The following is a 136,424-nucleotide window of genomic DNA, read 5'->3' on the forward strand; positions in this document are numbered from 1 at the left end:
TGTTAGAATACAAATAGAGAAGGGTGTAGAACTCGTTCGCAAGTGCAACAAGCAAGCTAGATGCAAAAAGTACAAATATACCAACAAACTTTTTGAATTGAATCAATATTTTCAAGGACTTTTAGATATCCTGATGATGCGGCAAGCACGGAAGGTGAGGAAGTGCCATGAAACAGAGACGGTGATCAAGCGAATTGAAGAGAGTGGTGTGGTACAAAACCAAACTCAAATTGAATGTACCAAATTGGATCAAGATTTTCAAAGAGTGTTAAATATACTGAGGGCGTGGCTAGCAAGGAATGTGAGGAAGCAGTTTGGGGATGTGAGGGAAGGCTTGGTTTCATTGATCAAGCGAATTGAAGAGAGAGTGGTGTGCTAAAAAACCAAAATCAGAAGACAGAAGAAGAGAGAGAGAGAGAGCAAGTGAAAATAATTACTGTAAACAAATATTTTATTTGATCTTTTGCTTTAGTTTTCAGGCTTTTAAATCACATATACATGTAATTCTGCATTAGCAAACTATTAAGTCTCAAATTCAATTTAGTTTGGGCGGTTTAGGCCGAAGCCGAATCCAATTTTTTTTATACATTTTTTCAACTTTATTAGTCTAATTACAACGAAAAAATTCCATAACCTCCTACATACTGTTTATTTTCCAACACATCAAACCATTTCAGAGTTGTAACATGCCATCAAATTTCAAAATCCATTAACTAACATAGTTACAGCCAAAGAGAGTGAAAGTGGCAATTTTTATCGAGTTATTAATTACAAATCTCTCTAGGTAGCCAATAAGAGGAGTACACATGTACAATAAAACAAAATAAATAAGTATATGCATAGTGGAAGTTTAACACCGTTAGATGTCTGTTAAGTGGTGTGAGGATATGACCAATCCAGACAGCGGAGACCAGCTGACTAACTCTGATGATTTCTGTGATCGGAGCTTCTTCGAGGGAAAGAAAGTCCAACAAGAAACCGGGGAGGCTGGATGGGGTCTCTTGACCCACAAGATTCATGTTAGCTTCAAGAGCTAATCAAGGCCTCTGGATTTGAGCGAAACTGGTCTGAAGAAGCCAACTGATCCCCAATAAGGTAGAGCAGGATTTTACATTGAAACATGTGCAAAGTTCTTTGAGTAAGTTTAGATTGAAACATATAAAAAAACCGCTGAGTTATTGTTTTTGTTGTGGCCATGGCACTGGCTTTGGTTGGAGGGGCTGCCATAGGAGCACTCTTTGGAGCGCTGTATGATGTCGTTAAGGAATCGATGGGCAGGACTGTTTTGCAGTATAAACCCCTCCTTGGAGATCTTAAATTCACTCTAGAATCTCTACGGCCGCGCATCGTCCAACAGATAGGAGATCATAATGTGGAGTTAGGCCTCCCGAACGACGATATCGAGAGCCTACAAAGACAAATGGAGGAGGGCATAGTGCTTGTTAGGAAGCTGTCAAATATTGGTATGTGGAATTGTTATGCATGGGGCAGCTGCTGCAACTGCACAAAGCCTAGTTACAGCGACCAACTTGTTGACTTGGATAGGTCTCTTAGAATACTGTTAGAGATATTGAAGCTGCAGGAAGCAAGGGATGTGAAGGAGGTCTTGCTTTTGGCTAGGAAGATCCATGACAAACAAGATGAATTGGAAAGAAGAATGTCAGATTTGCTGAAAGTCCAGCAGGAAGCAGGGGATGTGGGAGGGTCTTCAGGAAGCAACACAGGCACGACGATACAGCAAGGAAACGAAGGGAATGGAGGGCATCAAGTGGCGCCATTAGGCGGAGTAGGAGGGGCTGCTACTCTAGGAGCAGTGTTTGGAGTGTTGTTTGATACCGTTGCGCGAGTGAAGGACAAGACTATGATGCTTAAACGCCCTCTCGAAGATGTCAAATCCACGCTAGACTCGTTAAAACCACTAATAGAAGAAATAGCAGCGTATAACAAGGTATTGAATCTCCCAAAGGAGGAATTAGAAAAGGTTAGCTTTCAAATGGAAGAGGGTGTGGAGCTACTTCACAAGTGCTCCAAGGTTCGTCAGTGGACTAGCTGCAAAAGGTATGAATATGCAAACAAACTTCTTGGATTGGACGAATCACTTCAACGATTGTTAAATATATTGAGAGTGCAATTAGCAAGGGATGTGAGGGAGAGCTTGGTTTCCGTAAGTAAAATAGAGAAGGTGATTGATCAAATTGAAGAGAGTGGTACGGTACAATTACAGAATCATCCAACTGAAATTGAAGATTCATGTGATGTACTTGAACACCCACAGCCTGAAGTTGGATTGAGTGTGCAGGGAACAAGGGATGTGAATGAGACATTGGATTCGGCAGCAAAAATAGAGGTCGGTGTGAAGCGAATCGAAGGTAGTGGAGATGTACAAGGTCAAACTGACATGGGAATAGGTGAACCTAAGTTGCCTACACTTGAAGCTCCGGATGCTGAAAATGAGGTGACTGAATATGTACCTTCAATGGTTACAATTGGCTTGGATGTGCTCTTGAGGGAGTTGAAGAGGGAGCTTCTTAAGGATGAGGTGTCAGCGCTTGTGCTAACCGGGCCTCGGGGATGCGGCAAAACCAAATTGGCAAACAAAATTTGTCAAGATAAGGAAGTTACAGATATATTCAAGAACAATATCTTCTTTGTTCGTGTTTCGAAAAGGCCCAACTTGAGAGTTATTGTACGAAAGCTATATCAACAGATTAAACACAAGGGTTCTCAGATACCTGAGTTGCAAGAGGACACAATTGCACTAAAGTGGCTGCAAGTATTTCTTAAGGAAACAGGACAGCACCCTTCACTGTTGGTCCTGGATGATGTTTGGCCTGGATCAGAACCCATTCTTGACAAGTTTGATAATTTCAAAACATCAAATTACAAGATTCTAGTGACATCAAGATCTGAATTTCCGACATTTGGTTCTCCATATTATTTGCAATCAATTTATGATGAAGGCACCATGACTCTTTCTCATCATTCCCGCGCATACTCCTTTGAATCGTTGGACGATGAAGACTTGGTATCTGTTTCTCCCGCACCTTCCTTCACAGCAATGGATGACGATCCAACTGCTTACTTTCGTGATTTCTCCACATCCTACCTGGAAGACAAAATCTCTCATGTTTCAGAAGATGCTTACCCTATGGCTCATTTTCATGATTCCTCTGCATCCACCGCAAGAGATAGAAGCTCTTATGTTTCAAGGGATGTTGGGACAAAGGTGATTTCCTAGTTTGCAATGCACAACATCTAGCTAAGATTTATTATACCTCATGTGTTCTTACTTCTAAAATTTCTACTTTTCGTATGTGTAGTTGTGTTCTTACTCTTAAGTCTTAACAATATGGCTCAGGTGCTTTTCCAACTTTAACATGCTCTCTTTCTTTCAATTTAGTTTCCTCTTGGCAATCCTGTCAAGTCTACACAGACATATATGCAGCAGAAGTTGGAACTGAAGGTGAGTGCTGATGACAAAACAATGAAGAAAGTCATGAAAGCTGTCTGTGCCATAAAGGGTATAATTCTAACTTTTCTGGCTCAGTTTTGTTTGAGGAGCTTCAATATTCAAAGCATTCCAAATAAGTTTCTTTTTGTATTTTCCATTCATTTTTCTGTTTATTTGGATGAACAGGGGTTAGTTCGACCAGTTGGGATGCGAAGAACCAAAAGCTAACAGTGGTAGGACAGTTGGATCCAGCGCTAATAGCGACTAAGTTGAGGAAGATAGTTTCTAAAACAGAGGTGATATCAGTTGGCCCAGCCGAGGAAGAAATAAAAGAAGATAAGAAAGAGAGAAATCTTACTATGAAAGAGAAAATGGAAGACAACAAAGAAGAAAATAAAGAGAAAATTTTTACTAGGAAAGAGAGAAGGTGATAAAGGATACTATAATCTTGTTTGTACCATTGGGTACAGCCTGCAGCATTTTGCGTGAATTAATTTCGGATCAAGGACTCGGCATCTTCGTACTGATGAAAGGAACTAAACGAGCAAGCATCCAATGGTGCTTCTGCTTCATATGCCAAGAATGTTAGAGTTTTATGATCAGATACGTACGGTTTTGATCGATGCTGTAAAGGTTCAGAAAGGTAGGTAGGGTTCCAGTCCTGATTGTATGGTTCATGAAGTAGCTCAGCAATGAACTCTGCTATCTCGTATAAATAGAAAACTTTTAGTTTGCCAAGCATTTGTTCCTTGTCTGAGTTGTCTCTTGTGGACAAATTCCAAAGAAAGGGTACACAGCAAAACAGAAAATAGTTAACTGGTGTACTTCCTGCTAGGGTGTTTTTAATTTCCTTTTGTTCTATAATATTCATTTGATTCTTGTCATTTTTTAACTTTTGTAAATCCATTTGCTTTTAGGTTTATATCTGCTGTGATTATATGTTGGTTTGTTAGCGGTAGTCAGTTCACGACAAATTTCACTTCTTTTTCCCTCCTCTTAAAGCAGAATCTCTTTTTAACCTCGAGTTCTTGATAGTGGAACTTTGACACTTTGCAAGTGAAGACGAAGGATCTGCTTTATAGATTTTTTGTTTATGTAGTGTTCGTGGTGATTTCCTTTCACCCGGGAACACCTAACTAGCAACAGATTTCTCCTATCCAGCACAAATTTGTAATTCTTCATCAGCAAATTCTTGTTCTTATTTCCCTTCATTCTACATTCAATCATCAACTTCTGTTGAAGTGTAAAACCCATTGGCATCCATCGAAACACGAAGGTTCTATATGCAATGAGTGGAACAGAAAATTGTATGCAAAATTTCAAATTTTATTCCATAAGCTAAACTGAGAGTTATTCACAATTTATTAACAAAATCAATCATCCCCAATACAATATTCACACGAGGAACACGAAATGAATGCACAACAAGGAACAATAATTGATATTTTCAATTGATGAGATTTCTTGAACAAGATGAATAGAAGCATGAACACCCCATACACTTACATTTGACATGCAGACAGATGAACTAAAAGCCTCCACACATACTACCAGTTTTCCTTGACGATTTTTGATTTCTCAAGTATGAATTTCCCTTCCTTGTACTTCTGCGTTTCCTCATAGGCTCGTTCGTACTTCCAACCAAGCACCTCACGACAGTCACAGCAGGAGACATCAGCAACAGTGTGCAGACCAGTCATGAGTTGTCTGTTTTCTTTCGGCCCAACTGTAATGTTCATTGCGTGTGAAAACAGAAAGGCTCGACCATTTCTACCCTATGATTTAGGAAAAGAAATAGTCGAATCAAGTAATGTTCTTGCAATCCTCTCATCATAGTCACATCCAGAACAAGACTATCTAATATACACATTAACCAAATCAATACAATGCAGAACATAAAAACCCTCAACCAAACAGAAAACAACTACTTGCCTCCTTCCCTTGGCTAATCAAGTTTGAATGAGTCTTCATTTCAACTTACACGAAGGCTAAACTTTTATTCCTCATTTCATCCAAAATCTAGTGACAAGTAAACGTCTATTCATTTCATTTTAAAGAACAGATTCTCATTAGCATATCAAAGCAGGTCTCTTTCTTAATGACAGAAAATCAAAAGAAGCACAACAGCTTAATCAAAGAAAAGCAAAGTTCTTCACCTGAAAGGCTTTAGAAATGACATCATCATGAAGGGCAACATGGTTTCTGCAATTACAGCAACTATACAACCTCGGCCCAACAAATTCCGCCATCAGAAATCGAGATTACGATGCGCAAAGCACAGACCCCTGAGCCACTATACAAAATTCAAGATCCTCTGCTACAGGGCATCCAAACATTTGCAGATACAGCAGCAATCAGCATCACTTTTTAGTACAATCAAAATTGAAAATCTAAAAGAAGCATATGTAAATACAAAAATTCAAGAGCAACAAGAAGCTCACCTTTTCCTCACCAGATATTGGTCCACTATAAAATTGGCTATCAACTAGTCTTGGACGCAATTCCTGTTGACAAAACAGGGCAGTGATTACGTAAAGGATCAAACAGCTGAAACCAATGATAAAAAGCAGTAACGGTGATCAATCAAAGCCATCAATGAGGCCCAAAAAGAAGTAAATGGCAATTGGTAAAGAAAGAATTGCTGTAAGAAAAGTAAAAGGCTAACAAAGAAACCCACTTCAAAAATCACACAAGATCAGGGACAACATATAGCTAAAACCCAGTAATTAACAATGAATCTGGCTAAAGGAGAAAAACCCAATATTTGAAAATTTTAAAAAAAAATCGAAACTTTTTCTTTAATTATGAAATGGGTAGTGGAATGATCATCTGCAAAGGCCCGTAAATGCCAGAAATGTTGAAGATATGAGAATTACATGCATAGATTAAAATTAAGGGTTTAATATTTGTACCTGGCCAGTGTGCCATGGTGGGTTTATATAGATGCCTGTGGAAGAGAGAGAGGGAGAGGGGGAGTTTTAGGGTTCTCTGAGACAAACTGTGAGCTTATAGTAATTGAGAGAGGTGTCGGAGTTCGGTGAGTTCTAAACTTACTGATTAGGAAGATGACAAGTTGCCTTGAAGCTGTCCTGAGAAAATGACATCACTTTGGCGCTAAATTACAAAGTTACCATTTATATGTTTATTTGATAACTGAGTGAAGCGGTTGTGCCAAAAATATGGAACACTCTAGTACTCTGGGCAGTCTAGTGTGGCAGTCGGCAAATCTATTATGGATTGCCTTGGCGATTCCTAACTATTAAAAAAATGTGAGTTTTATATTAACAAAACGGTTAAAAATACGTGGATGATTAACGTTAACAAAATTCATGAAATTGTTAGCTTGGTGTGAAAGTCATTAATCTATTGTGAATTCTATTAGGGGCAGTTGTATGTATGAGCGTAAGTGTAAGGTTTAAAATTTTCATGTATAAACAGTCAAAAATTACTCACACACAATTGATTTTATAACAACTTAATTCATAATTTGCTTTATGATCCTTAAATCTTAGCGCAAATCTTTCAGTTACATAAAAACTTGTGTAATCTTGATTTTTTTTTTTTTTTGAGTATAAGTGATAGTCTAAACTTACATACACAATTAAGATATCATGAGGGTTCGAACCTAAGATCTATAGTATGCATGTCAATGCCATTTTCTACTGCTCTATCGTCTAGACTCCGTTGGAAGATTGATAGTTTTTTTAGGATTTTTGCTCACCACTTTAACCTAAACATAACTATGATAATATAAATGAAAATAAAAAGTTAATCATAATTATGCTTATAGACACGTGTCAAATATTAAAAACTATGATAAATATACATCTTGAATTAAAATTGTGGGTAAAAATATTTCGATAGTTTTAATAAGAAAGAAAAATGTCAAACATTATTTGGTGGGTGAGTGGGGTAGGTTGTTAGGTCCGTAGTGCTATAGTATTGGTTTCAATCTGCTAATGGAAACAAGAGAAATGATTTAGATGGGGTTATATAAAGACGACCACAATATCATTTGATCATTTCATGTGTATAAAAAGCCTCAAGGATCATGTGATAATATCATATTCCACGAGGCTTTTTATTTTTTATTTTCCATTATTTATAGATGTTAGATAAAATTAAAAAAAAGAATAATGGAATAACAGCTGTTCGATTAGATATGTACTATTAAAGTGCATTTTAATTATCTAATTTTATTTTCTATCCATATTTGATCACGCAAGTCCTTTAACTTAAACCCTAATCTTTCTTAACAAAATGTGCAAGAAATGAGAAGAATTATTCACATGATTGTGTCTGCCTGGGACCCCTTATAAAATTAAAGGGAGTGTCTCATGAACATTATTTGCTTCTCAATTTAGGAAGCCGGGTTGGTATGTTGATGATGACATCTATAGCTCTTGGGACCCCTTAAGTTAAAGGCTGGGTCTCTTGCATATTATCATTTGCTTATCACTTTAGGAAGCAGCTTGGCATGATATTCGACGGCATTATATGGGAGATTATAAAATCCGTGCAAGTTACAACCTTCCACCAATAATGCCAAAACATCATCTTCGGCAATCTTGGCAATTGATTTAAGGACGGAATCAGGAAATTTTCGACGGATAGGTTAGCTAAATTTTTGGCTAAAACAAAAGTATGCATTAAATCATATAAATCATGCAATTCATAGCTACAGTGACTAATTTCTAGTAAGAATTAACATAAAACATATACATATTAGATGCAATAAAAAAAATAAATTATGAACATGAATATATGTTTAACAACATAATTAAAAGTGTACTTATAGAAGTTGTGCCCTAGGATCCTTGAGAGAATTGAAATATTTTGTTATTGTCATCTGAATCCATGTTGTTGCTAATCAACCTATCTATCAAATGATATCTTTGGGACTTTTTTGTTTCATCTTATTCGTAAAAGGGTGAATTTCATTTAGACAAATTTTTCTCTTATGGAGTCAAATCAATGAAAATATTAAAATTGGAGAGTCAGAGATAAAAAATTTATCCACGAGACTTTCATAACAAAGAATACAAAAAACATCATGTATTTTTTTGGGACTGCTGCTAAGGCTAAGTTTCACACGTATAATTTTTATTTTGATAGAGTTTATTATAATCAAGGATACTACATTATGTGAGACCAATTAGGATATTATGATATTTATTTCTTCATGTGGGACTTCAAACTTGCATACTTCTTTACGTAAGAAACAGCCAAGAAGCCACAAGATGATAATCTCAGCTAATGAAAAATATATGTTTAATATTTTCTTTTTCAAAAAACTACCTAGACTATAGTCTAGTGTAGCCCACTAGGTAGTTCCACCCGTGAATTGGTTGTATCAAATTTCATTCAAAATAGCTCCAAAATTGCAGAGCTGTCTGTCACAAACTTGTGGTATATGATGGGAGAAGTAACCTAACTATAGTGACATCCCGATGCATTTAAGTTATGTCAATTGACAACAATTAATATATGCTTGACTTGAGATATCCTCGTTATGACCATGTAAAAAAGTTTTTACCATAAGTATTCAAAATATTTTCCTCCGGCTAGTAGTGAGTTTACGTGGGTGCATGTGTATCTTCCACACATATGCACTGCTCTATGAGATTCAAGAATAATTTGAATCTAGACCAGAAAAGTGCACTTTAGAACATAGATTTTCCCAAACCTTCCACTTTTTTTTTTTTTTTCAATTCGTTTTCCAATTGGGCATGTAGTTATACTCGCAATTGTAAAATCAGTTGGCCTTGGAAGGGTAGGTATGTTTTTTTTTTTTGATCGAAGGAAGGGTAGGTATTATTCTGCACTGCACCCTATTATTTTGGTCACCAACTACCAAACAAACTATCCATGGTCAATGGACCCCTCAAAATTCTTCCTATTTTCCGCCATATTTTTTGTCGTTCAGTACATGAGTGCAATAGATTCAAAAAAGAGAGGATATTTTAGGCAGTGGAAGAAACATATATCAAGCTTAATTGTAGTAATGTTGAGCAGATCGGTGATTAGTATTGGATTGAATTGAATAGGATCAACTAATATTCTCAACTTTGTATATGTATTAGCAGTCCTGATCTCTTGAACCACAGGAGTCCAAGAGATTATGGTCACTCACCGTTGGATATTAATTTAATGGTTCAAAAAAGTTTCTTAAAAGGAGTTCAAGATTGAGTGATCCGTTGAATTTACATCCAACGGTGAGTGACCACAAATTTCTTGGACTCCTGTGGTCCAAGAGATCGGGACTGTATGTATTAGATGTATATAGAAGAAAAAAAGACAGAGACAAAATAGCACCACGTGGGTGAGCAGCTGCAACAACTCAGAATAACCTGCTAGCTAATTAGCTAACTAATTATTTTTTTCTTGTAATTATCTAAATTAGCTATGATATAAATTTATTATACCCTAAAATTTGTTATGACCCAAGAAAATACTTATCTACCTCCTTAGATTCTCCTTCCTCAACATTCAATTTTAATCCGCCACCACCACCACCTCAAAAACAAAACGTATATACATGTTAGAAACTATTGACACACAGAATGACAGAAAGCACAGAATCCATGGAAGAATCCACTCATGAAATCACAAGCCCTCTCAGTAAGCAAGCCCTCCCCATCAATCAATAAATCCCCTTTTTCTCTTTCTAATTTTGTTTTCTGGCTCTGCAGTTTCTAAGGACAAGAAAGATGAAGACTTCTATGGCCAGCCCTCATCTTCTCAACCAAAACTTAAAAACCCAGAAGAAGAAGAAGAAAACTCACCAGTGGAACAGGTTGCTCTGACTGTACCAACCACAGACGATCCCTCCCTCCCAGTCCTAACATTTCGAATGTGGGTTCTGGGTACCCTCTCCTGCATCCTCCTCTCCTTCCTCAACCAGTTCTTCTGGTACAGAAAAGAGCCTCTTTCGATCACCGCCATCTCTGCCCAGATTGCTGTGGTGCCTCTGGGGCAGCTCATGGCTTCCAAAATCACAACCCATGCCTTCTTCAAAGGCTCCCGCTGGGAGTTCACCCTCAACCCTGGACCCTTCAATGTCAAAGAACATGTCCTCATCACCATCTTTGCCAACTCCGGAGCTGGAACTGTCTACGCCATTCATATTGTTACTGTGGTTAAAGTTTTTTACAAGAAGCACATCACCTTCTTTGTGTCCCTGCTTGTTATCTTAACAACTCAGGTTAATATTTTTATTTAAGTAATTTGTTAACTTCTTCCAGATATATTATATTGGTTTTGTAGACTTTAATTGAAGATGAATATTTTGAAATTTTGTTGATTAGGGTTCATGATGGGGTTTGAAATTGAATTGAATGGTAGGTGTTGGGGTTTGGTTGGGCTGGGATTTTCAGGAGGTACTTGGTTGAGCCAGCTGCTATGTGGTGGCCAGCGAACCTTGTCCAAGTTTCATTGTTCAGGTAATACCTTCATCTTTTTCTTTTAATTTTTACTTACTATATATATAAATAATATGTATGTTAATAGATTATAGTGTGTTTAATTTTGTCATATCTTTTTTTTTTTAATTTACTATGAATATTCCATTGATTCCGGTGTGTTTGGATGGCCATGGAATGGAGTTGATTGGCCTTTGACTGGTTGGTATCTTGATTGGGGGATGAGAATTTAGAAAGGATAGGTAGGTGTTTGCATTCAAGTAGTGTCCTTCAGTCTTTCATTTCATGCATGCCACGAAATAATGAAGCGACAGAGCTAGTAATTTTCTCTGTGTAATTTTATCTACATTTATTCACGTTTTTCGTGTCAAATATAACATATTTTGTATATATATATGAATGATTTTGTGGAAAGATGCTACAGTCAGTCGTCCATCTATTACAAATCATCATTTGCAATTATAGCGCATCTTTACTCTCAGTCTACATTTTTTCATGTAGAATACTTACATGTGATTTTTATTTATCCAAAAAGATAATACATTTTTACGTATTTTGTAAATTAAAAAATCATTTTCAATCATTATATAATGGGTTTGGTTGTAAAACTAAAACACAAGTTCTAACTAACTAGTTCTTGGACTTGAGCTAAGGTAATATGAAAGACCCTAACAACTCCTAAAATTTGAGATCCCAACCACAAATATACATTTGTTTATATCCGACGGTATTGCTCGAATCTCATTTATTTATTGAGTAAAACACTAACATGTCACACGCCACGTTATTTAGTGACTAAAATGTGAGAAAATTTCATTACCACAGGGCCCTCCATGAGAAAGAAGCAAGGCCAAAGGGAGGAGTGACGAGAACACAGTTCTTCCTCATCGCCTTCATTTGCAGCTTTGCTTACTATGTCTTCCCTGGCTACCTCTTTGAAATGCTAACTTCCCTCTCTTGGATATGTTGGATTTTCCCCAAAAGTGTCCTGGCCCAACAGCTTGGCTCAGGTCTTTATGGGCTTGGAATTGGAACCGTTGGGATTGACTGGTCAACCATCTCCTCCTACCTTGGAAGCCCACTTGCAAGCCCATGGTTTGCCACAGCCAATGTTGCTGCTGGTTTTTTCCTTGTCATGTACATATTGACTCCGTTTTGCTATTGGTTTAATGTCTACAAAGCCAAAACCTTCCCAATTTTTTCAAGCACAATGTTCAAATCAGATGGTGAAGAATACAACATAACAGCTATCATTGACTCCAATTTCCACCTTGATTCCGCCGCGTACAATCGAGAAGGTCCGCTTTACCTCAGTATAATTTTTGCAATAACTTACGGCGTTGGCTTTGCTGCACTCACTGCTACAATTGTACATGTTGCTTTGTTTCATGGAAGGTAACAATTTAACAATACACTATGTTCAAGTTTAGAGAAAATCTTCGTTAGAACTAGTTGTATACAACTCTATATTGATTTTTATGAATCACATTATGATAAAAATTGACACATAATTGTATACAATCAATGATAAAGAAGATTTTCTCTTAAATTTTTCACATTTGAGTCAATTGGTTTAGGCAGTGTTTAGAATCTCATTCTTTGGCCATATGGGTGTATTTGTAGGGAAATATGGGAGCAAAGCAAAGCAAGTTTCAAAGAGAAGCAAATGGACATACACACAAGACTTATGCAGAGGTATAAGCAAGTGCCTGAGTGGTGGTTTGTGGTCATACTTTTGGTCAACATTGCAGTCACTATTTTTACCTGCCAATACTACAATGACCAGCTTCAGTTGCCTTGGTGGGGTGTTTTACTAGCTTGTGCTATTGCCATTTTCTTCACCCTCCCAATTGGGATCATCACAGCCATCACAAATCAGGTACCCATTTTCTGGTACTTTCCCTTAGCAGCCAATGTTGTTGGACATTTTAGTCTTTTAACTAATCTGTTGCTTCATTAATCAGTTCATCTTTCTAATGACAGACACCAGGCTTAAACATCATCACTGAGTATATAATTGGGTATATATACCCAGGTTACCCAGTTGCCAATATGTGCTTCAAGGTGTATGGCTACATAAGTATGACACAAGCCATCACATTTTTGCAAGACTTCAAGCTTGGTCACTACATGAAAATCCCTCCTAGAACCATGTTCATGGCTCAGGTCACTTCCTATTTTTTTAGTGCCGCTATTTGTACTGCATTCACAAATCACATAATGTGGTCAATAAATATCGTAAAAATAGTATAATTGTATTTCTCTTCTTAATAATTTCCTTCCAATCCCAATATCCTTAACAATAAAATTCACCTGTCAGGTTGTGGGTACCCTTATAGCTGCAATTGTCTACTTGGGCACTGCTTGGTGGCTGATGGAAACCATCCCAGACATATGTGAGGACACATCATCAGTGTGGACTTGCCCAGGAGACACAGTGTTCTATGATGCCTCAGTCATATGGGGCTTGATTGGCCCTAGAAGAATATTTGGTAACAAGGGCACATATGAGGCAATCAATTGGTTCTTCTTGGGTGGGGCAGTTGCCCCCCTTGTTGTATGGGCAGCTGCTAAGGCCTTCCCAAAACAAGAGTGGATCAGGCTCATCAACATGCCAGTCCTAATTGGTGCCACAGGGAATATGCCACCTGCAACTGCAGTCAACTACACTTCTTGGATCATTTTGGGTTTTCTGTCTGGTTTTGTTGTGTATAGGTATAGGCCAGATTGGTGGAGGAGGCACAATTATGTGCTCTCTGGGGCACTTGATGCTGGCCTTGCCTTCATGGGGGTGCTTCTGTATTTTAGCTTGGGGTTGGAGGACATTAGCCTTAACTGGTGGGGAAATGACCTTGATGGGTGCCCCTTGGCTACTTGCCCTACGGCTAAAGGTGTGATTGTTGAAGGCTGCCCTGTTTACACTTGAAGAAATTGTATGTAGTTTTTTCTTTTTTTTCGTTCTTAAAGAATTGCAATAGTTGGATAGAAAATAGGATGATTTCTTTCCAGTCAACTGTTGGTTTCTTGGTTTGTAATGGGGAAAGCAACGGATTTCATTTGTAATTTGTGCATGGGCAGTACTCACGCTTGAATTTGGTCCAACAAAATGTTGGAGAAGTTTCACAAAAACAAAACAAAAAAAGTTGGAGAATCCTACGAGATTGAAAGATGCTACAGAAATCATACTGGTGTGATATAGTAAGTTATCTTTTGGTATTTATAATTATCTTTGTGCGTATATGTATCGTTAGAGACTCCTTTAATGATCGTTTATCTCTAATTTTAATGTTCGTACCATCAAATAAATTGTGCATGTTAAACAAAATTTACTATATAAATCATCTTATTTGATGGTTAGAAAAAAAATGAATGAGTCTCCTAATTAGAGGTTTGCAAGTAACACGATCAACCAAAGAGATGCTAATTGATTTTCTAAAAAAATTATGTACCTTCATACATCAAGTAGGGATGAAATGACTTCAGAAGAAGTAAATCAAAAACTAGTTGGTGAAATGACTTATAACCAACGTCGCAAAAGAAATCTATTCTCTAAATATTTTTTTGATACATATCTAATTTTTTATATATAAATATTATGGTATTAAACTATAACAACTATAACATTTAAACAAAATCCAAACTTAATCAACCATACCATTTTATCAACCAAAAAAAAAAAAAAATCAACCATAACATATTGGCATGAGGAAATTCCCAAATATATATCTAAAATATTTTGAAAAATCATCTAAAAACAAAAAATAAAATAAAGAGGGGAATTGTTTGCCTATTCCCTCCTGTTCCTATCCTATGCATATATGTTGGTTTGACTGCGAACATTACAAAATCCCTCGCTATTCGTAGAAAGAGGGAGAGAGAGAGAGGGAAATTGTTTTGCTTGAACGGCTTCAGCTTCAACTTCAGTCGATTTTGTCCACAAAAAAAAAACTTCAGTCGATTTCAGTCACTTACACAGAGAAGAAGCACAAGAAACCCATAGCAATGGAAACCCAATCAGACGGCGAAGCCTCATCCATAGCCACCATCAGAAACAGGAGCCAACAGCTCGAAGCTCGAATGGAGTCTCAGCGCACCACCCAGCTAGAACTCCTCTCTTATCTCCAAACCCAAGTCGTCCCCGCCATTGTTCCCACCATTGATCTCTCTCTCAAGGTCCTCTCGGCCTTCAATGGCCGACCTTTCACTCCCACACCTTCTCTCCCGGACCCTAAACCCAACCCCAACAAACTAATTGAACCAATCGAACCCACTCGCCCTTTAACCCCAGAACCCCAACGCAGTCGCCTCCCTTCTCCTGAACCCAAACCCACAAACCCAATTACCGAAATTCCGAAGCTTTCTCCGAATCGGGCGAATCCGGAGCCGACTGACCTACCCGAACCCGAGAACTTCAGCCCCATGGATGAGATGGGAAACCCATTGTCTGTGGTTCGGGCTATGGTTGCGGTTTGCTTGCTTGAAAGGGTGCCCTTTTCGCGGGTTGACTCGTCGGCGATTTTGAGAAAACTTGAGGGCGACCAGAATGCGACTTCGGAGGAGAAGGCGGCGCTGCGAGAGCTCGGAGGAGAGTCCGGGGCGATATTGGCGGTGGAGATGGCGTTGAGGTCAATGGCGGAAGAGAACGGTGGCGTTGAGTTGGAGGAGTTTGTGGTGAGTGGCAAGTCGAGAGTTATGGTTTTGGGGATTGACCGGACTCGGCTGATGAAGGAATTGCCTGAAAGCAAGCAGTTTCAGAGTCAAGATTCGAATTTGGTAGATGGGAATGGGAATTTGAATCAGAATCAGAGTCAGCAGCAAGTGGTGACTAATGGGGTTGATGGTAATGGTGGAGTGTTTGGAATGGGAGGGCCTGGTTCAAGGCCAATGCAGGACATGTGGATGGGACCTAATGATACCCATATGGCCGGTTTGCCGCCTATGTTTCCTGGGAGTGGACCGCCAGGTTCATTGATGGGTCCAAGGGGTGCTCCTAGTCCTAGAGTAATGGGCATGATGGGAATGTCTAGAGGGATGAGTGGTGTTCCTCCAATGCATAGAGCTGGTAGTTTGGGGCCAAATGCAACAATGGATAGCCCCAATTCGATGTCTCATAAGCCTAGGAGTGAAGAGGAGGAAATGAAGGATCTTGAGGCATTGTTGAATAAGAAGACTTTTAAGGAGTTACAAAAATCAAAAACTGGTGAGGAGCTTTTGGACCTGATTCACCGGCCAACTGCCAAGGAGACTGCTGTGGCTGCCAAGGTTTGTCAGATGTCAATACTTTTAATTGTATTGTTCTTAATAGACTCATTTAACTGGTTCTTTGCATAACCTGTAAAGCTTTTTTTTTTTTGGCGTCAATAACCTGGAAAGCTGGTATATGTAAAAAATATTTCCTGTCTGCTATTTAAGCTATAAATAGGCTTAAGATCACAAATGGTCATGTGTTTTACTCTATATGTCGAAGGTTTATAGATAATTTCTTCGGCTTTAGTTTTGTTAATAATACCCTTGTGGTCTACTCCGTTACCAATTTTTAGTAAATCTCTACTTTCCATGAATGTGTGTTATTAACAAAATTGGAGATTTGAGTAAACTTGGTAACCAGCGTAGACCACATGACTTACCTTCCACTCAACTTGTCTCCAAAGAGACTCGCAACATGTACTGTAAACCACATGGATCCTTTGTGAGGAGTGAAATGGGTGGAAAATGACCATAATGCTCCTGCACCTGATGTGCATGTGGATGACCAGTTACAAAAATTGACGGAATTAAGAGATGTAACTAAAACTGGTAACAGATGTAGACCACAAGAGTTAGTATTAACAATACTAAACAACATGACTTGTCATATAGAGTATGTGTGACAGTAATGCCACAACCACATGGTCTTACTAATCAAGCCCTGAAATTGTAACACGTGGTGGCGACAGGTTTATTACTAAATACACACATGCTAAAACACGGGTGGATTGGTAACACTGCGTAACACTGAAAAATTACTTGGAACCGCAAGGACCATTTATGCTTTTAGACTTTATAAGTATTGATGTGATATTTTCAAATTTTGTGTTATCTTCTCTGCTTATTGATTAAGAGCACCAAAGCAATGATTTTGGGTTCTGTAATCAATGAGTAGGAGGCTTGTGGTGAACATTTTATTTTGCTTACAGTTTGTTCTTTATGTTATAACTGGGACTCAATTATTCGATGGACTCATTGCTTGGGCATAAGAAATGCTAAAACTGGGGTTGGCTGCATCAGCAGGAAAGTCTTAAGTCAATTGATGTCTTTTTTTGTTTCAGTTCAAGACTAAAGGTGGTTCACAATTGAAGGAATACTGCACATCCCTAACAAAAGAGGACTGCCGGCGCCAGTCTAATTCCTTACTTGCATGTGAGAAGGTCGGTAAGAAATATAGTCTATTGACTGTTCTTACGAGTGCAAAACATGCCTTTGATCATGACTTCTTAAGTCTTGAAATTAATAGTGATCAGAATGCTGCCTCTTGCTTATTATTTTGTTCGATGTTGTACAATTTCAATTCATAGCATGCGTCTAGTTTAAGTTCTATGTTTTGCACTGGGGTCTTTTAACTACCTAATAATGTGCTGAAACGATCTTGCTACAAAGTGTAACCAAAATGATTGAGCTCTGATTTAATGTTGCCTTGTAGCATCCAACTTTAGAGGATTGCATCATTGGATTTAGTTTTGCCTGTTTCCGAAATTGAAATTTATGTGCACACTGGCTATTTCAGTTCTATTAACTATAATTTGTGAACTTATTCAAAGTTGTTTTGAGATGTTCTACATTTCCTTTTGCTGATTGTATTTCTAGTTTTTATTCTAAAATCACTGCAAATAACTTTAATCTTAGTACTTAGACCTATTGTGCTTTTTACACATTGTATTTTATTTTCTCCTTTCAGGTTCATTTTAGGCGAATAATTGCTCCACATACCGATGTCAATTTAGGAGACTGCTCTTTTCTGGATACTTGTCGTCACATGAAGGTAAAGTTTACCTTCTTTACTTGAGTGATGAATTAATTATATGTTAGTGACTATTTTTCATAAAGTAACACATTGTTGTCTCCATTGTTAGACATGCAAGTATGTACACTATGAGCTTGATCCAACACCAGATGTGTCTCACATGATGATGGGGGCTCCAGCTCTCAATCCCCATAAACCATTGAAGCCTCAGCGTGCTGAATATTGTTCTGAGGTTGAACTTGGTCAACCACAATGGATTAACTGTGATATCCGCAACTTTAGAATGGACATTCTAGGGCAATTTGGAGTAATAATGGCAGATCCACCGTGGGACATTCATATGGAATTGCCCTATGGGACAATGGCTGATGATGAAATGCGCAATCTTAATGTTCCCGCATTGCAGACAGATGGTCTGATTTTCCTTTGGGTCACTGGGCGTGCAATGGAGCTTGGGCGTGAATGGTATGTGTATACTTTGACCATCTGTCAACTGCTGCATCAAATGTATAAGTTGACCATAGATGCTTAAATTGGATCTGCTTATTATTTGGCTTTCACTCACAGAAATATCACTATTCTTCTTGCAGTTTGGAACTTTGGGGATACAAGCGTATCGAGGAGCTAATTTGGGTAAAGACTAATCAACTTCAACGAATAATTAGAACAGGGCGGACTGGCCACTGGCTTAATCATAGCAAGGAGCATTGCCTTGTTGGAATAAAAGGGGAACCATTAGTAAATAGAAATATTGATACTGATGTCATTGTTGCCGAGGTTAGAGAGACAAGCCGTAAGCCAGATGAGGTTAGTGGAATATGCTTCTTATAATTGTGCAGTGAAATATCTATGCAAAATATAGTTCTTTATAATGAGCTTACAGGATGAACTATATTATAATTGTACTCTTTCCCTTACAATTTAAGAGGTGGTGATCTAGAAGTTATTGCCTTCTACCACATAATGTTATAATAATTATTGTCTCTGTTGTATTTGTATTTGTTTAGTTTTGTTAAAATTTGGCTAAATATACATGCATTCCTGCAGATGTACCCTTTGCTGGAGAGGATAAGTCCAAGGACTAGAAAGCTGGAACTGTTTGCTCGCATGCACAATACTCATGCAGGGTATGCTTTCTTGACTAACGGCTGTAATTGTTAAATGAAATTCCTTCTTTATTGTTGATCAACAATATCAACAATGTTGTATGTTGTGATTTTTGGCATAAATTGATAACGAAACCGGTGACAATCTGAATCTAGCATGGTCTTGGGTTTTCCGTAGGTTAAAATTTCTTGGATAGTGCAAGTAAGCAAAGTTCAGTATCATGCAAATGTGGGTAATAACCCTTTCCCATATTTATAAGGCCCATTGTTTTTTCCTTTTTTTCCTTTTTCATTCGGCTTTTATTGTTTTTGGGGGTTTTCTTAGAACCAAAGGTAATTGTGAAGGGTTAAATTGGAAGTGCAACTCTTAAGTAAGAAAAGTTGAGTATCATGCTAATAAGGTAGATAGCCATTTTAACCCTTTCCCGTCCTAAAAAGCCTTTACCATCGTTTATTCTCCACACACAAAAAAAGCCTTTACCATAGTCTATTCTCTCCTGTTGTCTGTGGGTGTGGGGCCTTTACTTGAAAATCAAGCTTTTATGTTTTATTCGGAACTGTTTTGTATCAGGTGGATGTCACTCGGTAATCAACTGAGTGGTGTAAGATTGGTTGATGAAGGCCTGCGAGCACGATTTAAGGCTGCTTATCCGGATGTGGAGGTGCAGCCTGCTTCCCCACCCAGGCCCTCTGCTATGGAGGTAGACTCTAATGCTGCCCAAATGCGAAATCCATTTTCAGTAACAGAACCAAAGTCTACGGCCACACAATTTGCAGAGCCTGCAGTTCCAGATGCACCCTTTGCTGCTTCCGAAGTGAAGCCAACACCAGTTGACATTGACATGGTCGGTTGAGTAAGTATTAGATCCATCACACGTACTCGTCCAAAACAGCGTCCCCTGTCTCGTCCATCCGTACCGAGATGTTGAGATGAAATCCTGCCCAGCCCTCATCAATTTTGTCAAATGTGTTATAACTCTGTCAAATGTGTTCCAACTCTGTCAAATGTGTCTACCTCCATGTACTTTTAAGATGAGAAAAAAGCTCAAGTGCTGTTATGAGGCCTTGATAGGCTGTGTACCATATATAGTAGAGCGTGCAATATTTTACGGTTACTGTGGTTATGAACTTGCTGCTCTTAATCCTTGTGGTGGCAGAGTTACATTCTCTTATTATACAAGCATTTTCTTTCATACTTTTGGTTCATCTCTTCTTTCTTTTTCTTTTTTCATATCTTATTATGATGCTACATTTAATTGGTGACCCACATGGATGAGACATTGTCGTGGGCAACATGTACATCCAGCTGTATGCTTAATAATTGTATAATCTATACAACTACAACTTCTCACCGCCACAATCACCGGGCACTGTTCTGTCAGGATGTCCTTGTACTTTGACATGGAAACCCATGTTATCTTATCTTCTCTTCTTTTGATAGCAAAAAAAGGAATTTTAAAATAAAAAGTAACTTTGTAACTTTCTCTTTTAGGTTAAAATGATCCTTTCACTGCCCCCCGAAACTCAAGGGATTCACCAAAAGAAAGTAAGAAAAGCAATGCTAAATCACATATGAACATGATATGCTTCATTATTCTATTGGATTTCCAAAAAGAATTACAATACCAAAAATTCCATATATTAACCAATATGCCAATGTTTAAAGAACCATGCATGAGAAGAAGAAGAAAAAAGAATCCAATAACAGCCATGTTGAAGCTGTTCACAGATTGCCACTGAGCAGTGAACATACCACAAATCCAATCACAGCCACCATGAGAACTGGGAAACTTTGTGATGGTGCAGAAGAAGGGGGTGCTGGGATTGTGCCAAAAACTGTGGGGTAAGAAGGTGCAGAATCAGGCAATGCACTAGGGCCATAGGAGGGAGAGTAGGCAGAGCCATTGCCAAAAGAAATATGGAGCTTCTGGTTATTCTGGCAACGACCCGGTTCACCGCTGGTGAAGTAAAAGTCCCCCAATGAAGTAAAATTGAACAGAGAGTTGCCATTGTTCATGTACAAGATTGGATCTTTGAGGTTGCAGCTGGTGTAGGCTTGTGCTGTGACTTGAACCACTGAATCTTGGCTTGGTGGGTACAAAAACACTGCATTACACAGGAAAAAAGAAACCAATTTTTTTCTTCAGTGGTTTTGAAATGAGAAAACAGAAAGAATAATATTGAAAGAAAGAAACAGAAAACTCTTACAGAGAGAATCTCCCATCTTGAATTCATGGGTTTTTGACCATTTGGTGTAGACTTGTGGATTTGTTGAAGTGGGTATGCCCCAAGCATCTAGATCTCCAACTTTGTACTGGTAGCAAAGCACTTTGGATTGTATTAGCATAAGGACTTGCAAAACCAGTAAGAGCTGAAACCTTGGACTTCTAAGATTGACCATCTCTAACTCCTCTCTCTCACTTCAAACTTTCTCTTTCTCAAATGTAGGAGTGAGTTGAGAGAATCAGTGGATGGGCAAATCTTATTGGCTCGAGGGTGTCTGCACTACATACGGACAACCTGAAGACAAAATTACCAAATGCCCCCTCGTTTTGAGCGTGATTGGTACATCTTTTTAGATGGTCAAAGACTCAATATCAAACCAGCTGTGTCAAAACCGGTTAAACATCAAAAGAATAATATAAGGATGGTGGAGTTCTCTGTGGGGAATATAAGGATGGTGGAGTTCTCTGTGGGGAATATAAGGATGGTGGAGTTCTCTGTGGGGAATATAAGGATGGTGGAGTTCTCTGTGGGGAGACTTGGTTTGTTCCTGCTAAGTGGTAAACAATACATGGATAGGTACAAGTTACAAGTAACTACAGAGATGGGCTTTGCTGAAAGGGTTGATTTGGAAAACCAATCACATGGCCAATAATTGCACATGCGCAAGTTGCATGTTCATGATTCGTGCATGAATTTAACTTAAACTGGGTAAGTTGAACAACTATGTTAGCATAAGTCGTTTAGTATAGTTCTTAAAAATCCATTAAAGGATGAGCCACTAATGTTGAAGTGCTCATAAGTTGAAAGGTTGAAAAAGAAGAGTGGGGTCGGAGAAATTTTTTTTGGAATATGATTAGGAAGATGAATTGAGTTAGTTATTGGCTAATCATGTGGAGAAACATGAAAGAACATGAAAGCCTGTCTCCTTTTCACATGGTTTGTCGTCCGGAATTCAGTCAGAGGACACTCATGGGTAACAGCTACTCGGGGGTTGTCTAAGGTTATGTTTTATAAAAAGAAAATAAAACATCCATACAATAATTGAACAAAGAATTACACTCTCATTAATTAACTTTTAATTCTATCTTCCGTCTCCGATGACACCGGTGAGCACCCGTGAGCGTGAGTTTTCCCCCCTCCCCTACCCCTACCCACTTTTGGCAAAAACTTGTATCTTCTGCCTCCAATTAGGAAAACGTTAAACATTCTTTTTATGCCTTTGTGCACTTCAGATTTACAAAAAATTCAAGACTACAAATTTCAAATTAGAAATGTATACCAAATTGATATTACACTTCCAAGGTGCTGCCTCTAAGTACGTCCCATAGAAACAAAACAAAAATGAGAAGTTGAAGGGAAAAAAGAACGAGAACAAAATGGCCAAGAGGAAGAAAAAAAAAACACACCATTTATAAGTGACTGAAGCATCCTTACTTTTTCTAACATCAACCATATGACAACCATATGACAAAATATAGCTGATGCAAGAATGGGTCTACAGTGATTGGAAAATACATGAACTACATATAGCAACTAGACTCGTTAGTTAAGTCATTTCTTTGTGTTATAGCCACCAGTTGATTGCCCCTGAAACTCCTTCATGCATGTTTGAAGTTGGCGTCAATCAGAGACAGCAAACAGAAAACCAAGATGCAGCTCGAACGTTCACATTAGAATAGGTGGCTTGTTTCAAACATCAAAAAATTTCCAGGTGTCTTTTCTTTTATTGTTATATTCATCATCAATTAGTCATTTAATGGCTCTGCTTCTGTGTCCCTCTCATGTGTTGTCCATTCTTCTGGTTCTACGATGAAACATAACATATTCATTATTAATCATCACCACAGGAAACCAACAAGAAAAAAGGGTGGAATGTAACTGTGATAGTATAACATACAGTCAAAATATATCAATTAATTAGAAAGACGCAAGGACTACAGCAGAACTTACTTGATTTCGGGCCATCAGCAATCACCATAAGCCGCCTCTGCAATACAGCAGCCACAGAGAGGAAAATCGAGCACATACCAAACATGATGGTGATGGGAAATGCATCAACCTTCGAAAAGGAAACAAACCAAATCATTATTTACAGAAAAATGTACAATCATATTTGTATTTCTATGAGAAAGAAACTATTTGAGGATACCCTCACAGTTTTGTTTTTTGTCAAAAGCATGTACTGGTAGGCAGAGCCTCAAACGATCATGAGTAAATGAAACCTAATCACTCACATTGTACAGCACAACGCACACAAAGATGTTGAGAGGAATGCGGAAAAAGTTCATGATGGTGCTTCTTGCCTCCTCTGGGATGTATTGGGACCTCATTTTCATGATGGATGGCCAGAATATGCCCACACAGGCCTCAAATATGCAGAAGCCAATGAGCTGAGTATACCCTGATAATGACATGCTCCCACCTTTCACATTGGAAGGTGCAATGAATAACTGTACAAATTCATAGACATGTTGATAACCATGGTTTAAAAGCAATTCAAATTCATAAATTTGAAGAAGATTGATATATTAAAATTCTTGACATACAGTTGTCACAATGGGAAGCAGAAGCGAAGCCGCAGAGACTACAAATACAATCTGCATATAGCTCTCGACTTTGGGGGATGAAGCTGCCATCAGCCGAGATGCTAAAGAGCTTCCCAACATTGAGGCTAGCATGAATGTTGCAAAAATGAAACCATGTGGAATCTCCTCATCATTTGGGCTCAAAGCAGGAGTCCAGAGGAACACAAAGGTATACATTGAGCCTTCAAATAGGGACTGTATGGCACCAAGCAAAGCAATCTTCTCATCTGCTCCCCCATGGAAAATAATAGAAGAAGAATTTGTGAGAAATGCAAGAGAATAAGGTTAGAGTCATATGAATGTCAGCCCACCTTTATTTAAATTCTTATATTATCTAATTGGAGAAGTTTTTTTTATGGACTTAACCATTAATGAAAAAAAGATGATGGAAAGAGAATAAGGTCAGGGATTCACCGGAAGCAATGGCTACAGCAGCACCCCTGAACTGGGTGATCAAGTTCTTGTTTTCTGAAGAGTCTCCATAATTTTCACCCCATGATGCCAATATAATTGCCATGCCAATTGCCAAAAAGCATGCAGCAGCATCAAATGGAGCAACTGGGCCAAATCCCAAAGTATCTACCAGAAGATTCCCAAGTAGCCCAGCTACTATGGCAACTAGACCATTGCCAAGAAAAATAGCCTTAGAGAATGTTAATGAAAGCCACTGCTGCTCAAAGCCCCTCTGCAAAAATTAGGGGACACAAACAGTTAAAGAGCAATTGCATATGTGAAATAATATTGAATTCTAAAATCCCTTGCGTGATAAAACATGGAGAAAGCAATTCAACTGAATGGAATTTAATTTATGACACAATAACTAAATTAACAAAAATATGACCTGAGCCCTTTGGACGCAATAATTGACTGGTTCCAATTTCTACCTTCTACGACGTGCAGAAATATAAACAGTAATATGAGTAGGCCTTCCATACCATCAAAAGAAGGATAAATTGATCCACAGCTTTTGTAAGACTAACTATAAATTAGAACCTGTCAAGAAAATGAATTCCAGAACTGCAATTAATTAGCAGACCAATCACTGCACCTTATTGTGTTCTGCAACAAGCCAAGACTCAAAAGCTGAAAAAAGTAGAGATGTGGCAATGCCTCCCAATATGCGTCCCAACAGTAAAACCTTGTAGTCAGGAAAATGTTTGGTGAAGCAGCTTAGAATGTAAGTGATGCAGTACGTAATACACGCCCTCTTCCGACCCCTGAAATTGGTGTATCATTATTGAGAATCAATAATATGATCAAGTTTAAGGAAACACAACAACTAATCAACATGAAACCTTACTGTTTGTCAGCTAGAGATCCCACAACTGTCCCAAACAACATGGATGACCCAAACCCAGCAATAAAAAGCTGTCCAATATCCCCCTTGCTGAACCCATACTGGCTGTAGAGGTAGTACACATATGGACCCTGCAACCAATCCCCGGCTATAGCCACAACCAATTTAATCAGATCCAGAATGATAAAACATTTCAAGGATGATTCATAACGAAAAGCAACAATCTACTTCAATTCCAAGCAGTTTTCAAATAACATAATACTCTTGACCTTAAATATTTATATTACCATCCATAACCAATGCAATCAAGTGTAGCACTACAATCAAAAGACTCAGACACCATAGCAAAGAGCAGTACATCAATTACAGCACTGATACCATCAACCAACGTAAACAGATAAGGGAGAAGCAACAAGAAATCATTAGAAGGGGTTATAATGACTGGAATATAACTAGATCAATAATCTTGAACAAACAACATGCTTGCTCATTACATAAAATTGCCAATCCAAGAAACTGTATATAGTTGAATCTCTAATTTTAGTCCAATTCGATCTGAATATCCAAATCCAAAAGAAGAGCGACATTGCAGTACATACAGCACAGAATAAAGAAAACCCAGATGAGAAATGAGAAAGAAATGACAGATCTAAGCTTACCCATCATGAGAGAGTAGATGAGGAGGTAGTTGTTCTTGAAATCATTGAAAACAGAGGAAGTATGAATGCGATCTTTGTTGTTCTTGCTCAGCTCCAAAGCTGCCACAACCGCAGAGAGAGCCCCAAACAGAAGGAAGTAGAAGAACTCCATTGCTCACTCTCAGCCTCTCACACAAACGAAACAAGCTCGCAGAGAGAGAGAGAGAGAGGAGCAAAAGCAAAGAGAGTGGTAAGGAGTGCTGTTGTGTGAAATGAGCTTAAAAAGGACTGGCTACCAACCCTGAAGTGGACATGGAGCGAAGTTTAGGTGGTGAGAGTGGGATTTGTGAATTGAGAAAAGGCTCTCAAGATTTCCCGGGGATTTCAATTCCCATGAACTCACGCAGACACACAGACTGGTTTTTGGTCCGATGGGGGTGATGGTTTTGTTGACTATGTGTTTGTTTATTTTTCTTTTCTTTTCCTTTCTTTTCTATTCTAATTGGGTAAATTGGAAGCCAAGATACGAAAAGTAAGGTTTTCTGACTTCTCTTTTCCACTATTTTTTTTTCCTGACTCACGCTATAACACTATTCCCAAAAATTCTCACAGGTGACTGATTTTTAGTTTCTTAATGGCCTCACATATCACATTTTAAGTCTCCATCAAGAAACTAAATAAAAGAGTACAACATTGGTTAACGAACTGATGACAAATTTAATCATCAAATGTAATACATATGTCTCAAAACTCAATCAGAAAACTTGTTGCAATCCTCTTATGATAGTGAGTTAGGCAGGGTGCATTCAGTAAATGAATATTTCCACTTCAATTGGTAAATTACCTGCCAAACCTATATGTTCTTCGGGCTTGGTGCATATAATATAAGACAGCTATGAAGACAAAAACATGCATTACACTTTCTTATTCATGACAGCATCGTGGTAACATGTCACATCTCCTCTTTTACTTGGTCGGGTTTTTTTCCATGTGCCTTGTTGTTTTTTTGACCCAAAAAAAAAAACAGTCGGCAAACTTGTCATTCAGAAAAAATTTCCATTAATTTTTTTATTAGAAGAAATATATTCATTATCATTACCATTAATAGCTAAGAATTTGACCAAAAAAATAATAGCTAAGAAAAATAATATTCATTATATAATTAGGTCGGCAATTTGACCTTTTATTATATGAAAACAGTCCCAGGGGCCCAAACACCACAAGAAAAATAAAAAAGCCCACTCAAATTTACAAGTCCAAGATTCTAAGTTCTGAAGTTTTCTTCAATATTTTTCCTCGCTAAGAAAAAGAAAAAAAAGAAAAAAGAGTTTTCATCATTCGCTCCAGTACTTCTCATCAGCATCTTTCTCATGCTCCTGCTCATCATCAGAACCGTCGATCAAGTTCATCTTAAACCTCTTCACGTCCTCCACTGCAGCGCTCCTGAACAGCCCAACATCAACGGCTCCCGACACCATGTGGTATCCGCGTGTCCAGAGATCGCGAGGCGCGTCGTGTGGCATAGCGAAGCCAGCCAAGTAGGCCCCGCCCTGTTTTGGGTCGGACCCCAGCACGGCCATCTCGGCGGTCTCCATCATTTTCCTAACCTTCTTGTTCGCCGGGTCCCACAAGTACCCAATGCTGGCGCTCAGATCCAACGGCCCCATCTGAATGCAGTCAACCCCATCGACGGCCGCGATGTCCCCTGCGTGCTTCACGCCTTCCTCGCTCTCCACCTGGCACATGATCAGCAGCTGATCCTCGTAATTACTCAAATACCCTTCATCGATGCCGTAGCTGGAGGCCCGAACGACGGTGTGGGCCGACCCGCGGACGCCGGCGGGCGGGAAGCGGCAGTAGGAGACGGCCTTCTTGGCGTCCTTGGAAGATTCGATCATGGGAAACATGATGCCTTGTGGGCCCAGATCTAGGGCTTTCTTGGCCCAAGCTGCGGAGGCCTCGGGCAAGCGAAGAATGGCCGGGGTTTGAGCGGCGGCCAAGGCGTGGAGGCAGGGGAGGGCTTGGGAGATGCTGCCATGGCCGTGCTCCATGTCAACGACGACAAAGTCATAGCCGGAGAGGCCGGCGATCTCGGCAAGGGTTGGGGAGAAGGAGAGGAGGAAGAGGCCGTAGAGAGTCTCGCCGTTTTGGAGGCGGGACTTGAGGGTTTGGGGGGAGGGGGAGATGGAGGTGGTGGTGGTGGTGGTGATGGTGGTTGTGGCGGTGGATGTGTGGTCGGAGGAGGAGGTTGATTTGATGGGTGAGGTGGAGGTGGCAGTGAGGTTTAGGGTTTTGAGTGGGGAGAGAGGGAAGGAGATGAGTTTGGTGGATTTTCTGAGAGATAATGTGGGTTTGGTGGCTCTGATGGTGGAGGTGGTGGTGGTGGTGGGGTAAGTCAGTGTGGCCATGGCTGCTGGTTGTGAGTTTTGGGGTCTAGGGAAAAAAGTTGTGATTTTGCTTTTTCACTTCACTGACTAGTAGGAAGGAGAGAGAGAGAGAGAGAGAGAGAGAGAGAGCTCTATTTCATGACAGATTCACAGAGTCACGTGTGCAGCTGCATAATGGAATCTTGAAAGTGTGGCGGTGTAGCTTGTAAGTTGTACTGTACTGAGCTACAACTTCAATGGCGTCCCGTCCCGAGGGAGATGGAAAACAAACAGAGCCCAAAACTTACAAAAGAAAGGTTCGAGTTGAAGGAACCAACTTGGTTGGTGATCCAGATTTTGCACTATTAAAACCAAAAGAACCATTTGTTTACATTTCATTTCTTTCAACATTAGTTTGCAAAATGATTTGGTGCGGATTTCAAGCATTGAATAATTATAAAAATCGTCTACAAGGCCAAATCAATTTATGCTCAACTGAGAAAATTGCATATTCAAAGTCATTGACAGAACAAATGCATATTCTTGTTTGTGGACTCTGAAATCACTGCATGAATGTTTACTTAACACTTCTGTGGAAACCAAATAGTGAAAATTTCATCGAAGACGATATCGTAGGAACATAAAACAGGCCAAAGTTTAAGAAATTAGCAAAGATCCAGCTGAAATGCCCAAAATTTACTAATCTGAATTAGTAATCACACCAATGCAAGTCAATCTTGTCTATCAAAGCTTCAAACTAGCTTTTGCCATGGCCAGAGCGCCCTCATATGTTTGATTTCCTCCAATAAACCCACTCATGTGGACAAAAACACATCCGGGGATCGCAGCCTCCTTCGAGAGCTCCTCATCCCTAAGTCCTCGCCATTGCAATGCTAGAGGCTTTCGGCTCTCAAATCTATCAGGAGCTACTGCCACCGCTTGAACTCGCCAGTGTTTGCTCCTATCATCCTGCACGTTGTTTTTATTTTGATAATAAAATTAGCGACTCTTCCCAGATAAATTTGCAGACAAATTAGCTACACAACTAAAAGTAACGTCAAGGGGGCAAAAACATTACAACAGAAGAAAAGAAACAGAAACCACTGCAGACCATAAACAAAAAAAAAACAAAAAAACTGAAAATCATTACAATCCAAGAAAAGATAACAAGGACATGAGATTGATACATGTACCTGATAGAGAACATATTTTATGGGAGGGTCAATCTTCATCTCTTCTTCAAGTTCAAATAAATGAAGCTTCCACTGTAGGGCATGAAAATATATAGATGTCTCAACTAAGCCCAGATATGGATAACAAATCGCTTAAAAACATTTGAAGATGCAATGAAGAAGTTCTAAAACTAATAGCATCAGCATCGGTTATAAGTGACAGCTTATGCCTAAAGTTATTAAATTGGCAGAAACAATACAGCACTGCATACTTACAGGGCAGAATCGAGTCAAAACCATGATTTCTCCACTAGGATCAACACTCCATCTTGCTAAGAGACACTCCATTACAATAGACCGTGCTGGTAACCATGATTTTGCATGAAAACGAACACTCTGAAATTCGGAAAAAGGGTCATTGAAAAGGGATGTGAAAAAATAAATCCCAATAAAATACAACCTCATTAAAGCATTCCCCTTCTAGTTATGTGCTCAGAGATGTGAAAGAAAATTATTAGATAAAGATGTTTGATGTGAATTTACCAAAATAAATAATAGAGAAAATTCTACATATCTGTTAAGTCTTAATGAAAGAAAGACGCACGCTTAAAAACTCACTGCCAGCCAGTTCCATGGCTCGACGAAAGGCTTCATTCTCCTTCTCAGGTGATTGATCAGGATCTATCCAATCCAAATTCAACTTGCCTACCCTTGAAGACAAGTGTGTGTTATTCACATATCTTGGAGGCTGTTCCGTATCGTACTGATTGATCCCATTGTCAACAGCATCAATTGCCTGTTACAAGTAACCAATAATGTTAAAAATACAGTTGGACTAACAAAAATGCATGTCAAATGAATTTTCTGAACATTCAAGAAAGCGAAAAGAGTAACTACAAATAACATTTCAATAAAACTTTGAAGAAAAGAAACATCTGCAAAATGTGCATCCTTATAAGGGTTTTTGTCTCTTTTATAACATAAGAGGTTTCTCAGTATCTATGAGTCCATTTGAGTTCAAATTCGAATAGAATGAAAAATAAAGATGCAGAACTTGGTCGTACCTCCATAAAGCTTTTGTAAACAGCCAAGAACAACCGATGCACATCTAGGTGGCCTTCATCAACTTGAAGCTCCTTGGCTATTATTTCCTTCCCAAAATGCTACAACCAGATTTAACACAAGCAAAGTTACACACTTGAAAAGCCCATACTTCAAACCCTGAAAAAAGAGAGAACCTCTTGAAAGTAAATACCTTGTAAACCAGACCAGCACTACTCAGCTTAGTCTTAAACCCATGGCCAAACACCTCCTCGAAGCCCTTCTGGTGATGATCATACCGATCCCTACTAGGATCATATACACCCCCAACATCAAGCACAGCATCCAGACCCTCCAAAACCTAAAACCCTCAAACAAACAATAACAACGACAATAAGAAATCACAAAGTCCTGCAAGAGCTTCCAATTTCCAATCGAGTAACTTCATTTTGCATCAATTTTCCCGGGAACCAAACAGAAAATGGTGAAGGGTTACAAACCTGGGGGTCACGGGTGCGAACGATTTCGGCGTTGGAGAACTTGTCGGTGAGGCGAATCATGAAGCAGCCGAGGGCTTCGTCGCAGTGGAAGCTGCCATTGTGAGTGCCAACTCGCTTAGCTGAAGTAGCGGTAGCCATGAGAGAGCGAGAGAGGTGAAGGCGCAGGTGATGGTGGTGGCTGGGGAAGACGAATGGTAGCGTGTGCTTAAACCCTCTGCCTACTAGCGGAAGCATGCCTTAGCGGGATTTCAACAGTTGGGCGTTATTTTATTTGCACTATTTATTTTTATTTTTGTTTTGTCATTAATTTTGCTCAGCACTATAGTGTACATAATCATTTTGGAATTTGTAAACTTTTTTTTCAGAAACTATATTTGTAGAAAAAAAAAATTCAGTACAAAATTATATACTTCCTCAGAAATTTAAATACTAAATATCCTTTTGGGAGGGAATTATTGTTTGAGTGTATTCAACTTTTTTTTTTAAGTACAAGCGATAATCTAAAGAGATTTCTCACACACTACTACGGTGTCATGGATTTTCAAACCTGAAGTTATTAGTCTGCAAATTAAGGCCCTTTTTAACTGGGTTAGACCCGTTAACATAATCACTTTTATTTCAGAAATTTTTGTGTTAAATCCTTCATCCTCAATATTGTTGGTATAGAAAATGAAAAGAAAAAAACATCTTAAATTTCATCTCTCAATATCGTTGGTATTGAAAATAAATATGAATATTTAAAAAAAGATAAACAAAGTTCTTAAATTTTAAACAAGAGGTCATTTGAAAGATAATATAACAATATAGCTTAATTGCTTGAAAGAAATAAAGGGAAAAAAAAAAGTTCAGGGTGAGATAAGATATTTTTTGGGTGTAGCACTTGCAAATGGAAATTGGGGTATCTTCCTCAAACAAAACATGAAATAGGATAACAAAATCCTCCAAAAATCAGTGATCACCATGCCCTTAACCATCAATCTCACTTGGGTTTCCTCCACAATCCCCATATCTCTCCTCCCAAGAGAACTCATCACAGCATCAAAAACCTGCTCTACAATCTTTCACAGAGCTTCTTCTCCTTCAACATCTCGTCCCCTCATAGTCAAATGCACGAGAAGCACCTCTGGAGAGAGCGGTAGCTTGAAGGACGCACTGAGTGGCATTGTGGGAGAGCAAGTAGAGGAGCTCTTAAAAAGAGAAGAGAACAGGGATTTGCTTGATGGGTTGGAAAAGGCATCTCAAAGGGTAGAGATGGCTAAGAGAGAGCTGGCTGAGATTGAGAAACAAGAACTTGAGGCAAAGCGTGTGAGAGATTATATTAACCAACTTGAAAGCAGGGCTTCTGAGGTTCTCATTCTTCCCAATTCCCATTTTTTATATGCTTTGCTGGGTTTGTTTCTGAGTTGGGTTTTGGTTTTAGATGCCTCTTCTACTTCCTTGAAGTGAAAAACTTACAAATTTGGGATCTTTATGTATATAAATTAATGTTTTCCTAATTTTGTATACTATTCCTGTGGTTGATGTGTGGAAATTGTCAGTTTTATTTGATGTTTGGATAATTGGTTGTTCTCTAACAAATTAAATCTGCTCTATGAGAAGAATTGTGTTCATTTGATTCCTTCTTCTGTTGTTGAGACATTTTATGTTGCTGCTTACAGTTTGTTTTCTGTGAATTCCATATAGCATGATATTGCTTGCACATGGTTGTTCATGAACCGAGTTAATTTTGTTCAAATATAATGACAAGTTATGTGTTCAGTTTATTTGTTATTTTGTTGTTTTGGCATTTGTTGCTGCCACTGATAATAGACTGTTGCGTGCATTAAAGATTGCAGAATGTCAAAAGGAGATATTAGAAGCAAAAGCCATGGTTGAAGAAGCTGAGCGTGCCCTCTCACAAGATGGGGATCAACTTGGAGATGGATATGGATTTTCAGAGACTGGAAATGGGGAAATTGACAAGGATAAAGAGAGATGGCAATCCATAAAAGCAGCTTCTATTTCTGCCCTTGTCGGCACCGTTGCTGGATTGCCCTTCTCCTTCACTCAGGTGTCCAGCAGTTCAGAGCTGATACTCCCTCTGGCAATCACATTTGTTAGCTGTGCACTATTTGGAGTTACCTTTCGATATGCAGTTCGAAGAGACTTGGATGATGTTCATCTTAAGACAGGAGCACCTGCAGCTTTCGGAGTTGTCAAAGGTACTAATTACACCACTATGCAGAACAATTGAAATCTTCAAGCATATCAACCAGTTTTGAAATATGACACCGCATGCATAGTTTTGCCTTGAAATGAAAATGTATTTGCCTTTTGCAGGTCTTGCTACACTGGATGGTGGACAACCTCTTCAGCTAAATGCTGGTAGCTTCTTATTACATGCTTTTCATGGTGCACTCTATGTATCTGAGAGTCTTTTTGTTTTTCTTTCTGCTGCTATTGCCCTGGATTATTGTTTTAAGGCAAGGCTCTTGAGTCCTTTTCCTGTCAAGAATCCTGTATCAGGATCCAATTCTAGATGATGTTCTAGTAAAGCAAAGGTGTTCATACTTAGGAGAAATGCAATTACTTTGTATCAGAATTGCAGAATGTTTGCTGAACACAGTTCTCAATGGTTCTGGTACCCACTTCCAATCACAAAAATACTCATTCAAAAGTGTGCTTTACGTCAAATGTCAATAAAAATTAAAATGTCTATTTCTTGGTAATGTTACTGTGCTTCATTTTCATTCCTCATTTCCTCAAATAAAACAACCCAATTAATAAATAAAAACCATGGGCCTTAGCCAACCAGAGTCGAAAATGAAAAAGCCATCCAGAATGTGCGGCATGCTAAAAGGACCTATATATAACAAATTCATTTCGATGGTCTGCAAACCGATTCTACATTCTACATTCTTCATGTGAAAGCATCATATGCTAATTCATAACAGTGTGCAGCCAGTAATATCGGACAATTATGGTATCCCTCTCGACTCTCCCTTGTGCGCTGAGCTTGCAGTCGAGGTCATCTTTACTTTAGTAAAAGACAATATCAACATTCACTACATTTTTGTCTGGGCACAAAAGCCACGTTCTGCAATTCAAATTGCTTGCCTGCAACTCTGACGACGGTCTGACCTTCTAGTGTTTGCTTCTTTCATCATCATCCCAATCTTCATTCGAGTGTTCATGATCTTGTAAAGGATTCTTGGGAACTCCCCACCTCCCAATCTCTTCGCTGGATGGCAGGTTCTTATTTTCTCTTTTCCTCCCCTTCAGATTATATTAAAGTGATTAAAGCTGTTGACAGATAAGAACAAAAACTATCCAGCATATCTAAAAACTTACAAGGACCCTAAGTAGTTAATACCTCCTCAGAGGTCCCTTCATGCCCAGTCAGATCTTTCTTTCTACTCGTGAATGATGTATGCTTTGCAGCCTCGCTAAACAATTGAAAGCCCTGAAGATCTCCATTTTTAATACTGGCTTCCAGCTGCAAGGGAGAAAATGTGGAATCACAAGAATAAGGTTACATGATATACAAACAATTGAATGAACTCACAATCAAAACCCCTCGAAACCATAGCTCTAAACCTTGCCTCCAGCAACCCACCAACAACAAGATATTGCATTCGGGCGTATAGTTTCTCCATGTTAGCAATATATTTCCTTTACAGGTTGAACTGGGTATAAAGAAGTACTGAGAGGACTTATACCTGGACATGAATAATGCACAGAACAATGCTAGCAATAGGCAGCCAGCTCTCCTCAGGAGACAATGACAAATTCGACCTGATAAACCATGGGAAGTCAAGCAATTACATTAGTACCTAGAACTACATATATAAATCAAAACCCATACAAAATCTTCTGCATAGGATTATCACTATTACAAATCATTGAGCTCAATCATTTGTTGGTGACTGGTATGAGACAAACTTTCCTTATTGTCCACAAAATAAAAAACAATAAGCACAATAAGCTCTCAAGTAGTTCAATTGCCACAGAACATGTAAGCATTCAATTAAGAGTAAGAGAATGAGAATGAAACCTGAGGTAGGGAACCAAGTAGACAAGCGCATACACCGCATAACGCCTTTTCCCGGTATCCAGAAACGCAAAAATCCAACTCTGCCAAAATTATTCATTCCAACTCAACAAAAATTACAACAAACCCAATCAATAAAAAGTTTAAAACACATAAACAAAAACTTCAATAATTCACACCCAAGAAAAAAGAAAAAAGTGTTTTTTACCAGCCAATTGAAGTAGGGAATGAAGCTAACGATGCCCATGACTGCAAACCTGGCATCGGTAGAATCCATAGGCGAACCGCCGCCGCCATCGTCCTCTGGAGTAGTGACCGGAAGCACCAGAGAAGAGAGCATGCAGGCGCCGATGGCTGCAGCAAACGGTGCGTCGTTTGAGAACTCCGCTCTGCACGTTCTGTATCTGGTGCCGATCTTCTTCCTCGTGTTTGGGGATTTGTTGCTTTTGGAAAGGAAAGAGGGTTTGAGGTTGCAGAGCTGAGAGGGATGAGGCGGTGGTGGTTTCAGACGGTGGATAGTAGAAGAGAAGTGGATTGAAACCATGGTTTTGGCTTGGGTTCTTCAGAGCTTACTGCACCATTTGCATAGCTCAGCTGAGTTCGATCACCTCGAGTCTCGCGCGTTTTGGGAAAGAGAAACTAATCGACGGCGTTTTTTCAAAAGGAAAAAGAAAAGAAAAGAGAGAAAATATCGTTTACTAATTCCTCTCAAACGACACGCCGTTTGCGTGGACTTTGCCTGCTATAGCTTTCCGTTAATTCTTTGTTAATTTGAAAAGGGTATAGTTTTTCTGCAATGTTTTGTTAATTTGATAAGAGTATGATTTTGTCCCAATTTTTTGTTAATTTGCAATACTCGTGTCAACATAAATTTAACAAGAGAACATTATATTTCGAAATTAACACCAACTTTCTTCTTTTCTTATAAATTTTTACACAAAGATAATACGGGAGTTGCAGATTTGGGATGCATTCAAAATCCCATATTTCTAAAGAAAGCAAAAAACGAATAGTTTGTGGAAGCGTACATAGGAATAGGAATAGCACAATTAGTATAAATGAAATAATAAACAGCATTACGTTCTACCGCCATCATATACAAGCTCATAAATCCATTTTGACAAAAATAATGATGCCACAATGTCTGTTTTAACCTTATAAATATAAAATACACCCCTATTTATTATATATGTATATAACTGTAGAACCAATTTGACCACCAGTCCAGGAGTTAGATCGCTACAGAGAAGCACCTATTTTCCATTTTTGAACAGGACAAATCACATCCGGATGAATCCATAAGCTCGATTATTACTTGTCTGAATTCTGAAGTGGCCGAAATCCTTGAGGGAACTTATTAGGTACAGTGGGAGAAGTGATTCAGGAACATCAAATTGTTACCTTCTCCATGCATCTACTTTTACCGGCAGCCAATGAACAATTCCCGTTCAGCATAGAGAAAAAAAATTTGTTGGAGAACACATTCGGCACGATCTACCGCTCATTGGCCGGATGTACATGGATTCACTTTACACTAATCACAACTTTGGGTTTTCAGGCACCCCTTATCTTCCGTCCCCATTTTCTTCCTGCCCAGATACAGCATTCAGCTGTTGCTGCAACTGTCACCAGATAACCAACTCATTAATGAAAAACTATATGCAATCAAATAACCAGCAATAATGGCATGCATGGGAACCCATCACTACCAACTGGTCCAACTCAAACTAACTTGAACTATACCATTTTCTCAAACCCTCGTACTCATACTAGACTCGACTACAACATTATGCATTCTTTCTTCCTTCAACCATATAAGGCACAAAAACTGTAATTTTGAACCCTTGAGCAACTCACTTGAATGTGTCTCGTCTTTTCAGCAGTCAGTTCATCACTCAAGTTGTTCATCCTAGAGAGAGAGAGAGAGAGAGAGAGAGAGAGAGAGAGAGAGAGAGCATTAGACAAACTTATATGAAACCAGGAAAAAAACACAGAAAAGGACTTCAAAGGCATTCAGTTTAAACTTAAGATGACTAACCTAGCTTGAAGCTCAGAGACCTTGAGGAGCAATAAACGCTCCCTCTCAGAAACTGCAGCTTCAACCTGTTGGTTAAACAGAGTAGAAACGTGATGAGTCGATAAAGCTAATGACTTATCATGATATCAGTCCAATAGAGTTTTGTCATGAACAAAAAAAAAAAAAAACATAAAGAAATCTGCTTTTCCACAGTATATATCACATAAATTGATTTAGTAAACAAGTCCAGTTCAAAATGAACTAAGCTAACAGTTATTTTTTCCTCAATCAGTCAAAGTTGATGGAATTCTGTCAAATAAACAGTCAAGTAAACTACCATTTGGAAAAATAATAATAAAAAGAAGATGCTAAGAACGAAATTTATATCATTCCCATTATAGTAGTCATATCCACATCAGAACAATCACGGTGACAAAATAAAATATACTTACACTTCCATTGGTCTCAGAACTGCGGGGCAGTGGAGGCAACTTTCCATTTTGAGTACCTGAGACAAAAATGGAGTACCATACTAACTGGTTCAATGCCTCCTTACTGATAGACAATTAATTTCAAGTATCAAACTCTCAGATATTTCACTCACCTTCTACTGCCTCAGCTGGTTGCAAGGTGCTCAGTAAATTCATAATTATATCCTGCAATCCAAGGAATAAACAAGGACACTCCTTAGCTTCAGAAATAAAATTCTTCAGGTCAAATATCCACTATCTATGTTGTACCAAATTTGTTCTTTACCTGTTGAATCGACGTCTGCTGAAAAAGATTCTGAAGGTGAGGCAAGAGAAGTGATGCAGGTATGTTGCTGTTGTTCAACTCCTTGGCAGACGGAGTGGTAGGCTGAAACATAGAGAATGAAATCATAAATGGACAAATACATTTCAAGCTACCACAGTTTTAAGTTAGTGACTGGACCTTCTATGTTGTCATAATAGATATTGAATATGGGGAAAAAACTATTGGCACTATGCCACTATCTAATGTTCATCGAATAAACACAGAGACACGGATATATGAATATGTGCACACACACATACAATTTAGATCTCCCGGTTATCGGTGAGCATTAAGACCATGCTCACCACCGTTGGATCAAAATCTACGGCTGTTATCCAAATCTCATAAATTAATTTATTATTGAATAAATTTCAGCCATTGGATTAGAATCCAATAGGTTGAAAAGTTCGAATTTTTATGTTCATTAGTGAGTAAGATAAAGATATCAAACACACACACACACACACACACACACACATATGTATCATGTGTGTATGTATGGATGTATCTGTACACAACTATCGTTATGTATACAGAGAGAGAGAGTGGGGGTGGGAAGGAGAGAGATTACAACACAAACCATTTGCCTGGATTCAAATACCCAATCACCAACGCTTGCTGACTTTCTTAGAGGTGATCCCTAAATAATAACAAAAGAGAACGTGAATTAGAACTGAACAAATTACTTGAGAAAGGGTTAGGAAAATACTGGCTACCTACCTGTGAAGATCGACGAGGTATTGTACTTGATGGAATATCCTATGGCAATTTTTTTTAAGTTAGTGATTGTAAAAAATAGAATAAGCATACCATAAGAACAAAGCCTTACCTTTACAAGATCTAAATTTTCTGATGTCACTGAAAACCTCCCCTTAATTTGCACCAAATTAGCCTTTGACTTGTCATCCAAAGAATCTCTAAAACCTATTAAAGGTGAAACACTTAGCGCTACAAGAATTCTGGGCCCAATGTACTCATAACAGTAGAAAGAGTTGCATTTTTAATTGTCATCTCTTAAAAATAATGGACATCTTCATTACCTCCAGAAGATTTTATAGGAGCTGATAAACTGTTTGCCGAAGCTCGATTTGGAAGCATCAGTGGACCACTAAAGCTTGGTGTTCGTCGTACTTCACATTTAGCTTTATCAATTGCCGGTTGATTTTCATTCTCACTCCTAAAGATAACAAAGCATCAGGCTCTTATCCCTTGAGAGAGAGACAACACCAATAGCTTCAATTTTGGAGCATTATTTAACCATGACAAACCTTTCAAAGATGCGAGCCCTTTCTGATACTGAATGACTAAGCACAGCACCAGGTGTGAGTGGGCCACTCTGCGTTTGACGACTTTTCACCGATAGATTTTTATTCTTGGCCTGTACCATGTCTTTTTCTGATGTAGATGCTGTTGCCTCAGAGCTTGATTCATTTTTCTTCCAGGCTGTTTTCTGCTGGCCACCAGATTCCAGTATATTACTTTCAAGAACCTTGCCTTTTTTGTTCAAGCTTTCAACCTGTTGTGCCTCATAATCATTTACTTCTTTGTATTCCGTCCAATATGGTTCACTATTTTCGTTCAACTTCCCCAAACTGGATTGGCAACCAGTTGCTTCCTGCTAGCATAAAAACAAAAACAAAACAAAACAAACAAGAAAAATTATTTTTCTGCATAAGAATAAGATATTTAAAAGAAAAGACCAGCAACGTGCACCATCACCAAAAAAGAAACTAAAATCTTATACTGCACTAAGAATAGCATGACAAATGTCTCAAGAATAAAAGGAAATTGATGACCTTATAACTAACAACGGATTTCAACTTTTCATCTTCTTCCATCATTTCTGGAATATCATCATCATCTCGCACCTAGCAAAAACAAAGGATATTAATTCAGATTCACTCGCCAATATAGAAAACAAGGAAGCTACTGCCCAGAGATACCACCATGCTGATAATTGCTAAATACTAATACGTGGCATACCAGGGATGCTTGGGCTTTTAAATCCTCAACATCAAAGTTCCAGGCGCTGACTCCTCGCTGGTACTCACTCTGATCAAGGAAAGACAATGACACCACTAAAGATTAGGGCAAAAGAAATAATAAGGCACACATTAGCTATCTGGTATAAAAAAAGCTTTGGATATGAACATACTTTGACTCTGTTTAAGTCAGTTTTATGTGAAAAAATAACAGCATTAAGAGATGTCTCAGACCTGTGATATTGCCTCTTGCTCTGCTGAAGGCATTTTCTTCAAAGCCAGTTGTGCTGCATCTTTAAGCTGCGATATTCCCATATTTTAGCAATTCATAAAATAAGAATACTAACACATGTCAAAGACCGAAAGCAAGGAAGTGATATAAAAATGGAGTGACAGCTAACCTGGAGTGCTTTTACACGATTCCAAAGTGGTGGCAAGTCTGTAAACAATTTCTTTATAGAAAGCTCTGGAGGTTTTGCGTTCTTGAAAAAGGAGTGTTTCAATAATTTCTCTGCTGTTGGTCTCTTTGTTTGATCTTTTACCAAGCACATTGCAACCATTTCTTTAAAAGACTGATCACGACTGGAAATCCTCCAATTAGAATATTATTCTGTAAGCGAAATACAATACAGGGCAACAACTACACTTGAAGCCTTGGACTACTTACATGCCTTTTAATAACGCACAATGTACTAATAAATGATTTGCATGCATCAAACACATATGCGTTAATGTCACTCTATCTAGAAAGAAAACCAATACCTTAGAGAACTTTTTATCACGATCATAATCAAGTCCTGGAGGGGCATTCTGTATGGTCATGAGGAGAACCTGTGAGAACAAACAAAAAGAGTTTGACGTGTCAGAGGTTTTACTAAAGAACCACTATAGAGGTTGCAGTCAAGTTCAATCCTGGTAACATAAGTACCTTCATTGGAGGGTACTTTGAAAATGGTGCATGACCATGGGCCAACTCCAATGCCGTTATACCAAATGACCAAATGTCAGCCCTGTAAAGAGATCAACCAACAGAAAACTAAGAAATAAGCACATAGGACCCTTTTTTCGAATTATACAGTACAGCTCGGAATTTATCATTTCCTCCAAAAGTTAAGTGAAGAAGTTAGCTTTCAAAGCAGATAATACATTGAACAATTGCAAGAAATAGGCTACGGCATAAAATAAAACTCACTTGGAATTGTATCCACTTCCTGGTTGCAATACCTCTGGTGCCATCCTGGAAAGCAAAAACCAAGTTTTAATCTCAAATACATGGATAATAAAGCAGTTAGCATAACATGTGGCACCAAACCAGGAATTAAGTAATAATTTATGTGACTTAAAAACTCACCAGCATGGCGTTCCTACGAAAGTGTTTCTTGAGCGTTGCCTATCAGCTGCATCAAACAAGCAAGCTGAAACACCAAAGTCGGCAAGTTTCACCACCCCATTAGTATCAAGTAGTATGTTTCCCGCCTGCAGCAAAGACAGTAAAACAATCAAAAAGTAAGAACCTCCAAACAAACTTATGACAATGAAACAGAAAGGAAGGCTACCCGTAAATGAAACAAACCTTAACATCTCGGTGAATATGACCTTGTTTATGAAGGTAAACCAGAGCCTTTAGGGTTTCCTTAAGGATAGAACCGATCGCAGATTCCTCAAACCCATCCGGATATGCGATTTTCATGAGGTGCAAACAAGAACCCTCTGCCATGAATGGCATGATCACCCAAAGGTTTCGCTCGACAACAAATGAACAATACGCCTTTACAACATTTGGGTGATCTATCAAGCTCATCGTTTGCGCCTCCCTCCGTATATCTTCCTATGAAAGAATACAAGCATAATATATCAAATAATGGGTTATGCATTTTCACCCAAAAAAATAACGGGTTATGAATCAGCTACAAAACTGGAAACAGTAGAACATGGGTTTTCTTCAGCAATATTCATTTCAAAGAGAGTACTCCAGCGACTAAGATAATAGCATTTGCAAAAGTTGTGATTTGTGCTCATCAATACAGACCGTTGAGGATCTGAAGCATAAATTAAAACCAAATTAAACCCTACACCAATTAAAAAATGAAAGTCCCCCGATTCCTAACTAATTCCGCATTCACAAATCAAGCATTCAATTTCACAAATCGAAGTCCAATCTCAAACCAAAGCAAAGATCTTAAGCTCATATCAAATCTAGCTTCACTCAGTAACCAAACAGCTTAAAATGATCCCCCAAAGTTCGTTAACAACAATAAAATTGAGATTTTGAAACAAGCAGAGCAATAAGAAACTGACGAAATTGCTGCCGCAGCGATCGAGATCCAAACATTTTACAGCGACGACTTCATTGAAAGGGAGATAGATCGCTCTGTACACTGTAGCACTGGCGCCATAGCCAACCTCTTCCAGAAGCTTGTAGTCGCTGGGGTTCGCAGAGTGAGACCTGGAATTGGCTCCCATCCTCCCCATGCTCCTCCTCTTGGAGAAGAAGCGACTAGCGAGGACTTGCGCTTTGGCTATACCTGAAACAGAGTTGCGTGCCGTTTTGAGGCTATGGGCTCTGCGTTTCGATGATATTATATAAACTCGTTGACCGCCATGAGAAGCGAAAAGGAAAAGGCGATAGAGAGTGAAGAAAGAGAAGAGAACTCGGAGCAGAACTTGGCTTGTGAATTCACTGAAATGTGAGGTGCTGACGTGTCGGAGGCTGTAAAGGGTGATGGGGATGTTGACACGTGGATGGGTCATTATAGGGGACGGCTGGGACCCGCGCCCTCGCTGGGTGTCTTTTGCACCTTTGGTGAATTTGTATTGTTTTTGTAATTTTTTGAGGTGGCTCTGTGGCTGAGCTGAGCTGTCAATAGTTTTGTTGCTAATTATTATTAATTTTCAGACAAACCCCTATTTTTGGGAATTATGATTTTGAATTTCTTGGGCAGATTTCTTGTTTTGTCCGAAATGTATTATTATTTTATTTATCTTTTTTAACGGAAAATTACGGGAATGACATGCTGCCTTCCATTGATTAGAAGATTTAATTCGATTGATTGAATGTCATTAGATCATCAAATTAGAGGAAATTTTTTTTCTTTTCAAACACAATTTTCCAACAAAAAATATGAAGTTTATTTCGTGCTTAACTGTTGCATTTCAATGGAAAAAACTTCCCCAATTTAAAATGTTCTTATGATCGTTTACGTTTGTTGACATTTGGTATCATTTTTTAACTAAATGAATCATACACGCGATACATGTGTAATGCAATAGCGATTTCATATTGGCCGTTGTTATCATTCTCCAGCTAGATAGGCATGATGATAGAACGACAGAGATAACCGAAATGGAGAATAACATGGAGTACTTGTATAGTTGTACTGTCTCGTAGGCTACGGAATTGTCAAACTCCTCTAACTATTAAGCATGTTCATGTGTTGGTGGTTTTCTCACTTGCTCATTTTCCCTTTGGTCGACCAGGAAGGGCCTTTATTGGTCTTGTCAATTGTAAGGCTGGTGTCCCTCACCATCAGATAATGACACACAAGGGGGTAGGCTAGTGTCAATGTTTGCCCATCCAATAATGTTTCATATGCACAAAAGAACAACATATCATCAACTTTAAATGATCTTTAATTGACATGCAAGGAGCTCATTAAATCTTGTACATGTACCAAAGAACATGTTAGATCAACTATATTCTCTTAATTTGATGTGTATTCATTACAACCAGTTATTATGATCAACGATATTAAAGGAAAAGAGATTCGTACACATGACATTAAGTGCAGGAATATCTCCTCTTAACTATTTAAGTTACAAACTTCTTATGCGGACGTAACCTAACTCGAACGAATCATATTGTATAGCACTTTTACGAGTTTAGTTTCATTTTGTTGACCAATCTTTCGTATTATCAATGTTGTCCCCCTAACATTACTCAACCTAAGGTACCTAGCATGTAGGTACATACCCTAGAGGTAGAGAGGATAGAAAACATAAAAGTTAGTTTTAGTCATGTCTAAAGATAAGGTCGTCAGCTAGGCACTTGCCAAACTGGGCTTGTTTGGTACGTCGGATTGTACTGATTAATTTTCGTCGGATAGTATTAATTTGTTCCGGAGATTACTGACTATTTATCCATAATATTATAAGGCGTTTGGTGCTGTTCCGGATAAATAGCCTGACTAAGTTATACTGTGTTTGGTGATGTTTCGGATAACATCAAATCAGACTATTTTTAAAATAAAAAAAATTTCTTTGATAATTTTAATGGAAATTGAGATTCAAATTACACGAATTTTTTTTGGTAAGATTCATATGACAAGATTTGTTTTTCAATTATTTTTGCCAATATTTTTTTTCTTCATATAACCCATTATCATAATTGTAGTATCTCATAAAAATTCCAACATACTCGCATACGTTAATAAAAACAGTACCAAATAATGTATAATTCAAAGTGATCACATACTAAGGTGATAAGAGCAAAAGGGAAAGTTGTTCATAAACCAAACTACATCAAAGAGTGAATCACAGCTCCCTCGCCCCAAGTAAGAGAAGAACAAATGCTTTTCTCATAGCACCATCCAATGTCAAGAATGTTCTCTCATCACTTGCTTTCTCCAAAATTAGCCGTAGTGCCTTAATTTGGTCATTAATAGACAAGTCCATCTTTGCCAATTCAACAGCAATGTCAGGTCTTGGTTCTGATCCTTTCACCAAACTATTAGTTATAGTTTTCAATTGGTCAATAGACTCAGAAATCATCTCACCAAATGCTTTAGCCATTTCCTTTTGAATATCAGTATCTACATTTTGTTTGTGGTGTCGACTGCTTGAGTTAGCTGAGTTTTGTTGATTTGATATTGGCAAAGAGGCACAATGATCTGGTTCAACCTCAACTTCCTCATCATCATCATTGACATCAATGTTGGTTTTTATAAAGAGAGCCTCCTCTTACTTTTTTTTTTTTTTTTTTTTTTTGGTGTGGGTTGAAATCTGATCTCATTAAAGAAACCCATAAAAAATAGATTACAAAGCAAGTCACAAAAACCGGGTAGAGACACCTAGACCTCAAAACCAAGGCTAGAACCAAGCTTCTCACCCAGACCAGTTCAAAACTAAACAAAAACAAAATACATAAGATAACATAAAACAAGGAATTCGGACAGCACCACCCATAACCAATCAACAATGTCCCAAACGCAAGACCAAACCCACTATAAAAGAAATCGTAACCAAAGGAAAATGGTGATGACTCAATTGATGTTGCTGCTACTGTTGTGAAGTTTGTGTATTCATTTAAATGGTTTAATTTGCTTCGGTAATAGGATTGTGCAATTCATTCATTAAGCCCATGTCCAATGTTTCTCATTTGTAAAATAGGTCCTTTTACGATTTAGCTTTCATTCATGTAAGTAAGCATAACCTAATTTCAAAAACGAAAAATACATAACCTAATTCCACAAAAATTTAATAAAAAAATTGAAATATATAAAGAATAGAGAAGAAGCAAGAAGAAGCATATTGGAGAGAGTATGAGAGAGAGAGAGAGAGAGAGAGAGAGAGTGAGAGATGGATACCTGAAGAAGAGTGAAGAAAATAACCTTTGGAGAAGATAGCAGAGAAAAACCCTAGAGAGAAGAAGAAAAAAAGAGCGTTTGATTTTTTTTCGTAGAACGCGTGCTTAGCCGTATAATTAAGCGTGTATTATCTAAACCGGACTGTGTGGATTGTATTAGTTAGTCAGGTAAGGAGAGTATTAAAAGCCCAACCCGTATAAAATAGTCGGGTAATTAAATAATACAAGTTGACACCAAACACCTGACATAGCCTATTTACTCCTATCCAGAGTCTAATACGGTGTACCAAACGAGCCCAAAGGGATTGAGGAAAGGATATGATTTTTTTTTGTGAAACCCAAGGCAAAAAGTTTATATAATTGAAGCCAGGATGGAAAAGGCTTTAATTGAAAACACAACACAAACAAGGGATATTGGAATCTTCTATAACTAACTTCCTGCAATAGAGAAATCTAAGCTGTGATGTGATTAGATGAGTTGACCCCATTATCTTAAAAACGAAATTAATTAAATTCATTGAAATCATTATGACCTTTACTTCTTTTGGGTCTTTACCATTGAACTCTCAACAACGTGTCAAAATTTCAAGATTTGAAATTACCAAAAACCCATTGGGCTTAAAATAATCTTCTGCGTCTTAATGTTTTGGCAGAGGCTTTGGAAACAAAGTAGCCCACGCCTAAACACATGACCCAAATACCCACATCAACGGCCCATCTCACTCCTTCCATATCTACCTCTAACTCCATATCCTCTCTGGCCACCTCACCACCCACCTCCGAATCTCCACCGTCCGATCCACATTTACAACAACAGCCGTCTGATTCATAATCCACGTCTCCCTCCTCCGGAATCTCCTCCAGCCGCTTAAACCCGCAGTTCCGGTGCTTTTTTGTTTTTTTAACCACCATTCTCACCCTCTCAATCATCGTCACGTGTCCCTCCACGGCCACGCAGACCTGCGCCTCAGCTATCTCCGTCGCGACGCTCTCGCTCTCCAGCGCGCACTTACACTCCAATTTCCACTCTTGCCCCTCATCTTTCCTGAAAGTTCCCTTCAGCACCTTCTCTTCCCTCAGATAAACCTCGAACCGGATCCCATCGCCGGCCTCGACCCGCTCCCGGGATCCGAATATCACTTCCCCGTCCTTCACCTTGGCATTCACGACCCGGTAGAGAGTGAGGAATGCCGGCGTATCGGGTCGGATCTTCGACCCGTCGATCTCTAACTCGTTCTCGTTAATCCGAGGAAGAAACGAAAGAGTGAGGGATTCGGGTAACGGTGCCCGGGTATTCAGACCCGAAAACCGCAGAAAGAAAGCCCGAATCTTCAACCGGTCTTTCCTCGGTTGCAATCCGTGGTAGTCAGTCGATCTACACATCTCGTTCTCCGGAGTATTTGACCCAAGTGAGATTCAAATAAGATGCATTGAAGGCGTGGGTATTTATACAGCGGGGGTGATGCGGGTTTGGTTTGGGTTTCCGCGGCAGGCAAGCACACGGTTTATGCGATGATGACGTGGGGAAGACGACAAAAAAGCGGCGACCAAGGTTTCTGAGATATTTCTGCGTGCTCGATGTACTGAGGACGAGCGATTGAGGTAATGGTTGACGGCTGTAATGTGTTGATGCGAATAATGATGAGTTGTGAGGGGATTGGATGGTTTGGGAGGTGCATGAATCCATGTATATGGTTTTTGTCTTGGTCTGGTTTTGGTGGTATTTTATGCCGCTCAATTTGTATTCAAGTTCAACAAGAAACATTTGGAAACGGTCGAGAGAGTTGTGATACCTTTGGCTCTTTTGGCAAGTTGTGACATGTATTATTATTATTTTTTTTGGCTCCATTGACTTTTTATTTATTTCTTTATTTTGCATAATTTATCTCTTAATTTCTGAAGAAAAAAAAATTAATAGCTATCGTTCATAAGGTTTTACCTATCGAACTTTCGGTTTTATCGATGTTCTTGAACAATGGACTCCCATATCTCGGGGAGTGATTGCTGCAAATTCGACATGTCTCAACAAAGAGAAACAATACTTATCATAAAGTCAATATGATTACGAATAAATTTGCTAATTTATCGCCAACAGTTGCTAATCTTAGAGTTTTACCTTTTCAATCAAGAAAACGAAACTTTGAATTTGATTGAGTGTTTGACAAGGAAAAAAGAACAATGTAAGTTGAATACATAGTGACCAAAATTAGAGCATTGTACAAGTTATGCATGTGAATATATATTAGTTGCCAACATGAGTTGACCCCCTAAGTAGTTTTTTTGTTACTTAAATAAGGTACAAGTGCAGTAAGTTGTTGGCTCATGGCTGCACAGTCTCCCAAAAAATGAGTTGACCCTCAAGTTTAAAGGGACAATTAACAATATCATGGGTGTTCTAAACTTTAGATCCAGCCCAAACTGAATTAATAATACTCCCACCTCCCAGGCCTTTTTTATTTTGTGTGTGATGAAGTACAACAACAGCAACGTCATCAGTATTCTAGACCCAATATTATTGCTGCAGCCACGCAGTAAAGAGTCAGCGCATAGAGAAAGTCAGCAACAGTGGCTTGACATCTGGCAATCTTGCACCTTGACAGCTGTTCCTTTGTTTAGTACTCTGTTTGATGGTTTAAGGAGAGTTGTTTATGATGCTAAGCCCAATGTGTCAGCTTAAACAAAGGAGCAATAATGCCATTATTGAGATTAATTACTGGACTTTCCCCTCACTTTCTTCCGATTTCTCCTAAGCTAAAGGCTATAGTTTAGCATATTTCTTTATGATATCATAATAGATAATTCACGGGAATTATGGATCGAGTTTTCACAAAAAATATACGTGGTGATCACTATACAAATGGATCCTATCCTATGCATACGTTACATGGGAGTGGGAGAGATTCGGGACACTTGGACTGGTGAAATGTCAAGTTCTTCATGAATTGTTGGTTTTAGGCTTGGAGTTCATCACTAAGAACATGCTTGTCCTTGTTGTTGTGGTTTTAATCAATTGCAGCCCCACACTCTTACCTTTTGCTTTCTGAAGCTGGAGAACAAGAAAAATACAAAAGCCTACCAAGAAGTGTGGTGCACAAAAGCCTGCTCCATGATCTCTATGGTTATAGCAATAGCTATAGCATGCCTAGCCCAAAATGAAAAAGTGGAGGCAGGGACCATAGCAGCCATTACCCCAAATATTTTGAACCAGTATACTAGAAAAAGTCAAGCTCAAGTAGTAAAAGGGATGATAAATATATGTATCTGCTGTTAGTGCAAAAGAAAGTTGCAGCTTTTGAGTGTGACTGAGTTGCAATCCCATATCTATTTGTTGAAGATCACCATAAGATTGGTCAAGGCTCCACTAAAGTCATCGTAACTATGATTACAAAAGCCACTTTGGATGAAGATGTCTCCTCCATTTTCTAATTTTAATCAACTATTGCATATGGGTTTTTCAACCCACATTGAGATCTCAATTGAAAAGTTGTAAATATGGTAGGAATATAGTTGATTTAAAAATATATGGGATATGTACCGATCAATATCCAAACCAAATAGAACCAACACCTATACATGTCTCCAAGGACTGATTGGATAGGCTAACAATGTCCCTCAATTTGGACTTGCCCAAAAATAAAGCAAACATATTTGATTATTTAAATAATAATAATAATAATAATAATAATAAAAAGGAGTAAACATATTGGATTGGGACCCACAAACAAGTCATAATAAGTTTGTGTGGTTTTGCTTATACAAATACTATTAAAAGCAGAACATGCACGTGTAACTATTCTAAACCACTTGAACTATAAACTCTTTGCGTAAGAAGCTTGTACTTCTTTACAGCGTCTTACAAACTTTTGTTAGTCAGCTGATCTTTTAACAATTATTGGCAACCTTATAATATTGGGAACTTTTGGGATGACCTCAACAAGTTGATTATATGTACACACATGCATACAAAATCTTGAAATGAGGCCATGCCCAGTTAGACCTTCCTCAAAGTTTCAACATGGGTACCCACCACTGTAAATATTCTATATTTCTATTGGTGATCTTTTGAAGAACAGAACAAAATGTTTCCATGATTTGATGAAGTACAGATGCTTTCAAAAGCTAGAAATAAAAATTAAGTCGGCAAGCATAATGCATAAGCCAATATTAAGTCGTGTATATCTAAGCCATATCCGTTTGTTTTTTGGTCGAAGAAAAAGATGGAGAAGAAAGAAATGCATCAAGCCATCATTGAAGCTTAATTAAATAGTCAACCTGAGATTATGGGGTCTGAGGTTTCAATCAGTAGAAGTTTTTTCTCATCTATTTTCTGGTGCCAAAGGTGTCAAAGCCACGTGCAGGCACGGTGCCATTGCTGAATGTTCCAAAAACCACAGCTGGGTTGAGTGTGCGTGTGCAGACCTCACGGCCATTGCTTTTTTCCACAGGGGACAAAGCACGCCCTCCATCCATTCTCATTCACAGGTCATCCTCCCTGCACTGATTAGCTTCCTCTCATTTTCTTTTCTGATTAGGTTTGCCAAGGAAAACTTTGATCATCTGTGTCTTTTACTTAATGATTCAAATTTAATGTTGACAAGTAATTGCTGGATTTGATGTATTGATCAAGCATATAATGAGGACTTTGTTATACAAAAACAAAGACTAGCTTCACATGTTATGTCTACAGAACCCAATAAACCAAGCAAAATGTACAGAGAGTGACACATAAAATATATGTATAAGTCATAAACTTTTAGACTTGTACTTTCTCGAGCTATACAATTCTAATTATTTTATGGGCCGATTAAAAGGTCGTCGTGTGTATATATTTATAGAATCGAATAAAAGAGTTGAACATATGAGCGTTTCGGTGGGTGAAATAGTAAAAAAGTGAGCGAATTATTTAACTTTTAGTTCGACAGTCAAAAAAATATTACTCGTTAAAACGAGTCATTTGATGTGATTTTGCTTATATGAAAAAAGGATACGTAGAAGAGAAACTCTATGATTGTCAATGCAAAGGAATCTTCTTGACTTTTATGACCCATCATGCTCAAGAAACAACACCAATGTTTTGTTTTGTTTTTCTTCGGCAGCTATCATTTCCTACTCAATAAGGGGTGTTGCTTGACCCACAAATGTACAACTTACAGATTCCCAATGGTCCAATTTAACCACTTCATTTCATGGAGAGTAAAGGATAAGGTCAGCTAGCAAAGCCAATGCTTGTGAAGTAGGCAATCATATATATGGTTATAGTTGTGATCAATATTGTAATTCATTGCCCACCTCTATATCAAGCACTTTCTGCCTTCCTAGCACTTCAAAAATCTTATTTATTAGTTGGTACTTTTGCAAGTGGTTGATTTATATATAAACTAAAGACATATCAGATATTTTTACTGTTAGGTGTGGAATTTCCATTGACGAGATGTATTTATGTGCTTTTGGAATTTGTGGGCTAGTGTGAATATATTGAGGAAGAGGATAGCCTGTCTGATATCAGTTGCTGAATTGTGGGCTACATATTCAGGAAGGCAAACACATGCATATTTTCTGGCTGTCCTGTTCACTACAAAGGGTCTAAATTATCAGCTAAACAAAAAGACAAGGACCAACATTTGTCAAGATTTATGTGATTTCTATAGCCAATCCAGTCCCATCATCCATTGCAGTAGCTACCTAGAAGGGAAGGATTGAAATAAAAGAGCTCCAAGGTGATTTCATCATGCATTGATTCCTTTTTAACCTTTTTTTCTTTCTATGTCTACAACATCTTCATGCTAGAAGTGGCAAGTTATTATTTAGATTTTATCCCATTTTCTCTGTTTGCCTAACAAATAAGCTGACCCCCAAGAAGTGGCAAGTAAATACCTTGCTGGGTTCTTACAAAGGACTTGCTGTAATTTGAGTAGTGCAGAGACAGTAAAACTGAAAGCCATCAGCATGGATTTGGAAGCAAGAGAGAAGAAGGAGATTGAGAGAGAGGACATGGAAGACGAGACAGTAATCGAACCTGAGGAGTTAGCTGGGACAATCCTTCCATGGACAGAGCAGATAACGGTACGGGGAGTCGTTGCAAGCATAGTGATTGGAATGGTGTACAGTGTGATAGCCATGAAGCTAAACCTCACAACTGGGATTGTTCCTAACCTCAATGTCTCTGCTGCTCTCCTTGCCTTTGTGTTTATCCGGACATGGACAAACCTGCTTCAAAAGGCAGGATTTGAATCAAGACCCTTCACCCGGCAAGAGAATACTATGATACAGACTTGTGCAGTTGCATGTTATAGTATTGCTATGGGAGGTATTTGGCTTTCACATATTAAACTAAGCTTTGTTATTAGTTCTCTTTTCTTCTTCTTTAAGTTGTTCTAATTTATAATTAATCTTAATCATTATATATCTTTATGCTTTTGGGATACGCAGGTGGATTTGCATCCTATCTCTTGGGATTAAACAAGAAGACATATGAGTTGTCCGGGGTGAACACAGAGGGAAACTCTGCATCTGATGTCAAGGAACCTGGGCTTGTTTGGATGACTGGTTTCCTTTTTCTAGTCTGCTTTGTTGGCCTTTTTGTCTTAATTCCTCTCAGGAAGGTATTTCTATATTGGTCTTTTAGTCTTCAGTTTCTTGTTTAACTTTTTCTGATATATATGATTTCTTTTGCCTTGAACTTTGAAGTAGATTTTTTTTAAGGGACTTTCCTTCCTTCACAGATCATGATAGTTGACCTGAAATTAACATATCCAAGTGGTTTGGCAACTGCTGTTCTCATCAATGGCTTCCACACTCAGGGAGATAAGATGGCTAAGTAAACATCTTCCACAAGTGCTCTTCTTTTTCTTCATAGAAAGACATGTTAGAATCAAACCTCAACAGAAATTTCTGACCATTTGCAGGAAGCAAGTGCATGGCTTCATGAAGTACTTTTCAGTCAGCTTCTTGTGGGGATTTTTCAAGTGGTTTTACAGTGCCAAAGAAGAATGTGGATTCGCCCAATTCCCCACATTCGGATTGCAAGCTTGGAAACACACGTACGTATCAATGGATTTTCTTCAATCACTCTTTTCCCTTGCTTCTGCTAGCTGTAACTGATCCTTTGCAAATTGTGGCTACTATCGATTGCAGATTCTACTTCGATTTTAGTATGACGTTTGTTGGAGCAGGCATGATATGTTCCCATCTAGTAAACTTGTCCTTGCTTCTTGGATCTGTGCTCTCTTTCGGAGTAATGTGGCCGCTTCTTGGCCAGCTTAAGGGACACTGGTTTTCTGAGAGTTTAGATGAATATGACATGAAGAGTTTATATGGTTACAAGGTTTCCCTCAATCCTTTAAATTTCTATCCACTTTGTCCTTGTCTTGACAAAAACTTCCCTATCACCGGTTGTATACAATAAATCATATGTCTGTCTCTCTCATCCACGTGATGAGAGAGAGAGATAGATGTATGATTGTACACGACCGGTTATCTCATACTCACTGACTCACTGTTTTCCATAAACCCCTTTTCAGGTTTTTCTATCGGTTGCTCTAATCCTTGGCGATGGACTTTACAATTTCATCAAGATACTGATTTCAACCATCGTTAACATTCATGACAGAATGAAAAACAAGAATCTCAACTTGGGTAATGAGAGCGGCCTTACAATTCCCTTTCACCAAGAATTTAATATGTTATTTAGTTAACAGTTATTTTAGTGGTTCTCACAGAGACGCACTAAAGTTTTTACTAATCACCAACATTAACTCTATGACATATCCACTTCTCTTCCTGCAGCTCTGGATGGCCAGGTGAAGCCAATTGAAGAAAAACAAAATGAAATCTTCCTCAGTGAAAATATTCCCATGTGGGTTGGAGTTACCGGATATGTTGTCTTCTCCATAATTTCCATAATCGCTATCCCGATGATGTTCCCGGAACTTAAATGGTATTATGTCATTGTAGCCTACATGCTTGCTCCATCTCTTGCATTCTGCAATGCATATGGAGCTGGTCTTACTGATATAAACATGGCCTATAACTACGGAAAAGTTGCCCTCTTTGTGCTAGCAGCATTGACCGGAAAAGAACACGGTGTGGTGGCGGGGCTTGCTGGGTGTGGCCTCATCAAATCAGTTGTTTCTGTGGCTTGTATTCTGATGCAGGATCTCAAGACAGCCCATCTAACCTTCACCTCTCCTAGAGCAATGTTTGTGAGCCAAACCCTTGGCACTGCGTTAGGCTGTGTGACAGCTCCTCTCAGCTTCTTCTTGTTCTACAAGGCATTTGATGTGGGAAACCCACATGGAGAGTTCAAAGCGCCTTATGCGTTGATCTACAGAAACATGGCAATTCTAGGTGTTCAAGGCTTCTCGGCGCTGCCTCAGCATTGCCTGCAGCTCTGTTATGGCTTCTTTGCTTTCGCAGTGATAGTTAACCTGGTTCGAGATTTTTCACCCAAGATTGGAAAATATATGCCACTTCCCATGGTCATGGGTGTGCCATTTCTAGTTGGGGCTTACTTTGCCATTGATATGTGTATCGGAAGTCTGATCGTTTTCACATGGCACAAGCTTGACAGCAAGAAGGCTGTGCTGATGGTTCCGGCAGTTGCTTCCGGATTAATTTGTGGGGAAGGGCTGTGGACTCTCCCAGCTTCAGTTCTTGCTCTGGCCAAAGTAAAAGCACCCATGTGCATGAAATTTTTGGGTTCCTAGTTTGAAGGGATTTACAAATGTGGTCAATGAGAAATGGTGAAAAGGGCACTTCATAGCGATAGATAGTTTGATTCTAAAAAATGTGACAGGATGTTATTTAGTACCAGGAAAATGGTAAGAAGTTGTATCCCTAAACAATAAAAAATTTCTCCTTGTCCCCATCCCACTTTGGTGGGCGATTGACCACCACTTAACAATATTCCTCTACAATTTTACTTTTGTTGAATGGGGATAGTGGCTCACGGCCTCATACGAATTGGTGCGATATTTGTGATAAAACGAAAAAACTCTTCCTAGAAACACCTTCATGTCTTTGAGAAAGCCTTCAGTAGGGCATATCGTATACCCTTCATGGTGTGCAAGGAAGCGCATACGTTTGCTATGCCGGTGACACTCGTGATAATCGGCTCTCTTTCATACGGAGAGCAGCCAGATCCAGCTCAATGCGAATGGTGCTCAGTTAAAGGATGAGATACAGACATCAAAAGAGAGATAAAAAGAGTTGCAACTGTATGTAAATGTCAGTTTTCCTTTTAGCTTTCTAGAGATAGAACCACCAATTGAGTAAAATAATCTGACCATTCAGAGAAAAAATGTATTGAACGCATCCAAATTTTATAATATACAGATTTTATTTGAACAAGTCATCCTCAATACAAAAATTATACATCACTCAAAACAAAATCATGGAACTGGTGATACATTTAAAAAATAAATAAATAAAAAATCAGCCTGTTGTAATACCTGCCAGAACCTCACTCTTACCCCGCGCATAGATTGTGTAAACTAAACGGATTGCATCAAGCCATCCGTCAAGGAACTCCCATGAATCAGCAACCTGGAGGTTGAACATTCACGTTAGAATGGGTTTTTAATATAAAAAGGCAATGTTTTCTGCGCACTTTTTATGCACTTGACAGAATGCCAATACAATTTTAATGATTTGTCGACATTTTCTAATCATCATTCTACTCATATAAAGGATTTCTCTGTAACAAAAGGTGTTCCTTACCAGATAGACAGGTCCATGAATTGTATCAATGCAGAGGCCTGCACCAGGTGGTAAAGTCAGATCACCACATGATGAAACAGAAACGATATCTGGAACGTCAACTTTTATAGCAGCTTCTCCTGATCTGCCAGAGATGCTTTGTTTTTGCTCACCTTTGTTAACCTGCTGAATGGAAGTAAATAAATAAAAAGAACACATATAATAACAAATAGATGAAGACTATACCTGAAGTAAAATGTACACCTAATTCTGAGATTCACTGTGCACATCATATTTCTTTACTTAATACAATAAAAAACTGATAAAGAATTACCTGTTGAAGCCCTTCATTATTCAAAACAAATTGTGATCGTTTCCAATCACTATGAGGTGCAATTGATTTCCCCACTGGTGGTGCAGTAAGATATCCAACTTTGAGATAAGGTAAAGGAAGCTGTGAAGATTGAGTTCTATTAGAACATATACGCAACCCAAAAAAAAAAAAGCAAGAACTAAACGTCATCAAAGTACGACCACTGAGAGCTATGGGACTGAATGACTAGCTTAAATCTCACGTGCATCATCCTCAGCCAAAGGTGAGGTCCAAAACGAGTATGCACATCATGTATAATTCCATAATAAGGACCATTTCTCATGGAGAACAGCTAGACACCAATCTCATAACTGACCAAAAAATATTTATCCAAAAGCCTAGAGAGTTTATGGCAGAAATTGGTATTATTACTTACCATGGATCGCACCAGCCGCAAGGCACTACTGTAAACCTGTAAGTAATTAATCACAAAAACTTAGCATGAACAATCAAAGTTCACATCCTTAAACATCAAGGGGAAAATAAAATTAAGCGAATCCCGTCTCTCTAACTTAAGTGTTGTTGTTTTCTCCTTCTATGGTATAATTGGGTATTCTATTTTGAGAAAATATCAAATGAAGTTGACCGAGAAAGCAAACCATAGGATCCTTACATTGTAATTTGGTTTCAAAGCATGTGCAGCTGCAATGTAGATAGCAGATTGACTGTACAACTCATTAGGTGAAACTTCTTTGGGATTGCCAGATCCCCCAGTTCTTAGTGTGTCCTCTGCTAATCCATACTGAAAGTAGGAAGAAGAAAAGTTTTGGTGATTCAAGTTACATGGGATTATTAGATAAAACAACTAGTGATCTCTTGTTACCCAGTATAGAGGAAACTGATCCTTTTAATTTATGGAGTATTGCATTATCCTAAATTATTAAGGATGAGTAACAAACTAACCAATACAGTTCCAAGGTTGTAAATTGCTCGATGAAAATCAAACTGCAACTGAATAGCTGCGCGGAACTGCAACAGAGGAAAGTGAAATAAGTCATGGCAGTATAAATGAGGAACTTACACTTCAGACATGAAAATAATTTTCTGGTTTTCCCACCAAATTCAATCAATCATTCTGATGTCTCCAAACAACCATAATACCTTACTAATTGCAGTTCTTACAATTGTTTGCTTTTCTCGTGCAGGAACAATCGCGCTGAGTTCCTAAATTGCATAATCAAAGAAGAAAAAAGTCAAATTGGAGTTTGTAACATAGAACATAAATACATGCTGAGCAAGGGGAAAATTCAACAAGATTTTCTCTCTTCTAAAAGAAGCTAAATTAAAAGCCAATACTAATGCAACTTAAGATACCTGCAGAGCAAGTCCCCAGTTGTTAAGTGCCTGAAAGATATAACATGGAGTTAGTACAAAGAAACAAGAGGCAAACAACTACATTGTGTTCCTTTCATCTGGCCAGAAGCACTTCATAACTCTCTCCCTCTCTCTGGAAGAGGGTTTAAAGAAAATGGCAATAAGATGAACAGTCATATAAGAGGAAAAAAATGTACAAGAAATTGGTTTTCTCAGAATATGATAAGAAATTGGAAAAGGCCTAATACAACAATTTCTTGAGTCATACCTGGGGACTGTTCCAGTTGAGCAAAACAGCTTTTTCATAATTTTTTGTAGCCTGCAAATCAAATTAAGAGATGGTATAAATCACTTCACCCTTTTGATATGTTTTCTTACAGAAAAAAAGAACTCAAGTTGGTTATGATTTGAAGGGAAATGAGAACTATTCCAACGTGATGCCAGCACAGCACCGCCATATCTGACGAGAAACAAAATTGCTTTAAGTAACAGACTCCTAAGTTCCTAATTTCCTAAAGCTCATAAAGATCACCTAGTCCTTAAGTCCTAACATTACAACAAAATGAGGCAGATAAAAAGTAGCAGATTATTCATATTAAATGCTATTCACTTTTGAATATTAGAGTCATATCCAGCTTCCAAGTGTTAGAATCCAGTTGCCACAACAGCGGCAGAAGAAACTAACAAGAGCAGAACCTTTTCTAAGACTCTGTATATCTTGCAAGGCTGAAGTACTGAAGTTGTAATCTAACCTGCTTCCATAGTTCTTCAGCTTCCTTTGTACGACCACGCATTTTTGCCCGATCAGAGATAGCAATAGCCCAATTATAGAAAGCCTGGCAAGTAATGATAACACATTATTTTCACACAAGTAATATAATTAATAAGAAATTATCAAGTAATGATAGCACTTTTGAGATCACTAATTTCACCAGCCACCTAATGAGATTATATTGACAAAGGATATGCAAACATACATCATGAAGTGTTGGGCATAGATGAGTAGCCTCATCATACTTTTTGCAAGCCTCCTCAAGCAAAGCATCTTTAGAAGGAGAAGTAGAATCTAGACTAACATTATCTGCACTTTCCTGCATTCCAAACGAGGATTGATTAACAGAGTAATTCGCACTGATACAATTCAGAGGAAGACAAAATGTACTTAAAAATAAGAATTTCAATTGAAACTTCCTGTTATGAAATCATTTATAGAGAAACTGAAACATCTAAGCATACATTATTGGAGGAGAGAGCCAACATATGTAAGGTAACTTTAGCATTTTTCATTCCAAACATATGACCCAGTCAGAAATCGTTGACTAATGTAGAGTGAGTGGGAAAATGTTGACTAATGTAGAATGAGTGATGTTCTCAAGCTTAGGATACCACATATAGCAGTAGACAGAGTTTCAATGAGCATATTGTTCTTACTATCATTTGCCTTCAACCCTTATAAAATAACATGATTTTCGCAACTCTCATGCTAATAAATAATTAAAAACAAAGAAAGCCATCTGGTTGAAATTTAATTATCAAAACAATAACTAAATCCAACCAGGAATCAAACAAGACAGTATCTCAAACCTGAAGAACCAGTGCCCAATTGTATAGCGCATCATAATCATCTGGATTTCTCTCTATTGCACTAGCATACCTACACAATTTACATACAAAAAAGAATTTCAGGAAATCAGCACTCCAGGAAAACAACCTGTGGTATAAAATAAAAAATTAAAAGGAAGTGTGATCGTGCACATAGCAAACAACTCAAGCTTTGTTTTGGTAGTAAATTATAAAATTATACTATTACCTACCAAGCTGACAAGTAAGAAGAAAAGATTAAGAAGACAGTACCTCTTGGCAGCAAAAGTAAGAACCCGTTGGCGAGACCGACCATCATCATCGGCACCTGTGACGCTATTGATCAACTCCATTGCAGCATTGTTCTGCTCTGAGTGTTCCTGTGGGCTTTCTTCACTGATACAATTCAAACCCACAAATTGGTGGCAAATAAGTTGTAAATAAATTATTAACAAAATATTAAGGTTATCCCCAACCACAAATTTCATTCATAATAGTTTGATATAAGACTAAAACTGAAAAAATTTAGTCAAAAACAGTTACATGCTAATCAACCATAACCAATTTGAAGTGAAACTTCTATCATTCTTTGTCAGAATTTCCGTCTTAGAAAACCCGAAAGTGGGTATTGCAGCCAAATATTACGAATTGGAGCAATTGTCTACATATAACCGAAATTCAAGCATAAAAAACAGCACTTTGCACAATTGCACCACTAAAAGAAATGCAGAAACAATAAAATGAAATGAAATGAAGGAATGCAAACCTGTAACTGTATGGGGAGCTAGAATCATTAGCGACGTCGTTCGATTGGTCATTTTTCAAGCCACCGAGCAACTCTCTCATTGTGAATGTACGGCTTCCTTCGTCCTTTTTCAGCTCTGGATGCGCACTTGCTTGGTTATTCGATTGGATCGCGGCTTCTACGACTTCATCCACCTTTGGATCCGCACCATCGGTTACCACTGCTTCTGGTTCAGGTTGGAGTTCCGGTTTAGCTTCGGGCTCTGGAACTGGCTCGGGTTTAGCTTCGGGCTCTGGCACGGGTTCTGGTTTAGCTTCAGGCTGTGCCACTGGTTCTGATTCGGAATCGGGTTTCGGAATTGTCGTCCGGTCCGGTTCGAGTCCGTTCTGGGACTGGGGTTCTTCCGGAGCCGTGGACATTGTGAGAGATCGGACGAGCGATGAGATTTCTAAGATTGATCCGACTGCGAACACACAGAAGGGTCGTAGAGAGATGAGATCCGGTTGTTTCAAAGACGAAGACTGAGGGAAGCTAAAAAAAATATCAAAATTACGCAGCTCTACGGATTAAGGAGGGATTAAATAAATAAAGTAACCAAGTCATAAACGTACTTTTACTTCCAATTCATTAACACAGTAAAAAATGTATGGGTAAGTTGGGAACATATTACCAGCTTTTACAGAAGAAATTACCGTTTTTATTTTTTATTTTTTAAATATGTTTTTTCTTTACTCGTAAAGAATACGAATAATCTGATCCCTATTTGCATTTCAGTGGGTTGGTCTGGTATGAGAAGTTATGGGAAAGAGTATATTACAGCATCTCAGGATTTTAATCCCAGCTGTCCACTTATAAATCTTGCGGCCAGGATTTGCTTTCCTTTATATTTTTGAAAGTAAAGTACTATACGACATCGTTTATCCTTATACGACATCGTTTATGCTTAAAAATCCACAAATCCTCTTTCTTTCCAATCCAATGATAGCTGGAAAAACTTGTAGTAATTTTCAAATGCCATTAAGTCCATGAAAAAAATAGTATAAGTAGTAGATTGACCATTATGAAACTGGGGCAAAATGGCAATTAATCCTTTCATAAAATATTTCTTTTACTAAAAAAAAGTAGGCTTATTATCACAAAACGTCCCTAAGGTTTACGAAACTATCAAATTGCATCCTTAATGTTTTTTTGTGTCACTTATGGTCCTCAAGGTTAGTATGTGCAATCACAAATGGTCCATGCCGTTAGGTTCTATCAAAAACTCTGTTAGTTTGCTAACGTGACATACATAAATATCACAAAACATCCATGAGGTTTACAAACTCATCACAAATGGTCCCTATGAAATTTTTTTTATTTTTTAATTTAAAATTCATAAAATTTTGATTTTCTTTTTAAAATTATTTATAAATGAAAAATCATTTATAGAAGGATTTTAATCTTGAGGACCATTTATGAACCCTAAACCTTTAATTTTTTTCATTTTTAAATTTCATGAATTTTAAATTATTTTTTTAAAACTTCATTAGTTTGTTGATGTGGCATATATATGGAGCCAACATCTACAATAATATAGTGTCACATGTATTTAAAATTTAATATATATTTTAAAATAATTATAATTCATAAAATTTTAAAAAGAAAACAAAAATTTTATGAATTTTAAATTTAAAATATTAAAAAATTTCATAAGGACCATTTGTGATAGGTGTGTGAACCTCAAGGATGTTTTGTGATATACATATATGCCACGTTAGCAAACTAACAGAGTTTTTGACGGAAACCTAACGGCAAGGACTATTTGTGATCATGCATACTAACCTTGAGGACCACGAATGACAAAAAAAAACATTAAGGATGCAATCTGATAGTTCGTAAACCTTAGGGACGTTTTGTGATAATAAGCCAAAAAAGTAATAACTTTACAAACCAAATAACGGAAGAAAATAAATCAGACAAAGTAACAAAATTCTGAAAAACTGTCGATCTTTATTCCCAGTAATTATTTCCATTAGTACAATTATAAATAATAAGCAAATATTGACTTAGTCAAGTTGGCAAGATTCATATTCCTAGCTTTTCCCGGTTTAGTATTTGGCCCAGCATTCGGATAATCGAACAAGTTGGTCGGTGTAACCACGCAGCTCTGTGCGTTTGCAGCTCCATATGCTAATCTTCTTCTTGCTTTTATGAGACCATATACTAAGCTAAGTAAGCTTTGATAACTTGAAAACAAGCCTTCTTCTTGTTTGGATTTCTTCGTCTATTTCGTGGTCGGGAAATATCTGCTGGAGAGGTTCTGTTGATAAATGGTCTTAGTCTGTATTTGAGTTTTTTGAAGAGGGGCTTAAAATTGAAAAGAATCCACCTGCCCGTCGCAACATTAACGACATTATCCCGCGCAACAAGCAGTCCTCCAACTCCAACTGACGCCACTGTCATGAATGATCCCTCACAAAACAAGAAGCAGAAAACAATATATATACACTCCCACTCCTTCAATCTAGACCAGTAAAAGCAACCTTGCTTGCTATCGATGAGTGTTGTGCTAAAGTTGGAAATATAAATACTCGAAATTATAAATATTATACGTCAGAAATCATTTATTTAGTTTCAAAACGTAGATGGATTTTCAAAATATCGTAAATTGAGACACGTTACACTTCGCTCACTTCCTTGAAAGTTTCCTTCCAATGGCAAAAAGAAAAATGGGAGTGAAAGAACCAATATCATCCCACTCAAAAGTGGAAAATTCGTTTATGAATGGGAGTGAGGTTGATCTGAATTACTAATTCTGCATTGCTGTGCCACAGTCACTCTGCAGAAGCACAGAGTGCGGGCAATACATTTATAATAAAAATCCCATAATTTTACTCCCAATACAGAAAGTGCCTATCAGATGCTTGTTTCAAGCAGTGTGAACATGACCTCAAGATCCTTGCTTTCAAAGGGATCCTCAGCAGGTGCAACATCAAATTAAAAATAATTAAAAAGGAAAAGAAAGAAAGAAAAAAAACCAAAGCCTACCATTAGCATTGGGTGTTTCTAAATCTTGTCATGAAGGTTCACCACCAAGTCATGGGCATCATCCAAAAGTTTCCAAACATCCAGACGGCCAGCCATGCTATTGCACTCCCTCATGATCTCTTCCATGCTGCTGTACTTCTCTATTATTAGCTTCCTTCTTTGTAGCACACAGGCCGCTATTGCGTAGAGCAAGAGATCATCGGTAGGAGGGGCTCTTAGTCTCATCCTCCCCCCAGCAGACTTGGCAATCCCCGCTCTGATTGCAGCCTGGTCTGCCCACATTACCTCCCAGAGGCAAAGAGTGTCCTCAAAGCTCAACTCCCTCCTGAAGAGAACCACCACCATTCTGTACACAAAAAAGCAATCCTCCGCTTGAAGCTTCTCCAGGTGTCTGTAGAGAGGAACATCTTTGCACTTGATAATCTTGGAAACAAGGCCAAGCTGCCTTCGGATTCCAGCCTCATCCAGCCGGAAATTATGCCGTGCCTTTTTCATAAAACCCACAAAGCACCAGAACGCTTCATGGTCCTCTTCCATCACTGAGATGATTGGAGTAAGTAGGTCACTCATACCCTGGCAGTAACCAATCTCGGGATCATACACCGCATATGCTTCCAGGATTGCAACCAGGCGAGAAGCGTGAAACATCCTGCACGGCTCCAAGTGATCGTAATCCTTCAGCCCAACACTCTCAGCTAGTCTTTGTGCCTTGATCTCTGATACAGCAGCCTGTGATGGTGAATAAATGATCCATTCATCATTTGCACGCACAGCATCAAGGCGGATGATCCTCTGCCATGTGGCAAAATCTTCTGCTGTGTGGGATTTGGACTTGTTTTCTATAATGGAGGGAGAGGAGCTCTCCTTAGCACTGTCATCAACATAATTTTCTCCAGTTACTTCAGTGGCAAGTAATGGTCGAGTGATATCAGCGTCTTCAGAGGAATCAGAATCAGTTGATTCTGTCTCGCCGCCAGCACAGGCATCTTCACAGGTGACCCCACTCTTCTCATCATCTCCTTCACATGATTTAGAAGACTGAACACCTTGATGGTCAACCGGCTTATCAGGATCCTTGGCCAACTGGTTTCCTCCCTCAGTTGAAATGGACTCCCTGGCACTTGCAACATCCCCTTGGCCAGAAGAATCTAAAACTTGACTGAAATCCCCACTGCCCTCGGTGCTACTGTTTCCAGAAGCTTCGTTCAGCTTAAAGCTCTTATCACTGTTTGTTAAAATTCTCCGGCACTGTTTCCGCAAGTTCTCATATTCTTTTCTGCGTTGCAAATGAATAAAAAAAATGTAAGAGAGAGAGAGAGAGAGCGAGAGAAATTTGATAATGATCACCAATGCATACGTATGGGAAGAGGCCAAAGAACTAAATGAATACCTTTTCTCATTTTTAACAGATTCTCTTTCTTCCATGGAACTGTTCACGTTATAGCTGTTGATAAAGAGCAAATGAATGTCAAACTAGCCAGCACCATAATCCACAGGCAAACATTTCCAGCAGCCAAAGAAAAAAGCTTTTATAATGTCATTTTCTTGAGAGACTACAAGGCAATAGAGGCGAGGCTCCACTATCATTTATGCAAAAAACTGGAATGAAAGGTCTGAAATATGGCTACACTTCCAGACAGCAGACTAAGCTAGATAAATAATGGGAAAAAAAAAACTACAAAAAGAAATCCTCATCATAACTTAACACCATGCACTTACATGCTGATTGCCATGATAATTGACTTTAATATATACTGGAACTTAAACATACACATAGGTATTTCAACAGTCCCTCGCGTACCAAATCATAGCCACTAGATAAACACAGAAAGTGCACAATGAAACCAGAGAAAAAATAAACTGTTATGATGGTTCTATTCCATGTGCATGTAATCTAACCCAGAAAATACAAGACAGGGACACACCAGAAAAGACAAAGTATAACTGGGTGATAGATGAGAAGTTCATCATAATTCATAACAAACACCTGCAAGGATCCATGGAACCAAGCATTCCCCAGGACCAGGCAAACTAATATTCGATATTGGAAGAAGTTGTCAAAAGATTTCTAGATCTCACACTGACAAATTTATATATAGCATACACAACTTGAAACATTAATGCAATGACATAGAAAAATTAAAAAAAAAACTTACACTCCAAGAAGAAATGGCCACACTTCAGCTCGGATTCTTGGATCAACACCCTGCATCAGAAAGGAAGTGATTAATATCAAACAGCTGTTGCACATACATTAATAACAAGGAGAAACACCTAAAAACAATTACACAGAAAATAGAAAGTAGGTCTGACAAAAGGCAATAACATACTCCACTGCGAACTTTCTTCAAAAACTTGAGACCGCCATCAGTGAGTTTCCCATCAGGTGTAAAAAAACTTTTCCATTGTTTGGGTAGAAGGGCATGTTTTTTTCTCCTACGGGACCAAGGTGATTTAAGACTACCCCTGAAAAAAGAATGAAAAAAAAAGTGATTACATTTCATATGAGGAAAAAGCATAATTAAAACAAACGTATCTAATAATCCAAAGTGGTATATAAATGACAAACGAAGATATTAGGAAAGAACAATGTGCAATTCATCAGTACAAATAAGGTCCACTAGGAAGGCATGAAGAACAATATTGCCACCAAAAAAGAAAGAATAATTTTGATGGACAGTTTAAGGTTTATGACTAAACTGGAAACCCATTATGAAGCATTGTTTTTATGAATCAGAGACCTCTAAAATTGTGACACACTAATGCCTAATTGAACCCCTAATTGAACCCAATTTCATTTCCAAAAGTCCTTAAACAATGCATGGTACAAAAGGCACAATTCAATCCGACCAACATAGAATAGCAACGAAGCAAAAATCTGAATCTGAATCCCACAGAGAGAGTAGTAAAGGAAGACCGACTGAGGAATAAATAGCTGAACATGACATTTTTGGACACAAAGGAATCAATTGGATACTTCCAGATCGGATCCAGGAGCACATCTCCAAATTAAAAAAGATTAAACTCCGTTTGGGTGCTTAGTAAATGTGAAAACGAAACCATAAAAATCCCAGCTTTTCTGCCTATTCATACGAATTCTAAGTAACCAAATAGAGTGTATGGGACCAAATTTAAGGGATAGAGATAGGGGGAAGAGGAGGAACAGTGAAAACTCACCGATCAGTGGAAACTGGTGAGGAAGACGAGGAAGCAACGACTAACAAAATCGATCGCAAATGAATCCACGACGACGATGACGGTGAAGATGTGGAATTTGACGACGGTGGAGATGAATTAGAGGAAGTGTGACTCCGCCGTAGGGCTCTCATTAAGGGTTTCTGATGCGTAATCATCTATGTGTGTAATGTCTACCTATCAACCTATCTAGCTAGCGAAGAATCTAGGGTTTTCCTCTCACAACAAATTAGGGATTTCGATTCAGTTTTTTTGGGGAATTTGTGTTTGTTTTCTTTACCTACGAGAGTAGACGACTGTCGCGGCCAAGGCGATACCGGCCATGGCCGTGACGGCGACGGCTAAGCCGACATTGGGGGGTGCAGTCCAAGACCAGAAGCCGCTTCCGCCACCGACGCTGGCGCCGATGAGCGAACCGCTTCTCCCACCGCCGCCGCCGCCGCCGGTGCTAGCCTCCGCGAACACGATCCATTTCCAACCATCGGCTCCACCGCCGAAGAGCATCAATGAGGAAACGTACAGGGAAATCCGACGAGCCCCTTCTCTGATTGCGATTGTTGCTGTTTGGTGTTAGGGTTATTCGTATAGGGCCAATTCTTCCTCTTCGTCGATCAGGCGCTATAGAGCTAATTCACCATTACCAAACTGAAACCCTTGGCAGTCTATCTCTCTCCCTCTCTCTTCTCCTCGGTTTCTCTCTCCAACTACCTTTGGCTTTCTCTTTTTAGAGCTTTCGCTCTCTTTCCATGAAAGGCAGAAATTATAAAAAATAAAAATGAAAACCATTATTTTATTTGCGATATTATATCCATATATCTCTCTCTAGTCTCTATCTGCGTATGCGAATCTCGCTCTTTCTCTCTCTAGCTCTGAAGAGGGAGTGGACTGTGGGACTGTGGAAAAGTAGACCGAAGACTTGGAGGATCGGACTGGGAGCTCTCACTACAATGGAGGGGAAACTTGGAATTAGTCCGGCCCAATTTGACCCAACTTCACTCTTTTTCACTATTACAGTGTTTTTTGACACCAAAGGAAATAAGGTTTTTTTTTTTTTTTCCCTCAACAATTTTGTCTTCAATTTGAGTGTGCCAAAAACAATAATGCAGCAAATGATGTCTCAATAACTTTTTTTTTTTCAGTACATTCACAATTTTTTTTGGGAGAAACAATTTCATTTTAAGCTCACTAAATTTGTTTGTGTTGTTACGGGTTGGATCTCCTATCCTAAAATGCTTCTACATTATTTGATAAACAAATTCAGGGTGTAATGTGTTTCTATACCATTGATATATATATATATATATATATCCATGTGTTTTTTTTTTTTGGAATATAAATTTACATTGTTTTACAACAAGAGAACAAAAAAATTAATTTTCATTCCCATCTTATTTTAGATGTTACAAATGACAGTGTTTAACAAGTACACTAATTTTCTTTTACATTGATCCCTGGCTTTTTAACTCCTCCCACAAGCACTACTATCTGCACAATTGTAATATTTCATTATGGCATGTCTCATAAAAGTGAATTACTTCAACAAAATAAAAGGGAAAGAACAAAAAAATATTTATTAAGCATACAAAAGTCAAAAGACAAGTTGGGTTTATATTATAAGTGGGATTAAGATGGAATTACCTCACATTGGCACACAAAATAGACAAATGAGGAGACACAAGCACTCACTTATTATACCAGAAGAACCCACTTGCCCCTTACTTTGTCCTCAGCCCAACTCAAATTCTAAAATTGAGATTGAATTTTCCTAATTTATTTTGAATTTTATTAAACATCTAAATGTTTTTTTAAATTGAATTAATCTGATAATGCTTATATGTTCATATACAAATATATTTAAATTTGAAATCCTATATGTTTATAAAATAAATAGAAATCTTGATTATAATATTTGAGGAACAAAAAACAAATCAACAATATGACGAAATTGAAGATGAATTTTATAATTAATGAGATCTGATTTGTCAAAGCAAGTTTCAACAGCCTAAACTAATTTAATAAATTAAAATTAACAAAACAAAACAAAACATCAAAACTGGGAGTCATTTTATATATCCCTAAATAAAAAAGGTGGGCCGGTGGGCAAGTAACCAAATATTTAGGTCACATTAAGGTGTAGACAAAATTGGGCATCTGGGATTCTGCCACTTGGAGGGTTCAAGGATGATGCATTGATGCCGCGTACGCTTACTTTTTTTTTTCTTTTTTCTTTTTCGGTGTGGCCTTTACGAGGGACCAGGGGTCCAGATTCCACGATGACCAAACCCAAACCCATGATGAATAAAGGGCCCCACTAGTAAGTTATGGGATGGGCCCACACTAAATCATCCAGTTGTTTGTTGGAACAGGCATGAGATTCCGAGACAACCAACCAACCACTTCTTTTTCGCCACTATTAATTCAATATCCATGATTTTTTTTTAATTGGACATTTTGATGTACGGACGTTGAATAGATAACTCGGGACGGGCACGGTGCATTAACCAACTGGTCTAATTGAATCAAATCAAATCAAATTAAATTATTAAATTATATAAATATCTCAATTTCGCGTTTGTTTATTTGTGTCTATACATTATTTGAACTTAAACTTACAATGGTATGTCATCATTGAATTTATCCCATATACATGTTATAAACGCACACATTATATAGGATTGAATTTCCAAAAAATATAAATATTAAGAGTTTTTGTTTAGTACATATATTATTATGTCACAATTTGAGATTGAGCAAGGATTGCTTGAAATAATCCTTCTTCTTCTAATATATCATCATCGCATAGAAATTTATAATAGATATTTGTGGGACAAGAAAGCACCAAAGTTTGGTGCGGTCATTGTGGAGGGGATTGGATAACATGCCCCCAAACTAAAGCCATTGATTCCGAAACCATTATCTCACATCCCCTTTTATTTGGCAAGATTTTACACGTTAGTTATTTAATGCAATCTTCTTTTACTCTCTTTTTGAAACTGTAGATTCTTTCTTATCTTCATTCCCACCACCACCACATATTTCTGATAAAAATATTTATTTTTCTTTCTTCATAAAAGGAAGAAAGAAAAAAAGGGTAGATTTCACATGCAACAGGTCCACCTATTTACGAAACCCTATCATTTTTGCTACCCAGCGATTTTTCATAAGGAAAATGCTAGAATTATCACATTTTTTATATCACATTGTGTACTACCTTTTTAATAGAGGTAGGCCCTATTGTATTGGTGGGCTCCACCTCTATTAGAAAGGTGGTACACAATGTAGTATGAAAAATGTGATAAGCCTCACATTACCCTTTTCATAAACAATCCCAAAATTATAGCCTTTCAATTTTTTTTGAAATCCCTAAAATTTCTCTAGCATTCAAAAGTTCAAAAACATTCACACACACACATATATATATATATATATATATTATACCTAAACCCTAATCGTATGTACATCAACCCTAATTTTATTTATTTATACTTGTCTTTGATTGAACCATGGCAGTGCAAGTCGAAGATTTTGAAGTCCATCACGAGAAGGATAGCATGGATTTTTACGTGTTACTCCTTGAACCACACTCGCTAGGACGTGCCTACCAACCTTCTTCATCATCGCCTGCGGCGCCTCAATTTCTGATAAAGTTTGATTATCATATCAATCATGTCTACTATGATATTGGTTCCTCATATGATATAGGAACTCGTCGTAACACCACCCTCGTCCACCAACATCAAGAAAAACATGAAAAAATAGTTGAACTTGAGAAGCCTGTGTTGAGGAAATGCGGCAAGTCGTACGAGTTTCTTTCTAAGGTGTTGTCGACGATTGGAATCAAAAGAGGATCGTATGATAATGGCGGACTGCATGATGAAATAATGAGTGGGATTATAAAGTGGGGTGCCAAATTTCCACCGCCAAAGTTGTCCAAGGAGAGTCCAGAGCTGTGGGGGCTGTATGTTTATATTGGAAAAGACCATGACATGTATCGGTGTGATGAGTGTTTAATGGCTAGGGTTACGAGGAAATCAATGGCGAGCAAGGGGATGGTGTCGATCAAGAAGGTAGTAAAAAATGTCTCCATTCCCCGATATCGATTGTATTGAACAAAAAATGCCGCAATTAATTGTTCTTTTAAAGTTGGTCATTGTGGAGAGATGAATTTATATTGATATTGTGATCTATTATTGTATGAGGAGGGTTTAGTTGTTTAGTATTTGTTTGGCTGTTCCGGGTTAATATATTTGTTGTTGCTTGTTAATGTGAATTGGTTGGCATACACGAGATCCTTTTTTGTTTACCTTCAACAAGTGATCTAGCTCGCTGCAAAAGAATTGGGAAAATATAAAAATAAAAATCAATGTGTATCCTGCCTTTTGTTCACCAGCTCTATTCGAAAAATAGAGATTTTGGGTCACAGAAGACTTGATAGAAGGCACCATATGAGGAGAAGAAGAGGCTAATGAATATATCATCACATATGCATATATCATTGAATTAATTGAGTTTCACCTATAATAAGAAAGAAAGAAAAAAAAAAATGTCTCCCCTTTTTCAGTATCATCTCACAACCGTAGCCAACCGACCTATTTTCGGGATGGTCTAAGAGCATCTCCAATAGACTCTCTATCCTCTCATCTCTAGCTACTTTGGCTAAAAAGAAGAAAAATCCTCCTCCGGCAGACTCACTTGGCTCTCTATTTTGGAGAACCAACTTTTGGCTCTCTACATGTAGTGTAAAGAGGAGGAGAGAGAATTTGGCTAGGAGGAGAGAGAAAAAGGGAGAGAGAGATAGAGACATTTGGGAGGTTAGTGGAGTTGGGTTCTACTTTTTTTAATAAATATATTAGATTTGCAAGAGAAAGAGGAGAAAAGAGAAAGAGAAAATAATAATAATAAAACATTTCAAATTAGCAAAAATAAAGAACATTGCTGGAGGAAACACCTTTTAAGTGGTTTGCTATAATAATTTTTTAGCTATTTTAGTTAGAATTTGACTAAAATTTAGAGACTCTCTTGGAGATGCTCTAAAAACCCTAGTCCAATAGTTGGTTTTGAACCATGCCTAGGTCCATTACCAAAAACCTCAACGGGCCTTGAAATGACAATCCATGTTTAATCACAAAGACCCAAAACCCAAAATTCACATTGATCCAACCCTTTGTGCACTTTAATACGACACGATGTACAAAATAGTAAATACACAAAGTCCCTCTTCTTCGCCACCACCGCATTTTGGCGCTGCCGTCTCTCAGTTTTCTCCCGAAGCTATTCTGTCAGGAGCAGTCCCAAGTTTCTTCTTCTCAGTACGAACAAATCTTTGGTAATCTCTTACCCACCATTTATCTATGCGGTTTTTATTTATTTATTTATTAATATTTAGACTTAATTTTCTGAATTCATTTTGGATTTTAGTGCTGATTTGTTGTCGTTTCATGTGATTTCATTCAAGTAAAGGGTTTCGTTCATCAAATAATAATAATATTAGTTTTTCAGCGGCCATGTTTTCCATGTTTACACTGAACCAGTTGAGGTATGGCCTATGGGTTCCATGTTTACATAGTTGAGAGGCTAATTTACTCTTCAGTTTGTCTCTGAGTGCACTTTTTTTAGATGGGTTCGTGTAATTTGAGATTGTTCATAACTACATCATTGTGAATTCTCTAGGACATAAAATGCTACCCTTCCCTTGTTATTTGTATAAAATGAGTTTCATCTTTTAGTCATCATATGCTGTTTTGTGCCTTGGGACTATATATGCGTTAATTTCCTAATCACCCGAAATAAAGCAGGAGGCTTGTTTCTTTGAAGATTTGAAGTTGCTTGAATAGAAAAGAAATGTTAACCATGAAGTCTGGACCTTGATTTTAACTAATCCCCACTTGGGTTTTATTTTCTTAGCTGTTTTAAAAATAAGATATGTCAAATTTCCGACATATTTTTTGTTATTGTTTTTAAAACAGTTTTCTTGGTACAAAAAGGATAGTGATATTCCTGATACTCAGTGAATCATTCAACTTATTGGCAAAGTTAGCTAAGATTTGGGTTTTATTATTTTGAACTACATTTAACAGAGTGCATTCCAAATCATTTCTGTCATTGTATTGGAAGTAGGTTTTGCAAGAAACACAAGAAGTATGGCTTTGACAAACTTCATACTGACTGTTGCTGGTGTAAGTGCGGTGGTTCTTCTGCTGAGGAGTGATGTGAAGCAATCAGCTACCATCTTCAGGCGCAATGTCAAACATATCCGTAAGTGGCTTGAAGAAGAATCTGCTAATGCCCCCAAGTAATCCTCTTCTCATTTTTCATTTTCTTCTATAAAAAAACTTTCACTCTGAAAATTGTTGATATGTTTGCATGGTAGGGACACAATTTTGTAAAATTTTTGGTAGTTCATTCTAATGCAAATGTTTCATGAAGATGGTTCAGCTTTACTGTGCTAGTTACATTCTTAAAATGGGAAAGGGTTGTGATTCTCTGCAGATTGCAAGTTGCACCACTTGATATGCTTTATATTCAGATTGGATGAGAATTTATGATGTTATCATGAATCATAGTTTTCTTTTATTTTCTCTTGATGTTGGAGAAGTGGGGTGTTAGTAAGTTAGGAGGCCCGAGAGATGTACATTTGGCGGGGGTTTGAAGGGTTTAGTGTTTCAAGTCTTGGATGTTTTGGATTATCTTACTGACTAGGCTAATTTAAGATGATACTCATTCCATTGTTAGTTTCTTTTGTTCTTGCTTTTCAGCATTGAGCCTCGTTCTTATGGTTAGAATAATACTCTGTTACTTGGTTCTGGCCTTTGTGTCCATGGTTTTAAAAATAGACCGATATTGATTTGTTATCAAATGATGGTGTAGAGTTGAAAAAAGTTGTCCAGCCAAAATTGGACAATCCGAAAGATACCACTTAAGTATGGTCTTGAGGACTCAATGAATTGTGATATGAAATTTCATGTTTATTATCATGGCAACAATTTCCTCTGCTTTCTCTTGCATCTCAAGAGACATTAATATGACTTAATGGATTTTCTCTCAGAATCACCAAGGAACTGGAATCAAAAGCTTCACCAAAGGAGATCCCCAAGGAGGACAAGCACTAGTGTCGATATGGGCATAATGGGTTGTTCACAACCCTGGGCTATTCGTTCCTTTTCTTTAGGAATAAGTCTTTGATCAATGCCTGGATTTTCTGTTGATATCTTGTTTTTGGTCTTTATATTTACTGAGAAAGCTCTGTATTTTTGTAACTAGTCATACGCATAGTTGTTATGACTTTATGTTGAGAAGAGATTCTGGTATACAATAGAAGCCTTACCATGTTTTTTCCCATAAAAGCCTTCCATCATGTCCAGTGAATAAGATAGAACCTTTAGCTTTTTCCTAAATTTCAGCACTGAATGTGGTTATGTGAATGCATTTGGCACCTAATTGCCTGTTTGAGAAAGAAAGAGGGAGGTCCAATTCGGCCTTCAAACGAATAGTCTGATTTCAACATATATTCTCTTTAGTTCAGCCCTCTGTCATACAATTGCCAGAATTTAACCTATTTCGTATTTCTGTTCAAAATTCATTCAAACATACCCAATACCAAGCAAGTTCTCTCAACGAACTTCTAGACACCAGCTGATGCAGCAGAGTGAAATGACGTGTTTGTATGGTTATATTTGATTGTGTGGAATCAATTGAATTATGGTTAGATCTGTCACACTAGTTGATCTTATGTCTAGCAATACAAGTGATTGTCAAAGCTATATGTCACACTAGTTGATTATTTGGAATCAAGTGATATATGGTTAGATCTTAGATAGAAATTGAACCATTTAGTTGGTTCATCCAACCGTTTATTGAAAAACAAGGTCCAACGACGTGGTTAGTAAAATGTTTGACATGTAATGCCACAAACGACTATAGTCTCGTTCAGTTGTGGGATAGAGACAGCCGGCCGGTCCATCGGCAAGTATGGTCAGGCGACCGTCTCTCTCGCTCAACTACGGAATTTGTAATTAAAGTTCTTTCCGAAACAAGAAAGGAACACATACTCTTTTTGAGTTGTATGAAAGCCGTGGGGGTATGGGTTTGGTATCCAATTTATTAACTTTAATCTAGCAGTACAATCATACAACACGCTAATTAAAGTCATGTTTGCTAAATCCCTTTCCTTTTTAGATCCTTAATTAAGCTAATTGGTAAGCACACAACACAAACAGACAAATGAGCAAAGCTAAGTCGTGAGCAATTAACCATAACACACGAAATAGATGAGGGTGAGCTTAATTCCCACAAGACAATGACATGCACTCAAAATTTCCATTGCCCATTTTGGTGAACAACCCAACTCCTTCAAAAACCCCACAATTCAGCTCAACCTCCACCCAACAACTTTTAGACCCTTACTTAAATGACCTCCTCTCTTAACACCCTCTTAGCTTAATTATATATTATAACTCAACCCATCCATCACACACCTGCAAAAGCTTTTAGCCCTCCTCCTCCATCCAAAACTCTGAAACATCAAAATTTTCTTCAAAATGGCTAGTAACAAGCAGCTGGAAGACAAGCGTGCAGGTGCAGAGATTGTTTACGGCCCCGAAGATTGCTACCGCCACTCCATAGACCTCCTGGAAGAGCTAGGGTTTCCCAAAGGTGTCCTGCCCCTGCAGGACCTTGTGGAGTGTGGGAGGGTGAGAGAAACTGGGTTTGTGTGGATGAAGCAAAAGCGGCCATATGAGCACTTCTTTGTTGGGTCCAATACACGTGTCAGCTATGCCACTGAGGTGACTGGTTATGTGGAGAAGTTGAAGATGAAGAAGATGACTGGGATTAAGAGCAAGCAGGTTTTTCTTTGGGTCCCAATTTCTGAGATGAGCATTGACGACCCGGCAAGCAAAAAGATTGTCTTCAAGACCCCAATGGGGATTGGAAAGTCTTTTCCAATCACAGCTTTCATGACTGAAGAGGAGAAGCAGAAGCATTTGGAGCAGGTGAATGAATAATTAAGCAAAGGTTTCTTGTGGTCAAAATCAAATCAATCTGGGGGCGGTTATGCAAAAATAAACATTTATGGGTACTTAATTTTAATTTTAAATTTTCTTTGTTATGTTATGTTTGTGTTCATCTCTGGACTACATATTCAGTAACATATTATATGATGCGAAGATTTATTTATCATCACATTTTCAATGTGCATTTTAAGTGCACAAAATAATCAAATAAACAACATAAAACTCAAAAAAGAAAGGAGCAGGAAATTAAATTGGCGTGAATTGCAATTGGAAATCCCCACCTCAAAACATTTGTTGGTAACACAAGAATGTCATTTCATTTCTAACTCTCCATGAAAATGACATGAAAAACATTAGCTATCCCTTATAACCAGCAAATTACAATTCAACATCTAGAAATAACTCATTGAAGAAGAAATTTTTTGCACGTATGCTAAGATGTAATAGGTCGGTAAGGTTGAATGGCTTCTCACATGTGGAGTCAAGGCGGATTTTGAGAATTAATCGACCATAGTGCAAATTAAAATGGGCATCACGCACGCCTCATGCGATGATAGAAAAATAGAGAAATATAACATGGAAGTTATTTTGTATTCAAAGCCGTCAAATGTGTGGAGTTTTATATCAAATTATCAATGTGATGTGAGAGAATGAGAGAAATGTGAATACACCCATAATCAAGTCCCCCAAAATTTTCATATTCTCCTTCACTTAAGTGAGTATCGCTTCCAAAAGAATCATCTCCAGAAGAAGAATTTCCAAAACTGTACCACCAAAAATGTTAGAGATAAATGGAAAGGTAAGCATGATGCATCATCTGCAATTAATCGGTGAGAAAACGAGAGTTCACTGAATCATGTGTAGACACATCACAGGAAAGTGTGTGCCTTCTGGACGATCAACAAGCACTCTCGTTTCTTTTATTATTCTTCAGCAAAAAGAAAATATATCAAAATGGTTAATTATCTATGATAATCTAACTAAAGGTACCACAACATATCATGGACAGAATCGTCTAAAAGTTTACATGCTTAATAGAGGTATTTAGTTATTTATCCATTCTTAACACTAGTGATATCCGTAGAAGCTACACGATATTCCCACACAACAGCTCATCTGCTGAAAAGCAATGAGTGCATTCATGTCTTCAATAAGTGACTTCAGAATGGACATTGGGCATCAGTGCCTTTTGTAATTATTTGCAATATGTTTCATCCATTTTTTTCCCTTTTTCTTTTGGATAATAAGAACTACTTACTCATACGTATATCAGACAGGCCTGAAAAGGCAAATATGATAATGCAGCACCAATGTAAAAAATATCTTACTCATAGGTATATCAGACAGGTGAGAAAAAGGCAAATATGGTAATGCAGCACAAATGTAACTACTTGAATCGTTTTCCGGCAGTTCTTGCTGAATGTTGAACAGGTGTTGCTCTCATCAAATCTTTGTTTCCATAATCTGATCTTCAACCTTAACATTTGGGGAATGTTCTTCTACATATGTAGTTTCATTTTTATGATCACTTTGCTTGTTTGCAGATGTTGAACCCGCAACACCTTTAAAGTCATATTATGTGTGTTGTCCCTGAAACCAACAAATTCGTGAGAGTGGATCATCAAAAAATGATATGTACATTCTATCAACACGACAGACGTATATGAACAGAAACTAACCTCAGTAAGTTCCTTAGGGAAATCAAGTTGGGCTTCTTCAGGGTTCTTGGCTTGTGTCCCAATCCACCAAGCATCGGAAAATACGATCTGGGACATGAAAATCTAATGCTGATATCTATGTGTTAAAAATGCTTTGAGAAGCTCAGTTTCATATAACAAGCACGACCGCAGACAAACAAAATGAAAGATGTGGATTCATTGGAAAGGGTACCACACTCTGTAAGAAGAACAAGAAGAAGATTCTAGGTGGAAGTTGTATGAAACAATAGCTTTGAAAATCATGTACACAAAGAGAAAAGAGTTGGGAGCATAACGTAATTAGTATGAAGACAATGAAGACATGCTATTTCAATCAACCCAAAAGATACAAGAATGAATTTCACGTAGTTGTTTTGCCTTATGAGATGCAACTTTCAGAGTACAAGTTTTCACGAAATATCAGCTTTGCAGTTGTTTTGCCTCATTCTCTATCAGTTACCAGTTAAAAACAAGTAGCAAATATAATTTATTCAGACGTGCAACTATTCACTCCTAATAATACTCAAAAGAAAATCATTAGAAAATAGAAAAGAATTCAAAAGATTGTATCAAAATAACCTTTCTTCAAATTTATATCATAGTTTAGAGTTGTGCACTGCTCATCAACCAAGCCTATGAACAAAACGGTGTAAGATACGCATTTTTCTACGACCCCAAATATATTTGAAAAGAGCAACTTAACAATCAATGCGGCAAACAGACTGTAGAAAGGCGCTGACCATATTATCAAAGCAATGACACTCTTCCCACCATTAGGGACACAATAGTCCCAAACAACTTCATCCGACACTGAAAACCTCAAAATTTTAATTTTCTCAGAAACCAAACAAGCAAAATAAAATTAGAAAAGGACCAAGGATGAAAGTAGTAGACCTGAGGGAAATCGAGGTATAAGACGGGGTTTTTGGTGCCCAAATTCTTGAGAGCACGGATCTTACCGCCTCCAATGGGGGCAAGGTGGCCAGGGAAGGAGAAGAGGAACCTGTTCTTTCGCTCAGATTTCTTGAGAATGTCTTTGCCAGTGGTCAGTGTTTGAGGGGGTGACAGGCGCTTGGAGCTTTAGCAGGGACCTGTAAGAGTAGGTTGTTGGACAAGGCGCTTCTTCTTCGATGACAAGGTTCGCGCCACTATTATTTGATTGCAACATTTCTATCGCCGCATCCGATATTGATTAGTAGCTTCGGGATGATAAACTTTTGTATTTAAATATATTTAGCTCGTATTGCTGGGCCGCTATACTGAGGTTCATTTTTTATTTTTTAATAAATCATACAGCGGAGAGGTTATACTCGTATTAAATATAATAATATATTAAAGAGTTTAGCCGACTGGCTATATTATGGTTTTATTTAAAATTGGTATCGTCGCATGGCTATACTCAATTTTTTAATAAAAAAAGGTATAGCCGTTCGGCCATATGTGGCTTACTATAAAAAATAGTATATCCGCGCGGTGGTACTACGATATCGCCGTGCGGCTTTACAGGGGTAGCCGCATGTGAAAATATAATTTATTTAAAGCGTATAGCCGTTAAGCAATACCGTGTTGTTTTTTTTAATTTAAGAATATAGCCGCGCGGCTATACAAGCATTTTTTTTTTATTTATTTATAAAAAAGGCAACCTAGGCTCTATGCGCGTCCTTTTTATAAATTTAAAATAAACTAAATTGTAAATATATTGGGTCCTAAAACTTTATTTAACCATAACAATTACAATTCTCTAGCAAAAAAGAAAAAAACACAATTTTTTTTTTCAAAGTCTCTTTTCCAAAACCCACTCGTCTGCTAACCATTCGCTATATACAAAACAAACCAACCAATGGCCAGAGCATCCCTGGGCTATTCTCCTCCACCTCTCTCCTACTTCCGCCACGTGTCTCACCTCCACAACTACACTCGCCTCGCCGCCACATCCGCATTCAACGTCAGCTCAGCCGCCGACCCGATGGCCCACCCGTCCCTCGAAACCCTCGGCGGCGCGCGCGACCTCTTCCTTCCCGCCCTCAGCTCACTGACCCGACCCTACAACCCGTTTCCCGTAATCGGGTCGAACCGCCACGTGGAGACCATATTCGCCTCGTTCTATAGGTCGACTCCCGACGTCAGGCTCCGCCGCGAGTGCCTCCGAACGACAGACGACGGCGCCGTTTCGCTCGATTGGGTCTCCAGTGACGACCGCCTCTTGCCTCCCGACTCCCCACTCCTCATTCTCCTGGTTCGTTCTTACATTCTTTTCCTTATGTCCTGTTTGTTCGTTTCGGGGAAAATAACGAAAAGGAAAAAAGCAGAAAACTTTTGAGTTAAAAATTGAGGTTGTTTTTTGGGTAATGGATGGTGTTGCAGCCAGGTTTAACTGGAGGGAGTGATGACTCGTATGTGAGGCACATGTTGGTTCGAGCCAGAAGTAAAGGGTGGCGGGTTGTGGTGTTCAATAGCCGTGGTTGTGGTGGTAGCCCTGTAACAACTCCTCAGGTACTCTCACTTTGGGCAAATCAATTTTCTGGGTTCACATTTGTGCTAACTAATTGAACCCAATTCATGTATGTTTTTGTTTAACTGTGATACAAGTTCAAAAAAATTTCCTAGCAGGGTGTACAATTTGTTAACATTGATACTTGTAATGGAATTGTTGTTCTTAAGTTGCAATTGTTTTTTTCCTTAATGGGAGCTTTATGTTGAAGATTTGAACTTTTTGATGTGCCTTAAGCCAGCTTTGTGATTAGTTATTTTATGACGCTGATATGCAGTTCTATTCGGCTTCATTTTTAGGAGACATGCGTGAAGTAGTGGCCCATGTTGGTAATCGGTATCCGAAAGCTAATCTGTATGCTGTTGGTTGGTCTCTTGGTGCTAACATTCTTGTTCGGTATTTGGGTCAGGTATACTTTTGAGATTTCTGTTTGTCGGATCGGTGACTTGCATTAGAATTGCTTAGTTCGTCTGGCTCATGCTTACTTGTGTTGCATATGTTCTGTAATGCACTGGTTAGCTTTAACAATGTAGTAAGTTTAGCAATCTATCTTGTTGTTACAAGCTGTGTGTTTTTTTCGCTCAACTCAATTCATCAATGTATTTAGGCCCAATGCTGTTTGTGCTAGGAAAATAGGAACTCAAAAAAATTTGTTTAGCAGAAAAGAAAAAAATTTCTTGATTTAGTGGGGCCATTAAAAGGGTGGAATACTGTACATTTATTTAGTCAACCGCTCTGTCTGGACTTGGGATGCAAATACAGAGTTCTTTTCAGTCTTATTTGTGCATGGATTAGAGTTCCTATGACTTTGAATGTTTCTCGAGGTTAATGATAAACACAAGCAATACCGGGGCCTAGCCCTTGCACTGAAATTTACTTTAGCCTTTTCTCCTCCAATTTCATTTCATTTCTATTTCACTCATGTGGTACTTGCAGGAATCTGATGCATGTCGTCTTTCTGGTGCTGTGTCATTGTGTAATCCTTTCAATTTGGTCATTGCAGACGAGGACTTCCGTAAGGGCTTTAATATTGTTTATGACAAAGCTCTTGCAAGTGCTCTCTCCAAAATTTTCAAGAAGTAATCCCATGAAAAATTGATTTATGTTCTCAACAGTTATTCCAGCTCGAGGTTGATAACCCCATTTTCTGACCCTACATTGTAGGCATGCTCTACTCTTTGAAGACATGGGTGGTGATTTTAACATTCCATTGGCTGCCAATGCTAAGTCTGTCAGGGAGTTTGATGATGGACTAACTCGTGGTATGTACTTTGTGTTCAAGAAACCTTTTTTTTATTTTGGATGTTATACCATGATGTTCATCTTCTGAGAACACCTACCTTTGGTGAAAACTTGCAGTTTCATTTGGTTTCAAGTCTGTAGATGACTACTACTCTAATTCCAGTAGTTCCAATTCCATAAAGGATGTCTGCATACCATTGCTTTGCATTCAGGTAATCTATCTCCAGAACATTTCATTTGATTTAATAGACATTACCTGATGTTGAACTGTGGAAGTTCTGGTCGCATTTTTGTTATTTTTATGGTTGAATTGATAAGGGATCCGTTGTATGCATATATCAGACACATTGAGCCTGGGCATATATGTTCACCTCTGTCTTTTTCAATACCATGCTTGGTAGGAATGATAGAAAAGAGAAAGGGAAGTAAAGATGGAAAGATATTAGGGAAGGGGGAGAGATTGTCAATTCTTGGAGTTGGCTTGTTTAGTGGAAAGGAACAATGGATGGCTCTGGAACCCCTAGATCCAGCATAATCTATCCCTATAAAAATGGATGAATTGGTGGAGGGAAAGATGAGCATATTAATCACACGTTATGAATCGTATAGTTGTTATACACAGCTATATATTTTCTTTCCTTCACTCCTCTTTTATCAAACGAGAAGAGGAAAAAAAATTACTTCTTTCCTTCCGCGTGATTTACCTCATCCATCCTTTTACATGCATGCCCTTTCTATAAAAAATAGTGTTCATATTTAGTGAATCTCAACAGTTTGCTTAGACTTATTATTCTTAATTGTTTTCAGGCGGGAAATGATCCAATTGCCCCGAACAGGGGAATTCCTCGTGAAGATATCAAGGTTTGTGGAGTTCCCTGAGCTAGATACCATTCCGTAATTTATGTTAAACCTGAGTGTTTAATTTGATTTTTCCAATCTAATTGAACATGAGTCCCAAATTTTGAATGCTAACTAATGTGACAGATGAGAGTCACATGATAAAAGTGAGCAGGACCAAGTATAAACCACTAAAACACTACCCTATCAGTTGGTGTCAAGATTAGGGGATTTATGTCGATGTGTAGAGTTTACGTATTTAAAATAACAAAATAATGCATTTATTTCCAAATTAATTTGAGTTTGCTTCATGTCACATCTGATTCAATGAAAGTAAAACAACATTTGTTTTGGGGAAGAATAACCATGGAGGGACTGTTCTAGACTGGACATATACTGAATAAAATGAACAGAAATGTCCCGTAATAGGTTCTACAAAATACTTTAAAGGACCCAATGTGCATGGAATTTATAGGAGGATGAAGGAGCATCAAATGAGTCAACCATTGAGCTAACCTTGTGGTTCCCTCTACGTGTGAAGGATTTTTCTTGAACATATTTCTTGTGTTCTCCTATCCCATCGGAACTTTAATGTAGTATATCCCTTGCTGTTGTTTCAGGACAATCCAAACTGTATGTTGATAGTGACACCCAAAGGTGGCCATCTAGGGTGGGTTGCAGGTCCTGAAGCTCCATTCGGAGCTCCTTGGACTGATCCAGTTGTCATGGATTTCCTTCAGCATCTGGAGAGAGGAAAATCTGGAGCCCTTTCCTCTATTAACTCGGAAAGTGAGCAACGACGTTCGGAGGGTTTGCACCAATTGGAAGTATAGTTGGAGAGAGATTCATTCTTACTAAATACATCTTCTTGCATCTTTGTTCTCATTGTAGACTTAAGAATGTGATGGTACTTGATCAATTTAATAGAAATAAGCTAGGAACCGTTAGATTCCTTGGTACTTTCTTAAGTACATTGCAGCTTAGCAGGCAATTATGCCTCGGAAGGTTTTATTGTTTTGACAGAAACTTTCATCAGCATAAAGATCTTGCATTCTTTCCTTCTTAATGCAGTGCTTATACATGATTCTTTCATCAGCAGAAAGGGAATGCATTTTGTGTTTTCTTTATTTACAATTATGGATATAAGTAAGAGAGGCATTTTGCATTCTTTAACACAATGGTTTTTAACAGAGACGAAAATGATGTTATCCAAATCCATGCCTTTGATTACCATTTAGCTCAATTTTAACTTTTTTCTTTTTTTTTTTTAATGTCAAACAAGCTGGTAATCTGTGTCTTGTTCCCAACATGCCAAAGAATTATGGGAAGTGCTAGCAACCTTCTCTTTTGAACCTTCTCCTTTTTTTGCTTGACATGTGTTATTCTCCTTACACTTAAAACAATGTCAATGACACATGTCAAGCAAAAAAGAAAAAAAATTTAAAAGAAAAAGTTAAAAAGAAAGCATTTCTCAAGAATTATTAAGTGCTTTTTGTTGGTGTGCCCTTGCTATTGGAACTTGTGATGATTTGATTTTCATTGATTTATTTATTGGTAGTGAGCTCTTGCGTCATTGCTCTTGCTTTTATGATATAATATTAAATATGATTTTGTTTTGATTAAATTATCCAATCTAGTGGATAATCTTTTAGCTTTTCAGCCATGAAGTTGGGCACACGCAAAGCCACAACTCAATTGTAATTTCTTCTTCTAGCTTTTTAGATTGACCAACAGAAGCTCAGTTGATAATAATCTTCCCTTTGAAAGGTAGAATTACCAAATTCAGGGCAGTACATGTAGGGATGAATTTAGACGATTTCCATAACTTACGCTTCCAAACCCAAACAAGAGTGCCAATTCAAATTTTGTTTTTTTGTTTTTTTGTTTAGGATATTTCCTATTAAAAGGGGCGATAGTATATTAAACTCACACACATAATACGGATGCTAGGACTCGAACTCAGGACCTTATCTGAAGGAGTAAATACTCTAAACCACTACACTAGTAGGTCCTTTGCTTTCTATCTTCATTATTTGGGCTAAATGAACTCAAACTCAAAGGTGATGCTATTTACAAATCACAACTCAACATGTTTTTCTCACCGTATATCAGAACTCCTCGAAATGAAAATTTAAGAAAGTTAAAGGGGTCTAACTCAATGAAAAATGGTCTTGACTTGCAAATTAAATGTCTCTGGTTTAAACCTCATGACATCTTAATTATATAAACCTCTCTTCTATGTAATTTAGATTATCATTTGTATAAAAAAAAATCAAAATTTTATTATTTAGGTAAATTGAGCCACGGAAAAAAGTATGTGACAAACTGGACCCGAGCACATGAAGTTGATGTCTTGATTGATGAAGACCAATATTTTGTCATCTTGACCTATTCTAATAAACAAGCCTTTTCTTTTTTGTGTGGGTATAATAATTCGCGGAAGGATGGGGGCAATGGGACCCACAACTCATGTGCTATCTGTCAGCGTACACGTACTCTTCCCATGTCATCCAACGTTAGTCTCCACAGATTGAGCCAAAATTGATACGTCTGAATTTGTAGTCATTTTCTTCTCTGTTAACTTGATGTACTTTCAAATAATATATTGCCATGTTTCGGATAAGATGCTAATTAGGATTAAGAAAGTTGGAGATTACAAAGTGGTCAGGTCCCACCCCTTCCCCTCTCTTATCTACATTTGTTTCTATTGGAACATCCATTGCATTAGCAAGTCTTGTTCGATATATATGGTATAAAGATGGGAGATAATAGGAGTCTAAATTATAAAAAATTCTTGTATAAAATGGATTTTAGACATACGTTCAAACTCTATTTACAAAATAACAAAGAGACTTTTAACTTTTTATAAATTATAAAACTATCATCGATTTCTAAAAACAAGCACAACCCCAAAACCTCATATAAAAAATTCAAAACACTCAATAGGGCATTAAAGTAATTTAATAATCAAAATTAAATTCAATAGTGCCAGTTATTATTTTTTGAGTTTATTTATAAAAATTAAATGGTGTAGAATTTATCTATATCATTAATGCTAAGAATGAGTATATGACTAAATATCTCTATAGAATCTTCTTTGTAAGATTTTATTTGTTCAACAAAAATTTTAAAAAATGAATTCAGATTTGGGATGTGGTATTCAAATTTGAGACTGAGAAATGAATGTCCACTATTCAACATGTCTATGTTCGTAGCTTGACTTTTCCATATTGTTTGTATATGGATTGTCAATTCCCTAGCTATCATTTGTTGATCATCATTTTTTTTTTGGATGAAATTTGTGGATAAGTAGCCACATCAACAATGCATTAACAAAAAATAGTGCGTGCCTGCGCGGCAATCCTATTTGTTTGCTACCTAGTGGATTTTCCTTATACGCACACGAAATGATGACAAGATTACGATTTATGAATATTAATAAGAATTTTGGATGATTTAATCATAACATTTTTTTTTTCTTCTTTAAGAAACGGGATTCTCTTTGTTACATTACATGCATGAAGAGAATCTGTCATTATAATTTTATTAAATAAAAAAACCTTATATATTAATATTATATATATATATATATATATGTAGTGACTATGGTGGTGTGGTGGTGGAGATAGAATTTTGAGAGGAATAAAGAAAGGTGGATAACATTCCAAGTCGACTGGAAACGAGTTGTCTGACCATATAAACAAAGACAAAGAATTTGCAGTTTTTGTGTGAAAAACTTCTGCCTTATCCCATATTTGGGACCATGCATGCTTTCATACTGCGCGGAAGAAAATCATTGTCCTTACGACATGCGTTTAAAGTCTTTAACATTTAATTTTGAACTTTATGTCATGCTCATGCTCACGAGTCACAAGCAACATGACGACCAGTCGTCTTTGCACAACAGAAGAACAAAAAGGAGAGAGAGAGAGAGGATCCGCATATTTCCCAAGTGAGAGAAACATAAGTGTATGAATCCATATTATGAGCCAAGTTCTTTTAGCCTTAGCTTCCTCTTTTGGGTTGGTTTGGTCATTGATGACAGGGTCCTCCTTTTTTTTTTTTTTTTTTTCCGAACCACATATAAACATGATTAAGTTCCCAGTTACTTGGAAATTTCCAGAATCGCTTGTCAATTTGGGATTTGAATCTTATTCTTTTCTTGCTTGGACATCTAAAAGCTAATATCTTGGTGTCTCTTTGAAAAGTTTTGACATGATCTCTGACTTTTATTTATTGGTCACGAAATTCCCCATATAGAGAGAGAAGATAAGCTTCACGGCCATGTTTGCATAATTAAATGCAAAAAAATTGCTAATACCACCTTCTTAATTAATTTGGGGACAAGGAATCAAGGCGGGATTTTCTCACTATATCATATCACATATGTAATATGTTAGAAATCTAGATAAAATTAAAACGAGTTAGGGCCACCATTTCTGGTTATAATTTGCTGTAAACAGTAATTATGGTTTTGACAGATGTGGAGAGGAGGAGCGTCAGTAAAAGAAAATCAACGACAAAGAAGAAAACAACGACGATTATTATTTTTTAATTTTTAATGAAATTTTTAAAAGAAGATATTAACTATTCTCACCCCGAGGGCCAGAGTATGAACGACTATTATTTTAACTCCACCTACTTTCTTTCTTTCTTGTACATATTTTAATTTTGTCTTTTCAGATAAGATCGTTTTCTCATCAGTTTGCATTCTATGCTACTGTTTACCATGATAAGGACCAGATTAAAACGTGTAGATTCTGACCAACAAAATAACAAATAATAAAACGTGTAGATTGCACTTAGAATATTAATCATTCCACACCCAATTGACAATTTACACTCGCCAAGTCTTTGCAAAATTTTGTAGGGCCAAAAAACAAAGAACATGCTCGAACATCATCATTTTCTACCTCAAAGTTTTTACTCTCCATTCACGAGGAGGCAATCAAAAGTTACTGATATGCTTGTCATAAAACTAAAGTAACAAAGGTGATGATGACATAAACAATGAACGGTATGGATAAACTGTAAATCAATATTCCTAATCCCATATAACAAGTAATTAGCGCTTGAGCACTCCTATATCCTAATCCTTAATGCAAATTAGGACAAGTAATCAAGGACCGTAAATCCTTATTCCTACATGACTTTGAACAGAATAACGCCACCCTTGAATTCAAAGTTGTAAAAGGAAAATGAAAAGAAAACGCATATACTAATTATACAGCAGTTAAAGAAGAGGCTTTACATGGCACTTCGAAAAAAAAAAAAATTTGACCAGATTCACTGTACCTTTCATCCAGGGTTCCATCTATAGTAACAAATCATCAATTTCACTGTCCTCCGTCTCTCCCTCTCCCTCTAGGCTCTATATATAGAAGATAACCTCCCGAAACATCCCTTAAACCTAACCACAATCTCCTCCTCCTTCATCCTCTTCTCTTTTTAATTTTTGCCGAACACCCCCTAAACCCAAACTCAAACCCAAATTCCGATCACCAATCAAAACCATGGCTGACACCAAACCCCAGGGCTTTGTTTTCCCCACCAACACCACCTCCTCCAAGAAGAGAGCAGAGCACGATGACATGGACAACGACGACTACGCGGTCGCCAAAAAGTCCATGTTGTTGTCCTCAGCTGCGGCCGCGGCCTGGGAAGACCCGGCAGCCGCATTTGCCAGCGCTCGCCATGAGTTTGGCGAGCACGGCGGTGTCAACATGTCCATCGAGGCATCCGCCACTTTCACCGTGATGGAGCCAGAGACCCTCCGCAAAATGTTCTCCGGCGAGCTCGGCGCCGACCGGGACTTCTTCATCTACAGCCGTCACTTCAATCCGACGGTGCTCAACCTCAGCCGTCAGATGGCCGCCCTGGAAGGGACCGAGGCCGCCTACTGCACGTCCTCCGGGATGTCCGCCATATCCTCCGTCCTGCTCCAGCTCGTCAGCAGCGGGGACCACATCGTTGCCTCCAGGACCCTCTACGGTGGGACCCACGCCCTCCTGACCCACTTCTTCCCCAGGGCCTGCAATATAACGACGACGTTTGTGGACATACACGACATGGACATGGTGAGGAATGCGATCGAGGTTGGGAAGACCAAGGTTCTGTATTTTGAGGGCATGTCTAACCCGACTCTGGAGGTGGCCAACATACCGGAGCTGAGCCGAATTGGGCACGAGAAGGGTGTCACGGTTGTCGTCGACAACACTTTCTCTCCCATGGTTCTCTCTCCGGTGAAGCTTGGAGCTGACGTGGTTGTGCACAGCATTTCCAAGTTTATTAGCGGCGGTGCTGATATCATCGCAGGTAAACAAACATATTTTCTCCAAATCTTTTTTTTTCCTTTGAGGTAATGTTTTCCAACCACATAGTAAATCACATCATTAACAATTTTCTTTCGCTTAAAAAGTGTGACCTTAATAATACCACATATCTCTGATATGTATACGTGTACGGTGTTATGTAAATGTGGTTCTAATTAGTGTTAGTTGTATATGACACGAATTGTGATTCCTAAATGTGGTACGGAATTGATATTATTGATGATGGAATATGGGGATGAAATAGATCGTTACATAAAAGTTTTGGGGTTACTTTTTGCGAGGAAGAGACAAGTTTCATGTGAGGCTGTTGCTCTTTTCCCTCGTGATTCTTTTCTGGCAATGCTTCGATAGCAATCAGGCCAATATGTTTCTGTTCGTTTTTGTTTGCTTGTGTTTTTTTTTTTCTCAGTTACAAAGTTAAAATGTTTGTTTGTGTGTTTTGTTAAGGACTGTGTTTGTTTGGTATCGTTTTCCCATCTGCACCCAACTTCGTGGCTTAGCATGGGTGGAGCGGAGGAGTTTGAGTATGAATTGTATTCTTCCTACTCCAAGAACCAAGAGTCTTTTACGTGATCCCTGATTTTATTTTTTACCCTTTGTCTTTTGTGTGTACTGCAAGATTCCATCTGATATGTTTTTACAAAAATAAACAAAATTGAACCAAAAAATAAAAAGCATTAGGATTATAATATAATTTAGTCACGTCCTTTTCAGTTTTCAATCAAGAATTAAGGTAGCTAATCAATTCAATGTCTTTTATTATTATATTTGCAACAAATTACTAAATTTTTATGCCATCAAACTGGTACACAGGTGTGGTGTGTGGGCCAGCAAGCCTGGTGAACTCCATGATGGATCTGCACCAAGGGTCCCTGATGCTACTTGGGCCCACAATGAATGCCAAGGTGGCATTTGAGCTGGCTGAGAGAATCCCCCATCTGGGCCTGAGGATGAAAGAGCACTGCAACAGGGCCATGGTATATGCAACAAGGATGAAGAAGATGGGCCTGAAAGTAATTTACCCAGGGCTTGAAGACCACCCACAGCATGAGCTGCTCAAGTCCACGGCAAACAAAGACTATGGGTTTGGTGGGCTCCTGTGCTTGGACATGGGCACAGAGGAGAAGGCCAACAGGCTCATGAACCTGCTGCAGAACTGCACACAGTTTGGGTTCATGGCTGTGAGCCTGGGCTATTATGAAACCCTAATGTCCTGCTCTGGAAGCAGCACCAGCAGTGAGATGAATGCTGAGGAGAAGGCTCTGGCTGGGATCTCTCCTGGGTTGGTGAGGATGTCAATTGGGTACATTGGGACATTGGAGCAGAGGTGGAGCCAGTTTGAGAAGGCAATCTCTAGAATGCAGGATTCTGGGTTGTTGAATAAGAAGTGAAGAAAAATGTGTATTTTGTCAAGTTTTTTTTCCCTTGGTTCTATGAATAATTAATTGTCTTAGGGCAGGGATGTGCTTGGTGTCTTGCTCTTGTAAAAATAGTTGGTCCCTTTGCTCAATTTCGTACCATGAATCCTAATTACGCTTTGGGTAGCTCTAATGTTTCTATGGTTTTTGCCTGAATGCTTTTTTCGACCAATTTTCTGCACCACCAAATTATTTTAAAAACTGTTACCTTTTTTTGACAAAAGCGATAACTATTTTAATATGGGACGGGCATATTGCCTTGGCAATTGGCTTAACCCATATATACTATACATTGTCACACTTTGATGTAACACTTTGATGTAACATTTACTAGTTTACATGAACATGTGGCTATGCCTAATAGAACTTGTGGCTATGCCTAATAGGACATGTGGCGTGGGTATTGCATCATCACATGGTGCTTCTGGCCAAATGGGCCAAATGGGCCATATTTTGCCTTTCGTTGCTCCAATTTTGCTTCCCTCTTTGATTTGGCCATCTGTTAGTTGAAGACATTATTGGGGGGACCTGCTTGTAGTTCTTTTGGCTGTTACCCCAAATTGCTTCTTAAGACAAGGAAAATGGAAAACATGGTGTTAAGGAAAGAGAAAATTTTCCATATCTCTGTTTCATTGCCCTATTCTTTCTATATCTCTTCTCATATCATTTGGGAGACAGTAAAACGGAGATAAGAAAGTATTTCTCCGAAAGAACTCCTCCGTTTATAATCAGTACTCTGCTTTGGTTTGAGTAACCAACCAAGCATCATTCACAATGGATCAGGTCCTTCTAAGTGGGCAATAAATTGCTGGATCTGAGACCTCCCTATTGGGCAATTTGACGCCCATATGGTAAAGCATGTTCAATAATCCTTAAGCATTTTTGGAGACCTTTCTAGGTGTTCAGTGCACAAATTTAGGCTAGGTTGAGGTCAATTTAGTCCTCTTATGCCATCTTAAATTAGAGACTTAAAATTCTAAGGGATGGAAAATGAAAGTTTCCTTTCCTATATTTGGTAATGCTGAGAAAGTAACCGGAAGGATATCTTCACTTTCTTCCCTACTTTCTCATGGGCCAGACAATGATTTCCTATGTTCATGCTTGGACTTACCAAACATGGAAAAACAATTGATTTCTCATCCCCAAGTCTCATTTTCCATGAACCAAACGAGACCATAGGGTAAAACCCATATGGCTTCTCTCTCCTCTGTTTCTTTGTGCCTACAATTTAGGTTTTGATTTAAGTTCAAGCCCACATTTGGGTATGAGTTGGGTGTAAGAGTTATGAATGACGTGTTTACATATATAAAATGAGTATTGAGCCGGTCTAGTCCAATGGAAAAAAGTATTGACTTGTAGATCAGAGGTCTCAAATTCGAACCCACATGACATCTTGGTTGTGTGCGTGTGTAAGAAACTTCTATCATCTGTAATTTAGACTATTACTTGTACTCCTAAATGAGCATTGAAATTATTCGCATTCTAAATTTTTCATGCATTAACTAATATATGAATATGAGAATTATTTTAATTCTTGACTTCCTATGAGTTTACTCATAATCTAATACAAGACAAGGCAAATCATCAATTATATTGAGAAGGAAGAGTAGTTGATCCCATCCTCAGTTATTATCTCCCGAAACTTATTCACGACTTCTCCCAACTAGTCCAAATAAGTGAGCACGACATAAATTTTCAGTTGAGTATGATTTTTAGGAATGCATCATAGATGATCTAAGGCCAGATGTTGGTGGAATGTGAAGGGCTTTGGGATTGAGATATTTACATGTGGGAATCTTTTCAACCCAAAAAAGAAGAAGATATTTAATCATATATTCATTTTTAGCACTAATAATATAGATAAATCCTACATCATTTAATTCATAATTTGAGCTACTATATTGAGTATAATAATGAATCTCCTTAAATAAATTAAAAAAAATTACGTGCCAATCTCCTATAAATAGACACAAGAAGCTTTTTATCGAAGAACACGGATTCCACACCTCAAAGATATGTGATATACATATGTGGTAGGGTCTGACTGCAGACAAAGGGCATATTTCATTTGTAAGATCCAAAAGATGAAAAATCTCAAATCTTACTAAATCTTGTCATCGAAAACTTGTTTGCAAAAGACGATATGCTGAAGGTTCAACAATCAACTTCGATTGGCTGGTGCCTACACGACAATTATATGTAGCAAACGACAAGCATCAACTGAACCCCAGATATTAATTGAGAAAAACGACCCTACGTTCCCTTTACCAATAACTAGCGGGCATCACAATAGATTTGATTTGGACTTGACCAAATACCACTTTAATTACTAAAACATGGAAACGACAGCCTCAACCCCCATGTACTCTTTAGCCGTAATGGCCAAGGCACTTCTCTCATCGTTCGTTATCAACTTTCATTTGTGTCGTTCAGTCCGAGCTCTCTATCAACTTGTTGCTTATGACTAGTGGCTGTGGCTTTCGCATTTAATTCATACTGCTGATGAACACATTGTTACTAACTACATCTCTAATCGAACTGCGTGAATTAAATCACTTGTTTAAAAGAAAGGATCATGATATTGTGCTTAATATAAAACGGTTTATTTATTGTTTTACTCCCTCTACTTTAGCCCAAATATCAATTTCTCATTGAATATGCAACTAGGTCAATGTGCCCACGTGCTTTATTTCAGTGTCATTTGTTTCCCCATTCCGTTAGGAAAAAGAAAAAAAAATTGTTGCTAAACGAACTTTTAAAATTAACTGAGTATACTCTATTATCAAACTATTTATTAAATTATTAATTTACTCTAGTATAAAATGACCAAAAAGAATATATTAAATTGTGAAATAAATATAATTTTAATAAGTACACCATATTCACCATATTCAATCCTAATCATACATAGAGAAGTTTTCATATTACTTGGTGCCCAAGAACAACACCGCGAGCACTGATGAAGGCGCAAGGAGGTGTCGTTGAATGGTGTATAGCAGATAGGAAGGGATAGATAGCAATGATTCTAATCCAGCTAACTTACTTGCAACAGTATCAATCTTCAATGAGTGACTAGAAGAATTTTCCCTTTGCAGAGTCATAAACATATGATAAATCTGGAGGAAAAATGAACCTGATTCTGCCAGTTGCAATATAGTCTTCACGACAAAAGAAAAAGAATTAATTTTAGTCACTGAATACAAGTAGATTATAACCAAACAAGACATCAAGTGGGATATCAACCAACAAATAATCATACAAGTAGGTTTACTTAATTTAAGGCTGAAGAAGATGAGAAAGCATGGAATATTAAATAAATTGCAGACATTGAGATTTCCACCGGCTTCTCTAGTAACATCACCAAAGTCTTCTATGCCCTTGCTTTCCTGCCAAAGTAAAAATTTTAAATAAATGGTAGGCATTGAGATTCATGAGTGTAGAAATTGTAACAAGTAAGAGCTGAAAAAGTATAACACTCATAAAAAGAGAGATCTGGTTTAGGATTAGCATTAGGGTGTTGTGTAATAGAGTGTATTAGAGTGTACAAAGAGAATTTTTGGTAGTGAAATAGGGTGTACTTAGTTAATTTTATATTTTGATTAAAATATTAGGGTGTACTTAGATCATATGGTGTACTCAATTAATTTTAGGATTCGTTTAGCAACACTAAAAAAAAAAAAATTAAAAAAAAGAGCATAAATTCACAAAAAGGTATAACCAGCATATCCAATATTGGTTCAAATAGAAATACTGACCATTGTCATACAATACATTCTTTCATGGTCACAACCGAAAGGTACGATACAGGAGTTGCAGATAAACTAGTTGAAAACCTTTAGGGTTTTCTTTGTTTATACAACTTATAAACTTCTTAAACACAGATTCCTATACTGCTATTTTCTTATAGGCTAAGGAGATCAATATCCGCTGCAACTACATTATTGTGTTCATCTGCTGCGCCTGCCTGCCATGCACTTTCGGTCAATTCTTACGGTTCACTTTTACGGTGAGTGGGTGTTTCATTTCGCAAGAAAGCCTGAGCACTTCGGAGAGGTCCACCGGGTCATTAGGATGCGACTTCGCCCACTTAAAATCATGCAGCAAGGACCCCACCCAAAAGGTGACCGTGGTCAACCCCAAAGCCTTCCCGGGGCAGCCCCTCGTGCCCGAACCAAACGGCGCCAACCTCAAATCAGATCCGAACACAGAAAACTGCACGTCAGCATCCTTGGACAAAACAAACCTCTCTGGCTTGAACTCGAGTGGGTCCTCCCACACTTCAGGGTCCCTGGTGATAGCCCACATGTTCACCATAGCTGTGGTCCCCGCAGGCACGTGATAGCCATCCACGACGGTGTCTCTGATGGACAAGCGGGCCCAGGATAGGAGTGGGCCCGGTGGGTGCATCCTCAGGACTTCTTTGACCACTGCTGGCAAATAAACCATTGATGGAATGTCTGACTCAACCAACGGCCGTGATCCGACGACCCGATCGAGCTCCTCGTGCACCTTTGATTGGACATCGTGGTGTTGCACCATCCTTGCCAAAATCCACTCGATCAAAACCGCCACAGTGTCTGCTCCTCTGAATATCATCTCCTGTAGTTATTTAAACATGTAATAAAGTTGAGAAAGACCCACTAAATAACTTAAACAGAAAGTTGCAAATAAAAAGAAATTGAAAGCAACTGACAAAGGTTAAGCCAGTTAATTACAACACTGATTTTGTCACGTTACTTGAATATTCTTTCTTAAAATTAATTTTAAAGTAATTTAACCTATCGCTTGTATTCAAACTCCATGCATAGGTCTGGATTTAGAGATTCTTACCCAAAGAACTGAAATCATGTCACTCTCCGACAACTTATCAGGTCCATCAAGAGAGAGAAGAACGTCCACAAAATCATGGTTCTTCCGGCCGGTTTGAGCTCTGTGTTCTTGAATGATTCGGCCGACGAACCGGTTGACTTCAGGAACGAGCTTGGAGCATCTAGACCGGACGCTCTGAAGGTCCAGACCGGCGAGCCATGGAAGGTGGTCAGACCAGTTGAGCTTCCCCAACAGGTCATAGCCTTCGTCCACGAGCCGCCTCAGGACCTCTGTCTCTTCGTTCGACGAGCCCAGCTCATATTTACGTCCGAAAACCGAGCACATCATGTTGTTCAACAAAGCTCTCCGGAGAATGTCGCGGACGCAGAAGCTGTTCTCGGCACGTGCAGAGATCATGGAAACCATTTGGTCGGCGATTTCGAACCGTTGATGCTCGGAGGCGGAGATTTGCTTGGGGGAGAAGAGGTGGGCGGCGCAGATGCGTCTGAGGGCACGCCAGTAATTTCCGTATGGAGCGAACCCAATAGCCCTGTTGAACATGAGCCCGTAAGCAGACTCTTTCACCGGACGGGAGGCGAAGACGGGACTGTTGAGGATCTCCTTGGCGACGTTATGGTTGCATGTGACGACGAAACGTGTCTCACCCAAGCTGAAAGCCATCAGCCTCTTTGCTTGGAAGAGCTCAGCTGCTTTGGTGAGCTTGTGGTGTGCTAGGTTGGTCATGAGGCTCATGCTGCCTATGATTGGAAATCCACGTGGCCCGGGAATTGGGGTGGTGCTGGAGAATTGATTTTTGTGGTTTTGAACAAGTTTACGAAGAGTGGTTCTTGTTTTCCAGTGGTGCCTTCCCCATGCTGTGCCTCCGGGAGTTGAGGCCCAGTAGAAGACGGCCGCAACTAGATAAACTGCGGCCAAGAAGAGAAAGATGAAAAGAGTAGCAGTGGAAGACAAGGCTTGGCATTTGGAGAAGAGGGCCAAAACCCACAAGCTGTGATCAATCTGAGTTTCCATGGGGAAAGGGCAGTTCTATATCTTTTGGGGGAGGCAATATAGTGTGGTTGGTTTCCAGTTTTGGGTTGGACTATGAAGAAGTTGGGTGGGATTTTATAGAGTTTTTTAGAGACCACATGAAATAGTAGGGGTTGTTGTCTCGGAGGATAATAAAATATAAAAAGAAATAATATAAAGTTAAAATTTGAAGAAGACCCTGGAATAACGTAAAACGGGATCGTATCAAAACAAAAACAAAAACGTAAAAAGGAATGGATGAAACGCATGGGTAGTTTTCTTCTTTGGTCGAAATCGAATGCATGGGTGGGAAGTTATAATAAAGAAAATAACATGTTCTATCTCCAAAAAAATCCAACAAAACAAATTACCCAATTGAAATTGTGTGTAAGATTTTCTATTTGAGCAAATTACCTAAGTAAGCTTGTGTTGAGTGTAACATTTTATACCTACTAGTTAACGTAACTAGTTATTTATTTTTTAAGAATAATTTTCATATTTAGGATTTCAACATTCGATAGGATTTTAACTTAGAATTTCAACATTAGATTTCATATCTAAAGTACCTATTAGGTGGTTTTATTTTTGGAATTTACATCACGGAAGTGAGAGAATCAATTTCTCGTTAAATATTCGTCACGAGTGTAAAGATAACTAAGTTATCGCTCGTTATAAGCAGTTATAGTTCGTTGTTTTTAAGTAGTTATAGTTCATTATATAATTTTAAATTAAAAAGTTTATAACGTAGAATAGAAAAGTATGTATGATTGTCGTGAATCGTGATGATGAAATGTGAAGTCATTGATTGCAAAGTTTGGAGTAAATTGTAATTAGATGTAACTCCGCATTTTATTTCTTTATTTATTCCTTTTTGGATGCATATTGGGCCAAAGTGAGAATCAAGTTCTTGTTACATCTTTGTTTTGAGTGTAAATATTATTACTTTGCCACTTGAATTATAAGAAGTGATAGTACGTTTTGTTGAAACGTTATTGAGGGTCGCCCTAGGGCTGGACACCGAGGGCGACTAAGGGGGGGCCCAAAATTTTAATATTTGTACATGTTGTATGTTATTGTTGTGGCCCATATTGAAAGTGATTTTTGAAGAGTTCAAGATTATATAGAAAAGTTGATATATATCCAAATTCCTATTGAGAAGTTGGGTTTAATCCTTAGATTTGGTGACTTTGATTCAAGTCTTTTGACTTTTGTGCCACATAGAATTTCTTTCCTTTTAAAATTTTTTTGATGTAATCTTTTATTATTTTATTTTTAAAATTATTTTTTGTTCCAATGTTGCCCCTTATAACTTGAATCGGGTAATAATCATTTATGTCATATTGCCTATTGCCTATTACATAGGTATATATATGTTGTTTCATATTTTCAACAATGTGTAATAGTAGTTTTTGTACCTTTTTTTTTTTTATAGATAACATACAATTTTATTTTGTCTATTTTTGTATCTGATTTATAGGTGGTCTTCTAATTTATGTTCCTAACTTATAGGTAACATGATTTATTACTAAGTATTTATCATTGCGAATAATAACACCATTTATCTGTATGTCAGGCACATAATTTAATGTGGGTGCTTGTCTGATCGATTGGTAAATATGTGGGTCTTTACTTTTTATTGATTAAATTGTATTTTATCCATATATTAGGAATACTATCAAGGAAAAAATTGAAAATTTAAATTATAGAATTCAATTACAAGAAAATAATGTATTAAACTTAGATTTTCAATGTGTTTTCCTTATTTACCTCAAAGAGTAAAATTGTCACAACAAAAAAATAATAAATGTCAAAAGACCTACATCTAAAACCAAAAACGTGAGGACTAAACACAATGAAAAGTAATCGTTTTGGACATAGATCTAAGAAGCCCAAAATTATATGGGCACAAATAAGTACTTCCAATCATTAACAATACAATGGCCTACATTTAAAAATTATTAATCTGCTTTGGAATAACAAATATGCTATTAATCAAACACTCTTTCAAGAAAATGGTTAATTCTTTTATTTTGGTGGTTTTTTTGTTGTCAACCATATGATGGTTTGCATTTGTTATTTTAGTTGAATTAAATTATTTTATTTAAGCTAAAAAGAAAATACATGTGTATAATTTTTTTTACTGTTGAATTATTATTACATACAAAAGGAAATTAAGGGCCTCATTTTAATTTATGGCATTAGGACACTCAAAAGTCAGGGTCGGCCTTAAGTTTATCCATAATTGAGGAAAAGTATACATGATTTTCCATTATGTTAATTTAAATTACATCTTGTTGAGATCCAAAAGATCTTAAGAATGGCCCAAGTATATTTCAAGCCTATTGCAGTGCCTAGCTGTAAAGGAGGCCTGACATGGTATGCAGAAACCCGTCGAATATTGCTACAAGGTGCTTACGGAAGCTTCAATATTCGTTCCATGCTAAGAGAAAATATAAAGTAAATTTAGGTTTTACCCATAAAAAAACTTTCACTTTTGGAAAAAGCCAAAGCTTTTTCAAAAAAGACAGAAAAACCTCTCAACTTTCAAACCAAAGACATGCAAATGTAAAGGATTCCTTAGGAAATCAAAAAATAAATAAGGGCAATTTTGTCCATTTCGGCTTCTTTTAAAATTTTTCTCTCTCCTTTGGGCTTTTCCAAAGTCTCCCAAAATATAACTCGGCACATGGGAGGTAACAATAAGGCCGAGCAAATGTACGATTTTGCATACCAAACTCATTGCTTCATCAAGCATTACCTTACACGGTCTTTATCCATTGCAAAATAACGAAGCCCAAGCGAGTAATATGCAACCCTCCTTTTAGTGCCATACCACCCGACAAGCTTAAGCCCAAGCCACATAAATGTCAGGGGCTTGCTGAATGGGTTATGGCGTGGATGGGTACGAGGTTTTATAAGACTCATATGTGGTTCAAAAGGTGGAGGTTTTAGGCTGCTTGGGGGCACCAAAATACAGGCCCAATTTCTTAAGCCCAACTACATAGGTAAGCAGAGAGGGAATTACAACACCACTTTTGTTGAGATTGAAGCAATTTGCCTAAAATCCAACCCAAAACCTTTAAAAATTCGTTCACCTAGATGCATGAGCAGTTGGAGGTAAAGTCTATGACCTGACCATCGCCTTTGCCCATTTTGTTTCTCTAAGCTCGCATAAGAAAATAGAAAGGAAAACAAGATTGAGCGTTGCCTGGAAAGGAAGCCTCTACAAGGCTCAGCTGTATGAAGGCTTTGGGCACCAAAATGTTTTCGTCTCAATGACCATGGATTCAGCTTATTTCAAGGAAATTTCACTTATTAAGGCCAGGTTTGGGGAAGTGAGAAGAAAGGAAGGAGAACACTTAGCCAAAGAAGAAGGAACCAACCAGGGAACAAGGTCTTCAATTCCTATAAAGGGAGGCGATAAGTTACCTAAAAGATCAAGAAGAACAAATCGAGTAAGCATATTCTCTAACTGTTGGATGCATCAAACTCAAGCACAATCTCTTCCATCTTATTCCCTTGGCTCCCAAAACCCTATTCCAAAGCTGAAACATTATCATTTCTCTTATGAAATAATATGTTCTAACAACCTAAGCTCCCCCTATCTTTTGCTAAACTTATGGAAACTTAACTCCCACACCACAAGTTTTTCAAGCCAAGTTGAAATTTTGGTTTACCATAGTCATTATCCTTTTTGTGAGAAAACAGAGCACTCCCTAAGAATCTACATCCTTTAGGAGTGTTTTGGGGTATATTGAACTCACACACAGGGTTAGCGTCACTCGTTCGTTGCAGCGACCCACGTCCATTTAGAGCTGTGTGAACAAAAAAACCCTGCACATAAATAAGCGACTCTGTTGGGGATCATGCCATTATTCTCATCAATGCCTCCAAGAAAGAAGACCATAAGCAACACTGTGGCTTCCCAAGATGAACCGGACCACATTGACTCAGCGTCAAGGCAGAATGGCTCCCACACTTCATGCTTGTCATGCCAAGCCATTTTTTCTTTTTGTCTCAAACATTGAATGTCGTTTCAAGTTCCAACTCAATGAGCCAATGGAGAAGGCAAACAAAGCACTCCCTAGGATCCAGTTTTTTTCGGGGTGTTTTGGGCATAATTCTTGCTAACTTAGAAATGGGGCACATGAAGGGCTTAATGCACCTTATTTTGTGCAGTCCAACAACCAACAACCCCAATCAAACATTATAACAAAAAGACCACAACACATTCATAACTTAGAAAAAATATACACAATTGTCACATGATGAAGACATGTAAAATTTACATAATACTCCTTTAATTACTTGTTATATAAAATAATTTGAGAATGTCCTCATAAATATGTATAATTACATACCTATATATATTTTTTAATATAAGAGAACGAATAGAAGTTGTATTCTTTTAGTCACGATAGCTAATTGTGAAACCCTAGCCCCCTTTCTCCCAAAAAATACTCTTAGAGCCTTTTCCACTTTGAGGGGGGAAGAACAACTTCCTCTCTTCCTCCTTTCACCTCTTCCCCCATTTTCAAAAACAAAGGGTTTTCCCTATTTGTCTTAGATTTGTTATGATTTTCATCCAATCATTATTGGCGGCTGCGGCTCAGCATCGGATCTTCACATGCATTTCGACGTTGGATCTCCACCACCATCTTTTTTGCAATTTCTTTATGTTTAGAATAAGTTGCAGAGACTCTTTGAGTTCTCTGTGTAGTTTTCACCTCTCCTTTTGTGAGAGTTTTTCATCTCTCCTTTGTGAGAGCTTTTCATCTCTCCTTTGTGAGAGCTTTTCATCTCTCATTGGTGAGAGTTTTATTTGTATTGTTATGGCTTAGTTTTTTCAAGCTTTATCTCTTTTTTATCATTCTAAGTTTGCAATCTTAGTTGGGATGCCTATGCCAGAGTTTCTTCGATCTTGCCTGATCATTGGTGGAGACATACCTGATTTTCTTAATTTTGATATTAGACCCCTCTGTTATTGTAATGGCCCTTTTGTGGCTAGTTTGTATTGGCCCATTGTGGTTAGTGGCTTTTTTGGCTGAATTATGAATGCAATCATAGAATTTCTCAACAAAAAAAAGAAGAAGTTGTATTCTTTTAATATTGAGAGGATAAATACCGTTGTGTTTGTTATGTCATTTTTCTTTTTGGAAATACGGGATTCAAACTTTAAACTTCTTCTAATATTGAGAAGAAAAATATTATTACTACTATAACTAGCTGATAATAATATAAATAAATGAAATACTACCTTAAAAGGAACATAAGTTGAAATATTATCCAAAAACTATCACTATTGAGCTTGAGTTTAATCAATCCATTATTGGAGCTAAGATGCTCCATCTTTCTCACTTAGAAGACCAAGCTATCATAAGGCTTGACCGGGGATGCTCGACCCACGCACTATCTGGTGATTGGCAAAAGAATCCCCGAAGCTCCACCTACTCGCTATTCCCTCCAACACCCCTCGTCACCACCCACAACCAAATTAAAAACTAAATTTTAATCTTAGAATACTAAACAAAATTGAAGGATGGTGATTTTTCCACTTCCATTTTATTCACTTACACTCATTTTTATTTTTTTAATAATTTTTACTATAACAAAAAAGGGAGTGTAAGTAGACAAAAGAGAAGTAGGAACATATAATTTTTAACAAAAAAAGTATAAGTGGATAAAAAATAAATAAAAAATCAGCTCCCAAATTTAATTATCACTCTTGTGTCAGTGAATACGTGCCTGCATATTTTCTCCAATTTCATTAACCAAGAAACTAAAAATGGAAAATGGAAAAAAAAAAAAAAATATATATATATATATATATTGGGAAATTGGACTGGTGTCTTTAGATGCGTACACGTGTTCGACCCTGAATCCGATGGTGATCCTTCGTTGAAATCGCATGAAGTTTTGGCAGGATAGGATCACGACTCACGAGGCCCCCCATGCATAATGAAGCGAGGGTGGCCCTTGTGAATTTGTTGGTAGCTTCCTGGCCACGTGTGCCATGCACTGGCTTCTTCTACCTGCCTCTCCGTTAAAGTTCTGACGATCCGGCTTTTTCCCGCGCCTCAAAGCTGCTGGTGGAGCCTCCACGCGTCTTCTACAGTTAACGAAATGTGACGTCTCACAACTTTTTCGCATGTTCCAAAATGCCGTTGCTTTGCTTGTGAACGGCACTGCGGGTGGGTAGAATGGTCATTTGTCTTTCGTCATTTTGCACTGCAAGAGGGCCACTGAATAGTCGCGGAAAGCAACTCTAAGTGGGTCCCGCACTGAAAGACTCACCTAGACTCTTTGGTCCCAGGTGGTCAAAATTTGTTCATGATTTCTTCATAAAAAATAACTTTTAAAACATAAAAAAAATATTTTTTAAAAGAATTTTTTCCTTTTTAAAAACTATTTTCAAGTTGTATGTCAAACATATTTTGAAATTTTGATTAAAATTCCTTGTTTTAAAAGTTTTTGAATCTCTACTTAAATAGGATGCTAAACAAGTTTTTGAATTTTAAAAAGTAGATTTGAGAACTCTTTTTTTTAAAAAAAAAAAAAGAAAAAATCCAAATTTTTTGACTCGCGTACTTGAATAGGATGCCAAATGTCAATTTAACCGGAAAAAAAAAAAAAGAATGCCAAACGTCCGTTAAATTTTGATGTACATTATTTATGAAGAATTACAGTTATAATAATCCACATGTATTGACCAAAAAATATTCCAGATGTTTGTTTGGACGACAAACCTTATCAGAAGAAATCTAAAAGACCATCCACGTTAAAAAGTGAGAAGACCTGGAATTGACCACACTGTTTTCTTTTCTGTTCATAGACATTTGGCCTTAAATGGTTATGAAAGACGCGAATCCTTGTTGCTCGTTTGAGATGCGTTGTGATGCATGCGTTCATTTCAAATTGGTAAGAACGAACGGAAGGAAAAAAAGAAGATACAGATCTATAATATTATGTGCATGATCGAGAAACATCTATGGATTTAGATAGAGACATCAATAATTGATCACCTTTGTCTGCACTTTCATTTTCGATGCTTCAAATTTGTTCACATATCCCATTCCGACATATCTCAAAAGATTTGCGTATGTGATTCATCCTAAATTCGACACGCATAGCTGAACTACACTAAAGGTTGGGCTCTAGCCTAGGGCAATGTTTGGGACATTACACCTCATTTCACAATCCTATCGAAGCCATACCTCAAAGATTTCAAACTTGCAGCTTTCTTCTTTGAGCCGATTCGTATAAAAACATTTCTGGTTCCGCTCTTGATTCGAAGGTCTTTATCTAAGAAGCAAATCTATATTTACTTTCTAAATTAACAGATCTCAAATTATGCGTGATATCTTATTAAAAAAAAGAAGTCGATTGCATCATGTGATACTGCTGGATATGGGACTCACTGTTAATGGTGAGTCTGGCATCTTATGTTTGAGATTTCAATTTTGGCGTAATCTAAACTTTAATTATATATTTTTCTTTACTGTTTGCATGCATTAAGATTCATCAAGAACCAATCATTTAGAACATTGTATTATTTAATGTAATTAATACTTGATTTCCCACTTGCAGCAAGCAGTCAAACCGCAAAACTGGGAATATGTTCTTGTCCAGCCAAAATAACTTCAAACCTTCTTCGTACATTATTTTATTTATTAACGTTTGAATAAAAGCATTCTGTTTTTTTAATAGCTACCTCTGCCTTACTTATAAGTTTAGTCAATGTACCCAATATGAGTGGGATGGTCTTCCCACTCAATCAAGTAAAATGACAAAAAATTAATATTGGGATATGATTTCACTAATACTGAATATATATTTCGGAAATTTTCTTAAATAGGGGTGTTAGTTAGATTGACTCAGGTCTTTGACGTGCTTCTAAGTGGTTATGAGTTCAACTCCTATGATACTGTGTGTGAGTTTTCCCCATTCTTTTTTTAATTTTGAAGAAAACGAAAAGAGAAAAAAAGAAGAAGAAAAAGGCGGCATTGCAAGGTCCACGTTCACTCAACTCATTACAACTTGAATCGCTCTCTGAATGTTCTACAGGGTGTTTCTTTTTTAATCTTTTCAATCTTATATTCAATATTCTTTTGAGAAGCTAGCTTTAAAACTCTCCAATTAAATTCGACAATTTCTGATCAGTTGCCTCTCAATTCTCATCATGTTTGACCAGAAACCACAATGTGCATAACTTTTGTGCAAGCCCACTATAATTTATTTCCAAGTAGTTGTGGTGATCAATTAGTCACAAGTGGGTTATTCAACAAAACTCTCTTAATATATTAATTAATTTAATAGAGATATGCATGAGGGATGCTAGTTTTGGCTCATCAATTTTAATTTGCACTTGATGCTTGCCACTTGCATGATATGACTCAAATGGTGCTTAAAAAAAAAAGTTCTACATCAACTTTTTTTCAAGAAACAAATCTGATATGATTTGATAGATGAATTTCACTGACGAGGGTTTATTCCTTTTCATTGGAGAATACATGACGCAGTATTTAATTAATCTGTCTGTAAATTAAGATGTTCATCAACCACTTGGGCTGACATGAAGATGAGCTCACTTCACTGCTCATCAGTATGGCTCAACTAGCTAAGTGGTGTGCTAATTATGCTGGTTAGGCCATCCCTAAACCCTATATTTTAAGGTCATTCATATTTTATTATTTTGAGAAAGGGAAGTAGGGAGTGCTTTAATGTTTGGTGGTTAAAAAGCACATGGTGGGGCCCACTATGAATTTTGCTTAGGCCAAAGCTAGGCTACATTTGGCCCGGTTGGAGGGTTAAAAGGCCAAATGTGGCCCTCTAAATTTGGCTAAAATTTTATTTAGTCCATGGCTGGAGATGGGTTTTGCATTATTTTAGGGGTATATTTGGGATATAGTCCATAGCTGGAGATGACCATACAAACTGAACCATAATATTATTTTCATATTGAATTAACACGTTAATTATTTACAACATTTATAATATCTCACAATAAACTGAATTTATAAGCACCAATTGGAGTTCAAATTAATTTGAGCCATGTACAAGTGCAATAATTAATATAAATATAAATACACATAGGTGCTTGAATTATTTATGCTATTTCACTGCAAAAGCGTGCACATATATATATATATATATTCTCTTATTTGAACGTCTGAACGTTATTATAATCTTCGTGTACGTCAATATGGATTCATGACATTATGTGACTAAGGCAAGGCGGGCAACATGTGCATAAAAATTTAAATAAACACAGGTGCTTATGCGATTTCACTACAAAAGTTCACACACACACATATAGATTTTCTTCTATGACGTGATGTATTTTCTATTACTCTTCATGCTTTTTTTTTTGATTTACAATGACTTCCACACGATAATAACGTACGAATGCCCAAATAACTATATATATCCACTTATCGTGCACTCAAAAGGATATAATCTTTATATATATAGTCAATATGAATTCATGAGATTATTTGACTAAGGCAATGTAGGCAATGTAGGGAACAGGTGCTATCCTTATAAGATATATTTTGTATATGATATATATATATATATATATATATATATAAAAGTGCACATCGAGATTAAGCACTTACAATTCAGAAAAGTTGTATGATATCCCCGCACGCATATAGATTAATAATTCCTCAACTCTGTTTGTCATCAATGGCCATTAATTCTACCTTGTAATATATCTAGTCACAAGCACTGGTCAATTCAGAATTTTTTTAGCAGAGGTGCAATTTTGAAAGGCTAAAAACTCTTTGTGAATTGAACATCTAAGCTTTTTACCTAGATTGACCTTAGGTCCCTTCATTCATTCATATTATACATGAAAAATTATTTTATATAAAAATAGTAACCAAGTATGAAAAATAATTTTTCGGAATAATCATTTTCTCAAGATAATTTTTGGCGGTTTTTATTCCTTACACATCAAATAAGAAAACTTGATTTTATGAGATTTTATTATTGACTTAATGGCCATCATTTTTAGCCTAAATCACTAAAATTGAATTTTCATATTTTGATTTGGTGGGAATTTGATTTTCTAGTAATTTTATTTGAATCCAAATGAGGGGTTACTTCCTTATTTACATTGTAAACTTAAGTAAATGGAGTAATATAAAAATAAATGAAAGTAAAAGCATAAAATCTGTACACCTGTTGTGCACCACCCCCAGCTGAACAAATGGGCAATTTGAAGCACCTACAATGATTTTTCCGGCCAGGAGAGGTGCATATACATCTCCTTGCGCTTTAATAGGTCCACCACACAAGCCAAGTTCTAATTCTCTATTATCCTTTCCATATATGGTACATCTATCTCCATTACAAACTACTTCTTAATCTAATAATAATTTTCTTTTCCTCGTAATGTAGAAAGAGGTTTGAATCCCCCTTGTTGATTTTAATAAATAAAAAAACTGTATGGTCCATGCTCGGATGCTCCTAGAATTAGCTTAACACGAGGATGATTGGAGGCAGTCAATTGTCATTGATGGCGAATGCAAGCTTAATGAATTCGTCACTGGTTTTATTTATCAGGAAGATACTAGAAAACTACGTTTTGTTGTGATTTTGAATAATATCACAAATGCGATTCTGATATGAATCGCCACAAACCTAAGATGCAAGGGTCACACGGGTTGGCTCTTGGATGTTGAAGAAGGTTGTTGGGGGGGGGGGTGGGGGTGGGCGATCAAATCGGATTGGGTGGAGGATACAAGTTGGGCTATTCTTTTTATTTTATTTTATTTAAAGGCCGGGCTGGGCTATATAGGTTTGGAAAGTTTTACAAAAATTTGGGTCGGGCTTTAGCCCTACTTAAACAGGGTTGAAGCGTGTTTATCTATTCTCATAATTATCCATCACATAAATTGTACGTGATAAATAGTTATGAGAGTAAAATACATGCATTCGACTGTCCGTCCTATAATTTGCAAAGTTCATCTTGAGGGTTTTAACAAGCTGAATTTGGTAAGATCTTATTTTTAATTGCTTTTTGGAATCAGATGGTTAAAGGGAGTTGGGAGATTTAGCAATGCTGAATTTCAAAGGCTAAAGGCATGCCAACCTGGTGAAAAGCTTCCATATAATATCTCCAAGTTCGTTTATCAAATTCAATGAGTAATTGGTTTGTGAAAAACAACTTGTAAGTGGTGTATCAGTCATCAAGCAGAAAATTCAGATATCCTTAATTGCAGGATTATTATTAGATATTCTAAGATATAAGTTTAAGGGGACTGACTGATCACCTTCTGAAAACCATCGGGGGTCACTTAGCAAAAGCAAGAATATTAATGGGATCGTTCCTCTGCTTTACGTGCTCTGTCTCTGTCTTTTTATGTGCTAGGTTTTGGTATTTGGTGTTGTTGGTCCTCATCTTACCTAAAATTCAAACTGGCAAAGGGAGGACTCAGAACCTGGCCATTTCAGAAACAACTGGACAATTTTTTAGGGGAAATGTAGCCTAAAGTTAGCTTTAATTTTGCACAAGTAAAAAGTGGTATCTATAATTATTTTTTAATTTTCCAAATTCAACAACACTTACAAGGGGCTTATAACTCAAGTGGTTAAGAGTATTTATCTCGACACCAAGGTCGGTTCGATTCTTCCCTCCCTCAATTTCACTTGAACTTTTGAAACTTAAGAAGTTCAAAGCTTTGCATAGTAAGAAGAAGCAATGTGTGGTCTTATTGGGTCTTTTTGGGCTTAACTGAAGTCAGTCCACTTCAGTAATGCACCTCAATCATAGGTCTGGCCCAAAAAACAAAAGTCCCATCTAAGAGAAAATGGAATTAACCGAAACAAATATTATGACCCAAATGCGACGTCGCTTCGACAAGAGTCTGAAACTCCTCTTTCCGTTGGTAGGAGAAAAGCTTCCCCGCCTGGACTTGAACAACAAATTCTCACCAGGTAACCTAAATTTGAAATTATTCAAAGTTAATATCTTTTCGCTATAAAGAAAAGCTAGATGGGTCATCTTTTTGGCTAATTAAGGCTCAATTTCAATTAGGTTTTGATAGATGTCGGATTCTTAACGAATATGAAAATTGGAGTTTGGCAACTTTAATTGGTACCAGCAAATTGGGATTATTGTATTTTTGCGGAATTATATTGGGTTGCATTCGATTTTGGAAAAAGGAGAGCAAGCTTGTTAGAAATCTTTTCCCATGTCTTTGAAAAAATTGAGCTTTGGAATTGAAATTGAAGGTTTCAATCCTGATGTTCGAAATTTGATTGCTTTACTTAACTGAAAGAAACTTTAATTATAGGTATATACTAATCTTACTGTTGTCTTCAAGTTTGAGATGATTGAATTTTTAGACTACACAATTTATTGAAGTTGAAAGAGAAGAAGTGCTGTGTAAAGCAAGCTCTGGATATTTTCTTTTACCCATATAGACTGAAAATTTTAGGTGACTTGGACATAGAGTTAGAATAACATAGCGTGTTTAAGCAAACAGGTTGAATTTGCTTTTACAGATAAATTGAAAGTTGGTGTTCTGTTGCTTGTTATGAAAATACGAACCCAATTTTATGTTTCCATAAGAAGCAGATGAAAAGTTTATTTCAAGTTTTACTGAAGCCAAGTAGGTTTGTTATATGAATTACATGGACAAATATTTGCATCAGCTGCACTTTTACTGTTTGTATTTTGGGAAGTTCTAAACTATCAATTTCACGAAAAACCTGTTATTTATCTAATGTTTTAGTGCTAATTGGCTAATTTCCGGTTGACAGGTACGTTTTTAAAGAGATTTAGAGTGGGACTGGGATGGATACATCACAGAATGCAACAGCTGCAACTGGTGGGAGTGGCAGAAACGGGGTTTTGGTCCCTCAAACCAATGATACAACTGGAGCAACAGTGGTGGATGATCCAAAGCAAAACCTGAACGAGGTCAATAACTCTATTCAGAAAATTTTGGGGCTCATTCACCAGCTCTACCTCACTATCTCTTCGTTCAATGCTGCCTCTCAGCTCCCCCTCCTCCAACGCCTGTAATTTTCTCAGTCTGAGCTTCTTCAATAATTATTCAAACCTTTTGTTCTTAATATATTTATTGTTGCTTGAAGACTTTCTCACATTAGGTTTGATCTCTCAGAAATGCTCTTGTTATTGAGCTTGACAACATGGCTAAGTTGTCTGAAAAATGCAATATCCAGGTTCCTATGGAAGTTTTTAAGTGAGGCTTCTTCCCAAATTTGCTTTCTAACAACTGAAGGTTCCTCTTTTATGGACAAGCTCTGACTACTGTTGACTTATTAATTTTGTGTAGTTTGATTGACGACGGGAAGAATCCTGATGAATTTACAAGGGATGTCATTAACAGCTGCATTGCCAAAAATCAGATCACTAAAGGCAAAACCGATACCTTCAAGGTAACTTTTACAGTGTGAAAATATTGCTTTGTTCCATTTCATTGTTTCCAAGTTTGTCATGATTCAACATCTACTTATGTTTTTTTATAGAGTTTACGCAAACATCTTCTGGAGGAACTTGAACAAACATTTCCTGATGAAGTTGAATCTTACAGAGAAATACGTGCTGCATCTGCTTCTGTAAGTTACCTTGCATTGGCCCACTAACATCTTGTACAAGGATTTATAAAACTTATTAGCCTCCTTCACAGATGTACTTCGATTGCATATTCTTTTTATACAAATTAAGTGAAGAAACCTTCTGCCTTTCTTCCTTTTTGGTCATTCATCGAGATGAACAACCGTTCTCTGAAGGTTTACCTTTGGCAACTAAATCTGCTGCCAGTGTGTTGACTATGCACCCAGCAGAAGTCAGATTGTTTGTGTTTATTGTCCATATTTTGTTCAGAGTTATTGTCCATATTTGTGTGAGTGTGGTTCATTATTATTCTTGTAGGGGTTTAAGCTGGTTACTTACAATACAGGAAACAAAACGGCTTGCACAAGCACAAAGCATATTACAGAATGGGGATATGAAGGTCAAACCGGAGCCTTAAATGTGTGATGTGTTTATGTATCATGTTCTTCGAGTCCACGTCTTACCAATACCGTGCTTGTAATCTGATGGGATGTGAATTCAAGAAGTTCTCATTCATGAGTGATTGAATATCCCATTTCCAATTGCTTAAAAATATGAGAATTTAGACGAAGTTCTTCACCTTTTCATGATTTTAGTGATAATGGATCCCTTTGAATATTAGTTTCTACACTTGTTATATGCTCTGGGACCTGTCAATTTCCTCTGTTATATATAAATAGAGTTTGATAACAAGGAATTTTACAGTTCCTGAAGTTTGAGGAGGACTTGCTTCCGATTTGTATAAATGGAGCCCAAATTCAATTGTGATTTGGGCCTTCAAACTAATCAACCAGACAAACCCAAACCAATGACACTGAGAAAATGAAAAATTGCCCAACTAGTCAAATAAAAATCTTTAAAAAAGAAAAAGAAGTCCAGAACTGACATTTTGGTACTGGTAGCTTTTATAATAATGATAAAAATATTGCTACGTTCGCCAGTAAACTGCACTTTCTCAGTTGTTTCATTGGAGCTTTATTTATATAAAAACTACTAAAGCAAAACTTAATGCGTCGTGGTATGTATGTTGGGGTTTGAAGTTTGAAATATATATATATATATATATTTATATAAGAAACACTCCCACCAAAGCCTTGGTTTTATTTTCTACGTTGTGTAGTTTGCAAAGAATCTTCTTTGCTCAATCAAGGCCTACATGAGAGAAAAGCCAGTGCAAAAGGGCCGTCACCTTTTCCACTTTTTACAACTACTCTTGCACTTTCATTTTCTTAATGTTTATTTGTATGGGGACGAGGCCAATAACTTCATTATTTTAAGCAACAAGATTATATTTAACAATGGGGTTAAAGCTTTTAAGATCAATTAGTGGCTGCTGCTGCAACAAAGTGCTCTAGAAATCAGCTTATTTTTTAAAAAGAAAATGTAAATGAGAAATGGGAAATGGAGTAGATAGTCAGCTCGATCCATATTTATGATTGGCCATCTCGGGAAATGCACTGGACACACACAAAACACCATGTGTAGTCCACTTCTATATGATGACTCAACGCCCGGAACGTCTTAGTATTAGCGTCGAACGCAATGCATAAAAAGTTACCATTACAATTCTTAAAGAAAACTTATAAATTTGAAGCTCTATCTCAAAATGTTATTAATGGTGAAAATAGGAAAGGTAAAGCACCATATTTTTGTCCATCAAAGCGATTTCATGAATGGGGTTGTGATTACAAATTGGTCACACAGCAGGTAGGTACTGAGCTTTGGAAATAAATGTTTGAAGAACTCTGATGAGGAAATGGGGGGGAGACAATGCCGTTAATATGTGTGGTGGGAATTGGGAAAGAACAAAAATCTAGGTAAAGTTTGGTATCCGTCTAAAGATGCTTTTAGGTCAATCACCATGAAATTAGGGAGCCCGGGAAAAGAGAAATGCAAATCTCACACATTTCTCTTTATAAAAAAAAATTTATTTCTCGTGAGATTGGGGTCAAAGAGGTGACTGCAGGTCAATGGACATCTTAATGTGGTCCTGAATCCAACCAAAATGTTGCCATGCTTCCTATTAATTGTGTTTTCCCCTTTTTTTTCTTTTTTTTTTTCTATCTAAATAGCTTTATTTAAAAAAAAATTGATGGTAAATGTGTAAAATTGAATTTTGTTTTGGCACAAACTTGTTTATCTTATTCAAGCAACTTGGTCACCCAGCACCCAATTCGAATTTAAATTTCAATCCCTGTAGTTGCAAAAAATTATTTTCTGTGGTTGCTGTGGCTTCTTTGACAAAGCTTGAATTAATTGCTATACTAGCTAGGATGGTTGATCATCTATATATATAACTTCAAAAGGCTATTGGTTTTCTTTGTCAAATATGCTACATGATGATAAATTAACGTCAATTTGTAGTTGGCTATGATTTGACAACACATGACTTCTTTATGTAATTTTTATTTTCAACTTCTCACTCACTTCTTTAGGTTAAGACTCACATGCTCATTGAAGATTAATATAAAAAAAAAAAAAAAAGACTTAATGAGTTGCATTATCAATAAAAATGTGATCATAATATTAGAGGAATGTCATGTTCACCATCACGTGTTTATTAGTGTTTGAGAATTACTGGTGATAGTGGACTTTACAACAATCAACGATTCAGAGTTGACAATTTATATATGCATAAGATTGTACCTCCCATTTCTGATATTTTTAAACATTTAAAATTATTAATAAACAACAACATGCAAGGTGGATTTGCTTAGAATTAGGCAAAGCAATGTGTATGATGATTTACATAACATATATGATGTATAGGTGAATTTTGGAATGAGAATGGATAGACCATGCTATGAACAGTAGACTAGCAAGCACCTGAAAAATAATGAGCTGTAGCCTGTAAGCCTGTAAGCCTGAAGGCCTGAAAGCCTGAAAGCCTGAATGCTGACTCTTCTTCCTCCTTCCCCCAACTTTTTAAATTTGTCAGTCACTCTGTGTCGTCATCTTGAATCCCCCGCGACCGTAGTAATAAAAAGAAGTGAAAACGCACTCAACGAGGGATTCTCCTTTTCGTGAATATTATTAAATGCTTTACCAAATTCCAGCATAAATTATATTCAAATAACAAAAATATATGCAAAAGAAAAAAAAAAAGTAGAAAAAAAAACCCGAAATCCAAAAAAAAGTTTCCTATATAGGGGTCGGTGAATTAGCTCAACTAAACCACTGAGACTCATCCTTTTCGTTTACTTTGTTGGTGTCTCATCTTTATCATGGTCTTCGTCATCATCGTAAGGTTCAAAATGGGTTTTCATTTTTAGGGTTATAAATACTCATCAATCATCGTCCTCATATCATCACAGGAAAAGGAAAAGTAAAAAAAGCGTAGAGAGGCTAATTGTGCTTAGAATTGGCTTTGTGGCATTGGGTTTTTGATAAAGTTGAAATCTTTGGGTAGAGAGATGATGAGATTGATGGAATTAGTGTTGTGGGCTGATGATATGATTAGGTCATGATGATTTAGCTGTAGAGGAGACAAGGGATTTGATATTAACGTGTAAAGTGTGTGTGTGTGTGTGAGTGAGTGAGGGGAGGGTTTAAGGCTCTGTGCGTGTGTATATATATATGTATATATATTGCATGGTAGAGACGATGGGACAAGTGAGTGAGAGAAAGAGATAGAGAGAGAAGAGAGTGAAGGGGGTTTTGGGTCGTGGTCATTTCTGTAAACCCAAGACCCAGTTGGTAGGGTCATGGGAGGGGTCTCTGCTACTTTAATTTACTTTGTCCTTTTCACCCTCCTCTCTCTCTCTCTCTCTCTCTCTCTCTCTCAACTCTCAGCCTTTTTATCCCATCATCTCTCGTACCACCCATTTCATTTTTCTCATTCACCATAATCACACACACACCGCTCCTCTGTTTCTCTCTGTCTTCTCTGCTTAGTTTAGAAGTAGCCTGAGGTTTCTTGGGTCAACTTGGTTCTGTGAAATAGAGGCAAAAAACAAAGATGAAAAGAGAAGAGGAAGCTAATTTGTTTTTGAGGGGAATGTTGTCTGGCTCGAGGCCCCTAACTAGATCCATGATCTTCATCTCAATTGATGTCAATTTTAATCAACAATATAGACTCAGTTGAGACAGATCATTTGGTTCTACATTTAGTGACGTCGGACCAGGCTTCATTCCCCCCAATTATTGCTTCCAATCACACAGATCTTCACTTACCCATGTTAGATTTTTGCCTTGATCATCCAAAGGTGAGGCCTTTTTTCAATCTTTTGTCGAATTTTTTTTTCTTTTCTGCCTTTGTATCTATGTCTTTTTCTGAACGTTATTTAAACCCCCCCCCCCCCCCCCCCCCCCTTTTTTTCTGTTGAAAGAAAGAAATTTTGTACATGGGTTGTTGGGCAGGCAGATGCAGATTGGTGTAATGATGAAGGGGTTTGACTGTTCTTCTCTTTTCACCTTTTATCTCTGACGGAAGTGGGGAAAAGATCTTCATCATTACTCTTTTATTTTATTTATCTTCTAAATTTCATGAATATCAGCAGCATATATGCAGGGTTGCATTTTCTTTGTCAGGCTTCCCCCACGCCCTTTAACTCTTTCAGGTTCATATCATTGGGCTGGTTTTTTTCATGATGGCTTTCAAGAATCTTCTCTGTCCACTTCTGCTCTCTCTAATCCCACACTTCACTTTTAATTGCCTTCTTTTACCTACCACAACCCTATTTTCACTTGTGCATTATAGCACCATAGCCTATATAGGGTTTCCATTTTCCACATTAGGTCTCTCTCTCTCTCTCTCCCCCTCTTAAATATTAACCTTGTTCTATTTTCTTAAATACATTCACTGTTAATTTTCCTCATTTTTTCCCTTCTGATTATTATTTATATTATACATGAATTCTGGTTATTTCTCTGCAGATTTACATGCCTGCAGAACAAGTGCTTGATGATCTTTTGTATTTTTTCCTTTATGTTCAATTTACTTCTTTTGTTGTTAGTGTTAGTTGGTGGAGCCAGCTTTGGAGCTGTGTATTGTATTGTAATCTCCGTCACTCTAGATCTGTGATAATTCAGATGATTAGTTTGGTTGGATTGTAAAGGATTTGTGGATCTAAGTTCTTTTATAAAGATCATGTTTATTCTTTATTATGCTATTAATTTCTTTGAGAGATGTGATCCAAGCCTATGCTTCAATTCCATCTGATCCCATCACATGAATTATACAGAGAGAGAATAATCTTTCAAGGCTGACAGATGTGAGATGTATGACTAAGTTGTATCTGAGAAGCAACCCCAGTTCTTACACTGTTGAAAGAACCCCCTTAAAAATTTCAGTTTTCTTCAACACAATGCGAATTTTTTTATATATTTTGAATGACAACACAACACAGGACAATGTGATTTTGATTGTGCTCCCAGGGATATAATTTTCATGCAAAACAAGTAAAGGAAAAAACGATGTGATAGATTGGACTTCTCTGACTCTGGCTGGGTTCACAAGACCTTAAATTATGAAGCACTCTCCTCTTTGCTCATAAGCGAGATGTACTTGGCAGCTAGAATTACATACTTCAATTTTCTTAGTTCTATATGTACATATAATATTTAAACCATTTGTATAGACTACAGAACTTGAATACATGAATTACTGTGCGCGAAGTAGTGATTGACTAGTACTGAATACCGATGTATTACGTACCAAATGTCGACCGAATATCAAGCGATCAAATGTCGATAATGTACCATAAAATGATACCGAGTATCAAACATTTAAAAAACAAATGTCGACATACTAATCGTCTTCTTAATTTGCTGTTAACTCATTTCTCTCAAAATGTGTGCTATATCGCTCTGTGTGTGCAACAGTGAAGAAAACTTGTATGGTGGGGCGGCCTGGTGGGGTTGACGTGATTTCGTGTATGATTTCCTCCAGTTTGCTGTTGCTTACAGATCTCGTATCAGGGCACATAAATATGTTAAGAACAGGAACAAAGGTTGAGAGGAAATGAGAACAGAAAAAAAAAAGTATTTGAAATTTTTGAAGAGAAGGGTAAAGAGTTAAATTCTTTTAATGAATTAATGTTTGTAGCGTCAGCGAAAGATGATGAGGACAAGCCGTGATGGTCGTCTGGTTTTTCTCTCCCTCTCTCTCTCTCTCTCTCTCTCTCTCTGATGCACATATCCTGTCATCAATTTCTGAAGCTGGTTGCATATGCAACACTAAATGCCTTTAATGGCTTCTCTGACTCTTTCAGAAATCTGAATCATTTTGCCATAATTACAAAGTTGAGTCAACATCAGCAGTTACGCCATGGATTCCTCTTTTCCTGACATTTCTTTCTCTCATTTTTTCAAGACTTTCCTGATGATATTAAATTAATTACTAGACCGTGATGTTTCAATATTTTGGTACACCTCCTGCTTGTGTTTTTTGTGTAAACAAAACCCAATGCGTTTTTTTTCTTTTCTTATTGGATTTCTGAAAACTTTGTAAATTAGCAGAACTTCAGTACAGTAGAAATGTCAGCTTAAATGGTGCAACCCGTGCAACATTCAACTTGACCTGTTACAAATTAAACCCTCATCAGATTCATGAAGAAGGCAAGCAATTGTTGCATGCTCTTTCAGAGTTCGGTTTTTTTAATACATTTAGACTTGTTAACTAAATTGTATATTCCCTTTAAATCCTCACCAAGAGGTTGAATTGAAGATGGAGACGAAGAAGAAAACTCTCAGAAAATTTCAAATAGGTTCCATTTTTTAATGATACGTGCTAAATTCCAAACAGATATTAACTAAAAGAAACTCTTGTCAATATTCCGACATTGTGGTACCGATTTGTATTTCATGCTCGTGAAGTGCTTTTTTAGTGCTAACAAAATATCTTTAGAAAATTAATATAAACGCAGACATGGACTTAATCAAATAGGATAAAGCGGATTTGCTCCTCACAACTTTGCACCCAAATTTGAAATTTGAATCACCCTCATTGCAGTTTAGGTTAGATTAAATTAGAATATCATTTGTATAAAAATTTTAAGAAAATAATCTAAACTAGTACATATTTCGCTGCAGGTGATGCGGTTGCTGTGGCCATGGCCTCTCGACTTCTGTTGATTGGGAGCATGGGTTGCCTCTCTCTATTGTATTTCCCTTCTATTTAGACCTCTTTGAGCTTCCTTGCCATAGAGGTTTTATTTTGTAATTTTTGTTCCCGGATTAATAAATAAAATTTGTTCAATTTTCATCATGCATTCAAATTTAATTAATGTATTCTATCATGTATCAAATAAAAAGATGTAAACTAGAATTCTCAAGCACTTCATACGTATGAGATTGATTTACATATTTTGTTTTTATATAATTCTATTATCAAATACAAAACATGAAGAAGTGCTTCAAGGGTTGTCAAATCCAATTTTGTTCAGAAAAAAAAAAAGAAAAAAAAAGCGACATGAACACTGTGGCCCACATGTATTAGACGACTTCGAAATTTTGAAAAGTCAAGTTGTGCTCCACAATGTGTAAACGTTAACATTCAAGCTACAATGTTTGAGACTCAATTTGTTGGGCCAAATTAGTTTTGGTCCAATCCCTTGTTTGGTATATAAATGATTTGGGCCTGAATTGAAAGCACATCAATCCTCTCAAACAATTGCCGTGTTTTGCATGTTGGACTATTTCTATTTCATGCCATAGTGGATAGGACTGGACTATCAGACAAATCCTTTGTTTTAGGAAAAATTAATAATTACATAGACACCCCTCTATGTGTCAAATTCATTGATGTGGGCTTTTGGTAATCACCTCAATTTTGGAGTGTTTTGTGTTTGCTATATGAGCTGCAGACTAATAATTGGAAGCAGCTTAGCATGTGTTCTGATTCTGAACACTTTCTCAATTATGAGGTATTTGATTTTTAGTCAATTCCTGCAACTGTAAACCTATGTTTCACAGACACGAATATGGCACTACGAATACGCGATACAGGATACAGGGAAACAATAAATCTCAAAAAATAGGACATGGAACATGGCAATTACTTTTTTTTTATATATAACTAGCCTCTCTGCACGCGCTTCCGCGCATGCGAGAGGTTTTTTTTTTTTAAAAATTTAAATTTATTTTAGAATTAAAAAAGATAATGGATATTTGTGTTTCATAAAAATAGGATCCATTATCTGAATTTTCTTTTAATTTTAATTTTTTTAATACGAAAAATTGTGAATTTACCATATTATCCTCATTTAATTAATAATTTCAATTCTTAATGTTTGCATTAACCAAGGGCATTTTCTGGTATTTTAAATGTTTCACCATTCTCTGCCTTTTGCTTTATATATATAGATAATTCTTATATATTTTTATTTAAAAAATAAATAAAATATTGATGTTCGTACTCCAATTTCACAAGAGCATATAGTGAAATTCAAGTTTTCCAAGCCTTTCAAATGGAGTTTATTAATTTTATATGAATTATAATTGAATTAACATATTACTTTGGACACGGATGCTCAATGAGTATTTGAGGAGTGTCCGAGTATCCGACACTTCGACCCTTGGACTTAGTGTGGTGTCTGTACAACACAGCTGTAAACTTCTTTCTGAATGCCACAGCCCACAGGAAGCTTTCAGCTAAACCTCCTTGAGAGACTTTGTCTTCCCTAACCATTTTCAGAAGAAGAAAAAAACCATTTATATACAAGGAAGGAAACTAACACTGTAATTTAACGTTTTAAAAAAAACCACTCTGTTTTAACATTTTGTCCAAAGGAGCATTGATGATCTGGTGATGCACTTCTTGCTAGTAATAAAATTGGAAGGTGCACAGAATTCATCTATAATGTGGTACCTTTCCTCTGATTGCAATCTCTCTTGATGCTTTTTTTATTTATTAAAAGAAAATACAGCACATAGTTTCACATGGCAAAATTATATTTTTGATCCTGCTATTTTCACTCATTTTCCACTTTGATATAGTTCATGATTTTCCTACATAAACTGGGACTTGGTTTGCTGTAAGTCCCTTGCTCATGTAAAGTTCCGAATTATTATTTGTTTCCTTATGAAAGCATGCATAAGTTATTTGACATAAACTTCAAATTTAGACTTGATCAAAAGAGTCGATGACAATGCTAGCCTTGTTGATGATCTGCTTGGAGTCAGTAGGACTCGGTTAGTCTGTAGTGAGTAGTTGCTGTGTGTTCTTGGGGTTTTACCCCCCAGTTCATTTAAAAAAAAAAAACAAAGAGTCGATGACAACCATGACATGTTAAAGATTTACCCCACTGCCAAATTAAACAGGTACAGTCTTCAAAGAACACGCATTTCCACCAACAATAGCGTAAATGCTCTGCTGAGAAAAGGCAAAAACACAAGTGGTTCATGCATTTACAGTTTTTTTCTTGGTCCCCCATTCTGCAATCTGAACTTGGCCATTCAATTTACAGCTAATGCATGTTGGTAAAGTTGATGATGAGTGTGGCATAGTAACGTTGTACATGTCCTTAATTGTTTGCACCCCACTTGCAAAAGCTACAATTCAAGCTTGAATCAGAATCCATTTCTGCCATAGTTAATTGCATGACTGGCTGCTGCTACAGTTCTGTCAACCAAAAAGAAAAAAAAGAAGAAAAAAACTGATAAAAAAATTGCTGGCTAATTAGGCCTCATCTGCACTGGCCATGCATGCTAATATTGCAGCTAATTAAGGCCTCATTTTTTTGTAAAGACCACTGACCTACCAAACACCATCGACCAGATGCCAATGTCCTACAAAGCATTGGCCACCACCTGAGTTTGGAAACTCTGTGTTTTCTTCAAATTAATGCAGTTGAGGTAAGTAGAAATGTATTTATGAATTAAATCACTAATTAATGCCTGATTCTCCCACCAAGAAAATTGTTCACTGGGTAATGATTTAGGCATGATCAGAACCGCTGCTCCTTTATTCAATCAATTCTGAACGACATAAATAGATGGGGTCTGAGTCTAAGCATCATCACACAAATTAAACATGGAAGCAAAAACCTCTGTGTTTCTAGCATTGGCAATATGCTCATTGTTCATCAATTTGGCCCAATGCAGCCAACTAATCTACCAGAGCAAGTGGAAGCTGCTGAAGAGAAGCATTGGAGTCTCAGCAATGCACATGGCATTGTTACCAAATGACAAAGTCATCATCTTTGACAGAACAGATGCTGGTCCATCCAACCTCTCTCTTCCACAAGAGAATTGCGCAAGAGTTCATCATCAATCAGCTCATGAAGCCACTGATTGCTATGCTCATTCTGTTGAATTCAACCCCGCAAACCGCGATTTTCGACCGCTTACTATATCAACCGATACATGGTGTTCTTCAGGTGCATTGTCACAAGATGGTGTGCTTATACAAAGTGGAGGGTATGATGATGGATACAAAGTTGTTAGGTACTTCAAGCCCTGCTTAGACTGTGATTGGATTGAGGAACAAAATGGCCTTATTGTACCAAGATGGTATGCTTCCAATCAAGTCTTACCAGATGGAAGAATCATTGTTGTTGGTGGGAGATTTCAATTCAATTATGAGTTCATCCCCAAAACCTCAACTAATGACAAGAAGCTATACCAACTTCCATTCCTTGAAGAAACAATGCACTTGCCAAAGGTACCCAACAATTTGTACCCTTTTTTACACCTCTCAACTGATGGGAATCTCTTCATTTTCGCAAATGACCGCGCAATTCTTTTCGATTATGTGCACAACAAAGTTGTTACAAAGTTTCCAGTCATGCCAGGAGGTGTTTCTAGAAACTATCCAAGCACAGGCTCATCTGCCCTGCTTCCTATTAGCCTTGTGGGAAATAACAGCTCTCCAAGTGTTGAAGTTTTGGTCTGTGGAGGGACATTTCCTGATTCAAATGTAAAGGCCAATGCTGGCATATACATGCCTGCATCAAAAAGCTGTGGTAGATTAATAATCACAGAAAAAAACCCAAATTGGGAAATGGAGGAAATGCCCATCAACAGAGTCATGGGTGACATGATTTTGCTGCCAACAGGGGATGTGCTGATCATAAATGGTGCGGCTAGTGGAACCGCTGGCTGGGCAGTGGCAAGAGAACCGGTTCTGAACCCGGTTCTTTACAAACCAAACCATGAAAAAACCGGCCGGTTTGAGCTCATGAACCCTACAACTATACCTCGCTTGTATCACTCAACAGCACATTTGCTATCTGATGGGAGAGTTTTGGTTGGTGGCAGCAACCCAAATGTGAACTACAATTTCACTACTTTGTACCCTACTGAGCTCAGTCTAGAAGCATTTTATCCACCATATTTGAGCACATCATCAAAGTCCAGGCCATCAATAAATTCAATCAAACCGGGAGTGGATCTTACTTACTTGCAGAAATTTTACCTGGGATTTAAGACAAATTATGTGCCGGACAAGATTTACGTGACCATGGTGGCTCCATCATTTACTACACATTCTTTTGCCATGAACCAGAGGGTGCTAGTTTTGGACTTCAGCCAAGTGGGGAAAAATGGCAATTTATCTGGTTCTAAAGGCTACATAAATCTCGAGGGTTTTGCACCAGCAAGGCCTGAATTGGCACCACCAGGATATTACTTATTGTTTGTGGTGTGTGATGGGATACCAAGTAGAGGAATGTGGGTTCGCATTAAGAAGTTGTGATTGAGTATGGCTATAAATGATGAAGGTGAATTAATTAACCTGAGATCTCTGATTATATTTATTTTCATGTGTCATTTATAATTTACATACAGAAAAATTCAGCATAAATCTAACGTATAGTTACTTGTCAATGAGAGAAGTTTCATTAAGAATAAACTTACAAATAAAAAAGGTTAAAGATTAGTTTAACATCACCTCAAAGAGTGGAAAAAAAACTTCCTTAGATTTGGCCCTCACAATTTTTCGTTGTTGTCAATCTTTTCTTGTATCAGTTGAAATATAAGGCAATAAAACCTTATAATTACAGTACTGGCCACCCAAAAGACAAGCTACTAACTCCGCCATTAACATAGTACGTATGTTTTGCCAAAAAAGAAAAAAGAAAAAAGAAAACCTAGTACACATACATGCCCACAATATGTGCTTTAGAGTGAGCTGATCAAAAGACCTCTTTGAATATGGGACGCAAGATTAGGACATTGTTATGGTTAGTTAATTAGTATCATGATGCATCCCGGAAACACGATAAAAGGGATCGATGAACGTCAAATCTTAAAAGAAGAACTAAAATCCGCTACCCATTCTGAGATCCACTAGATGAAAATATTCTCAGTAACTTCATTCATATAAAAACTTTTAATTTTCAATACCTGAAAAATAGGGGCCTTACACGGTGAGCACCCTCCTTCCTTTGCTCCGTTATTTTTTATTTTTTTCTTCTTTGTGTAATGTTGTTTTGTGCTTGATCCAACCGGCAGCTATAGAATGTGGGCGGTTTGAATGGGGGATGGGTGGAAAGTGGTGGGTCGTGAGTTGCAGAGAGAGGGGAGAGAGTTTTCCAACAACAAAAAAATTTAATTTTTTTCTTCAATTTTTTCAATTATTTTAATTTTTAATTGATTCTTTAATTTTTTATTTTTTATAATTTATTTTTATCAACCTATGTGGGACAATACATTTGAGTTTAGGTGAGCCATTGATTCCATGTCATCATTTAGGGCATGTTTACGTATCAGTAATGGAGAAAGTAAGGAATCAGATAATTTAGGAATCGGGGAACTACTGAATCGGTATGGGAAGAATAATTCCCATTAAGCTGTTTACTAAACATACGAAATTAGTAAAGGAATGGGGTTGATTCCCATTGTTATTGTTTACTAATTTTCATGAATCAGAATCCAAATTAATTTGATTACTAAAATGCCCTACACATTTTCACCACATCACATATATAAAATTCACCCAAAACCAAAAGCTATAGGAAAAGGGGTTTTGAATTAATCAGTAAGAGGGAATCCGCTATCAAAGAAAATTATCAGCAATTTATTCTGAACCAAAAGCTAGACAAGCTAACCTGGCTAAGAAATCTTTGATCAAGTGAGATAAAATTCACAAAAGAAGTCACCTAAGGGCTAAGCAGTTGCAAAGAGCACATCCAAAACTAACATAAGCAAATAAAATTCACAAAATAAACTCCAATAAATATTTATCTTTCACCTACGTAACTAGTAAATAATCAAATAATAATAATTTGCATAATCTTCATACGATTAAATACAAAATAGTCAAACTACCAAAAGAAGAGATATATAATCTCCACAAAAGTCATTCACCCATTACTCATCAATCGCAATCACTATAAGCCATGCTCCATAAGATTAAATACATAATCTTTTTTTTCTTCATCAGTCATGGTAAAGAAGACCCTCAGCAAATCGTGCTCTTTGGCTAAAATATTGGTGATACGAAATACTTGCAAAGGAGTTAGGAATTCTATTTTCCTCAATTCACCACCAAGTTTAGCTTGCATATCAGCAAGATCCTTCTCTGTTGAAAGAACATTAACCAAACCTGCAAGTTGAGGTGCCATTCCGGCTACGGCTTCAGCCATAAGTCCAAATTTGTTAGACATTTCATTCAAAGCATTTACCTTCCTACGAGGATTACTTGGACCACTTGCTACATCTTGTGCGGGTCTCTTCTGTTGGGCACGTTGTTGGGCACTTGAGGGTTGGGGATTTGGTTGTGTAAAAGTTGTCTCATCATCTTCTAAATCCTCAACATCATCAAATTGAGATCCGTCATATTCTGAACCCCCATATTGTGACCCACCATCAGGATGTGAAAACATCTCCTCAATAAAATCATCACCCACACTTCTATTCTGATGAACACTTGCATCATCTCGCCTAACGTCTTCTTCATCATCATCAGCATTTCCAGCATTTGTTCCAATAGCACGATCTTTTCCGTATATCTCTCCAAGTGCATAGTAATGTGGAAACGACTTGCCATACAAACCACTTGCATCCTTTTTATTCTACAATTACAATATATATATATATATATATATCTGCATTAGTATTCTTAAATGAATATTAAAGACATAGCATAACATATGTAATTCTTAGGACGATAACCCCCACAAGTTAAGGGAATCATCAACCCCCATTAGTTGAGGAAATGGTCAAAGTACATTTCATACGATTGTCAATAATACCTCAAATGGTTTACTAGTTGAAAGCCCTACACCAAAATTCAAAATTAAATGCAAACTAGCCTAACTACAAAACAATAAAATCTTGTTAAATCACAAGTAAAAACATGAAGAAATTCCTTGGAATATTAAGCTTTAGACAAAAACTGACGCTGCAATTGGAACTCCAAACGGCAGCAATCACTTTGTAGTAATTACCTAAACAAACTGCAAGTCTTAGAATAGTAACACTAAGAAATTCATAAACAGAAGATAATGACATTCCACTTTGACAAAATACATTCTGCACCAGCTATAAGATTTTCCAAACCCAACGCCATCTCTCTTCATTCATATACTACCAACATGGTTAACTATGACAATATCATCAATTTATTTATCCATGATCATACTTTGTTTTGCGATGAATGTGAAGACAGAAGATAGAAGAAAAAGAAAAAGGTGGATAGATAGATAGATGGAGTGACTTACATAGTTTCTGCTGCTCCAGGGAGGCTGTGTTGTAACGTTAAGGGTTTGAGTTGTTTGAACTCCTTCTGGCGTGTATTTTTATTTTTTTTAGGGTTTGAGTTATTTTGGAATTATAGTAAAGTGGTAAGGGTATTTTTGGAAGTTAATAAGAGAAAGCAGGAATGGGAATCGTATCGACTAGTCCCCCCTAGTCGATCTGATACCTAGTTTTGAGGGAATGTGATTACGGATTTTGAGGTGGGGCCCACTTATTTTTTCATTCCTGATTGCAAGTAAACGCAGGGGAAGTCAGGAATGGAAATCATTCCCTTTCCTCTCATACCCATTACTGATAGAAAAATCAAATTTTAGGTACGAAGTTGAGACGAAAAAAACTTCGTGTAGTAAAGTCATAATTTCAGGAAACTTTTGGGTAGTAAAGTGAAATTAACCATTTATTTTAATATGCACAAAATTCAAAATTCCAACAAGATAATTTCATCTTACACCAACCGTTGGATTATATTCTATCATCTCAATCTTATCCATCGGACTATTATCAATGATTTGCACAAAATCTAAAAATACGAGAAGATAAGATTTCAGGGGTCTATCCAATTCTAACTTTTAAAGACTTTTTGTAAGTGAGTGACATTGAAGGAGTTGACAAATTCTTAATGACTTTTACATACTTTAGTCATAGAATTTTACATACTTTTATATACTTTTTTAAATATTTATTTTATGAATAGTATTTTATACTTTAGAAAAATGTTCTCTCACATCTCTCTCTCTCTGCCCATTCGCATTCTCTCTGTGGCCTGAATGTACCCTCAGCATCAATGTACACTGCTTTTCCCTCACCAGCTCCTTGATCTAATGGGAGTTGAAACATCAAAATGAATTAGAAGTGCACTATAGTGAATCGAAATTATAGATTGTAGTTGGGTGGTTTCTGTTGGCATGACTTGTGGATATTGACTTACTTTCCTTACACATCAAGAATTTCTATTATAATTGTAATTGATTTACTTTAATACCTGATTTCTTACTGTAAATAGATTTATGAATTTATTATTTACTTGCCCATTCAAGTTTCGTTATATTATAAATATGACCTCTGACAAGGAAAAAATACACCGAAAATTCCCACAAACAAATATTCTCTCATAATTTTCCATATTTTAGCAGTTTCTGTACCAGCACAACATGTTAAAGAGAAAAGAAAGTCACTTACTTGGCAAGTGACACAAAGCGTGCGACACAGCTGGGTCTTTCCAGAAAGGAACGCACCAGATATCTCAGTAATAGATCCAGTATCGATTCCTCCTGTCAGAAGAAAACCACGCGGAAACTTTGATACTACAGAAATATCAACTGAAGTTTAAAGTGTTACATTCCTATTGATAAAACAAGGACTCAATTCTAAGACCTGGCAAGTTCTTGAAATTGGAGACAGGTCTTGGTTAAAAAAAGAAGAATACTGGAAACTGACCCTCCAATATCTTATCAAGTTGTGGTGAGAAATTGGAGAGAGGGCAGGCTGGGGTTGGGGATGTAATCAAGTGGCTGGCTGCGGATGAAAGCTGCACCTTGGCAACGGCCAAACCTGCAGTACAATCGAATCATTGATAAAGTCTTGGGTAAATTAGCAAGACTTTTAGTGTTAAGAATTATTTAAAAATCATTCATTTAACAAAGTTTTCAAAAATCATAAACTTTTTGAATATCACAAAATCTTTTAAACAATACTTAAAATCACAATTGAATACCACCAAATTTTTAAAAACTATTTTAAAGTCAAAATTGAATACCTCCCAACGTTATACTCCCTTCATCTCGCACCAACTGTTAAATCAAATTCTCTCTTCTTAGGGGGTGTATTCAATTTAGATTTTAAAAGAATTTGAAGAAGTTTAAAAGTTCATGACAGGACTCAACCCAAATTCCACTTTAGAATCCGAGCCGAACCCTGTGCGTGTCCGACACTTGGCGGGTGTCGGGCACAATCACTAAATTGCCCTTCTAGTTAAAATTCAAGTTTATTACAAGTTCGACTTCTACCGAAAATTCGACAGAGTCTCTCCTGTAATTTGATCATTTCCCAACATTTCAACCTATCAAAAGCATATATATACATATCCCAACTGCCAACATGCATTCATATTACATCCAAACTAATCAACTGAACTAAACGGCTTCAGGCTAAACAGAAAGTCCTAGGGCAATTCATTAGAGCAACTAATTCAAGAATTTACAACAGCACAATTTGTTCTCAAATCAAAATCATACATCAGAGAGAGAGAGAGAGAGAGAGAGAGAGAGTGGAGCAGAGTATGGAATCTGCCCGGAGGTGGCGCTCTGGTGTATGTCTAATGCATGGAGGCGCAAAACATTCAAAAATGTGAGCAAAATAATATATGAACATACTAACCCCACTGTAAAAACGTTTAGAAAACTCATTATGCATACTATATTTGTACAGAAGTCAAACACACATATTTATATTGATATAATCACTCACACACTCACAGAAATCATCAAATAGTTTAAACATTGAAAGATAAAGATTTCTCTACCACCTAGGTATACCCATTTTATTTCCGTCAATTCCCATATTTATCCGTCAATTCCTCGTGCCACTGAAGCAACACGTCCTCGCAGGCCTCAGGAAACACAAAGTCAACTCGAGCCGCAATCCTCGCAGAATTCAGGGGACATTTAGTCGGCATGATCCGCATTCTTCGCTCCCACGGTCTCGGTGTACCCGAAACTCGTGGGGCAAATGTCAAGTGCGTTGACAAAACCGAAGGCAACTAGGATGTCCGTGGACATCGTCATATCCGAAGGCAACATTTTAATCCGAAGGCAACCTTGGGTACCTAGGGTGGTTTTTAAAATAAATATATGCTTATGAAAAAGATTGAAATTTATAAAATTATTTCTTAATTATCCTTAAATCCTGCTGCCACTCAATCCAACAAATTATCTCAATTCTTACTTTCCATACCCCTTTTTAACATATTCAACTAGGGAGCATATAAATAAAAATATTTAAATTCATCAAATCATGCTAGAAAAGCCACAGTCAATAAAACTTATTCAAGATCAAATAAGGAAATTCAATTGCATAAAAATTATTTATAAAACCAAAGTCCACTCACTGAGTGTCCGAGCTAGCTGGACCTTTCAAAGGTCCTTCATGCAAATCAGCTGGTGCCCGAGTACCTTGATTGTTGGAAATGGTGACCGAAGGAGAGAGATCGAAGCCGTAAAGTTCCGAACAAAAATCAGCGAGTTTCCTTCGATTTCCAGTGACTAGAGCGGTGGTTGATGGCGGTGATGGGCTAGGGTGTGACGGCGGCGCTTGGCCGGTCGTTTTGGCACCAGTCTCATCGATCAAGGTGGAGGGTGGCATTGGTTATGGAGGAGAGAAGGTGACGGCTGTGCAAACGGGAATGAGGGGTTTGTCGCAACTGTGAGGGAGGGAGAGAAGAAAGTCAGTTTTTAAAAAATTTGATTTTCGAGAATTACGACTTTGCCCCTCACCATAATTGGATCTTATTTTCTTCGTTATAACTCCGATTTGAGCCCACTATGTGTCTATGGACTCGATTCGACGCGACGGTACAATTGAAATTTTCAAATTCCTTCATGGTCCAAAAGTCAACATTTTCCCTAATAAATTATTCTAGGGGTATTTTAGTCTTTTTCTCCAATAAACTAATAAATTAAAATTAAATTAGGTTTGGGTTACTACAGTTCAAGTGTATTCAATCACGATTTTATAGAAGTCTATACAATTCTGGGTGTATTCAATTTATACTTTTTAAACTTCATTCAAATTTGGATGTATTCAATCACGACTTTAAAAGACTTCATAAAAGTTGGGGTGTATTAAAAAACTAATTGATTTTAAAGGAAATACAAAAAGTGGTGGATTTCATTTGATTATAGATAAATTTTAGGCCATGAAAAAATCTTTGCTTCCCTCCCAGAGATTTTAATAGATATATTATTTTTATTCTCAAGATATGATTTTCACACTTCTACATGGGTATCATGGTTATCACCATGGCCGCCGTAGTCGCTGTCCCCCCACAATCATGGTTGTCGTCGCCACCACAACCAACATTGCCACCACCCTCCAACACCACCACCCACCACCACCACCACCACCATCACCATTACCCCCACCACAACCCCTACTAGAAGCCCCACCATCACCACCACCATAGCCACTGCCAGCATCATCACCATCACCGCCACTGTCGCCGCCGCCATTCCCACTACCATAGCCACTACCTCCACCACCTCACTCCCACCGCCACCACCACTACCACCCCTACCTCCTCTACCACTACCTACCCCACCATCACCCACAAACCGCCATCACCACCGCCATCGCCATCGCCATTGCCGTCATCATCATCCCTAAACCCTTTTTTTTGTTTTGGTGCTATAAACTCCATTAAAATCAATAATAAAACTCTAACATACTCAATTAAAATCTATACACGAATGTAGCTAAAATCTATGTGGAGTTTGTAGAATTCAGTCAAACTCAATTAAATTCAATTAAACCCCATCAACTTTATAATCCTTTTAAAATCAAATTAATACACCTTCCTTAGTCTCATCCGTTATTATTGTTATCTATGGTATCATCATTCAATACGCTTTTTCAGACAAACAGAATAAAAAATTTGTTCTTAATTAAGCAATTGAAAATTGTGCGTGCGTATGGAACAGAAGTTTATTCACTGACAGATAGTTCAAAATATTAAAAATCGTACAACTAGGGCATATGGAAAAATCTTCTTACAGAATAGTTAACAATATTTCCCCAAAAATCCAGCCAACCTGTGTTTATCGCGTGGCCCGCCATTAGACCTAAGTTATCATTTCCCCCAAATTCCAGCCAATCTGTGCTTATCCATGGGACGCCATTAGTCCCACCACGTTTGTACTACAACCTCACCCACTCACTCAATTTCTTCTTCCACTACTTCCCATCCTCTGCCTCCCTCTTGCTTTCTTTTTCTGGCTTTGCTTTCTGCAACCCTTGTGACCTAAAATTTCGTTTAATAGGAAAAAGGTTTAGCCATGGAAGAAATTATACCCTCATCTTCTCCACCCCAACTTTGTCAAGAAAACTCAGTCTCATTCCAACAACGTCTCCAGTTCATAGTTCAGAACAGGCCTGAATGGTGGGTGTATTCGATTTTCTGGCAAGCCTCCAAAGACAGCAATGACCAAGTTGCCTTGTCATGGGCTGGCGGCCATTGCAAAAGCCCTAGGGACTTGGCATCCAAAAGAAGCAACAAAATGGTCAATAATAAACATTTTGTTGAGAGGAAGAAGGTGATTAACAACAGAGAAGCTGAATCACTTTTCCATGAAGAAATGGACTTGGACATGAGGCTGGTTGATCATGTAGTTGGAGATGTTACTGATTCTGAGTGGTTTTACTTTTACAGCATTTCTTTAACCCAGTCATTTGTTGCAGGCCATGCGACAAATAATATTCTGGGCCGTTCGTTTTGCTCTGGTGGTTTTGTTTGGCTTGCAGGTGACCATGAGCTTCAGTTTTATGAGTGTGAGAGAGTGAAAAAGGCTAGAATGCATGGAATTCAATCTCTGGTTTGTATTGCAACTCCTTGTGGGGTTCTTGAGCTGGCTTCTCCGGATGTGATCAAAGAAGATTTGGGTCTTGTGCATCTTTCAAAATCATTATTTCTATCAGACAACAACAGGGTTTCAAAGCAGGACAGCCGTGACGTTAATGCACTTGTTCCTCCCTTGGAAAGTGGGATGTTTTCAGGAGGTCAAAAAGATTTGACCAAACAAGGTAAGCTTGAAATTTGATTGGTAGTTACTATCAAACATTGACCAAAACTGCTGACAATATCATATTTTATTTTAGGACATATGGTTCTAAAATTTCAAACAATTTCTACTGACATTTGATATGTTATTGCAACACTCTCTTTTATACATTTTGACAAGAAGGTGACACAAAAGAAGCTGCACCTATCAATATAGGTGGGTCTTCATCAGACTCTGCCGACAATTTCACCTCTGATAATACAGAGAGTACCCGAATGAAAACGAGAGGAAGATCATCATCAAACCATGCACCACAATTATTAAACCATGTCGAGGCGGAGAGACAGAGGCGGGAGAAGCTTAACCATAGATTTTATGCCCTCCGCTCTGTCGTTCCGAATGTGTCGAAGATGGACAGATCTTCTTTGCTTGCTGATGCTGTGGCATACATCAATCAGCTCAAAGCAAAGACTGAAGAATTGGAGGACAAAATCCAATCACAGCCCCAAAATCCCAAAAGGGGAAATGTGAGCAATGCTGATCATCATCACTATAGCCAAAGCACCAGCCCCATAGTTGATTTTCATCATTCAAACAATAACAATACTAATAGAGCAGCTGCTGCTCTGGAAGTGGATGTGAAGATTTTAGGCTCAGAAGCCGTGATACGAGTTCAGTGTCCAGATCAAGAATACCCGTATGCTAAATTGATGAATGCACTCAAATCCCTTCGGCTACAAGTTTGTCATGCAAGCATTTCAAATGTGAAAGACTTGATGATTCAAAATGTTGTGGTAAGAGTGCCTTATGGGTTCATTAGTGATGAGGCCATGAGAATGGGTATTATAAAAAAATGGTACAATTAGTTTCCCTTTAAGCTAATGATGAGGACAACGATTTCGCTCCTTCTTCTTCTTTTGTCCTTCTTGTTGTAACTCAAAATCCGTGAAAGCTAATATTTGAGGGTACACTTCTTTTCTAATGAGTAGAAAATGCTAGGTTGATTCCTTTTTTGTCGGAACGGTGATTATTTTTTCTAGTAACATAATAGTACGTATGTTCTTTTTGCTAGAAAAGTAAAAAGAAAAACATTTTTTTTTTTTTGGGTCAAAGTAGTAAAAAGAAAAACTTACTACACTGTGACATACGTCCTGCGTCACATACCAGAAATACTACAAGCATTGGCAATCTTAATCTGTTCAATCTTCGTCAATTTGGTCGTTTGTAAGCTACCTGAAGAGAAGAAGTAGGGGAATCTCATCAATGCACATGGCATTGTTACCCAAATCACAAATCCCTTATCTTTGATAAAGCAGGTGCGGGTCCACCCAACCTTTTACTTGTTTAGGACCAAAGATAGGCCCAAGGCAGACAGCTGGAGGCCCATCTGTTTTTGTGGCCCCAATTTCAATCACATGCGCGCAACTGGTTAACTCATGTCATCATTAGTAGATGTAGTTAATTAAGGACTTATTTGGGAGTGATTCTGAGAACTATTTCTTATGTGTTTCTCTATATAATCACTTTAAGTGATTTTAAGTGATTATGGGTAGAAGCACCTCTCATGTGCTTCTCCATAAAATCACTTAAAACCACTTAAAGTGATTATTTGAAGGATTGATTCTCCGTAGAAATGTTTTTTGGCCAATGCAGAATCACTCCCAAACGAGTTATAATTTATTCCTGCACCCGAAGTCTTATGTTCGAATATTCCTTCCTCATTATCAAATGTATACAAAAATAAAAAATAAGCTTATTGCTTGTATAAAAATAAAAAATCTACTTAAGATTTGATTGTATTATTGTATTTATATGCTCATGCAATCATCTGACATTGCAGTTGGAAAAATCAAGGTGTGATTTGCATGTAGTATATATATATATATATATATATATATATATATATATATATTTTCGGGGAATACAAAACCTTTCTTTCTTTTTTTGACCAAGTACGTTATTGTTGTTTAGTGAAAATGACTCAAATGTTCTTTTAGCTGCTCAGTTTGAAAATACGTTATTCCTGACAATTCTATTCAACGTTGAACATCTTATTATTACTCTTATGATTAAGAAAATAAAAAAAATCAACATGTGATAGAATGATTGATCTCGATGCTCTGCGGTTCTCTGCAATTTAAAATCTTATCCATCGGCCAAAACCAAAAACACAAAAAACTTCAGTCAAGAGAAAGAATGAAAGTGGTGAAATAATCACAATGGTAATTTTAGTATGGGAATTGGGCGAATATATGAAAAGAAGACAACTCACAGGACGGGGCAATAATTTGATGGAGATTGATTGGGGAAGAAGAAGACACAACTTGCAGGAAATGGAATACTTAGAAAAACTGAGCTGGAGTTGGGGATTACGGGGTAGCTAGGGGAGGTCAGAGAGAGAGAGAGAGAGAGAGAGAGAGAGAGAGAGAATGTGCAAACATTGCAAGTGAGTTTTAATCTTTTTTAATGTTTACCTAATCTGTTAATGTCTCTAATGATGAAATTAGCCAGCCTGGCTAATGTTGGAGGAGATGCTCCAAATCTTTAATTTTTTTTCCTTGAAAAACTTTCATACTTGGTTCACGATTTTGTCTCATTACTTGTTTGTTTTGAATTTTGTCCACTCCCTCTCATATAACCAAGTTCAAAACAGTCACAAAAACTTATTCGGTGACGGTCCACAAATTTATACTAAAAAAATATTATATTAGTAAATTATACACGTGTTATGAAAATTGGTGGGTTGGGGAAATACGAGTGACAAAACATCTTTGATCTTGGCTTATTTTTTTATTTTTTTTATGACAACTTTGATCTTGGCTTTGGTGTGCCACAAATTCCAATATAAATTAACACTGACATGGCCATGTAACCAAATCGTGAAAACGTCATCGCGATGGTACTCACTTGACCATTGAGCCCAGTTTTTGGACACAAAATTTGTACAAAATTTATGGGGGAATAGTCACACGGAAAAATATCTAGATCAATAAATGAGTCTTGTCGATATGTTTAATAAATGGGTTTTGTCAATCAATTTAATAAATAGTTTTTGGCGTAATCTTTTTATTTTTATTTTAAATTATTTTTGTTTTAATGTTGTCCTTATGTCTTGAATCAAATAACTGTAATTTATGTGATAATTACGAAAAAGAATTGTTTATGACCATAATTAATTAACAAATTAAGTGCTTATGACCATAATGATTTTGGTATATTAATTAGGTTGCCTTTTTTTTCTTTTTCTTTTAATTACATCCATGAATTCTATTGATTGCATCCATAATTTTGTATATTAACGTTGTCTTTTTTTGTTCTTCTTTTAACCCAAAAACAGCGTTGGCTTTCTTTCTTATTGTTTACGACCTCTTTATTTGGTAAATTGAAGAAACAAAAAAAAAGGTATATTGAAAATAACAAAATACCTATATGTCATGTAGATTATATATTATCTCATACTTTCCTCAATAATCAAGTACAATCCTATATTTACCTAGTAAGTTATGTAAATAATCTCACATTTACCTATATATTAGGTACATAAAAATGTCATCAATAGTTCTCTTGTTTATCTTATTTTTCTCAAGTTGTTTATTTGTTGCTATGCTTAAACACCACAAATCAATTTGATAAGATTAAACATATTGTGTTTTCAATATTTGGATGTTTACCTCATGCATAGGTACATCAATTAGTATAATATGTGAGTCTTTACTTTTATTGATTAAATTATATTTTATCCATATATTAGGTAAATATTCACAAGGAAAGAATTCAATCTAATATTGCGTCAGTTTTCGATTTGATCTATCTGTGTATTCAATTTTTATATTGATTCTTATTTTCATTCATATCTATTAATTTTTGCAAAAACGTGCAGAGAGTTTATGTGATATTATTGCAAGTTTTATTGAGCCTAATTATTCTTTATTTTGATGGCTGTCATTGCTTTGAATTTGGGAGAAAAACCTACAGTTTTTTGTAGTAGTATAAATGTATCACTTTAACACCTTGGACGTTAGCTCCTTTTGATTCCAGAATTAGTTAATTGCTATTAACTTCTTTTAGAAGCTTTTGCATTACACATTCAATTACAAGATTTTATTTATTTTTTAATTTATGCAGCTTTAGTTAATAGCAAAATTGTTGATATTGTTAGGTGATTATTGCCTTCAATGTTCTGAATATTTATGCAATTTAATTACATCTTTGTTTTAATGCCTTGGATTCTTTTTAAAGTTGCCAACCCCTATATATTTCAATTTTGCAATCCTTCATATTAGTTTCTTGAGTTAATCTTGATACAAATATATTGAGTGAAAAAAAAAATAATAATAAAGCTTTAGAATATAATAACTGCACATGGAGGACGTACATGCCCTCAATCAAACGACCCAATGAAAGTAGTTGGGGGTACACTGTTCATCATGGGCATGATTTCATCACAGAAATTGATTGTAAGCATGGAAGCAAACACCTCCTCTGCGTTGTTAAAATTCGGATTCGCCATCTTATATATTTAACAGGTCACATCGCAAGTTACGTTCAAACCCTCACCTTCTTCAACCGAAGGTCTAATCATTTAGCATATATATGGGGACAAATAATAGTTGAGAGATAACTGGTGGTGTCGGGAAGCCCTTTCTGAACATAAGACTGTCTCCTTGTGGCCACAGAGATGAAGCACGAGTTCACCTATAAATTTTGTTAGGTGGGAGAATCGCGAGAGGAGGTAGATACATTTTTTATTATTTTTCATTTAATTTCTCTTTGTTCGAAGAGCCATATTTTGAGAGTATTGAACGCGGCGGAGGGGAAAGTACTTATTATTTATATGGTTTTTGGTTTTTTTGGATTGATGAGGGCCCAATTCTAACTTTTAAAATTTTTTTTTTGTAAGTAAGTGACTTTTGTAGAGTTGAAGATTCTTAATAACTCTTACATACTTCATAGAGATAGTGATATACTTTCATATACTTTTATATCTGGTTCCTCATTTTCTTCGATTTGGTGACGTAACAACTTCCGCAGAGAAGTATTTTTCCAATCAGTAGACGTTTTCTTTTCCTTACATAACATTATCCGTGATTTGATTTATTATCAAAAAAGCATAAGATTACAGCCAATGTTAGGAAGAAAAAACAAATCATATCGACTGACAGATAATCAAAGTTCAACGTAATAAAATTGTACTTATATAAAGAAATGAAAGTTGTATTATTATTAGATGGAAGAAAGGTTTATATTCATTGACAGATATAAGCAAAGTTCAAAAATATTAAAAACCGTCCAATTGAAGGGAGAGAAGAAGAAAAATTTCCAAAAATCCAGCCACATTCATAAATCTCTCCTGCGTTTATCACGTGGCACACCATTTGTCTTTGAATTTACACCAGAAGTAAGCATAGATCCAGCACAAGTAGGCCTCCCTTTAAAACTTCAGATCCAAAAAATAGAAAAAATCTCTTATCAGTGGAGTAGTAGGTGTCCCTTTATTAATTCCCATATTCAATCATCACAACTCATCACATCTCACAAACACTGAGGGAACCTCACTCTCAACTCACTCACTTTCTTCTTCTACTTCTTCTCATCCTGTGTCTCTGTACCCAAAAAAACAAAAAAAAGTTTAGCCATGGAAGAGATTATAGCCTCATCTTCTTCACCCCAATTTTGTCAAGAAACCTCAGCCACATGTCAACAGCGTCTCCAGTTCATAGTTCAGAACAGGCCCGAATGGTGGGTGTATGCGACTTTCTGGCAAGCCTCGAAAGACAGCAATGACCAAATCTCTTTGTCATGGGCTGGTGGCCATTTCAAAAGCTCCAAGGACTTGGCATCCAAGAGAAGCAACAAAGTGATGAACAACTACCAACCCAAATTTGGGTTCAACAATGTGGAGAGGAAGAAGGTGATTAACAGAGGATGTGCTGAATCTCTTTTCCCGGAAGACTTGGAGGACTTGGACATGAGGCTGGTGGATCATGGAGTTGGAGATGTTACTGACTCTGAGTGGTTTTACTTTTACAGCGTTTCTTTAACCCAGTCATTTGCTGCAGGCCATGCCACTAACAACATTTTGGGTCGAGCATTTTGTTCTGGTGGTTTTGTTTGGCTTGCAGGTGCTCATGAGCTTCAATTTTATGAGTGCGAGAGAGTGAAAGAAGCTAGAATGCATGGAATTCAAACTTTGGTTTGTATTGCAACTCCATGTGGGGTGCTTGAACTGGCTTCTCTGGATGTGATCAAAGAAGATTGGGGTCTTGTGCACCTGTCCAAATCACTCTTCGGATCAGAAAACAACAGGATCTCCAAGCAAGGCAGCCGTGACGGCAATGCACCTGTTCCTTTCCCGGAAAGTGGGATGTTTTCAGGACCTCAAAAAGACTTCCCCAGACAAGGTAAGCATCAAGTGTAAGTTAATAGAGAGTGGCTGATACCATATTATATCAAATATTGACAAAAAAAATGCTGACAATGACATGGTAAATTATTTTAAACATTTCGTTGAAAATTTTCAAACAATTTCTCTTGACCAGAGGGTGATACAAAAGAAGCTGCACCTATCAATATTGGTGGCTCCTCATCAGACTCACCTTCTGATTCTGTTGGCAATTTCACTTCTGAAAACACAGAGAGGACTCGATTGAAAAAGAGAGGAAGATCAACAAACCATGGACCAGGTAGAGAATCACAATTGTTAAACCATGTTGAGGCTGAGAGACAGAGGCGAGAGAAGCTTAACCATCGCTTCTACGTCCTCCGCTCTGTTGTTCCGAATGTGTCGAAGATGGACAGATCTTCTTTGCTTGCAGATGCTGTGGCATACATCAATCAACTCAAATCAAAGGTCGAAGAATTGGAGGCCAAAATCCAATCACAACCCCAAAATCCCAACATGGGAAATGTGAGCAATCTTGATCATCACAGCAGCCAAAGCACCAGCTCCATTGTTGATTTTCATCATTCAAGTAGTAATAATAATAATAATAATAATAATAATAATAATAATAATAATAAAGGAGCTGGTGTTGTGGAAGTGGATGTAAAGATTTTGGGATCGGAAGCGATGATTCGTGTTCAGTGTCCAGATCAAGATTACCCATATGCTAAGTTGATGAATGCGCTCAAATCCCTGGGGTTACAAGTTTATCATGCAAGCATTTCAAGTGTAAAAGAGATGATGATTCAAGATATTGTGGCAAGAGTGCCTTATGGGTTCACTAGTGAGGAGGCCATGAGAATGGGTATTATAAAAAGGTGGTACAACTAGAAATTATAAGTAAACCAGTAACTAGTTTTTCTGTAAGCTAACGAGGACAATATGATTATCCTCATTCTCCTTCTGTAGAGTTGTTTTCAAATTAATAATTTCTTAGCCTACCCACCACCTGCTCTGTACGCATTTGAATCAATTCCGAAAAATGCTTTGGTGTTTGGCAAAAAAAGGAAAAAGAGAAAATGCTATACGGTATAGTGTACTTTTGTACATGAAATAAATGCACTAAACACTACCCGCCCAATGCAAGCACGTGCAATGTGTAATTTTTTTTATGGCTTTTATTACAAATGGTGAAATTTATGAAATTATCATATTTCATTCTTAGTTGTTTTTTATAATACTAACGATCCTTAAGGTTATTCTCTACGCATCAAAATGGTCATTATTTACATTATTTTTTTTTGTTAAAATGCTGATAACATATATGTGGGGCCATACATCTAATATTATAGTGCCATGTAGCTTTGATAAAATATTTAATATATTTAAAAATTAATTATTTTTTTTTTAGTATAAAGAAAAAGGAAATTAAAACTTGAATTTAAATATATAAAAACCTGCCGCCAGCCCTCCCCTTCCGTCTCCTCCTCTGCCATCTTCGCCTTATGTTCTCTCTTCTCCTCTCCCTCTGTTCTCTCTCTCCTTCTAGAGAAGCGTCGGCGGACCTGTCTTACCATTTCTCATTACTGTGGCTGCATGGTTGACCCCAACATATCCACAGTTCATGTCGAGTAGCTGCATCTGGGTTAATGAATCACATGCCCAACTCATGTGCAGCTACAGGTAAACACCAATTCAACTTCTACCATCACAGCAACCACAAACCATTTCAAGTTCATAACAAAGGGCCATACCCATTCCAGATTTGGACCCCTATGCCTTCCTCAACCATTAAAACCGATTATGTTCTTGCATCAAATCCCAACCCGGTTATATGCTTGCCTGACCATCACCCCCCAATCTGAGGAGAGAGAGAGGATGGAGGGCGGAGGGTTGGCACGGTGGGGCGACATGTTGGAAGAAAGAGGGCGAGAGAGAGTTTTTTTTAAAAAAAGTTTTAATCTTATCTTTTAAAATAATAATAATAATATTCTTTTTTTAAAAAATATATATATATATTTTTAAACTACGTGGC

At 37.4% G+C, this 136,424-nt stretch overlaps 23 protein-coding genes and 3 long non-coding RNA genes across 35 annotated transcripts; 14 read left to right on the top strand and 12 right to left on the bottom strand.

Annotated features, from left to right (window-relative positions):
• Positions 857-4,388, top strand: LOC109949174. The gene is made up of 3 exons (XM_020563921.1): positions 857-3,226; positions 3,401-3,521; positions 3,638-4,388. Exons 1-3 carry the CDS (start codon positions 1,196-1,198, stop codon positions 3,880-3,882), a joined length of 2,397 nt encoding a protein of 798 aa, XP_020419510.1. The 5' UTR covers positions 857-1,195; the 3' UTR covers positions 3,883-4,388.
• LOC18777065 (protein yippee-like At4g27745) lies at positions 4,763-6,493 on the bottom strand. 2 transcript variants are annotated; one of them, XM_007210479.2, is made up of 4 exons: positions 6,364-6,493; positions 5,893-5,955; positions 5,608-5,765; positions 4,763-5,226 (listed from the first exon to the last, which is right to left on the bottom strand). In XM_007210479.2, exons 3-4 carry the CDS (start codon positions 5,698-5,700, stop codon positions 4,999-5,001), a joined length of 321 nt encoding a protein of 106 aa, XP_007210541.1. In that variant the 5' UTR covers positions 5,701-5,765; positions 5,893-5,955; positions 6,364-6,493; the 3' UTR covers positions 4,763-4,998. The 2 variants fall into 2 exon arrangements, with proteins under 2 accessions (XP_007210541.1, XP_020419511.1); XM_020563922.1 differs by having other exon boundaries at positions 5,608-5,768.
• LOC18777354 (oligopeptide transporter 7) lies at positions 9,775-14,110 on the top strand. 2 transcript variants are annotated; one of them, XM_007210283.2, is made up of 7 exons: positions 9,775-10,072; positions 10,144-10,655; positions 10,796-10,893; positions 11,698-12,267; positions 12,496-12,751; positions 12,856-13,038; positions 13,193-14,110. In XM_007210283.2, exons 1-7 carry the CDS (start codon positions 10,015-10,017, stop codon positions 13,796-13,798), a joined length of 2,283 nt encoding a protein of 760 aa, XP_007210345.1. In that variant the 5' UTR covers positions 9,775-10,014; the 3' UTR covers positions 13,799-14,110. The 2 variants fall into 2 exon arrangements, with proteins under 2 accessions (XP_007210345.1, XP_020420168.1); XM_020564579.1 differs by lacking the exon at positions 9,775-10,072 and having other exon boundaries at positions 10,563-10,655; positions 10,759-10,893; positions 13,193-13,824.
• LOC18777165 (N6-adenosine-methyltransferase MT-A70-like) lies at positions 14,594-20,174 on the top strand. Its single transcript, XM_007210235.2, has 8 exons — positions 14,594-14,801; positions 14,832-16,134; positions 17,181-17,279; positions 17,807-17,890; positions 17,982-18,337; positions 18,463-18,679; positions 18,920-18,999; positions 19,550-20,174. The coding sequence occupies exons 2-8, from the start codon at positions 14,875-14,877 to the stop codon at positions 19,830-19,832; spliced, it is 2,379 nt and encodes a 792-aa protein (XP_007210297.2). The 5' UTR covers positions 14,594-14,801; positions 14,832-14,874; the 3' UTR covers positions 19,833-20,174.
• Positions 20,541-21,738, bottom strand: LOC18777118 (mavicyanin). Its single transcript, XM_020564580.1, has 2 exons — positions 21,187-21,738; positions 20,541-21,084 (listed from the first exon to the last, which is right to left on the bottom strand). The coding sequence occupies exons 1-2, from the start codon at positions 21,377-21,379 to the stop codon at positions 20,702-20,704; spliced, it is 576 nt and encodes a 191-aa protein (XP_020420169.1). The 5' UTR covers positions 21,380-21,738; the 3' UTR covers positions 20,541-20,701.
• Positions 22,591-26,399, bottom strand: LOC18776404 (molybdate-anion transporter). The gene is made up of 8 exons (XM_007211120.2): positions 25,746-26,399; positions 25,090-25,234; positions 24,838-25,006; positions 24,204-24,474; positions 23,751-24,016; positions 23,439-23,654; positions 23,155-23,263; positions 22,591-23,008 (listed from the first exon to the last, which is right to left on the bottom strand). The coding sequence occupies exons 1-8, from the start codon at positions 25,894-25,896 to the stop codon at positions 22,950-22,952; spliced, it is 1,386 nt and encodes a 461-aa protein (XP_007211182.1). The 5' UTR covers positions 25,897-26,399; the 3' UTR covers positions 22,591-22,949.
• LOC18777990 (2-keto-3-deoxy-L-rhamnonate aldolase) lies at positions 26,854-28,477 on the bottom strand. The gene has a single exon (XM_007209232.2). It carries the CDS (start codon positions 28,130-28,132, stop codon positions 27,059-27,061), a length of 1,074 nt encoding a protein of 357 aa, XP_007209294.1. The 5' UTR covers positions 28,133-28,477; the 3' UTR covers positions 26,854-27,058.
• Positions 28,563-31,280, bottom strand: LOC18776160 (UPF0160 protein). Its single transcript, XM_007211129.2, has 7 exons — positions 30,804-31,280; positions 30,518-30,664; positions 30,327-30,425; positions 29,867-30,058; positions 29,539-29,658; positions 29,284-29,355; positions 28,563-29,059 (listed from the first exon to the last, which is right to left on the bottom strand). Exons 1-7 carry the CDS (start codon positions 31,035-31,037, stop codon positions 28,835-28,837), a joined length of 1,089 nt encoding a protein of 362 aa, XP_007211191.1. The 5' UTR covers positions 31,038-31,280; the 3' UTR covers positions 28,563-28,834.
• On the top strand, positions 31,612-33,446 carry LOC18777999. The gene is made up of 3 exons (XM_007209305.2): positions 31,612-32,150; positions 32,632-33,004; positions 33,123-33,446. Exons 1-3 carry the CDS (start codon positions 31,764-31,766, stop codon positions 33,323-33,325), a joined length of 963 nt encoding a protein of 320 aa, XP_007209367.1. The 5' UTR covers positions 31,612-31,763; the 3' UTR covers positions 33,326-33,446.
• LOC18776231 lies at positions 33,501-35,502 on the bottom strand. Of its 2 annotated transcripts, none has more exons than XM_007211010.2 (5): positions 35,042-35,501; positions 34,837-34,916; positions 34,502-34,577; positions 34,156-34,278; positions 33,501-34,058 (listed from the first exon to the last, which is right to left on the bottom strand). In XM_007211010.2, the coding sequence occupies exons 1-5, from the start codon at positions 35,375-35,377 to the stop codon at positions 33,927-33,929; spliced, it is 747 nt and encodes a 248-aa protein (XP_007211072.1). In that variant the 5' UTR covers positions 35,378-35,501; the 3' UTR covers positions 33,501-33,926. The 2 variants fall into 2 exon arrangements, with proteins under 2 accessions (XP_007211072.1, XP_020418985.1); XM_020563396.1 differs by having other exon boundaries at positions 33,970-34,058; positions 34,134-34,278; positions 35,042-35,502.
• LOC18777880 (serine/threonine-protein kinase 4) lies at positions 35,863-42,393 on the bottom strand. Of its 2 annotated transcripts, XM_007210273.2 has the most exons (21): positions 41,926-42,393; positions 41,201-41,455; positions 40,979-41,103; positions 40,820-40,864; positions 40,556-40,637; positions 40,390-40,458; positions 40,029-40,199; positions 39,862-39,927; positions 39,629-39,697; positions 39,442-39,513; positions 38,914-39,260; positions 38,686-38,822; positions 38,475-38,569; positions 38,366-38,404; positions 38,226-38,285; positions 37,607-37,708; positions 37,455-37,506; positions 37,303-37,358; positions 36,872-36,936; positions 36,691-36,742; positions 35,863-36,455 (listed from the first exon to the last, which is right to left on the bottom strand). In XM_007210273.2, exons 1-21 carry the CDS (start codon positions 42,376-42,378, stop codon positions 36,399-36,401), a joined length of 2,469 nt encoding a protein of 822 aa, XP_007210335.2. In that variant the 5' UTR covers positions 42,379-42,393; the 3' UTR covers positions 35,863-36,398. The 2 variants fall into 2 exon arrangements, with proteins under 2 accessions (XP_007210335.2, XP_020419610.1); XM_020564021.1 differs by lacking the exon at positions 38,366-38,404.
• On the bottom strand, positions 45,540-47,189 carry LOC18777156. Its single transcript, XM_020564905.1, has one exon. It carries the CDS (start codon positions 46,589-46,591, stop codon positions 45,827-45,829), a length of 765 nt encoding a protein of 254 aa, XP_020420494.1. The 5' UTR covers positions 46,592-47,189; the 3' UTR covers positions 45,540-45,826.
• Positions 50,522-54,165, top strand: LOC18776435 (metal-nicotianamine transporter YSL1). 2 transcript variants are annotated; one of them, XM_020563792.1, is made up of 8 exons: positions 50,522-50,925; positions 51,124-51,515; positions 51,638-51,810; positions 51,931-52,025; positions 52,114-52,248; positions 52,343-52,532; positions 52,729-52,843; positions 52,994-54,165. In XM_020563792.1, the coding sequence occupies exons 2-8, from the start codon at positions 51,155-51,157 to the stop codon at positions 53,911-53,913; spliced, it is 1,989 nt and encodes a 662-aa protein (XP_020419381.1). In that variant the 5' UTR covers positions 50,522-50,925; positions 51,124-51,154; the 3' UTR covers positions 53,914-54,165. The 2 variants fall into 2 exon arrangements, with proteins under 2 accessions (XP_020419381.1, XP_007211288.1); XM_007211226.2 differs by having other exon boundaries at positions 51,129-51,515.
• Positions 54,474-59,494, bottom strand: LOC18778093. Its single transcript, XM_007211176.2, has 14 exons — positions 58,939-59,494; positions 58,446-58,568; positions 58,176-58,245; positions 57,569-57,682; positions 57,344-57,427; positions 56,860-56,910; positions 56,592-56,621; positions 56,379-56,441; positions 56,181-56,246; positions 55,891-56,019; positions 55,654-55,689; positions 55,239-55,358; positions 54,926-55,087; positions 54,474-54,751 (listed from the first exon to the last, which is right to left on the bottom strand). Exons 1-14 carry the CDS (start codon positions 59,334-59,336, stop codon positions 54,641-54,643), a joined length of 1,557 nt encoding a protein of 518 aa, XP_007211238.1. The 5' UTR covers positions 59,337-59,494; the 3' UTR covers positions 54,474-54,640.
• On the bottom strand, positions 61,645-66,282 carry LOC18778044 (GTPase-activating protein gyp7). 2 transcript variants are annotated; one of them, XM_020563838.1, is made up of 5 exons: positions 65,420-66,282; positions 64,275-64,410; positions 64,101-64,150; positions 63,335-63,388; positions 61,645-63,220 (listed from the first exon to the last, which is right to left on the bottom strand). In XM_020563838.1, exons 1-5 carry the CDS (start codon positions 65,641-65,643, stop codon positions 61,963-61,965), a joined length of 1,722 nt encoding a protein of 573 aa, XP_020419427.1. In that variant the 5' UTR covers positions 65,644-66,282; the 3' UTR covers positions 61,645-61,962. The 2 variants fall into 2 exon arrangements, with proteins under 2 accessions (XP_020419427.1, XP_020419428.1); XM_020563839.1 differs by having other exon boundaries at positions 65,122-66,280.
• On the top strand, positions 70,336-72,533 carry LOC18776374. Its single transcript, XR_002271798.1, has 3 exons — positions 70,336-70,465; positions 71,257-71,431; positions 72,185-72,533. It is a non-coding gene; the product is annotated as an uncharacterized LOC18776374 (long non-coding RNA).
• LOC18777967 lies at positions 73,404-74,316 on the top strand. Its single transcript, XM_007209668.2, has one exon. The coding sequence runs from the start codon at positions 73,677-73,679 to the stop codon at positions 74,139-74,141; it is 465 nt and encodes a 154-aa protein (XP_007209730.1). The 5' UTR covers positions 73,404-73,676; the 3' UTR covers positions 74,142-74,316.
• Positions 75,464-77,020, bottom strand: LOC109949258. Of its 2 annotated transcripts, XR_002271822.1 has the most exons (3): positions 76,742-77,020; positions 75,830-75,916; positions 75,464-75,740 (listed from the first exon to the last, which is right to left on the bottom strand). It is a non-coding gene; the product is annotated as an uncharacterized LOC109949258 (long non-coding RNA). The 2 variants fall into 2 exon arrangements; XR_002271821.1 differs by lacking the exon at positions 76,742-77,020 and having other exon boundaries at positions 75,830-76,687.
• Positions 77,523-81,544, top strand: LOC18776566 (embryogenesis-associated protein EMB8). Its single transcript, XM_007209114.2, has 8 exons — positions 77,523-78,083; positions 78,212-78,340; positions 78,616-78,747; positions 79,275-79,417; positions 79,503-79,600; positions 79,698-79,792; positions 80,388-80,441; positions 81,038-81,544. Exons 1-8 carry the CDS (start codon positions 77,688-77,690, stop codon positions 81,248-81,250), a joined length of 1,260 nt encoding a protein of 419 aa, XP_007209176.1. The 5' UTR covers positions 77,523-77,687; the 3' UTR covers positions 81,251-81,544.
• Positions 85,598-88,319, top strand: LOC18776049 (methionine gamma-lyase). Its single transcript, XM_007209061.2, has 2 exons — positions 85,598-86,732; positions 87,563-88,319. Exons 1-2 carry the CDS (start codon positions 85,931-85,933, stop codon positions 88,138-88,140), a joined length of 1,380 nt encoding a protein of 459 aa, XP_007209123.1. The 5' UTR covers positions 85,598-85,930; the 3' UTR covers positions 88,141-88,319.
• On the bottom strand, positions 91,868-94,088 carry LOC18775998 (cytochrome P450 78A9). The gene is made up of 2 exons (XM_007210508.2): positions 92,998-94,088; positions 91,868-92,766 (listed from the first exon to the last, which is right to left on the bottom strand). The coding sequence occupies exons 1-2, from the start codon at positions 94,006-94,008 to the stop codon at positions 92,149-92,151; spliced, it is 1,629 nt and encodes a 542-aa protein (XP_007210570.1). The 5' UTR covers positions 94,009-94,088; the 3' UTR covers positions 91,868-92,148.
• LOC18777381 (mediator of RNA polymerase II transcription subunit 10b) lies at positions 105,863-108,300 on the top strand. 2 transcript variants are annotated; one of them, XM_020563375.1, is made up of 6 exons: positions 105,863-105,948; positions 106,777-107,037; positions 107,142-107,222; positions 107,316-107,418; positions 107,509-107,598; positions 107,915-108,300. In XM_020563375.1, the coding sequence occupies exons 2-6, from the start codon at positions 106,811-106,813 to the stop codon at positions 108,020-108,022; spliced, it is 609 nt and encodes a 202-aa protein (XP_020418964.1). In that variant the 5' UTR covers positions 105,863-105,948; positions 106,777-106,810; the 3' UTR covers positions 108,023-108,300. The 2 variants fall into 2 exon arrangements, with proteins under 2 accessions (XP_020418964.1, XP_007209640.1); XM_007209578.2 differs by having other exon boundaries at positions 107,943-108,300.
• LOC109949113 lies at positions 110,952-112,699 on the top strand. The gene is made up of 2 exons (XR_002271592.1): positions 110,952-111,801; positions 112,472-112,699. It is a non-coding gene; the product is annotated as an uncharacterized LOC109949113 (long non-coding RNA).
• LOC18776487 (aldehyde oxidase GLOX1) lies at positions 116,625-119,319 on the top strand. Its single transcript, XM_020564331.1, has one exon. The coding sequence runs from the start codon at positions 117,570-117,572 to the stop codon at positions 119,229-119,231; it is 1,662 nt and encodes a 553-aa protein (XP_020419920.1). The 5' UTR covers positions 116,625-117,569; the 3' UTR covers positions 119,232-119,319.
• Positions 127,071-128,975, top strand: LOC18775888 (transcription factor MYC3). Of its 2 annotated transcripts, none has more exons than XM_007210056.2 (2): positions 127,071-128,029; positions 128,188-128,975. In XM_007210056.2, exons 1-2 carry the CDS (start codon positions 127,285-127,287, stop codon positions 128,871-128,873), a joined length of 1,431 nt encoding a protein of 476 aa, XP_007210118.1. In that variant the 5' UTR covers positions 127,071-127,284; the 3' UTR covers positions 128,874-128,975. The 2 variants fall into 2 exon arrangements, with proteins under 2 accessions (XP_007210118.1, XP_020418948.1); XM_020563359.1 differs by having other exon boundaries at positions 127,085-128,029; positions 128,191-128,975.
• Positions 133,128-135,530, top strand: LOC18776941 (transcription factor bHLH14). Its single transcript, XM_020563361.1, has 2 exons — positions 133,128-134,408; positions 134,547-135,530. Exons 1-2 carry the CDS (start codon positions 133,643-133,645, stop codon positions 135,278-135,280), a joined length of 1,500 nt encoding a protein of 499 aa, XP_020418950.1. The 5' UTR covers positions 133,128-133,642; the 3' UTR covers positions 135,281-135,530.

Source organism: Prunus persica, chromosome G5 (genome assembly GCF_000346465.2).
Source record: "Prunus persica cultivar Lovell chromosome G5, Prunus_persica_NCBIv2, whole genome shotgun sequence".
Lineage (NCBI taxonomy): Eukaryota > Viridiplantae > Streptophyta > Magnoliopsida > Rosales > Rosaceae > Prunus > Prunus persica.

Excerpts from the sequence above, each read along its gene's own strand:
- LOC109949174 (XM_020563921.1), top strand. The coding sequence starts at position 1,196 with ATGGCACTGGCTTTGGTTGGAGGGGCTGCCATAGGAGCACTCTTTGGA. Across the intron at positions 3,227-3,400 it reads CAAGGGATGTTGGGACAAAG|TTTCCTCTTGGCAATCCTGT; the intron begins GTGATTTCCTAG and ends CTTTCAATTTAG. Across the intron at positions 3,522-3,637 it reads AGCTGTCTGTGCCATAAAGG|GGGTTAGTTCGACCAGTTGG; the intron begins GTATAATTCTAA and ends TTGGATGAACAG.
- LOC18777065 (XM_007210479.2), bottom strand. The coding sequence starts at position 5,700 with ATGGCGGAATTTGTTGGGCCGAGGTTGTATAGTTGCTGTAATTGCAGA. Across the intron at positions 5,227-5,607 it reads TCATTTCTAAAGCCTTTCAG|GGTAGAAATGGTCGAGCCTT; the intron begins GTGAAGAACTTT and ends CCTAAATCATAG.
- LOC18777354 (XM_007210283.2), top strand. The coding sequence starts at position 10,015 with ATGACAGAAAGCACAGAATCCATGGAAGAATCCACTCATGAAATCACA. Across the intron at positions 12,268-12,495 it reads GTTGCTTTGTTTCATGGAAG|GGAAATATGGGAGCAAAGCA; the intron begins GTAACAATTTAA and ends GTGTATTTGTAG. Across the intron at positions 13,039-13,192 it reads GAACCATGTTCATGGCTCAG|GTTGTGGGTACCCTTATAGC; the intron begins GTCACTTCCTAT and ends TTCACCTGTCAG.
- LOC18777165 (XM_007210235.2), top strand. The coding sequence starts at position 14,875 with ATGGAAACCCAATCAGACGGCGAAGCCTCATCCATAGCCACCATCAGA. Across the intron at positions 16,135-17,180 it reads AGACTGCTGTGGCTGCCAAG|TTCAAGACTAAAGGTGGTTC; the intron begins GTTTGTCAGATG and ends TTTTTGTTTCAG. Across the intron at positions 18,338-18,462 it reads ATGGAGCTTGGGCGTGAATG|TTTGGAACTTTGGGGATACA; the intron begins GTATGTGTATAC and ends TTCTTCTTGCAG.
- LOC18777118 (XM_020564580.1), bottom strand. The coding sequence starts at position 21,379 with ATGGTCAATCTTAGAAGTCCAAGGTTTCAGCTCTTACTGGTTTTGCAA. Across the intron at positions 21,085-21,186 it reads CAAGATGGGAGATTCTCTCT|TGTTTTTGTACCCACCAAGC; the intron begins GTAAGAGTTTTC and ends TGTGTAATGCAG.
- LOC18776404 (XM_007211120.2), bottom strand. The coding sequence starts at position 25,896 with ATGGAGTTCTTCTACTTCCTTCTGTTTGGGGCTCTCTCTGCGGTTGTG. Across the intron at positions 24,475-24,837 it reads TTGTTGCAGAACACAATAAG|AGGGGCTTTGAGCAGCAGTG; the intron begins GTGCAGTGATTG and ends TAATTTTTGCAG. Across the intron at positions 23,655-23,750 it reads TGCTTCCCATTGTGACAACT|TTATTCATTGCACCTTCCAA; the intron begins GTATGTCAAGAA and ends GAATTTGTACAG.
- LOC18777990 (XM_007209232.2), bottom strand. The coding sequence starts at position 28,132 with ATGGCCACACTGACTTACCCCACCACCACCACCACCTCCACCATCAGA.
- LOC18776160 (XM_007211129.2), bottom strand. The coding sequence starts at position 31,037 with ATGCTTCCGCTAGTAGGCAGAGGGTTTAAGCACACGCTACCATTCGTC. Across the intron at positions 30,426-30,517 it reads GTGCTGGTCTGGTTTACAAG|CATTTTGGGAAGGAAATAAT; the intron begins GTATTTACTTTC and ends ATCTGGTTGTAG. Across the intron at positions 29,659-29,866 it reads CTGGCAGTGAGTTTTTAAGC|AGTGTTCGTTTTCATGCAAA; the intron begins GTGCGTCTTTCT and ends TCCGAATTTCAG.
- LOC18777999 (XM_007209305.2), top strand. The coding sequence starts at position 31,764 with ATGCCCTTAACCATCAATCTCACTTGGGTTTCCTCCACAATCCCCATA. Across the intron at positions 32,151-32,631 it reads TTGAAAGCAGGGCTTCTGAG|ATTGCAGAATGTCAAAAGGA; the intron begins GTTCTCATTCTT and ends CGTGCATTAAAG. Across the intron at positions 33,005-33,122 it reads AGCTTTCGGAGTTGTCAAAG|GTCTTGCTACACTGGATGGT; the intron begins GTACTAATTACA and ends TGCCTTTTGCAG.
- LOC18776231 (XM_007211010.2), bottom strand. The coding sequence starts at position 35,377 with ATGGTTTCAATCCACTTCTCTTCTACTATCCACCGTCTGAAACCACCA. Across the intron at positions 34,578-34,836 it reads TACTTGGTTCCCTACCTCAG|GTCGAATTTGTCATTGTCTC; the intron begins GTTTCATTCTCA and ends ATGGTTTATCAG. Across the intron at positions 34,279-34,501 it reads TGTGCATTATTCATGTCCAG|CTGGAAGCCAGTATTAAAAA; the intron begins GTATAAGTCCTC and ends TCTCCCTTGCAG.
- LOC18777880 (XM_007210273.2), bottom strand. The coding sequence starts at position 42,378 with ATGACCCATCCACGTGTCAACATCCCCATCACCCTTTACAGCCTCCGA. Across the intron at positions 37,709-38,225 it reads TATTTGAATCCAGGCAAATG|CCTACCACTCCGTCTGCCAA; the intron begins GTTTGTGTTGTA and ends TCTATGTTTCAG. Across the intron at positions 37,507-37,606 it reads AGCAGACGTCGATTCAACAG|GATATAATTATGAATTTACT; the intron begins GTAAAGAACAAA and ends CTTGGATTGCAG.
- LOC18777156 (XM_020564905.1), bottom strand. The coding sequence starts at position 46,591 with ATGTGTAGATCGACTGACTACCACGGATTGCAACCGAGGAAAGACCGG.
- LOC18776435 (XM_020563792.1), top strand. The coding sequence starts at position 51,155 with ATGGATTTGGAAGCAAGAGAGAAGAAGGAGATTGAGAGAGAGGACATG. Across the intron at positions 52,249-52,342 it reads TTGCAAGCTTGGAAACACAC|ATTCTACTTCGATTTTAGTA; the intron begins GTACGTATCAAT and ends TATCGATTGCAG. Across the intron at positions 52,844-52,993 it reads AAACAAGAATCTCAACTTGG|CTCTGGATGGCCAGGTGAAG; the intron begins GTAATGAGAGCG and ends CTCTTCCTGCAG.
- LOC18778093 (XM_007211176.2), bottom strand. The coding sequence starts at position 59,336 with ATGTCCACGGCTCCGGAAGAACCCCAGTCCCAGAACGGACTCGAACCG. Across the intron at positions 57,428-57,568 it reads TATGCCCAACACTTCATGAT|GCTTTCTATAATTGGGCTAT; the intron begins GTATGTTTGCAT and ends ATTACTTGCCAG. Across the intron at positions 56,911-57,343 it reads CTGAAGAACTATGGAAGCAG|GCTACAAAAAATTATGAAAA; the intron begins GTTAGATTACAA and ends TTTGATTTGCAG.
- LOC18778044 (XM_020563838.1), bottom strand. The coding sequence starts at position 65,643 with ATGCTCTTCGGCGGTGGAGCCGATGGTTGGAAATGGATCGTGTTCGCG. Across the intron at positions 64,411-65,419 it reads ACAGTCGTCTACTCTCGTAG|GGGTAGTCTTAAATCACCTT; the intron begins GTAAAGAAAACA and ends TTCTTTTTTCAG. Across the intron at positions 64,151-64,274 it reads TGAAGAAAGTTCGCAGTGGA|GGTGTTGATCCAAGAATCCG; the intron begins GTATGTTATTGC and ends TTTCTGATGCAG.
- LOC18777967 (XM_007209668.2), top strand. The coding sequence starts at position 73,677 with ATGGCTAGTAACAAGCAGCTGGAAGACAAGCGTGCAGGTGCAGAGATT.
- LOC18776566 (XM_007209114.2), top strand. The coding sequence starts at position 77,688 with ATGGCCAGAGCATCCCTGGGCTATTCTCCTCCACCTCTCTCCTACTTC. Across the intron at positions 78,084-78,211 it reads CCCCACTCCTCATTCTCCTG|CCAGGTTTAACTGGAGGGAG; the intron begins GTTCGTTCTTAC and ends ATGGTGTTGCAG. Across the intron at positions 80,442-81,037 it reads TTCCTCGTGAAGATATCAAG|GACAATCCAAACTGTATGTT; the intron begins GTTTGTGGAGTT and ends CTGTTGTTTCAG.
- LOC18776049 (XM_007209061.2), top strand. The coding sequence starts at position 85,931 with ATGGCTGACACCAAACCCCAGGGCTTTGTTTTCCCCACCAACACCACC. Across the intron at positions 86,733-87,562 it reads CGGTGCTGATATCATCGCAG|GTGTGGTGTGTGGGCCAGCA; the intron begins GTAAACAAACAT and ends ACTGGTACACAG.
- LOC18775998 (XM_007210508.2), bottom strand. The coding sequence starts at position 94,008 with ATGGAAACTCAGATTGATCACAGCTTGTGGGTTTTGGCCCTCTTCTCC. Across the intron at positions 92,767-92,997 it reads ACATGATTTCAGTTCTTTGG|GAGATGATATTCAGAGGAGC; the intron begins GTAAGAATCTCT and ends AAATAACTACAG.
- LOC18777381 (XM_020563375.1), top strand. The coding sequence starts at position 106,811 with ATGGATACATCACAGAATGCAACAGCTGCAACTGGTGGGAGTGGCAGA. Across the intron at positions 107,038-107,141 it reads CTCCCCCTCCTCCAACGCCT|AAATGCTCTTGTTATTGAGC; the intron begins GTAATTTTCTCA and ends TTGATCTCTCAG. Across the intron at positions 107,419-107,508 it reads GCAAAACCGATACCTTCAAG|AGTTTACGCAAACATCTTCT; the intron begins GTAACTTTTACA and ends GTTTTTTTATAG.
- LOC18776487 (XM_020564331.1), top strand. The coding sequence starts at position 117,570 with ATGGAAGCAAAAACCTCTGTGTTTCTAGCATTGGCAATATGCTCATTG.
- LOC18775888 (XM_007210056.2), top strand. The coding sequence starts at position 127,285 with ATGGAAGAAATTATACCCTCATCTTCTCCACCCCAACTTTGTCAAGAA. Across the intron at positions 128,030-128,187 it reads AAAAGATTTGACCAAACAAG|AAGGTGACACAAAAGAAGCT; the intron begins GTAAGCTTGAAA and ends CATTTTGACAAG.
- LOC18776941 (XM_020563361.1), top strand. The coding sequence starts at position 133,643 with ATGGAAGAGATTATAGCCTCATCTTCTTCACCCCAATTTTGTCAAGAA. Across the intron at positions 134,409-134,546 it reads AAAAGACTTCCCCAGACAAG|AGGGTGATACAAAAGAAGCT; the intron begins GTAAGCATCAAG and ends TCTCTTGACCAG.